This window comes from Pomacea canaliculata, linkage group LG1, assembly GCF_003073045.1.
Source record: "Pomacea canaliculata isolate SZHN2017 linkage group LG1, ASM307304v1, whole genome shotgun sequence".
NCBI classification, from domain to species: Eukaryota; Metazoa; Mollusca; class Gastropoda; order Architaenioglossa; family Ampullariidae; genus Pomacea; species Pomacea canaliculata.
The window spans coordinates 41,803,339-41,947,517 of NC_037590.1; the positions used below are offsets into that span (position 1 = coordinate 41,803,339).

General features: G+C 47.3%; 1 protein-coding gene and 2 non-coding genes across 4 annotated transcripts; all 3 read right to left on the reverse strand.

Moving 5' to 3' along the window:
- Positions 1 to 27,630: 27,630 nt before the first annotated feature.
- LOC112565547 (fibroblast growth factor 18-like) lies at positions 27,631 to 71,587 on the reverse strand. Of its 2 annotated transcripts, none has more exons than XM_025241053.1 (5): positions 70,658 to 71,587; positions 59,570 to 59,621; positions 48,434 to 48,614; positions 42,442 to 42,551; positions 27,631 to 35,033 (listed from the first exon to the last, which is right to left on the reverse strand). In XM_025241053.1, the coding sequence occupies exons 1-5, from the start codon at positions 70,684 to 70,686 to the stop codon at positions 34,764 to 34,766; spliced, it is 642 nt and encodes a 213-aa protein (XP_025096838.1). In that variant the 5' UTR covers positions 70,687 to 71,587; the 3' UTR covers positions 27,631 to 34,763. The 2 variants fall into 2 exon arrangements, with proteins under 2 accessions (XP_025096838.1, XP_025096828.1); XM_025241043.1 differs by having other exon boundaries at positions 69,314 to 71,587.
- Positions 71,588 to 107,238: 35,651 nt separating this feature from the next.
- On the reverse strand, positions 107,239 to 107,310 carry Trnae-cuc. Its single transcript has one exon. It is a non-coding gene; the product is annotated as a tRNA-Glu (tRNA).
- Positions 107,311 to 108,901: 1,591 nt separating this feature from the next.
- Trnae-cuc lies at positions 108,902 to 108,973 on the reverse strand. The gene has a single exon. It is a non-coding gene; the product is annotated as a tRNA-Glu (tRNA).
- Positions 108,974 to 144,179: the final 35,206 nt, after the last annotated feature.

Here is a 144,179-nt window from a genome sequence, read left to right on the forward strand (position 1 = left end):
TTGGAAGCGTATAACTTGTTTGACCCGAGAATCGACACTGTGATGATGGAGACTGTAACTAAGGTGTCTGCCCGACAATTACTTTTATGACCAACAAAGAAAATGTCTGACGAGCTCAGTGTTCCTCTTGCTGATATTAAATTTTTCCTCGCGCGAAACACTCTTCATCAAGACAAATAAACTCGACAACAGAGTGTGCACAAATTTATTTCTAAGAATATGCCACGGCCTCTGAAAAATAATAGCTACATCATAGCTCCATCACCACGAACCTTTCGACACGTCCTATTTACAAAGAATCATTTCAGAATGAATATTTTGCAGTCCGTAATGCCCGACCCACATTCGCATCCAGTCCACCGAGTGTCTGTCTTGTCAACACAAAAATGTTCTCACAGGAGACAAGACCGGTCAGAAAACTAAACAGCGTATAGTTTCCTCACCATGACTCTACTTATTACCCGCGCCATGTGGGTTCCCCCTGGGAGGAAAACACAAAAACCTCACGTGATAGAGCACGGACAGTCTGTTCATTTAATCACTGTGTGTCTGAAGCACGACTCGTGTCACACGTGGCACTAAAGGACTAGTGGCATGTACATTTCTTGTCAGAATTACTTACTAGTGTAAGGTACACTTTCTCCACATCTGGATGAAGACCCTACTTCCGTTCTCGTGATCCGCAAGCTGACGTCACGATTGTACTCGCAGACGTTTCCGTTGTCCAGGACCTCGGCCAATACAAGCGCCGGGGTCATCTCTGTGTACACACGGGGTGGCGATGTTGATCCCTTTCTGTACCTGGTGATGATCGTAGACTTGATTCCTGATAACATGCTGCGTGTATCCATCAACATTTGCGGAATAGCATCTTGCGCAGAGCCTTGGAAACAGAAAGGAATTTGCCACATACCAGCCCTTCACAAGACTAAAAGCAAGTTGTTGCTGCTGTTGCTGCTGTTGTAGATGTCTTTACTACAGCTTTGACAATGAGGACACACTGATATGCTGGTAATGTTCACTGTTCATGTGTGTTGGTGTTTTCCTCACTGTGAAGCCATTCTCTGTCATACAATATCATTATCTCCTCCCCCTTGTGTCTAGTAAAGTTCACTGAGCTCGCTTCCGTGTGGGAAATGTGCTATTATTATTGTTGTTGTTATTGCGATTATTGTGATTATTATTGTCATTATACATTTGCTACATAAATATTATTATTAATTATTTATTATTATTTTTGTTATTATTATTGTCATTATACATTTGCTACATAAATATTATTATTAATTATTATTATTATTATCATCATCATCATCTACACATTTAACAGACACACTCGCAAGTACACGAAACAAAGCATCTCTAAGCACAGTACACTCATACCCAACACACACACACACGTGCACGCACCACACATCAGAAGCAGGCTGACAACAGGGGGGAGCAGGTGGGAGAGAAATGGGGAGACAACACTGAAGAGAAGAGAAAGAACCACAGGTGAGTGGGTGCAAAGCGTATCCATAACAATTCCTAAACCTTTGCAACTGTATTTTTTCTTACCTGTAAACTCGGGCAGGCCGACTGCTGGAGGAGTTTTTAGCAGGTAAGCAGACAAAAAGTGGAAGTAATAACACCGGGGCTGCCACCGCACACCTTTGAACTGACACCGCGATTTATAGAACACTTGTGGCAAGAAGCTCGTTTCTGAACTTTGCTCCTCCAAAGACAACTCTGACACCAAAACTCCTTGTTCTATCGCTACCCCCCTCACCCTTTCTCACACCTGCCCCCGTGCTCCTGTCCACCAACCGCAAGATAAACATACGACCGCAGTCTCCATGGAGACGGGATGGCCAGAAAGTATAAATGTTCTGAATTTTCGCTTCAAAGTAATACTTACAGGCCGAACTTTTGCAGGAAAGAATGGATTCAGTGTAGTAGAGGGGGGTGAGAGTACTCGTCGGGCCAACTAGCAGAAATTAGTGAAGAATAACCACGAGGGTAGAAGAATGACCACTGGGGTAACCGACACAACGTGTGCTCCTCGCCTCTCTCAGGCGGGTCGAACCATTCTTTCCCGACATAAACTAACAGTTAAGGTCAGGATGTTGGACCTATCAGTATTGCTGTACCCGTTGTAAGTTTAACAGGTGAATAGTCATATTGAGCACTCGGTGAACCTGAGTTAACTTGTGACGAGATGCACCTCCAAAATGTGGCAGTGAACACTGGAACTTGGCATCACACGGGTTTTATTGGAATCTAACCGGGGTGCACGGCTGGCCATGGGTGGACTTCTGGCGATGACTCTAGGAACTGTCGTGTTCTTGTGAACTTTTGCTCTGTAGCATCATGTGATCACGTGCCCGGCGTCAGTGTAACACGACTGCTCTTGATGCCCCGCCCCGAGGGTACAACATGTTGGGCAACAGGGGTACGAGGTTTGGAATGAAAGGGAGATAGTAGTTGCTCTCTTGTTAGTTCACCCACTCTCTGTCCCATCACTCCCTCCCTCACTCTCCATGGTTTATATGGAGCGTCAAACCTGACTCCTCCAGTACCTGGTCGTCAGATGGCGTTCAGGGGCCCTGCTGTACAGTCAGCTAAAATCATTAATATTTTTGAAGAACTAAGCATTGTCATCAAAGCAGCGATGCACGAAGTCCCAAGCTCTCAATGTTAGAGGAGAAAAAACAATGAGTGCACTCCTCAAAGAGAATGAGGAAAGGTAATATCAATGGACAGGTATTCCACAACACCCCTTCGTAAATACCAGGTGGGCGATCTTCACATACCAAGACTGCATAGATAACATGAGAGAAATTTACAACCACCTGGATGTTATCTGGATAAAGAGCGCAGACGTAGAGAGCAGCTTTACAGATGACAGATGGCCATTGATTAATGGAGACAGACGATGTCCACAGCCGCAACACACTTTACACACAGCTGCCTACAGAAAGTAGATTAATTGAACATTTCACATTATTTTATATATGTTTATTCTGAATATGTGTGTTGTTTACTTAGCTGTCAAATAATTTGTCTTCAGTAAGTCGTTTTTTGCTCTCTAAACATCTCTAAAAGATAACGGAACGGAAACGTTTCATGGATAACAGGACTGTGATGTCCTTTTATGTCTAACAGGTTAAAAACCTGTCCTTTCACAGATAAGCTGATATATCGTTTCCTTCAAATAGGTAAATAGCAATGTCCTTTTCATGAAAACTGGGAAAAATAAACATGTGTTCATGGATAACACTAAACGTAAATCGTGAAAACAGAAATGTCCATTCGTAGATAACAGTTTGGACATCAATCCGTGGATAAAATGAATAGGAACGCACTTCGACACACAACAGTAAGCTAAAAGTGCTTTTAGACATAAATACAAGAGCCAATACATTGGACAGGTCCTTGTACGAATAAAAGGGAATAGCAGAGTTAGTAAACAACACAACAACATGGCGCCGTGTGTGGTGAGCGAGTGGTGGCGACACAGATACACAGATACACAGATACACAGATACACAAATACACAGATACACAGATACACAGATACACAAATACACAGACACACAGATGCACAAATACACATATACACAGATACACAGATACACAGATACACAGATACACACATACACACATACACACATACACAGATACACAGATACACAGATACTTGCCTCGTGCTGAAAACAGATGGACTAGACTGAGCGAATGAATGAGTAAATGACCAGTAAACGAAGTCGTGTTACGGGTTCAAAAGACGACAGGCACTTTGAAGATGTCACGGGCTTGATGCAAAAGTTCGACCTTTAACCTGTCATTTACGAAAACTTAGAGCGAAAGTGTGTTTGTAGTTTGTGAACAGGAATTGGTTTGCAGTTATTATGGAGGAACCTGGAAGTGTCGATGTTGTCTGACTGAAGTCATAACAAATCAGATTTCTTTTCTGTTTGTGAAGATTGATAATAAAATGTGTTCATATTAACAAACGCCAGTACAAAGCAATATTTAAGACGATGTTATGTCAACTTGCAATCCGTGACTGCTCTGAACATTTTTCTCTCAGACAAAAGTGTTTGATCTTCCCCTTCGTAACCAGACATCTACGGACAAACCTATGTTCTGTGCATAATACTTGATAAAATCTTCATTAGAATTGAGAGTCAGGTCAGCAGCCAGCAAACACAAACTGACTGAGTGGAATGGGACTGGAACCTGGACATCTCACACCCGTCATTGCTGTGCAAGTGGGTCGGGTAGTGACTACAATACTTCCTTTAGTCCTCAAGGAGGAAGCAGCTACCTGAGTGATGTTTCCACGAAAACAAATAAAAGAATATCTCCAGGATACAAACTGATATCTTCACGCCACTGCAATGCCCTCCATAGTCTATCATTTGCTAACTCCACGTATCGCCGCTTTCAAGTCCTTTCATCTCACCTCGGCAGGCCGGGTGTCATGTGACAGGTAAATGAGAACTAATTATAGAACATAAGCCCAGCAACTGTCATCATCATCATCGTCGTCGTCGTCGTCGTCGTCGTCAATCATCAATCATCATCAATCATCATCATCGTCATCACACACATGTTGTAGAGTATTGTGTTCTGGTTGCCAATGGATGCAATCATTGCTGAAGGACAAGCTGATGACCTTGCTTGTTTGTTCTTTTTTGTGTTCAACTTCTAGTCGTCCTTTTCCTTTCATCCTGATGTCATCATCTACGTCCTACAGGCATGCCGGTTAGCCACGTAGCAATGGCAGTATCGTGAATAATCAAACAAGGGTTCAGACCTAGAGAAGGGTGAACTTCCTTTGTTTCGAGCTGTGACGACGACAGCAACAGTCAGTCACCTGCACCGTGTACATCTGACCAGGTGGGCACAGGATGTACATGGCGGGTATGTCAGCTTTGTCCAACCTGGTCAAATACTCGTTCATGTGTCCTGTTAATGGACCTTTAGTTAATGTACTTTGAGTACAGTTTATTTGTGAATGAGACAATGTTTGCTGTGTGTTTGTGTGTGTTTGTGTGTGTGTTCGTGAGTGTTGGTATGTTGGTGGTTGTGTTTTCCTCCTCATCGTCACTATTATTTGCTGTTTATTTATTTTGTTTGTTTTTTTTTGGGGGGGAGGGGGAGGGAATGAGGGTAGTAGTATCAGTAGTGTATTTGTCTGTCTATCTGTTTTATGTTCGATGTATAAAAACAACACGGAAGTCAAAGATTAGCAAATGACAGGGAGACGACTGCAGCCCTAGGGGAAGTCCCGAAATCTTTAAAAATGTAATCCGATCGTGATAAAGGTCTAGCTCGGCAGCTCCACCCGGCCAAGTGCCGCAATAAAGAAAAGGATCTGAAATCAAGTGACTATCACGGAGGTGCGTTGCGCGAGGAGAGAGGGTCTTTATCTTTGTCCGTACATCCTGCTTTTATGGCGCAATATTTTCACCCCACAGGTTCGAGTCCTGAGCCCCCAGCTACTTGCACAGTCATGGCGGCTCCTTCGGAACCCACCGAGGAAGCGTCGTCCGACACATCAGCAAGCAACAGGTGATTTGTCCACAAAAACAAACAAGGAAACAAAGACAGGTGCAGGGTGGGAAAGCTGTACTGGTTGTAAGCTCTGTAACTAAGCAATTGCTGTCAATAACTTCTGTCCTTTGTGTCAACGATGTCCATGTATAGCACAGAGCAAGGGGCGAGAGGGATAGAGAAAGAGAGAGAAACAGAGACACAGAACGACATCAAGCGATGGAGAGAAAGAGAAAGAAAGAGTAACAGGATGAACGGGGTAGTGGGGTGGGGGACTGGGTGTGGCGGTGGTAGCGCGCGCACCACGTGAATGTAGGAGATAACGCGCTGATGACGCAGACGTCCGATGAGATGATTTTTATGGAGATTATTATTTATAACATTCACATCCAGTCTTTTTCTAAGAAAACAAAGGGAGGCTTTCCCTTATGTCCGAAAACATGAACAGGATTTTGCGAGACCTGCAACATCATCTTCCTGGATACTTGGACGATTGTAAGTGCACGATTGTCAGAGGTGAAGAACTGTTGACCTTTTGTATTAAAATAACTCTCGTCAATAAGACGAGCAGATTAACTTTGTCGGTTGATGGAGACTTTAGTCGGTCAGTGTGGAAAGCGGGGTATGTTAGAGTATGTTACAGTCGAGTGGTTAGAGTACTGGCGTCAGAACCGAGAGGGCAGCCGGTTCGAAACCCATATGGTGCAACAAAGCTGACCATAGTCCACCCACAGCTGTCAGAAATGAGTAGTTGACTACATGGAGGATTGGTAAGAGGGCATGGAGAATTGGTAAGAGTACATTGAGGATTGGTAAGAGTACATGGAGGATTGGTAAGAGTACATTGAGGATTGGTAAGAGGACATGGAGAATTTTTAAGAGTACATAGAGGATTGGTAAGAGGACATGGAGGATTAGGAAGAGGGCACCGCTCTCATATAAAGCTGACACCTCACTCCACAACGACCTGAAAAGATCAGGGGACGACCCTTACTTTGTTTTTCTTCCAGTCAGTAGCCAAAGAAGCTGGTTTAGCCAGTAAATATACAAAATATGTGGTTTGACAATCATCGCAATCAAAATTGTTTAGCTATCAGTGATTACTACGTGATGTTGACGGTCAGCAACCAAACTACGTGGCTGAGGCAATCAGTACACATAACATTTGACCCTTTACCCAGTGACCTTTGGCATGGAGGTGTACAGTGAGAGAAGTAGGTTTGATTAACGGTAAAGTGTTAAAATAACTTGTGTTGGTTTAGGTAAGACAGCGGAGCAAAGGAATTGCACTGTATTTTACCTGTATTTATTCTCACTGTATTTTACCTGTATTTTATTCTTACTGTATTTTATAACAATCCACTTGATGAGTGCAGACACTTGTGAACGGTTCTCATACAGCACCCCGCCCTGTTTCTACTACAGACAGACAGGCAGACAGGCAGACAGTGTGGAGGCCGAGAGAAAGATGGAGAGATAGCATAGGATGACAGACAGTCCATGAGACGACCCCACAGCCAGACTGGCAGACGTTGATGGAGGGGACGGAGGATCGATGAATCCCGGTTGATAAAGAGATAAGGAGAATATCATGACAGCGACAGAGCAACATTAAGGTTGTGATCACCAGTAACCACCAGCCTTGCCCTTGGTCTTCCTCCACCCCACCCCACCCCACCCCACCCGAGTGTTTTGACGGATGCCGTTAATCTCCACATCACGACCTGCAGGAGGCCACGCGCTACGACTCACGCGCTCAGCCTGCAGCGGGCTCTTTGATGTGCCGTCACGGTTGGCCGTCAGACTGACGGTGTCCGGCCACTGGGGGCTGGGGGTGGACAATGGGGGAAGGTGATGCTAGCTACTCGCTCGGACTGTGATGATGCTCCAGTTTCGCGACATCGATGCCCGCTGGCAGACAGGCGCCGTTTTGCGGTAATTTCAATTCTCGGCCCCGGTGACACAAAAATAATAAATAAAAAAAAAATAATAATAATGACTTCCCTTCGAGGAGTCCAGGCAGCGTGAAGGGAACCCCGTGAAGATGAAGTTTGTGCACGCACTGAACGCGCGGACCGCTGGTGTGGTTGTGACCCAGTTAATGGGCTGCGTGACCCACTTTAGGTCCCACTGCGTCACCTGCGTGTCGTGCTGCTCGGGGAAAGAAGCAGGTCAACGCTCTTGGTCACGTGACCAGAGAGAGCGCGAGGGCAGGGTCACAATCTTGAGTGTTAGGCCATCGGTCCAGCATCATCCATTGTGTATGAGACAGCGAAGCAAGCACAGATGAAACCATCAGGAGGTGGTTCGTCTCTCGTGGAGAGCGCTCTCTTCTAACTCATGGTGAAGACTATCGACAAGGGGAACTGGGGGAACTGGGGGCCGGTCACTCTGCCCCAAGACCATTCCAGTCATATTGCCCCGGTCAATCGCCTACGTTAATTCGTCCCAGCCATGTCCAGCTGGTCCCAAGACCGAAAGTCAAATCGTCCCAGCGATCAGCATATACTAATAAAGGCTAAAAAAAACCATCAAAATACGGGTTTACAATAAAACGATGACAACATCATAATTTAAAAGATTGTTTACAGAGAAAAATCCCGTTCATTGGCCGTTGTAATAGATGTTCCCTGTATAAGCAACGGACTTGAGTATCTACATTGCTCCAACAACCAATGGCTGTTTTATATATTTAATGTTAATGGCTTCTTGTGTCATTGGTGATCGATTCCTCTTCTGGGCCAGGGATGATGTGATTTTTCGGTCTTGGAGCGAAATGGACTTATCGCTGGAACTACTTGCACTGTGGGCTGATATAACCGGGGTGAACTGACCAGTGACTGGGAAATCTCATGCGTGCGTGCGTGCGTGCGTGCGTGCGTGCGTGCGTGCGTGCGCTGGTTTTTACAGCTGCTACCCGACAAGCCACCCGCTGTAATAAAAGTGTTTAGATGCTGAGATACTGATGAGATGGAAGTCTGTCTGCTATGGTGTGCTTTGGTTTGGGACAAAACAACCCTGTACACACTCCAGCTATCAACAACGATAAGACCTGTGTTTATGAGGCTAGTCAGTGATGCTTTGACCTCTCGTGTTGACAGTTTGGACTAAGCTGATACCCGGCATGGCGCATACCCGACTGTAACCAGTCTGTGGGCGGTCATTGGACAGCCGGACTATAATCATGTGATTGCTACTACCGGGGACAACACCGTTACTTGGCGGCACGTGCATGTTTAACCCATCGCTTTTCTACCCAGGGTGGAATAAAAAGTGAAAAAATCCCATAGTCTGCGACCCACGTAACAGAACCACCTGTACAAAGGTGGAGGTAACTGCTTCCATTTTCACTGCTTGTCTCGAGTTGGTGGCGCTGTCAGACTAGGTCATGGAGTCTGACCCTTGACAGGACTGCAGTCGCCCCATGGCCGTCAGGCTGTAGAAGTGAGGACTTCACTAACAGCTGTAAATGTTTGTAAATGTTTGTAAATGTGGAGGAAAGGGGCAAAACCACCGACACGAGAGAGTTGTCTGCCGTACACTCACTCAGTCCAAGTCTTCTCATCTTCACCGCCACACGCATCAAGACTGCACCCAGCCACCCGCCAGATAAACAGAACAATCGGACATATTCTACGACCATCGCGCATGCGCAGTCGAGTATGGCGCTGACTGACGGCACCACAGCGCCACTTACGTCACACACAGGGGAGGTTACTACCTACCGCACGGCGGTTCGTCGCTGTTTTTGTTTTTCTGTGTTTTTTTTCTAATAGTATGATCTTAAATTATTCGTCTGTGACTTCAGCGCGAGAACTTTTTCCCACCTGTGTGTTGATACAGCGCGCGCACAGTGCAGACAGGTACACAAGGCACTTCACACACTCCCAGGTGTGTAAAGCCCTCGCGCACGCGCATTTCTCGCAGGTGCGCACACATAACCGACATTTACACACACACACGCATGTAGACAGCTGTAACACACACGCACACACACACACACACGCAGGTAGACAACTGTAACACACACAGTACGGTATCACGTGCGCGACGAAGGCAAGGCGGACAAACACAAAGAGCAGAAGTCACAGAAGGCAGATTTCCGTTGTTTCCGGGAAGAGAAGATCGCAAGCAGGAAAAGAAAAGCCAGAGTAGAAAAGGTTTATTCATAGCCGCTACAGCAGCAAGTGAGCTGAAAGGTAGAAGGTGGGGAGGGGGACTTTGTAACAATAGTAACAATAAACAGAACATTTCAATACTTAAGTCTTTACTCCCAAAGTTTTGTCAATCTGCCTCAATCTACTTATTAACAAAATTTACAATAAAATGCTGCCATTTCCATTTACTTCCAACATGACTTCAACTGCCGTACTTTGTGCTGCTACGTCGTCAGGTGTCGCCACCATAAAGTACATGAAGTAGAAGAAGGATGTCCACGCACACGAAGGAATGTCTTTTGACCTCGACCTAAACTGTTATGTTCCCCTCCCCGCAGGACGAAATCGGTCAACTCGGTGAAATTAATGGTCGCTTTGCTCACGTTTGTAGTCCATCCATCACATTTAATGGTTTCGTCGCAATCTTAATGGCGGGTCGCGGTGGGAGGAGGCCGACCGAACTGCCCTCCCATCATTTCTCTAATTGTATCTCTGATCTGATGTGGACTTCAGTCTTCAGGTCCGTCCACTCCTTTGCAATCCGTCTTTTGTCCAGCCTGTCGGCGACGGTCCTTTGCCGAGGGTAACCCCGAAGAGCACGTGGCGCCACCGTGCGTAAGACCTGTCCGAACTTTGCCAGAGGAGCGACAGGTACACTGGAGGAGTTCAGGTGTGACGATCGTGTGTGTCCTCGCCGCCTGAGCGCATTTTGAAGGGAGGCCTGACTCTGTGCTCACAGGTCCCCCACGTCTGTAGGGCCGTCTACTAAATTCCTTTGACATCCGGGTCTTTGTAGTCGCTGAGAGACGTGGCCTTGGCGCGAGTCTTTGTCACCCGAAGACCTTGGTCCACGTGCATCTCTTGGCGATCTTGGACTTTGCCGACTGTCCATGTAAGTATTGTAGGCAGTCACGTGGGGGACCGGTGGTCAGTGTGTCTTGTCCAGTGTCTGCTGTGAGCATTGGTGTGATCGTGGTATGTGTTGGAGGTTTTTGTTATGTCTACTCGACAGTCAGTGTGTTGTCGGCAGCATGGCTCAATAAAGATATATATATATATTTGAAGATGTGTTTTGTTCTCGTAAATATACACCCAACTCCCAGCAAACAAAGAGCAAGACTGAGATCCTGGACCACTTGCTATAATGCTTTTTAGAGAAGTCCTCGACTGGCGAGGCGGTTGTTGCACACTGGATGTTTCCAAATGTAATGAAACACGAATCAAGCTCAATTTGTTATGTAACGATCTCCTTTACAGAAGACAACAGCGCATAAACTTTTATTTTAAGTCGAAGAAAGAAGCTGAACTACACACTTCAAAGCTATTATCGGACTTGACAACGAGACAATTCGGTTATCGGCATGGCTACCCCACGACACTCCATTGCATTTAATGCAGCCTACCCGCCTCAGGCCTCGCGAGGGCCGCTGCAATCTTGCAATCTGGTCTACCCGACTGTCCTGGTGATTTCATTTATTTTATGTAGCGAGAATAACTACCACATAGAAAGCCTTCCTCTATCTCCTTCTCTTTGTACACACATACACACCCAACATAAACACACACACTAACACAAACATAAACAGAGATGGAGGAATGATGCATGATGAAGGGTTGTCGAATTCATCACAGGACAAAAGCTAAAGACAGTTTAAGAAGGAGGTTGCCTAGAAAATAGAAATAATAATGTAAACTCCATGGATATGGACTCTGTCATATTAACACAGAAACACAAATGATTTAAACTAAGCCATTGTCCTGAATCCAGAATAACGAGAAATGTCGAAGCAGACCCGCGAGGTGTGTTTTCAACAACCAGGGCAGCTGAAGAGGTTGGACAGGTCTGCATTCCTGGACAGGACAAGATAAGTTATAGGTTCAGCCTCGACATTCAGGGAGAAGATAATAATACAACAACAAAGATAATACTCACTTAACACTTCTTCTGCTTATGACACCCGGTGTGCAGGGTTGTGAAGGGTGGGCAGAGCGATGCACCATCAAAAATAACCTGATGGTTATAGGGACAGCGAAGTAAGTGGCTCATTGTGTCAAAGCACGTGTGTGGAAGTACAGCCTCGTTCACATGCGAAGGCGACCAAAGTCATTCTATTGCAACGACAATGGTGATGATGTTGACGATGATGATGACAACGACGAAGACCAAGAACAAGACGAATACGAAAAGTGACAGGGAGAAAGAAACAATTACAACAGAAGAGGTCAGCACAAGAACAAGAAGATCGAAGACAAAAAGAAAACGAAGAATCTGATGAAGATGAAGAAGAGGCTACAAATCTGGAAATAAAAAGATACTTTGGGAAGGCGGAAATGTGTTGACGACGTAGTTGTAGTCATCGCCGTGATGCTGGACGTTCTCGCCACGTTAGGGTCACGTAGGTGGCTGTTAGCAGCCGTGCGCCCCCTGGCGGCCTGTGTACTCACACGCGCTCCATAAACGCTTCACGTAGCCGTGACGTACAGTCGTTACGCTCGGCGAACTTTTATCGCCAGCTCGACATGCAGCTGCTACGTGCAATAACGGCGACTCTACGGTGCCCGCGGCAGTTCACTCCCCTACTCTCCCCTCCACCCGACACCCCGAAAAAAAAGGAAACAAGATGAGTTTTGGTCGGAAAAAAGTGAATATTGTGTGTGATTAGCCCGTCGATAAGAAAATATATGCTGACCGAGTATTTAGATTATGCGTGCCGCACGTGAGGACTTCCTGAATATAAAAACAAATGTTTATTGCCGAGGGTCTATTAACTTACTTTGAATCTCATGCCAGCATCAATCATGGCCATCGCGTACGATGACATTTGGCAACGGAAAGTGCAACGAAGGTAAAAGAAAAGTGGAAAGAGAGAAGGAATTTATGAGGAAGACCGAATGGACGTGAAAAGGGAATAAACAAATGAAGAAATATGCGGAACGAAAGAAGGAAAGACAGGAAAGAAAAAAAAACCAACAACACTAGTTCATGTGTTTAAATAGCTAGTAGACGGATAGAGGAAATGTTGTCGATGAGACGAATAAACAGATGATGATGTAGTAAACATGCGATTTTGTTGCCCTTGTTGTGATGTAAAAGTTTATTTCGAGCAAGTTTATCGTGAGAAGGTAGGCTGTTACTCGACATCAACAAGAAAACTAATGATGATATCAAATAGGAACAATGATGATAAAAAGTAATGATGTTGTTACCGTTGTTGCGATACAACAATTATTTCTCCGCTTTCCCTCCGACTGTCAGCTGTTCGTCAGGTCCTGTCCCCACACTGGCGACATTCTCCATCTTCGTGTTTTGTTTACCAAGGCTGCAGCCGCTCTCCTCGTGGTGAGGAAGAGTTACTTTCCCCGAAGGTTGAAATAAATTAGCCGCCAGCATCCGTGATGTATGTGAGGTCGCTGGTGGCGACGGTGCAGTAGCCTTATCACCGGGTACTGTCCTGGTGTCGGGCGAGGAGCAGACGACAGGCGATAGGCAGGGCGGGGCCTGGCTTGGGACGATGGCGGCAACGAACCTGAGGATGAGTCGTGTTCAACAAATCATCCACTCGATCCACCAAAGCCCGGCGCAAGCGACTTCCCGTCCTGCACCTTTGGAGGAGGAGTGCGGCTCAAGTGATGTTAATGATACGTCTCCCTGTGACAAGACAGGGTGCTTATTAAATGATTTAGGTCCCTGCCTCTCACAGTTGAGACGTATCAGTGAGGACCAACACACACTGGGTTACCCTTCCTGGCATTGGAGGCGCTGCCTACCTTTTCCTGTTTGGTACAAAGTCACGTGGCCGTCTGTACGGGGAGAGGTGATTGGTGCAGATCGAGCTTACACAGTCGCCATCCCCAAATAATACAAAATAAACAAGTAAATGACCATGAACTTATTGCAATTTTCTACCGCAAATAAAATTTGACAAAGATGTCAGCGCAGTATTCATTGAAATTCTAGATCACATCAAAGAAATAAACAAATCAATAAATACCGAATAAATTGCAGAACAGAATTGATGTGCTCATTGACATCAGTTTCAGCGGTGAATTTATTGGCGTTTAAATGATTGTCTTTGGTTTTTCCTTAAATGGTTTTTGATTTTTTTTTAAAGAAACGTTTCTCTTCTCTTGTTGGGACACTTGTATCTATGTGACTCAGGAACTCGACAGTGAAACAAAAGATGGGTGGTTCGCGGTCCGCTCTGGAGACGATTGGAAGACACTCCCCTCCGTCCCTACCCACCCAGCATCTGTTCGTGGTTAGCGGAGATGATCTGTCAGGGGAGGTAAAGACAGCGGAAGGATTGAAGTGGGCTCAGCCTTCACATCCCGTGCCTTAGCCACAGTGAGCCACTCACGACTACTGCTTCCTTGGCTACTAGGTTATGAGACTTCTATCTTTAGTATCGTGGATAAGTGCTTTGCCACTTCTGCACTATTGTTGAGGGTAGACTGGGGTAGGGACGTTTGGTTCCAACAAGTTTCAGATTGTTTTTATTTGTAGCTGGCTTGCAGGTCGCTGAACCGTGTCTGGAAGCGACAAGCACGCAAAAGCGCGGATGGCACGGAATCCCGCCGTTTGCTGCCCGTCGAGCTGCTGACCTTTATTTGCAGGGTGGCAGACTCACACGCGCAGCGCCCCCTGCATTGTGCCGACGTTTTACGTGTCGCTGGTTGCGCCTCTTGCAGCCCAGTGGCGACACCTACAGCGAGTATCGGTGACGCAGCCGCCGCGCCAGGGGCAGACAAGCGACCAGGCGCATTGTCAGGGGAGATAACAAATGCGCGGCGGGCGTTGGGTGTCGTCGTCGTTGTTGTTGTGTCCCACACAAACTGAACTCAAACGCCTTCCAAGATGGCGGAGAGCATAACAAAGCCGCGAGACTTTAAATGTTCACTCGACTCGTTAAACATTCATCGTGACCTTTGGCAGTGCAGTTCAAGCGACAGTTGAGTCGGAGCCTCAGAGTTGAGCAGCTCAGCCGTCCATTTCCCGATCTGAACGCTCACTCCACACGCTTTATTGTGTATTCTGTGCGCGCAGTTTGTTCAGTATAATCATTTAAAAGCTTGTCCTACACACGGAAAGTTCACTCCAGGCGTTCGAATTCGGGACGCTGAAAATCCTTTTGAAAATATAATTTATATTTGTAGTGAATGAAAATCGCTTTTTGCGATGTTAGTCGCCTTTAGCTTGGAGTAATGTTTGTGAAGGCAAGACACACGCTCACAATCGCTTTAAAGTAGCAACAAGTTGGCACGTTAAGCCACTCACGCTGTCAGCCTCACAATCCTTCATAAACACAGTCGCGCGCACCAACTGCCTCCATAACAGCATCTCCACATGCAACCTCCAGGTACAGGTGTGCAAACAAGCAGACAACACCTCTCCATGCGAACACAAAGGTCTACAAGCAATGGTTTCAAGGTCGAGTGATCAAGGCTGCGGGAGGAAGGGACGGAGGACTGGGTTACCATCTGTCTTTATCTTGGACCCTCCGACAGGCGACATTCCTCCTCGCCAGGATCACAAGGGATCGACATAATTGCTCAGACTCCCTCTGACGCTCGGCCAGCTCCACACGTGGCGCCATACACTCGGGATTTCTCTCCTTTCAGGACCCGGAGACATTTTATTGGGGGGATCAAGTCCCGATATGGCGCGGATGTTTGGTTATGCACATAATGTTGTGCGAGGTGGGGGATGTCTTAGGTGGACTATCTCCTCTCTCCTTGTCTCTCCTTCTCAATGTGTGTGTGAAGGTGGGTAGGTCCGCGGGTAAGTAGATGAATGCGTGTGTCTGTGCGTACTTGTGAAAATTAAAAAGACACAAAAACAAACTCAGGCCACAACCAGAGAAGCAGGAGAGAGAGAGGACGAAGATTTATATCAACTTCTAAATTCAAATGTATTTACGACGCATGAAAGATAAAACAACAATAAGCAATGGATAAACAGAAAAATCCGAGAAATATGAACAAACAAGTAGTCGTGTGATTTTCTCAAGTAATAGTAAGTGTTTGTAGGGCAATACACAATACTGTAGTCTGTACAGACACTAATATCTGGATATGGATCCAGTCAAAGAAAATGTTGCGATGATTGGCCAGACTCAAGCACCTTTCTTTCTGGAAATAAACGGCTACAAAGAGAATTTCAAAATCCTTTTCATTAGAATCACACACGGAAACGTTTGTGTTACCAGGACGGTAGGTTTGTATCTCGAGAACTAACGAGGGGTGATTTAGATTGTGCAAAAAGCTTCTTGAGCTTAAACATGATTTGAAAACAATGGCACTCTGGAACTTTGACAACAATGGACGGCAGCACTCGTATTTACTGTATTTGCGCTGTTGACTTTGTATTTGCACTGAGGACAATAGAACTCATCGGGAATGAGGTAGTTTTCTAGTCACTCAACGATAAAAACAATTCATTTTTACAGAATTTGCAGAACGATGGAAACAAGTAGAGAGGCTGCATTCTGCTAATTTTGTTTTCAATAATGAAGAAGAAAATCTAAGCAGTGAAGTCTGTCTCTGAATCAGCAGTAGCGGCGATCTGTGTGTGTGTGTCAGACACGTAGCCTTCACACATCGCCATTAGCCACAGAGAGCAGACGCACGAGGCGGGAGGGAGGGACGCTGGCATTTTATTGTGTCGCCAGTCCAACGTCTTCTTAGGGGTAGTTCGCGGCTAATTTGCATAACGAATCCCTTTCGGTCTCCGTCGCAGGCCCTTACAGACGTCGCCTGTCGCACAAATTGTACCTGCAGGTAACCTGACCACTGCAAGGCGTCATCCCAAGGACCATAGGTCAACAGGGTCGTGATAGTTCCAGAGAGAAATGGGATGGGTGGGCTGCAGGACTGATGTACTCACAGGCTAGACGGAAACCTTTTCTGATTATCTCCCTTTCCCCCTCCTCCCGACCCTAAAAGAAAATTATTTAGCAGGTAGAAAAAAAAGGGGAGGGAGAGGCTTAAAGGAGGAACTGACATTAGATTCTTGTGACACCCACGAATGCCAAGGTTACAATGCATGTAGGAGATGCCGGGTAGGTGGGAAGGTGGGTGGAGTTGACTTGGGGAGGAAAGGATGAGGTGGGACGCCGGTACGCAAAATTATTTTTCCCACCTGAAACTGGGATTCAAACACCCTTGCCTATCCGGTTAGTGTCCTACGTAACAAAGCCACGTGACTCCCAGTCTATCGGGTGAGGGGGACCAATATATGTCGGGTAGCGAGGTTCCAGCTACATTCTTTCCTTCTTCTCGCTCTCACTTTTCATTTTATTCTGTAGTTGAGGTACCTTTCCCCGGTGCCACAGATATTTTGGGGCGCGGGTGTCTTGGGGGGTAGTTCACGGTACCGTGGGACCGTCCCCCCGCTCTTTGGTCCAGTTGTCCGACATGACACCTTGACGGTTTGTTTTCTAAGTTTATTTTGTCGAGATAAGTCGTTTGAGACCAGATGAACACTTATCCTCATGTAGACCTCTGGAGACGTGGACGTTCCACGTGACACGCACACAGCGCATGCGCAAACAAAACGTTATCAGTAAATGTCGGTACCGAGCTGTTTGTCTGTACAATATTTAAAATCGTGTTGAAAAGTTTGTATAACAGGCCACAGCCCTTGGGGAGCATGGAGGAGCCATGGGAGGGCGAGATGGCTGGAGGCTAGCAAAAGAAAAAAAGATTTTAAAAAGTTTGGGAGTATTCTTGTGCTCGCTGCAGGACACGGACATAATTTGGTTACGTTGGTGATACATGGTAACATTTATTAGCGTATTTGTGACATACAGAGATTGCGTTGGAGTGTTTGATATTGTTAAGATTCCCTCCCACCATCTGTCTCTCCTGAGCAACGCCGCCGCCAGCCTCGCGTTGTCCTGTTGGCGTGTCTGTGGAGCCGGATAAACCCAGCCACCGACTATAATCCACACTGTTTGGTTGGTTGTCACAGGTGAATCGCCCCTACATACTGCTTACATGTAATCTCTTATTTCACCTGCTGATTGCGCGGATGCTTTACTTCGAAGCCTGACATCATCATCATCTCCCACCTGCCCTCATCTTCCATCTCGTGGCCTTGATCTCATCTCGTCTACTTTTCATCACTACCCGTTACCTGTCCATTGACTGCCACATAGCTACCCGTTACCTGTCCATTGACTGCCACATAGCTACCCGTTACCTGTCCATTGACTGCCACATAGCTGTTACCTGTCCATTGACTGACACATAGCTACCCGTTACCTGTCCATTGACTGCCACATAGCTGTTACCTGGATATGTCCCTCTCCTCTCTCTTGACTTAGCAACCTGTTTCTCAGAACCAATGCTCCGCCTCCATCAGCTGTGTTGCCTTTGCTTGTGTTTCTCCTCCGTGTGTAAACCTCTCAGCTCTACAGCTGTGTGTCTGTCGGCGTCAAGACTTGAAGCCACCTGAAGATAAGGATCTCGAAAACCGAGGAGAGATGAAAGCAAGGAAGAGTTTAGAGTCAAAAAAAAAAAAAAAAAAAAGCTGAAGGAGGGGGTAAAAGCAATACATTTTAAAAAATCGTTGCCAAAGTCAATAAAACGACGATGACAACAATGGAAAGGCGTGTAAAGAGGGCGAAGAAGGAAACACAAGAAAAAATGTGGACAAAGAACTTACTAGAGATTATTTTCTGAAGACTACTTCTGGTGGAGAGAACATAGAGGAAGAGAAGGATCATAATCAAGAAGAGAGGTGACGATTAGCTTCACTGGTGATAACGGAGGCTGATTTTATTTTATCCATACTCTTTGAGCTAAATGAGTGTCAACAATGGAGGAGGAGATGAAGACCATATCTCACCTAAACATTCACTTATCACCAGGCTATCCGTGGTTACCCAGTATTAAAGGCTGAATGAAACTGTTTCATATCTTGTATTAGCCTCCACCCTCAATAAATAAATAAACCTCACAAATCGAGCGAAAAAAAGACACTTCCACTAGTTGACAGAGGTAAAGTTTCTACAACAAGCAGCTGAGGTGATTGAACTTCTAGACTGCAAAAAAACAACCCCCCCCCAAAAAAAAAAAAAAAAAAAAGAACAAAAACAAAAACAAACAAACTAAAAAAAACGACAAACAAAAACCAAACCAAAACAACGCAAAACTGTATTACCTGCTTTGCATGTAAAATTCTACGAGACTAACCACATTTAAAACTTGACAACACGTTCTCTCCCTCTCCTCTCTCTCTCTCACAGAAGGAGCGAGAAAAGAAGACAGATGAAGGGACGGGAGTAAATAACCAAGAAAGGGAACAAACACATTCAGTCCATGAACTAAAAGGGGAATCACTGGTGTTAAGTTATTGCCTTTTTCTTGCACCCTCTTGCATCTAAAATCGGGGTGGGAAAAAGGATTGAAAGCCACCCGAAGGCAGCAGTAACGTTTACGACCTCCTGGTAAAGGAATCATTACGAAAGCTGGGGAATGTTCGCGCACAATGGACCGCTTGGAATGCAATGAATCAAGATTTTACCTGGGATTTTACCTGGGAGGTAAATACATCGGCGGTGTCGGGTTTCATCGTATGGGTGTTACGATCATTGCACGGACATGACGCATGCATGAAAACGATGCACTCTTGCCCCCGGGGTGTCTGGTGCTGGGGTAGGACTCCGCGAGATACCGTCTGACACTTCGTCTGCTTCCTCCACACCCCGGACCCTCCCTCCACTCCCACGGGCAACAAGCCTGAGCAGAAATTTAAAACAACGAAGGTACAGTCGGCTTGTGGAAACTACTGCAAAAATCGTCCAACCTGGTCGGTCTGTGGGAAGATCGTCGTCGTGAACACCGATGTTGTCGATTTAATTACATCTGAGAAATGTGAAAAGCATCCGCGTTATCAACTCATCGACAGAGGCCTGGGAGAGGGATGGCCTGTGTCGAGCCGGCTTTAGTGGGGTGGCTCTCTGCATTTCTGGTTATCTGCGTCGATGTGAGAAGATTTGTTTGTTTGTGTTTGTTTGATCTTCCGTCTTGCCGGAATTACCTGCTCATGGCGGACTGTTTCCTGGTCTGTGTCTGTGTCTGGTCTGTGTGTGTCCTTTTGTTCCTCGTCTCCGACTTTTAGCTTTAAGATACCGCTAACGGTCAAAATTGTTGACTAGCAAATATCTCCATCATCATGACCTGGATATTTTCCACATCAGTGCACCATGTCATCATACAGAAGTGTAAAGTGTCATCATACAGTGTAAAGTCTCAAAGTGTCATCATACATCGACAGACGTTTACGGTGACCCTGACTAGGAATGTTCGTAGTTGAGGCAGACATTAATGATTGGTTCCTGAAGTAGCACGTGCATGGTGGCAGAGCTATGTGAATGAACATGTCAGACAAGATAGAGAAATATATTTATATGTCTGTAGATACTATCTGTCTGTCTGTGTGTCCAAGTCTGCATTGACATCATGATTCTTGCTTTTTGTTGGCTGCTTCACGAGGCCTTTTGTCTTTTTATGATTATTGATGATTATTGATGAATGATTGATGGAGATTGATAATCGTAGCTGAGGATTCAATGTCAATAATGTAGGGATCCATACGTTTCCCACCAGTTTCGCATGAATAAGTGACAACTGACTCCCCCCTTCACTGGTATCAACGCCTGGATCTCGTTTGACCTCATCGCCGTTGTTAACACGGCGAAGTGTCGAAGCATCAAACCTCGGAAATGCTCCACTCACATTATATTGGCAAATGTTTAGACAATGTTTTGTGGATTGGAAAACAATTTTGGACCCAGCATGATGATAAGATAGAGGGATGTGGCTGGAGGGGAGAGATTTGCTGTATTTGTGTTTTATCTGACATCCTGGTGTCGGACTTGTGACTGTGTCATGGTGGACATGCCATTGTGTGGAATGTGGAGTCTTCCGAGTAGGTGGCTGTGTTCCTTCTCGACCTGCAGACTTGACGATCGGCGCAGTTCAATGAGCTTCATGTCCACTTGACCTTTGTCGATCAGTGAACTTGTGCGTTGTTCCAGTTCCACTGATGTCGTCTGTTGAGTGTGTTGCTGGGACTGTATTGGCTGTGGAGTGTATCCTGCTTGTATGACATGTTGATATTGTGATTGCCTTGAGCCTGTCTATAGTGCAGGACATGGCGCTATACAAGCCAACTTTTATTATTAATTATTATCATGATGGCCAAAGTTACAATGTCTCAAACGTTTACCCCAAAGTTACTGATTTTTTGTAACCTTTGCCAAACTTGGTCAACGGCGGCATTTGTCAGCTTTAGACAAGGCCTTCAGACACTTTATCTGGTGAACCCTCCGGTCACCTCTACAACAAGTCTCATTCACACGCTTTGAACTATTTTTCCCCCTCCATCTCGACATTTATTTTTTATTTAACCGAGCATAATGCTATTTGCCTTTCGAGTATACCTGTCTGTCTCACGGATGTCAAGCAATCAGCGAAACATGGCCGCCACTTGCTTATACAGGTGCTGTAGAGGAATGCAAAGAGTAGTTTTATTCCGCTCCAGGAATTTATGGAAATCAGCTGTATTTAGACGGCGGATGACTCACGCAATGTCTTAGTAATTAAACCCTCGACGCCCGAGGAAATTTAAGACCTCCACTTAGTCTCCTCCCTGAAATCAGACCATATAAGGATTCCAACAGCTTCCCGTCGCGTTATCTCACCACGATGTTGGCTCATCATGTTATAACGAATGAGCTTTTAATCATAAGAATAAAGTTCGCTGACATCGCACCATATCTCGGCAAACTCAACAAAAAAGAAAAAAAAAACTACCCCAATCACCCCCACCACACACACAGACGCACGCGAACAACATGCAAACATGTTGTCTACAGAATGTTGTGTAGGAGGACAGATATGTCGCCAGAAGCTGCTCCTAATGTTCACAATTCATTTGAAAAATCCAGGCTACAAAAGCCACTTTGCACACCACAGGCCCAGTCATAGAACGGATTAATAGATAAAAAGAAGTTTGTTCTTTGGTGCTACTCATAGAGTTGTCTGAAGAACACATTTGAAAAAACTAAAATAAGTTCACAAGCCGTCGGAAGGAAGCAGTGCAAACTCACGGACAGAATAGTTTGAAGACGTTGGACGTGTGAAGTACCCAACTGTGAGTATGTTGCTGTGAGTATGTTGCTGTGAGTATGTTGCTGTGAGTATGTTGCTGTAAACATGTCAGATGGCCAGTGACCTGGGGACTGCCACGTGTTGTCCAGTGTGACTAGTGTTCATCTTTATATTTTGCTTCATGGCACTGTACACGTTCCTTCATCCGACCTTCTGTGTGTTGTCACTCGGTACTTATTGCGTAGTAGCAGTAAAATCCATTAAATATTTTTGTCTAGTTTATGGTTTCTCAATTTTTAACTACATTGTACTTAACTAAACTAAACACTAAATTAGTCACATAAATAAGCCTTTTCATAAAACCCTGTCCCGACTTTTAAATTGGGAAGTGGAAAAGGGCTTCTGCGATTGTCATTATATATTAGCATCTATTAAATATGTCATGCTTATTAAATATTTAAAGTAATAATGAATATTAAAGAACTATCTAAACGAACTCAGCTTTGCTATAGCCATCTGCTCATCCAATGAAACTCTGGACAGAGAACTTTAACACCTGAATGAAGTGCTGAATATTTCAGGCTACTTAAATGGACACGACACTTACCTGGACCTTAAGATCGTTTCTCACCTCTCATTCATCAAAGAGATCTTCAGCTTGGATTTGTCGTCAAGGTGTCACAGAAACCATCGTCTGTAAGGTCCGGAAGAACGGGGTCACTGTGCATGTCAAGAACTGCAACACGGTCCACAGGGACTAGTGGCGCCCAAAGACAAGACTGACAAACTCCCGAGTCAGGACAAACAAAATGGAGTGCCATGACTGTGACCAAGCTAAGATGGGAAAACGGAGAGAAGAATAAAACTAAGGCTAAAAGAGCATGAGAGGGCATGTCTTCTCCATGGACAATGTCACAATCTTGGGCCGCGAGGCTCCATGGTTCCAGGAAAGGATGACAGAAGCATGGCGGCTGCAGAACTTTCCCTTAAAAAGACCGAAAAGACCGAGGACAACACCAACTGTCGGTGTAGGAAGGTTACATACAGTACAGCTACTTACCTTGAAGATAAACATATTAGATACACACCTTGTACAATACTATTAGATACACATATTAGATACACACCTTGTACAATACTATTAGATACACATATTAGATACATTGCACAATACTATTAGATACATAACTTGCACAATAATGTCCACACACTAGAGTCACACTGTGTACTTACATGAGATAATCGACATACTAATGTCGACATTTTCCCAGCCATTGTAGCTCCACTAACCCTGATGCTAACAGGTGCAGATGTTAAAAGAACTTTAATCTTGCCCGCTGGGCATCTAAAGAATGCTCGGCTATTCGACTTTTTTCTGGATTGATTGTCTCCTGGGGAATGTCGAAAAACAATTGGCAACTGGGCTGCTGTCACCGCGGGAGGCAGATGTAGAGAAGACATTACCCTCCAGAAATCTCTGAAGATGCGTTGTTTAGCGGCAAGATTGATCTCTTTGATCATTGTTTGTCGACGAAGTTTGACCTTTTCTGGCCGAGCATTGTCGTGTGTGGACACAGCGACTATGACATGCGTGGGCGTCGGCTGGCACGTGACGGGGACACGTGCTGTGCGTAGGTGTCGCGTGGGCGGGTGGATCGTGCAGCTGTTCTTACCTTCGTGAGAAAACCGTCAGTGGGTCCTTTCATCCCTTGTCTCACTCACACTCGTTGTCCCCTGTAACGAGGTGTCGGCGAGGGCTTCACGTAGCGAACGCCTCCAGCTGGCGACACCAAGACAGAGGTGGACAAATGTTCTCCAGTGAAATGCAGCTGATGCTGAAGAGACGGATGTCACAACGACTACAATAGATTTTAAAAGAAGTTAGGTATAATATAAAACAAAATTAGGATTGAAAGTACCAGAAGGATTTTTCCTGTTTATAGTTAAATCGAGTCCGAGGACGTACAGTTGGGGGAAATAATCTGGTGGCCCACTCACAAAGGCTTAACCGTCTCTAACCGTCTTTATACTATTTTCTAAATATTGCTGGGAAGGGAAGCACAAAGTGGGGTGGATGTGGGTTGGGTAAATACAGAGAGAAGGAGGAAGAAGGAAATGTCTGGTTGACCGGTTAACTGCTTGTAGGTTAGTGTGTCGGTTGTGTCTGTTCATCTCACGTCAAGTCTGGTGCAGGTGGAGTCAGGGGCTAACGACTTGCCGAAAGGCTACAAGAAACAAAAAGCCGATGATATATAGATATATATGTGTGTTAAAGATGTGGGTCGTGGTTAATCAGGTCAGTGGCGGGGACACTTGCCAGCTAGCACTTAAATCAGTCACCTGCTGAACGATATACATGTTGTGATGCACTTTATAGGACTCTCTCTCTGTCACACACACATTCCTGACGTCACGTGACCAGACAATACATAATAAGTAATATATGTGATGTATATATGTATCCAGTGTATAAATGTATTATATATACGTGCTTAATAATTACTTAAACACGCCATTTAGTAACCCTTAGTCTTATTTCACCTTGTCTCTCGCTCCCTCGGAAACACTCGTCGCCACCACAGCTGGACACGTGGCGGGCCTTGTGATGTCCACGTGGTAAGCGACCAAAGTCCTAGAGTCCGAGACTTGTTGTAAAAGTCGGTTTTCATATCGGAATTTCTGTTTCAGGTCAGCCATTCATAACTCCGTGAAAGAGCGAATTTTGAGTTTGTCATAAGGTGATTGTCAAAGTCCTTACCTGGCCGGTGGACGACAGCGGCTTCTCAGAGGGATCCGGGACGCTTTATGGCAAGTCGTAAATTGTGGAGTCAGGTGAAAAGCACAGCGAGCAAACATCACCTGGGACCGACTGTTTTGACGACCTCGGTGTTCGAGTCCTGTCTGGCGGGGGAACAGCGCGCACCACGATGTCCTCCCCTGTCCCCCGCGCTTGTCCACCACAGCTTGTGTAGCATTCTTACAATACTAAACCTATACTTATCAAAGTGTAAATCTTGCCCCACCTCTATCGCTGATAGGGCTTCACTTCCCAAACGAGGCAGATGCGTATTTCTGTCATGAAGACCGGCTCCAGGCTCGCTGGGTGACTTCCCAGAGGGCGCCACTGTGTGTCTGCTGACCCCAGGGTTGTCGTACTTAGCCAGCGAACACTATTGTGGGAGAAACTTCCTTTCTTTGTCCTTATATTGTTACTGCATTATCATTTTTGTTGTAACAAATTCTAACATTTCATGAGTGTTATTTTTGCCGCAGGTGTTTTGTGAAGGATGCGGGCTATTTCGGGCAAAGCTGGGTGGAGGAGCAGTGGAGCAGCTGGGGAGCAAATTAGTCCCCTTTGGCTAGAAAGTGTGGATTAGATGTTACGACCGACGATCGGGATGTTATGACAGATGATGTCCCGAGGGGCTGCGGGTGTCAACATTACGCCAGGTGAACCCCTTCTCCCCATCAGCCCATCTCCCAGCGAGGGAGGAACAGAAGCAGTTCGACTTGATATGAAGAATTTGCTGAAGCAAATCTTGAGTTGAGCTCACGCTTCACTAACCAAGGCAGGAATGCCTGTGTTCACAATTGTCTCTCACACACGAAATGGACCCATCAATTCGACAGGTCAGTAAAGCTTAAGTGGCACTTTAATGGGCCAACAGGAGACACGAGGCTTCGAGCCAAACATTTTTTACATTAAGCCTGCACCACACTTCGACATTTTAGTGGGAATCACACCACCAGTGCCAGACAAGTCTTGTTAGTGTCCTACATGGCACTAACATATCAAACTAATATGCATCTTTGAAACAATGGAAACGATAATGAAATTTATCTCTCGTGTCCTCACTGTCAACGAAGCTTTTATTTCTAGGAATCTCATTTCAAAAATATGTTCCTGCATTTACACCGTCTGAAGACTGACCAGACTCTGTGTTGTTCTACCTTCTGGCTGCCTTATGCTTGCTTGTACGTGTGCATGCATGGTCGATATGTGTGTTCGTGTGTGTGTTTGTGTTCGTGTTCATGTGTGCACGCATTTCTGTGCATGTGTACAAGCACTGGCAGCAGCAAGTCGGGCAAGTCCTGCACACCGGGTCTTACACCGACTAACCTCTCTCCCTCCACATTATGACAGATTCTTCACCCCCCACCCTGTCACTTCACCCCCTCCCTCACTTCACCCCCCTCCCTCACAAACTAAATACCGGATCTGTTTTGTGGGCTGTTTATGTGTAATGAACACTTTGTGGCTTGTCACACACCAGGCGCACACACCGTCTGTCTGCCTGGTCCTGCCACCCGGTCTTTGAATGGTGTGTATGAGGCGCACCGAGCGTGGAGATGTTTGTTCAGGGTATAGAAGGCAAACTCGTGCCACCACCGCCGCCTGAGTGCGACTCACTCCGTAGCACGAGCTGGTGCAGGGACAGGAGGGACCCTCCACCATTCACTTGTCAGTGTGTACGATCCTCCGGCTACAGTGTTGGCCATTCTGATGGTTGATGTAGCGACAGTGCAGTCTGACCACACTTGACACAAGCCAGGCGCCAGAACAAATAAATAAATTAATAAATCTCAATAGATAAAATATTAAATAAAGGAAAGATAACCCAAATTAAAATCTGTTATCTTGTTTAAAAACAAAAACAAACTAAAAATAGACAAATAACGAGAAATAGTACGTCTGGTTGTTTTTATTCATCCTCGACGACCTCGAACTGTCTATGTTGATAGATAAAACTGAATGTGTGTGTGCTCAGATAATATTTTGATGTACCCGAAAAAGGAGAAGTTAGAACATGTGGGATAAAGTTGAGTAAATGTGTACAGCCTGGCCGTTAGTGGGTCACTTGTGTATTTGTAAGTTGTTGGCATCCAATCAGTAGAGTCCCGTCCACCCGGCCAAATGTTTTCAATCTGGAACATGTTGATGTGTGGAAGAAATACGAATTGTTATACAGCCGGGTTACTTTTGTATCTTTGGTTGTTGGCTGGTTGGTTTAGCACAGTGGTTCTTAACCAGGGTTCTATCGAACCCTAGGGGTTTGGTGAGTCGGTCTCAGGGGTTCGGCGGAGCCTCCGCCACGGAGGTCAAGACACACCCGACTGATTATCTAAATTCGTGATGACACTAACGAAGGGTTCGGTGAATGTGCACATGAAACTGCTGGGTTCGGAACCTTAAACAAAGGTAAGAACCACTGGTTTAGCAGGAAAGTGATTTCACACTGAGTGGGGAGTACCCGGAGAACGACCAGGCTGAGAACAGATGTCCTCCTGCATCTGTAACCAGAAACAAACCTAACGGTCTGGTCGGCCATTGACTCTCACGGTATCGTCTGCAATCTTACTCCAAGAAGCTGATTAATTTTGTCTGATGGCCTCTAGTTTCAGTCTTTTTGGTATGAAACATGCTCTTTGGTTGCACGTGACACCTGGCGAGATACTTGCTAGATGCCTTTGTATGTGACCGTACTCTTGCCGTGAAGTAGAAAGGGGAAGGAAGAAGATCAGACAGAGAGAAGGATAAGGAAATGATCGTGTGTTTCTTGGAATAATGCGTATTAGTCTCCTTATTTTTGTTTTGTTTAAGTTGTTTCGGTTTTCTGTAAGACCATTCCCTTTGCTTCCTGTCCCTCGCTGACCATGTCAACTGCCGCCAGCGTGGGTGTTCATTGTGGTCCTTCTATGGTTTCCTTGGTTACGGTGTGTATGTCATCTGCTCACAACTCACACGTCACAGAAAACAAACAATGCATGCAAACACTCACCTGCGCACGCACACACATACACACGAAGTCACGTGCCTGTTTTCGTATTTTATTATTACGTTTGTTGATTTGGCTACTGCACTCAGTGCATAAATAACTTGCAGGACACGAGTAGCATCAAATATGTACATCATCTCATTAAATAAATATATCTTTGGCTTATACAGCAACCTCATTCAGTCCTTATGTACGTACAGACTCATGTTTTGCATACGAGATCTGAATGAAGGTGACGTCATGATTAATGGGAGATAAACGGAAAATGCAGGAGGGCGACATGCCTGGCTGGCTACCCGACCAAGCAAGTTACTTTCCTCCCCTGTAGGGGCGAATAACAGTAGGAAGGTAGGTGGGGGCATCTGAGTTCATGTATCTTATCAGAGACCGAATTATGTCTAGGGGTGGTGATGGGGTATTATGCTTCGCGAGGTTCCCGTCAAGCTTGCTCGTGCACACCTGCACACACCTGCATGAACATGAGCTCGACTGCTTACTTAGGGAAGGAATTTTTAGTTCTAACTCCAAATCAACACAAACTACTTTTGGCTAATAATCACATGACCTGCCATATGACATGACACGCTTGCTGACTTTACTGGTCTGACCAAGTGGAGTTGTGAAGTTAGAGGGTTCGAAACTTTAGGAAAAGTTACCTGAGTACAGGAAGGGGATTTATTTGTCACGGTACCCTAAGGGAAACAGTTCTACGTCATGATGAACCCTGGTGAAGGGGAAAGGTTCAAGCCTACATACATCTATTGTAAAGGCCCTCGTTTTGTTACATCGTACAGCAGCAGAGAGATAGGTCTGCACGCACGCAGACAGTGGGAAGGAGGGTAAAGTCTTACCCCAGGAGTTATCTTGACACACCGGTGTTAAGACCCTGGCTGGCAAGGGACATCACGCTAGGGCGAGGTCCTCGTGTCCAGCTTGCGGGTCCTCCCACCTAAGCTCCTGGCACCGTTTGGTACTCGAACTTCACAACACCATGCTACGTGGTGCATGGGTCCACTCCCCCCTCTGTCTGCATGTACCTCCATGATGCAAACTCTCTCCCTCCTACTTTCTCTGAGCCCTGTCAGCCTCACTAGTCTCACTAACCACTCGCCAAGCCCACTAAACTACACCAACTTTTCATTTCACGTATCTGACCACTTAATCCTCGCTTATAACAAAAATTACATTCGTTCGTTCGAAACCCAAGCTTCAACAGAAAGGCAAAGAATTTATTAAAAGATTAAGGATAAAGGGAAGTAAGCAGTGGAATCGATGGTAACAACTGTATTCTGCAATCAGTGGAAACTAATTTTGACCAAGGCAGCATCTACCTTGGAAATCCCCTCATTCGCTATGTGACAATACCTATGAGACATCGCAAAAGCTAGGAAAGAAGATGACTTTGCAAATGATAATGTGAATGTTAAGTAATGATCACGCCAATAACATCGACAACCAGCGAGGAAAATAATGCCAAGGATTGTTACGATAACTGTACAAGGCCAGCGATAATATTGCTGGTCGGACCGACGATTATAAAACACGGGGGGAACAATCAGCGGCCAAAACTAAAACCGTGTCTAACCATAAGTATTCTGCCATTTGATCTCGACTCTTCCGTGGACAGCAACCAGTGGCCGCCATGATGGCGGTGACCGGTGGCCCACAACTTGCAACAAGCACGATTAGGACAAAGAAACATTTGGGAACATCACGGTCAGAGAGACTCGAGACAGTGAGGCGCACTGACACATTAATGTCACTCAAATAACACGATACAGTGTGACACAGTTTACACAAACAGGATGTAGTGACACAGTTTACACAGTGACACAGTTCACACAAACAGGATGTAGTGACACAGTTTACACAGTGACACAGTTCACACAAAGGACGACATCAGCTGTCGGTCGACACTTAGGAACTGGAGTCCGTAGCGAGTGAAGGTGGGTGGTGCGTGAGGAAGGCGGGTGCATGCACACCCCACTTTGTGACCCCTGTGAGGTTATCTGCTACAAAAGGTCACGGACAGGCGAGTCTGGAGGCCTGTTGGATTCTAGCCACTTCGCCCCTTTGGACATTGTGCCAGGATGCGGACGCCGCCATCACCAAACTTCGTGTACCGAAATCTCGTTGCTAGGCTACGCGAGGCAAAGGTCGTCGTCAAAGCAACCTGCAGTCTAGCTCGAACGTAAAACTCCAGAGAAACTCGAGGTGACCCACGTTTAGTGACCTCACGATCGTCAATAAAAATGAAAGAAATATTTAGAGATCTCTTCCAGAGGTCGACTTGCCTAAGCGAACAACCCGGATGAGACCTGAAGCTGCAAAAGAAGTTGATGTCTGGTACATCTGGGTTCTGAAAGGTACCCAACTATAAAGTGAGCGAGGAAACATGGTCCTGGGATCCAAAGTTTCTTCGCTTTCCTCAAACAAGTCGGAAAGAGAAACTGTTAGCAGCGATAAGTTCTCGCGCTAGTCTGACGCCTACTACCCGCACCAGACGCAAGGAATTGTGGGGTGGCGGTCTTGGAACTTTCCGAGTGTCTTGTCCACTCCACAGCCAGCAACTTGTGTTCACACGTCGTCCATGCCGAGGTGATGCTGGTTTTCACAGCGGTTCTTTCGTATTTCCCATCATCCAGTGCGGTTTTCGCCGAATCGTCGGTGATACCAGTTGTCAGGAACCCGGCGAGCCAGACCCCGGAGGGTCACGTCAGCACTAAACAGGCTGCCCCCGAGGTCTCGGCTCCTTTGTAGCAGCCAGACCTCACAAGAGGACGGGAAGAAAAACTGTTTACGGACCAAAGGATATGTGTCCCTACTTTCTGGAGTTATGATCGAAATCGGAGAACGGAGAGGTAGCCATAGTCTGCCTTGAACACTGAAGTGCGCGCGGGACACGCACTGAATGGACATTTGGAGAAAGGCGGCAAGGACCTGGCAGAGCCTTTTCATGGCACACAAATCATAGAAACCTTCCAGACGGTGGCAGGAAAGGGTGGGCGATCTGCGAGGGTCGGGGAGAAGGCTCAGCAAGCTATTCTGCACAGAGCAGTTGCAGCTCGGGAGTTCTTCATGTCATGTGATATTATCCATATCACGTGATCTAGTCCACACAAGCAATGCCTTATTGTGTTCTTCCTGGCGATCTCTGTTACTGATTAAAATACAACTACAGCTACAAATAAACTAAAAAACATATATCGCCAAAACTGTTCTTGAATTCCATCAGAAGCATCAAGCCAGACCCAGAACAGTTCCACTAACGACCTATGAGGACCACACATCTAGTGATCTGTGGACCAGCTGGCTGTGTCCTCTTGGCCACTCACCGTGCACACAGACACACAGCCAGACCAGGACGTCCACCAGCTGTTCATACAAGAAATAAAAGACCAGACAACCAGACAAAACAGATGGAAATGACTCCGGCTTTAGGCAAAGCAATAATAAAGACACTCATGGCATCTATCTCATCGAAGCGGATTTCTTCCAAAAGAAGAACTTTTGGGCACTAACAACCAAAGGCCGAAGAAAAACCGACAGGAAAGTACATGGCTACTAGTGAAAAAAGGAAAGCGTCTGCCATGGGCAAGAGTAGAGGGAAGATCACCTGTAGTGATCACCGAGCAGTGTCAAAGGTCACCAATCTTTGTGCTGTGAGATTGCTTGTAATCTTTCTAACACAAGGAAGCCCGGGTGGATGGAATCCACTCGTTCTCCACCAAAACTTCGCACTTCTTTGCCCTCCAGTTGTTTGTCGTGAGACTTTACGGGCCCTACCCTCTTTAACTTTGTCGGTGATGGAAGATAAACATTCACCACGCGAAATAATTTTCCAGAAACGATCAGATATGCTGAAGAAAGCACATCAACCTCTTTACCTCGTACTACAAAAGCCCTTCTGGCAAAAAAACATATTTATCGTCTCTCCTGCGCAGAAAGTAGTTCCTAGCCAAGGTGACTGCCATTACTGTATGACAGCAACCTTCACTGTCTACGCTAACCTTTTAACCTTTCAGTTTCCGAAACTTAATTATCGACATATGAACGAAGTGGACAGAAGATTTCCTAAGACTATACACGCATTTTTCTGTTTTGTTTAAATTTCTTAACACAGGAAAAACAAATAGATTGCACTTTTCAAGATATTGTGGAAGAAAAAAAAAACAAACCCGGGTGTGAAGGACGAGCTAAGCTGATGATCGGGTGGAAGTGAGTCAGGAACAAGCAGACACGACGGGTTCACAATTAAAGAAGGACAAGAGACGCGCATGATGAGATAAATGATTAAGAAAACTGCAATAATGATACAAGCTTATTGTAGACACACTTCACCTACAGTCGCCGAGTAGCAAGAACTTTCCTTGAACCAACAGGCTTAGGAAAGGACGAACCCGACGATGGGGGCTGTCCATACTGGCCATCATTATGGTTCCTCGTGTAACCCTCACTCGAGCAAGACTCAACTTGTTTTGGTGTTTTCGTAATCACAAGAAGGAAAACAACAGGATGTTTGACAAATTGTCAAAGTAAACATCCCCACTGCAAATGCCTTGTTCACTGATTTAAAAAAGAAAGTTTGGGCGCTAGCGGAGTTGGCGACTATTCTGATCCTGTACAACATTTCACAAATTTTAAAATTATGGGTGAGAAGTCATCACAATTATTTTTGCCACCAAAAATTAACAACAAATCAAAGTCGTTCTACTGGGGGTGGTGTGGGGGTCGTCTCAAGAATAGTCTTTAATTTTATTTTTCATTTTTTCCTTAGGGGACATAACTCACGAGAAAAGTGACGTGGCAGTTACGCGGGAAGCGAACCAACCGACAAACCGCCGTTACACTGTGATACAGTGGAGTAGCGCACAGTGCTGATATACATCAAGATACATGTACAACAACAACAACAAAATCTATGTGAATGGAATGACTTGAAAATTCAGAAAGGAGGAAAAAAAAACTACAAGAAGTACACAACGGTTTTTATTTCTGTCCAACTTACACCAGTTAAATGTGTGAATAATCTCTCAACAGTCAGTAGTCCTGCGGACAGAGTCCTTCACAGTGTCCCCACGGCCGCACGCTACGTGAGACGGACGTACCAGCCACGTGAGGCAGACTGCTCGCGCGCCGTAGTGCCCCAGTCCTTCTCATACTCTGTACAAGATTAATACTAGTAGGACACTATGGTAAGTAATGTTTGTTACAAGTCGCTGGACCATTGCGGCTCCTCTGTGTGTGTGAATGACATTTGTGCGTCGACAGATAATCCTACCAGTGTTTCTCCTTCTCTCCCTCCTACCCTCAATGTTAGACTCGTACTAACGACAGGATTGTGCACGTGCCAAAAACAAAACAAAGGGAAAGGAGATAAAACTCGGGTGCCAAATAATCGGGTATTTGGTCAGTGGATCACCAGCGTTCTCGGCTTTTCTCGGAGTTCTCGTGACTCGTTGACCGAAATGTCACGTGACCACGGTGTGTGGTGTGATTGTGTGTGTGTGCGCGCGTGCGTGTGGTGTAGCAAGTCATGTTGGCGATAGTAACTGACCAATGACACGGTCATCAAGAGGTAGATTTTCTTTTTTTACAGTGAAAACTAATGTCATCGATAGACAGCAAATTATCCAATTATTTATCAACGTCCTAACGTTCCTTCTGGTTCCATTTACTTCCGGGTACCGTCAGCACGAGCTTTGCTTGCATTGTCTTTTGAGCTTAGCATCCCTCCCCTCTGTCAACCGACTCAGACCAAAGGTAGTCAGAAGTGAACAAATGTGATCCCATATACAGATATATCCGCCTGGTATACAGCTACGTGTTACATACAGAGAAATGTGAAAAGAACGGGCAGTGTTTGAAGTGCACATCACCAGCTGAACCCAGCCCACACCTAGAGTCACAGTCATCACAACACATCGCTGCTGACGACGGCCAAACTGTCTCCATGGACGATGCGAAGGATGACAAAGATAATTCTGGTCCGAATCGCACAAACCTCAGCAGTCTGTCTTCAGCAGGGTTATCTTCCCTTGACTGCGTTGATGTCATCGGAAATGCACAGCCCTTGGTTCAGTACACAACGGTCCACACACACGTTGCCTGGCAACACAGGCTTGCCAAGCTTGTAGGCGAGGACGATGCTGCCGACGGATGCTGACGACGCGAAGCTCTAGCCAGCATGGACACTGACGACCACAGAAGACGCGGCAGACGAGGCTGGGGACGACGACATGAAGACGAAAGCCGACCACACACACAAACTCACTCATACACACGCATGCGCGTGGTGCAACATCCTCCGACAGGTTAGCACCAAGCCGACACAGTCAGTCTCGCACCGTCACGCGCCAGTTTGTCATCCACGCATGTCTGTGCACCAGCAAAGTCGTGAGCTCAACTCAGCCATTTCTTCTTTTTTTCCAGTTTTAGGAGTGGGGAAGGGGTGAAAGTCCTCCCCTGAGACTCGAACCTCCGGCTCCACTTCTGCACCCCAGATGCGCGGAACAGGCGAGGGGACGGCTCAGTGGCCGAGACAGTGATGTAGAGAAAGATGTGTACATACGGGCTCTGTTGTCTGTCGAGTGTTTACTCTCTCTCTCCGCCATGCGCCGTCGCCCGCCCGGGGCCACTTGTCGGTCGCCTAGTCGGATCGGCGTCGCCCTGGCGACGGGAGCCGGCGATCTCTACACTTGAGGCGGCACTCGTCTTTGTGACCCCTTACCTGGCCCACAAGTCTACTAGACTCCGGCAAGAGTGGTGGTGGTGGTGTTGGGTGTTGGGGTGGATTGGGGTGGGAGAGAAAGTGGAGGAGGCAGGCGACGGCGGCGGCGGCTGTTGGTGGTGGTGGAGGTGGTAGTACAACTGGAGTCCTCGTACCACTGAGTGTCAGCCCTGCGCATTCGTCCTTGACCCCCGAACGGGCACCAGCTCGACTGTGGGACACTTGCAAAAGGGTCATGTGACCTCGGTGGCGAGGCCTAACCCACCCACCCCATGTCTGCTAGTACCCTTGCTCCTCACCCTAACCAGGGTGGTGGGAAAAGGCAGATCCAAAACAGAAAGTTCTCTTCACCCTTCCAACTATTCACCCCTTTGCAGATGCTCGGACTCACTTTCAAGTTGGCTGTCCACCCCCGAGGGACCACCCTGGGGCTGCTGGTCATCGGTATTTGGGTACCGGGATTTTCGGGAAGTCCTCCCGCGCTAGGGGGCCATACTTGGGGCGTGCGCGAGGGGTGGCTTGCGAGACGACCCGACTGGTGAAGTGGAAACATTTTTGTCGCTTCCTCCTGCGAATGCCGAAGCCTTTGAGTTTTTTTCCTTTTGGGCTGAAGCCGACGTACCAGTTGGAGTTTGCTTGCGACTGCAGCATGGTGTAGTTGTCGTCGACCTTCTCCCGGAACACACAGGTGTCTTCCTCCGCCTCGCTCTGTAATACAGACACACCGACACGCGTGCACACACACACACAGACACACAGACACAGATTGCTGGTGTTAAAAGACATTACAAAATGGCGATTTCGAACTCTCATCACGCAAGCACCCTCTTAAGACACTAACAAAAACACAATGCAAGAAACCAGTCAACAAGTCTTCAATGTTTACACGTGTGAGAGAGCATGGTCAGTGGTGGATAGATGGTTGATGGCAGGAAGGGATTTTGCATCTGAAGGAGGAGGCAGGAGGATGAGAAGGGGACCTGGGTACCTTAATCCTACTTTTATCAACAAAAGATAAAATGTTCTGGGAAGGAGGGATATTGCTCCAGGACTTGTCCTACATTGTGTGTCGTACTTTAGGGTAATCTCCCCTTGATCTTCCTGGTCTCACGTCACTACCCTCGCCATGACCTACAGAGAGTTGTCCCCGCTTTGCCGGCCGTGACGTCACGGTTTCACTCGTTATGCTTAGCGACCGTGACGTCACGACATGTCAGCTTGGCGTCCCAGGTGTCCATGGAACCAGCATCAGCTCTGCTTCACGACGCCATGTTTGTCACACGAGGTGGGGCGTGACGAGTGTAGGGGGCGCTCTCGTCTTCTGTCTCGCCCTCGCTCCCAGACACATGTCGTGACCATTGTGTCAGACGACAGCAGCCAGCGGCTCACTTCATCAAACAGATGTCACATGTTTATCGAAGTTTTGCTTTGTCAGCCGCAGGCTCTTGCCCCAACGCTTTCTCTTTCCCTCGCTCTACCTGCGAGGATTCCTGACCCTTGGCTTCCCACCCCCACCCCTAGTTTTGCCAGCAACATCCACCTGACCTCCTGACCTCAGGCCGAGTGTACGAAGCTGGTGGTGCTGTGACTGTCGGTGGAAACTGTCCCATAGACATGCATATGACACAGCCATGGCGACACGCTCCCCCTGGCTGTTAATAAGTTGAGCCTGCATAAAGGGACAGGAGGGGGCCAGCACAGGGAGGGTGTGTACATTCCGCCCCATAAATCGAGTGTAAAGGCGACAAAACCTCAGGTAGCTTCCAGCAAGGCAACCTTACTTCTGTTTGGGTGAGGGTGGATGAAAGTGCATCCCTCCCTCTGTGAGCTTTTCGTGATGGTGATGCACGATGTCTTTATTTTCTACATGCAAAGCTCTCTCTCAATAAAGTTTGTATTATTTCACGAGTGTTATGTCACTGGTTTCAACGATTTTGTTGTGAAGAATGTGACGCTTCAACTTTACTAGGATTTTAAATTCTGTGAATTTTTATTATTTACATCCCGTGAATAAAGTCCTTCACTCATGCTCACAACAGTTTTGTTCTTTCTTGCTTCTGACTGGTTGACTCTTACTCTCCCTGGTGTTCACTCTTTTTTTTTCTTGACCTGTAATTATTATTCTTGATTTGTGATAATTATTCCTGTTACACACCCAGGATTTCATACGCGTCAGTGAGTTTGATTAGTTTGACCTCAGCAATAATTAAACATCAGGTGACATAAAAAAAGCTGTCACAGAATTTAGACTTTTAAAGACAACATACAAATAGTGAGAGTAAATTATTTACATTCTATTTTATATCTTAGTTTACTTCCGAATAAACATATATAACTCATTGCAATTTTTTTAAAAAGCTTCCGTTGATGCAAAGTTAAACATTCCTTTAGTTGTAGCCAAACATGGTTTCGGGTATTTATTTCGCTTTGTAACAGTTTTACATTTCGTGATAGTGTTTCCCTGCTCACAGGTCTGGGAGGTAAGTTGATGAGGGTCACGTGCCCACCCCCCACACACTTTCCCCGTTTGAAGTAAGGAGGCAGGTTGAGGACAGGGACACACCCGACACCCAAGCTGGTGTAGTGCTGACTGAATTGAAAACGTTATACAAGCCGACTGACTATGTGAAGCTTAACATTCCTGTCAGGGTATGTGTGGCCACCTTTCATTGCCCGGCGCTTCATCACTCACTGTCACACCCGACACAGCCACAAGTGAGACTTCAGCGGTGTGTGCGTCCTCCTGCTCCTTTATTCACGTGTGAGGGACGAGAACATTGTGTGATGTCACTACTCGCTACGTTACAGGCGTGTTTGGCCAGAGCATAACTGTCATAGCTAGCTGCTTAACGAGCAAATAAACATGGACACGTCTTCTCTTACCCTGTGTACCCTTGTCCTGTCACACTGTAGTGGCAGAGGAACGCCACACACTGCCACTGCACTGACACTGACACTGACAGTGACAACCCTCACATCACAAACACATAGGCGATGAACGTCAGTCACCAACGTGCGTTCCTCACCTGTACAGAGCTCTCCACCTGTCTACCTGCTCTACCGACAGCTGCGTGTAGACAAAACTTCGGAATAAACAAGATTTTTGATAGACCCCACTGACATGACTTTTTTTTTTTTTTTGGATGGAACAGAAAACAACATGTGTCAGGATACTAAACCAATCTTCATCAATTATCTCCACATTGACACAAATAATTAGTCAGGAGTTGCTGTTCGTTGTATGATATCGTGTCCTTAAACGCTCTTACCATCCAGACTACTCTTTTGTTTTCGATTACTTCAATCTTTCTTTAAGAGAAACAAGCGGACAAGGGAAGAAGACAGCTGTGTGTTATCTTCTGTTGCTGTCCTTCAATATGGCATCTCGTCTACACTCGTTAATGAAGTTACATCGAGTGAGGACACCACGGGGCGGAGACGCAGGCAGCCCCTAACAAAAAGGTGGCTTGCGTGCTGCTGACATGGCCGACCTGAAATACGAGGTGAAATTCCAAGAATGCAGATAAAATCCGCGCTTCACAGGTCGGCACTGTACAAAATGGCGCCTGCACCGCGGACTATTAATCACGTGACAAACGATGCTGGGATCAGGTGCCTCGGCCTCTCAACCCCTTTTGCTACCTGTCGGTGATACGCATGCTGATTGCTACGTCAGTAGTCACGTGGACAGCTGCCATTGTCACCGCGCATGCGCACATATTAGTCGCACTCAGATCGATCGCGAGGTTTCTGCGACCCAAAAGTTAGCAGAGTTGTCTGCCCTCTTGTCAGATGTACCAACCGAAGACGCTGGTGTTTCGGGGGATGAGAGATAGCTTGATATCGTGTACAGCGCACATTCTGCCCACCCCGGGGAGTTCTGTTACTAAACTCGAGAACTTTCTCCTCGTGGTGTCTACCTGAGGCTTGCACGCACACATACTCCGGGCCTTACATGCACACCTTGTCCACGCACCCCTATCGTCTGTTTCGAATTTCACCGTCAGCGCCACCTGCCGTGCCACCCGACATGGACAACTAAATTTTTCTTCCGCACCCGTCCACCTCCAACTCCTACCTTGATAACTGCTTTGATCTTCGCTTTTCCTGTCTATAAAAATTCCACGTTTGAGGGATTCTCTCACCAGAAGCACCACAAACGGCCGTTAGGTCTGACAAGTCCCTCCGCAAGCGAAGGCTGAAGGCTACGTGTTGGTGACTCGTGACGTGAGTTGTTACGTGCCTTCCTGCATGAGTAGTGGCGTGACGCCTCGTGTAGCTGGTCTTCACCTTCTAGCATCCAGGGGCGCCATGCCTTTGCCTCGTGACGTCAGCAAACATTCCTCGCCTTGTCGAGGGCAACAATAAAACTCAGTAAACCTTGCAAGCACGGCCCAGCAGTGGCACATCAGTGTACGGTACCCCGTCACACACCCGGCAGTTTCAGGCAAAAGAATTTAATTGCACTGTATTACTTTTATCGCCATTGTTCCAAACAAATGTGACGTCCAGTGCTGTCTGAAGGACGTCACCCAAGACCTTGAATAAATGTTATTCTTGGATGAAAGTTGACTGTGCGGCAAAGATAAATCCGGTGGATAACAAGAACACAATAAAAACACATGGCTAGTGCTAAAGTCGCCAAAGGAGTTCGCTGGTGTCTTGTAACACCAAAACAAACAAAAAACTCGACAAAAGTCGAAACCACCCGACACACCTTTCTCTTTCGAGGCACCGGCCATTGTGTAGCCCCTGAAACAAGAAGGAAATAAGACGGCCCCCGCCCCCATACATCACGGTGTGAACAGGTAGGGCTTTTCGCCTTCAGTGCATTCATCAAAAAGGAGGACAGGTGACGCACAGGTAAGTCACCAGGCAAAACATGAAAAATCGCGCATCGAATGTCGCACGAAGGAGCCCGGCGTTGACACCACGATACCCGAATAAATCCCAGGACAAATTAGGAAATGGATCGCCGACAGACCGGAAGAGAAGGATGGAGGTCGGGTGTCGTGGGCTGTAGAGCGTCCATCTTGCTGGCTCAGCGTGTCTGGAGGTGAACCTGTCATGTATACATACTTACAGCAGTGAGCGAAGGAAACATTTGCACCCGACCTCTGGCTTTACAGTTTGTATCGTTGTTCAATCTAACAGTTTATTTTCGCAGCGTCCACGGAGCGGTGCTCCTCCTCGTATTATCTAGGAACGATGTTTATTCCAGAAGCATTGTCCAGGAGGTCAACAGACGGCAGCCATCTTCTGGAATGTACAAGATGTACGAAAGCGAGGTCAGAAAACTTCAGCCTCGACAGACACTTTCAGTTTCCATGCTTCTGCACTTTTTCTTCTCTCTTGTCTCTCCAGAAGTCAAGCCTGCTTATAGCCAGAACAAATGAGTTTTGTGTGTTGGGAAAATAGCATTCGCTGTCGTAGATCATGATACCCTTAAAAACTGTCTTCAAACAACAATAGTTTAAAAAAAAACTCAAGGTTGAGATTATCGGGGCAAAGCACGATAAAACCAACTTTAAGACGGATATCATTGGCTGGGGTGAAGGACGTCCATGTCATGGTCCCCCATGGAACTTGGCAGACTCTGTCAGGGGTCAAAGGACAGCAGCAGGTTGGATGAGATTGCCGTGTCCCGTGACCACCTAGCGAGTAGGTAATGTCGGGAATGGCTGAACTCCTACAACACCTCGCTGCTCCAGTGTCCATTGTCTATTAATAGATTGAAATTATATGTTCCTTTTGAAGGACCCGCGGCGCCGGCTTGTAAAGAACGGCTTTCTGTGCTCCGGATTAATAGGAAAGAGAGAGAGAAAGAAAAAACTATTTTCTATTGAATATCTGACGCGGCGGTTTCAGTTCTGAGCATGCCCGACGCCCGCCCTTATGCAGCGTGTTCTTCCGTCAAAGGAGCAGACGACATTAGTATTGAATACCATGCTACCCCGGGTCGACGTACTCCCAGGTGCGCATATGCATGGAGCTGAACGCGCAGGCCCCGCCCTGCCCTCGGCAGACCGCAGAGCTGAGCGTCAACAGAAGCTCGTCAAAGATTTGTCAACATCCAGCAGAGCAAGAGGGGGGAGGGCAGGGGAGGGCAAGGGAGGAAGTGGTGTGACACACATGGTAGCCGACATTTTGGATTTTTACGCCTGAACAACGTGTACTGGCGCGTGAAATTTTTTTCTTTTTGGCGGTTTGTCCCCCCACCTTCTCGCCTCCCCCCTACACACATGTGAAGCCGTCTGCATGACACTTCCATTGTATGCAAACCGCGGTCCTAAATGCGGACGAGAGCTGTCAGGCATCCAATAATGGGCGCTTCCTTCTGAAACCGCAACCTGGTGAATAGCAAGAGTTTCTTTCTTTTTTAAGTTGAATTCTTGGCTACGCAGTGTCTTCCGCCTACATTCCCTCTCTATACATATATTTATCTCTTCTCTCCCTCTCGACGATTCTGTTCACTCAACCGCACTCGGTGACAGGATGATACAACCATGGAAAGTGAGGCTGTAACCCCTACCCTGTCACCTCAAACCCTTCGGTCACCGAGCGACAAGCGACCTTTCAACTTTGCAAGCGTTGATTATGCAAGGTGGCAAGTTTTGCTGTCGAGCCTGCTCCTTGTTACCTGCTTCTTGCCCGCGACAAAGGGACGCTGACAGTGTGTTACCTGTAGCTACCTGGCCAGGTCATCCAACTGAAGACTCGGGTTCCCTTTGCCTACAGGTCACCAGCGCCCTAGAGAACGGCGACATTGACAAAGCGTGCCCGGGTACCTGGGAGGGTAGTTTTACCCGACACTGGGCTACGTCGTCGTGGTGGCTCAGACGGAAAGTAATGATCCTTGTAACCACCCAGGTGCCAGGTCGTGGCAGAAGTGACGCACATATCCTCGGCTTTTTCATGAGCTCTCTGATATAATCGCTGTTCTCGTTGAACGATCTGGGGTCAGAGGACACTGGAGCTAACGCCTTAGTAGTGAGCTAAAACTCTTGTAAAACATGATTACCACAGGACTGCTAGGTGTTCGAATCGAGCCTTCCCACTCCTGAACCATCAACCTGCAGATGTCATCAAAACTTAAAAAAAGGCCAGCAATGTGCAGAGTTTCAAAATCTGTGAATGCTGTTTGCACAAACACTCACACACACCAAAAATGGAGACCGCAAGATCGGCACAAAAAATCTTCATTCTGTTTACCTGCAGTTCGACTGACTGCCACCCTGGACTGGAGGGTCCAGACCCCTTTGCTCTCTTGAACAAAGCAACTCTCGCGCCCGCCAAAAAAAAAAAAAAGGCATCTTTCATCGCCGAGTTACCTTCCCGTCCTCACAGCCGCCGATGGTATCGTCGACGTCGACTTCAAAGTGCGGGGCCGCTGTTGCTGCGCAAAAAATATTTCACGCCCTCGCGTGAAAGGCTGCGATAAGGGGTACGGTAGCTGCCACACAGCCCCTCCGCAAACAATAGCCAGGGGGGTAGAGGTGGGTAGGGGGAGCTGAACTCCCTGTCCCCTCGATCCCGGCCCTTTACACTGTCGTCTGCATCTCCCCCACCTTGGGCGGATAAGCTGACCCCAAGTCTTGTTTTTGTGGAAGCGATCTCGTCACACGCGCCCCAGTTTGAAAAGCGACTTTGCTCAGGCTAACACTCTCTTCTCCTCCTCCTGGCCGTGGTATTAATTACACTTACTCCAAATGCTTTGTATACTTCACTGACAACAGTGCAAAAACGTTTACCAAGTTCTGAGCATTCCCTTGGCTGTAGTTATCTCCCGTGACTGTCGTTGTGAAGCAGAGTTATCCTTAGGTCAAGGTTAAATTTCCCGGTCTTGGGTGAAGTGACTCTGTCTACCTTGTCCTGCTAAGGTTGTATGTAGTAAAAAGAAGGTAAAGCAAGTCCTGGAGCTTGGGATTTCCCTCAGATTCAAAAAATATATCACATGGGACGATATAAAGATGGAGGGAAGATGGAGAGGAAATAGGTCGAATGGAAGAAAAGACGAAGATAGACGAGTGTAAAAGGGAAAGACCCAGTCGGTGAGGAGAAGAAAGACAACAAAATGAAGACAGGTGCAGGATGTATTGTGTACAATGGTACTTACCCTCACAATCAGGCGACCTTTCCTACTGAAGCACAGATATTTCTGAGCGTACTCGCCGTATATCCGAAACATCCCCTGTCCGCCCGGATGGGATTCAAATTTAAGAAGCGCTGAAACATTCGAGAGAAACACGAAAATAAGAGAAACTGAAACATTCGTCAGAGCCTACAAACAAGTCATATGTTTGAATATTGTGGCAACCATGTTTAGACTATCATCTTTCAGGTTTTCATAACAAGAATTGTGTTTGTGAAGCAGGTGAAGCAGGAGGAAGTTGTTTCACTCATGCGCAGAACCACATCCACCAGTACGAGATCACCGAGGTCCTCGGAGTCTGCCAAGTCATTCAGTAAATGCGGGAACAAATGTACCCAGTAAGCATGAGACCCACACGGATATTCATTCATTCACTCATCCGTTAGGAGAGGACAGAAAAGTCGGGGCTGTCTTAAGCTTTACAGAGAAGAAGACGATGGGGATAATAAAGAAGAAGAAAAAAGACGATGATCTCTTTCCTTTATCGTCACCTCCGTCAGCAATCATCTCAGGATGGAATAAAAGTTTCCTCCCGCCAGTCTCTGCACCACTGTCCGCTGTGGACAGGACCGATAACTCGCAGTCTTCTTTGGCCGGAAGGGACCGTCACCCACGTCGCTGGCCCCCGGATGACGTCATTCATCATCATGTCTGACGTCGACTACTACAGGACAGTAGTGGGGGCGGTGATGAGGGTGCGTTCACCTGCGTGTCACATGACCGGAAACAAAGCAAAGGTGCGTGCGGACAGTCAGGACAGTCACCCATCACCCGGCACCTGGACAGGTGTCATCGCTCGTGACATCGGTGTCCTGCTCCCCGGCCCTTGTAAACAGCACAAGCAAAAGGTCCACCTCATCCCTAAGGACTGTCCTAGCAACTTGCTATCATCCCTCTCTGTTAATGTGACACACGGGTGGGATCTCCGGTTTGTCCTCCAGAGTTGTGTTTTGTTGTTGTTTGTTCACTTCCTTGCTTTCGTACACAGATGATTCGCTGAATTTCTCACAAAGTTTCCTTGCAGCTGATAAAAGACGTTTATTTCAGTAAATCTCCAAAGATTAACTTAGAGAAAGGACAGGAAGTACTAATGACAAAGGAGAAAGATTAGCACTGTAACAGGACCGGCCAGTGTCACCTCAGCACTGACAGTGGATACGACAGCTGACATCAGATGTTAAACATCTGAATGCAGCAACACCAGGGGAGGCGACGATTTTTTAATCCTCCATTCGTAAAATGTTTGGTTTATCCCTCAAAGGTGAAAAAGAAAGCTGCCTAAGAATGTTTTCAATCAACACTAACAATGAGAGGAGGCAGATTTTTGTCGCCATGGGGACAAAGAAAATCAAGTTAAGACTATCCTAGCCGAGCTAACCCGTCAAACCACTCTCAACGTCCATCTGGACATCGAGGCCTTACCACTGGGCCAGTTCGGGGTAACAAGAAATCCTGCAGTAATGGGTACATCAGTAAGAGAGATCCAGGTCTTAACAGACATGAAGCAGTCACTATCCCTTTAGTGTGAATGGAGACACGAGGTTTGTCCTCAAGGCGAACACCGACCTCATGGCGTCCCTACAGATGCCGAAGACGCTAAGCGCCGACTTCCCCAAACCTCGAGCCGTCCCTCCTCCCATGTGTGGTTACCGGGTTGCTACCGACGGAGAGCGAGCCAAAGCCATTAATTTTATTACCTGGCTTGAGTCTCACAACCCTTTATCAGAAGGTCATTACAGGTGCAGCTAAGTTCGAAAAGTGTTAGGGAACGTGCTGCCGATGGGGGTACTAGAAATTTGTCAAACGGTCTTCTATTGACATACTTGACTGGCCTGTGGCAGTGGTGACATCAGTGTCACACTTTGCGACACGAGTTCTCACCCTGGCTATTTGCTCCTACTTGCCTGGCGTGTGGCGGCGCTGCTAGTCCTGGTATAGCCTGAGCAACACTAGTCTCGGCTTCCAGTCTAAACAAAGAACGGACGGACGGTAGGAAAAAACAAAAGAAGAGTTTTAACTGGACTTTGCTATATTCCTTTATCCACAACAAAAGCCCTGTACCCTTATTACAAAGGCTCCTGACTATTTTCAGCATGCACTCTTGCAGATTTTTTTTTGTAAATTCGTTGACTAAGCAGCTGCAGGTGCTCTCGCATAATCTCGTGCCGCGGTATATTCTCAGACACTGTCTAGGAAGAAGTCTCATATCTACTAGCTCTTCCTCTTCCTGACAAATGATATCTCCCAGACAGTGGGGTTCTAGTGATAGTGACTTCTTACTTCCAAGGGAAGAAGTCTGTAGCGTCAGGAGTTAGTGGGATGGCGTGAGCTCTAGCGACTCGAGGATACTCACACACTGCAGAGTCTAAGGTAACTGTCGTCAGGAGGACGGTCCAGCGAACATACACAAAACACATTAAATCAAACAGTCGTTGCTCGTCCCTGTGGGAGGGGCAAGAAGTATGGGGCGAATGGGAAGAAAAGGTCGAGAAAAAAGGATGCAGACCGCGAAAAAAGCTCTGTTGTCACTGCCGCAAAGTTGTGAACGGTTAACTAATCTTCCTCAGCTTGCAGGAGAGGTCGCAAACATCATCACTGCGGCCTTCCCAGCGTCTGATGTTCAGTATAAACGATCCTCAGACTGTCTACATGGGGGACACCTTCCTTATTTCTATGCGACCAATGTCCTTGAGGGGCTCAGGTAAGAAGCTATTAAAAATCAGGGGCGCGCTGACACTGACAGGGTTGGAGAAACCGATGCCACGAGCGACCAAAGGCGCGCTGACAGAGAGACACTGCGCCTGATGGCGAGCAACCTTGGGCCTGCCCACGACCCTGCAATGAGGGTGTGAAATCTCCCCAGCGCCTCCCTAACATCAGCGCCAATAAATAAAGACCCGGACTTTTTTATGCAAACCATGAAAAAAATAAACCCAAAATACAGAAGCTGCTCGAGGAGTAAGGAAACTCTGATTGTACTTAGGTACTGTACTGGGTGTCGTTTCATCCACCAGGACACAACTAAATCGTCGGGATGAGCTTGATGGCATCATCAACAGCATCGTTGTCAATGTCGCTCGCTTGTTGGACGGATCCTTTAGACAGATTTTGAAAGGAAGTAATAAAGGACACGGGTGAGGTAGAAGATGAGGAAAGCACGAGGAAACACTGGCGAGAGCAAAGTGGAAGGCAGAGGGAAGGGAGAGCGAGGGTTAGGGACGAAGACATGACCCTAACGCGAGCTCACATGAGTTCGTTGTCATAGAAACGGTCCACAAAGAAGAGGTTTATAGACACGTGGGTGGATGAGTTTGTATGTTTGCACCTCCGTGCGCACGTCTGTGTGTGTGTGGGTGTGATGTCAGAGATATAAAGAGAAACAGTATATTATCTCGAGTACATAATTTTAAAATGTACATAAATTTTCTAGGACCTCGATCACAAACTTTCTGTCGCACAGCTTTGTGTCCTCGTCCCCCCTTGTCCCTCCTTGTCCCCGAGCAGCACTGAGCTCGTCACTCGAAATATGGCGACACCCACACCTGAGTGTATGCACCTATCCTCCAACATACCTCCCCCTCTCTCCCCTGCACCATACCAAGTGACAAAAAGGGGGAGAGCATTCAAATGAAATCCCTATTTTATACGCTTCCTCCCTCTTTGTTTATAGGCAGCAGTTGTGGGTGAAAAAACACAGCAGTCGCCAGATAAGCCAGGTTGTGGAGGGGCAGGTGTTTATCTAGGTCTCTGCGAGTAAGCTCTTCCCTTCGCGCGACAAAATAAAATTTCGGTCAACACACAGACAGCTGGCAGTCCACAGAGTGAGTGGTCAGTCAGCCAACGCCCTGAAACTGAGACTGCCACCCAGGGCTGGCAACTGGGGTACACTTGCTGTTCATCGGGTTTGAAGACACCCGGCCTGATGTGGCAGCCAGCCTCAAACACAATAAATAAGCGGTCATCGTCAGTCGTCAGATCTGATGTCTTCACCTCCTCGTGGTCGCTGTTCATTGGTTGGTTGATTTGATGTAAACTCAAGGCCCCTCTCTTCCCCAGCTAGTAATAATAATAATGTAAGTGTGTATGTACTAAGTCGTAAAGAAAAAAAAACGAGGCTATCAGTGTCCAGAAGCATCGGACCGTCACGAGCAGCCGAGAGAGAGGTTGCCACAGACACGTGCATGATCTCAACTTCCAGAACCCTCGACATGCACATAAATAGTGAAGATGGGTTTGTTCACACTCGCAGGTTGCAACACACACACATCTGAGTTTGTTGTTGTAGGCAGCTGTATGTGTATCTGTGTGTGTGTGTCGTGGCAGGTGAGAGACAGGATGACAACTAAATATACAGACGTGACAAACCGAGCGGCCGCCGACGCTAACAGCCTTGACAACTGTTTTCAACGTGCCAGTGGCTGGACTACGTGGTGGTTAACGTGAGTTGGACACACTTCATCAGCTCAATGTGTCGTGACCCCGCGGTGTGTGACCCCCGGTGAACTGTCGTCCCAGTCCGTCACAACAGCCAGCACTCACACCACCGACAGGTGGGAACCTCGTCTCCGCTACTGTCGCCGACGGTTTGTAAACTCGGTGAGGTGCTGCAGTGCAATCATAAACAAACCAGCAATGGCGACCAGGGGTGACGTATGCAGGCTGGCAGGTGAGGGGCACGTCACATCCCACAGACTTGTTTGACCAACGTTGGTCGGGTCAGCGTCACGGTTGACCTTTGACTGGGACTTTGCACATCACCTGAACCAAGAACCTATCAGCATGGTGAACTTCGTGTTTCCAGAACACAATGTTGACTGTGCAAGTTCTCTCAGTGCCGCCTGTCTCAGAATACCAGTCTCAGCCTCTAAGGACCAGTGTGTGACAGTCCTAAACAGACAGACGACGGAGGTTGTCGCAATTTTGAGGCGAGGGGACAGTGAGGGAGATAAATAATATGTTTTGACGTTTGAAATAAAGAAAACAAGGGAAAATGTGATTTACCCTCGTACTTTCGACAACTCGTAGTCTCGATAGCGTAGCCTCGCAACCCACGTGCACCCCGCGCCCACCCGCTAGTGTAGGAGATAGGCGGAGGGGATTAGGGGCAGCTGTAGGGGACAAGGTGGCAAACGACATTTACTTGTGGCACTAATGCCAACCGTCACTGCAGTATTTTGCCACGCGACCTCACCTTATCGAGGGCCTTCCACCCAACCCTTCACATTCCCCTTCCCTTTCACAATGCTCGTGTTCACTGCGCTCTAAATTATCACCTTTCACCCTCGCCTCTCATTCACCAAGACTTCCATCCATTCCGTAGCCTGGATGGTGGGCACCACCAGGAGGACAGACCAATGTCACACCCACCCCGACCTGCGTGTACACCTAGTGCGGACTCTAAGACCAGCACCAGCAGGTTACATGCCAGTAGCGAGGTATGTGGTGTACATCTGTACTGGGGTGTCTACCCGTGTACTGTGGCGCTAACAGGCTGCGATCATCAAAGGTCACGTGCCGACTATTGTCGATCAGCCTACGTAGCGTCGTAACGCATGGCTGAGTTCCGTGTGCATGCCGGGGGGTGTGTGTGGAGGTGAGGGAGGGGAGGACTTGCTCCACGAGTTCCAAGCCGGTTGTTGGCAAAGTTCTCTCGACAAGCTTCGTTCTGTGTACCTCAGTCTTGTTGTGACGTTTCGGCAACGGACCGGCGAAAGCTACCCAGGCCTGGTGGACCACCCGATGTTTTGCCGGGTGTCCCAGTGGTCAAGCGTCAGAGAGACAACTCTTGTTTGCAGTCGTGACGAAAGCGCATCACTAGCCCAGGTTACATCCGGTGCGACGTCAGCAGCCAACCTCAGTGTTCTGAGAGTTGACGTAAGAGAGGGCCGTAACCACTAGTCTGAGGTGAGAGAAAAGTGTGACGTAACAAAGAGAAAGATGTGACGTAGCAGCTTACCATAGTCACTGTTCTTCAAGCCTTTGGCATCCACGGCCCTTTTCTTGTCGCCCAGCTTCATCTGCACGTACTTATCGCTACATCGCGACAACAGGCGGTAGGTGCGCACAAACGGAGTCCCTCCCGTCAAGGATCTGAATTGCTCGGACAGATTCCCCAGGTTGGCTGGTGAACCATTGACCTGTGAGATAAAACAAAGCACACTCCGTCATAAACCACAAGACTCTCACACCTATCAGGTGAATTCAAACAATCACAAGCTGATGTCGCCTGTAGAAGCAAGTCAGTCAAACAGTTTAGTGTCTTCTTCTTGTTCCTCTAGTCAACAACAGACAAAGCTTCGTGTACACAACTTTATTTTTAATGCGGAAAGCAACTTGTGTCCCCAGTGGTGTGTCGAAATCGCGTGTAGTAAACGAGGTGCACCTCTATAAACCCACTTTACCCTTATGAACCCTGACAACTCCACTCGTCCAGGGGCAGAAGTTGGTGCCTGCCGAAGCTAAACCACGAGACGAAAACAAAACAAAAACAAACACCCCGCCAGCCACCCAAACCATCAAGTTTTAAACATGCCATAACCATAAAGCAATGAAAGCGAAACAAGGCGACTGTTATTAAGGGACAGCCAAGGTAGACCCTCATGGTCAGTGTCCTTCAGGGGCCAGCGGAAACGAGGCCAAGTGTAACCAGGTGTCGCGCCTCCATTTCGCTCCATTAACTTCTTCACGCACCACAAACGGCTGGATTTTACACCTCAGTGGCGCTCCACTTTATTGCACGCAAGTAAAACATGATTTATTGGAAAATATACACATTTTCACTTGGTAGGCACTAAAGAGGTCTTAAGACTAATATCTCCTTCCTTTGCCCCGCCATTGCTCGGGACTTAAAACAAATCTGAGGCTTCGCTCGGTCCCCAGATGTAGGTTTTATCAAAAGACGGGATTATCGTTTCATTGCACCCTGCGTGTTAAGGTATGCTTTTATCAGGTGGGAAAAAAAACCGCAAAAGGAATTCTTATGCAATTTTCTGCAATGTATAGGAATTGTAAAATGTGCTTAACCCTCCGGCGATCACGAGCTCCTCCCTGTCCCACCTGTCCCCTACAACCCTCCTTTACAGTCACAGGACATCGTTAGTCGTGTCCCGCGCACTCACAACTCCCTTTGGGGAAAGTCCCTCATTGTCAACAACATTTTCTGTCAAGGCTTGGCGACACACCCTTGGTGTTCAAGCCTCCAGAGCAGTGAAATGTGGACAATAACCGCCACAGTCTCGGTTTGCAGTGTGGCTGGCTGTACCCAAACCTAATGACGTGCATTAAACTGTTCACAAGGCCTCCTTTGGCCCCAACATTTCAAAGCAGCTGTCTTCATTGCGTTGGTGGAAATCTCTTGTGGCCCCCTCCCAACCTTTCGCTTCTCTGTCGACGATAAGCCACCGACCCCTTCCATACCTAAGCCAGACGTGCGCTTTGGAGCTTGATTTATTGTACCCCGGGTGGAAGAGGGGAGTCTAGCTGTCGTGCGGAGCAAAGAATGGGCCAGGGACTGTGTTTGAAAAGACGGAAATTACTTCCTGTGCGCCACAGGCTTCTTAGCAGCCAGAGTGTGCATAGAAAAGAAGTCACGTGACAACTCCGTAATGGCTGATAGTAGAGAGAGAGCACGACAAGCAAAACAGTTGTTAAATAAATCACTAAGCTCGTGAAAAGAGGCTGAAGGGACAAATAACTACAGACTGTGTGTTTGTGTAAGTGTGTGAGTGTGTGTCCGTGTGTGTGGAGGGAGGGAGGAGATAAAGTAATCAAAGGGGGGGGGGTGGCTTCTGTTAGCAGGACGTCAGTTCATGTGGTTGTCCACCTGTCCGCTTCAATCATCAAGTGTGTGTGTGTGGGCGGAGGATTGTGTTTTGCGCCGAGCCAGCAACATGAGGGCAAAGCAGAAGCTCAGGCAGGTCAGAAGGCAGGCAACGATAAGCAGGCAGGTGAAAACGCAGGTGAGAATGCAGGTAAAGTACGCAGGTGGGAGGCTCGACGCGTTGCTCCGCTAAACTTTACAGTCATTGCAACTGAAACGTGACTCGTACAACCGAGCGGCCAAGCGTGGAGATGACAGAGAGACTCAGGTAGACCAATCTCACGGTTTAAGTCGATGATGTTATCAATGTTATCATTTGGGCTGTACCCCTCTCTTCTCCCTCCACGTGTGTGTGTTAGTGAGAGGAGGAGGAACAGATGGTATGTGTGCAACTCCCCCGCATCTACCGTCTACCATCTCTTCGTTTGATGTTTGCCGTTTAACCCTCGTTATTAATACATGTTCCCTATTGTAGAGCTCAGCGAAGAATTATTAAAGGTGTGTCAACAATAGAAGTGTAACTTGCCTCACGTTCCTGTGTTAATTAACTATCAGACCTTTCTTCATTGAATTTTCTTTCTTTGTATATTCATTAAAAAAGCGCGCACACACTCTGCTGACTTCAAGCGCTGCCCCAAGGGTAGCCTAGTCGGGTGTCCAGACCTCGGTGTCATCAGTGCAGTGTCTAGTGGTGTTTCGGGTCTCCGGGCAAAGACGTGCAGGGGGCTGTACTCTGCTGACAGGGGAGGATAACCCACAAGGTACTTCCGGTGTGACTGTGTCTCGAGGGACACAACACAGCCACGGCTCTCACGACCACAAAGGGATCTAACCCTTCACAGTGATGGATGATCCCCCCGCCGTACACTGACGAGTGTTTGTTGTGTGTGGAGGGGGAGATGGAGGGGAAGAGGGAGCGGCCATGCGAAAAGGTAAAAAGTGCGCCAGCAGCTGAGAATACCTGGAGCAACCTTCAACCTGACCAGCAAAAATGAAAAAAAAAAATAAATAAAAAGAGAGAGAGAACAATTATCTTTCCGGAAGTGGGGTGATTATCGAATCTCGTTGTCAAGACCCAAATAGAGTTAATGAACCTGACACTGATGATGAGAAGAGACATGCGTTACACATCTCGCACCACACTAGCCCTCGCTATAAAACCCAAACCCTCCCAATCCACTTTCTGACACACCACCACCACCACGACCACAATCACCCTCACCACCACCACCCTCACCACCACCACCACCAAAAGTTGTAGATTGTGGGCGAAAGTAACGTTGTGCGAGCGTTTGTTTTTGGTGTGTGTAAAGTACGTGTGGCTGGAAGCCCTCGCCTTGTTCGCCGAGGCCATGTTTGGCACGCAAAGCGCGAGCTTGTCCCCGTGGTGCGAGGATGCCAGCGACTGGGAGGCGGAGATCAAACAGTGACCTAGGCCAGTGGACGAGGTAGCCAGACCCCGGATGTTACATCGCACCGAGCTGGTCACGCACTCACCTGGCCCGACCGGCGGTTACGTCACTGAGCAGGTAGCGGGCGCGTGCGCACACACGTACCACGGATTTAATGGCAGTTGATGAAAACACTCGACAGTCGTTGGTGGCATCTTCAAACACAGGCATCAAAGGAAGGGAGACAAGATAAAAATCATCTGCTAAAAAAAATTCGGATAAAAGGTCGTAACAGATGAAATTTCTTCTTAAAAAAAAAAAAAAACAACCCTAAAGGTTTGTGCTTGCGATTCCAACCTGGGCATGAGGACGGGGGACCCGTACGTGCTATTTATGGAAGTCATACGGAGTGAGTCTACGCACTGATGTTTGCAGTCAAAGGGCTCAACTCCTAAAATCTGCTTTACCTGGCAGGTGACAGCTCCTCGTCTCAAGCACATATAATTTGGACTTCAACACGGGTGGGGGTGGTTTAAAAGGCTCCCCCTGCTCCCTCCCCGCACATAACATCGCCATGAGCTGTCGGGCAGCTTTGCAAAAGGCGACATCACCTTTAGACGAGGACTTAATGATGATCCTTTAAAGGTAAGTATAGAAGTGGGTACAAAGCAAACCATATGCGAGGGCTCTACCAGGCAATTAGCTTAACCCTTTCTCCACTCCTCGTCTGTTTCCAGTCACCTGCCAGCCCTGCTCAGTCCCCTGTAAGCAAGAGGGTCCCCGCCCAGAGGCGGTGACAGAAGTTTACAATAACTATTGAGATGTGCAAATGTAGGCTGGAAAATACAGAACTCTTGAACAAGTTGGGTGAAGGAGCACATCGCAGAATGTTGATGAGCGTCTCTCCTGACATGCGAGGGCGGAGTGTTAATATGGCTACCCAGGGGACAGCACTCAACATGTGAGTTGCTGAGCCACTCACTGGCCACTTCACAGACAAGTTTCATCTGCCGAGTTCAACAACCACAGATTGCGATATCGCCCTGTGGGCTGTAACAGAAAAGTGCTTCCGCACAGCGGTGATTTCGCGACACCTTCACGAGACCGCGGACAGCAAGTCGCTACCCGGCTACCTGCTCCCTTGGAGTCAGCCAGTCGAGTGTCGGAGATACCCCGTGCAAACATCAAAGTGCGACCCGCTAAGGTGTTTACTTCCCATTAAGGGTGTGCACCCCTGGGCGGTCAAACAAGTCCTAGGTTGGGGGGAAAGGCTGAGGAAAATGTTACCGGTGCTAAGCGAGCTACCCAGGGTAGCCGCCAGACAAGAGGTCGTCAGTCACCGCTCGAGGTTAACAAGCGACTGAGGTCAGAGACCCTGTGTGGAGGTGTAGCCGTGTGTCGCCATCGCCAGGCTGTTAACCACAGGCTCTTGTGCCACAAACCACAGGTCAACGGTTCGGTCAGTACTTGACCCGACAGGCCGCTGCGACTACAGCTTTTACGACATTCAAACATCGGGTATGCTTTACGACAGTGCACGTGGCGACAAACCACTGCACACCACACTTCATGACAAACTTGCAGTAAGACCTCGGTGGAGGTGGTGACAGATGACTGCGGCTGTTAGCGGGTCCTGTAGGTGCCCCCCGTCAGCAGCCCCACACACGGTCCTCAAGGCCGACGACAGTCGAGACAAACAAAGGTGCAGCTGCTGGCAGCTGTGATGTACCTCAGTCCTCGTGTTGCTGCAGCTGTCCGGTAAGAGGAGCGGACATTCTCATTGTCTCGTTGTTTGAGCGTCTCCCTTGACCGGACATCTTGAATGACCGTTAGTAAGGCATGTACCTGCTTCTTTCACTCATTTTAATTTGTACATCCAGAGAAACTGAAAGAGTTTACTGCTCCTGTCAGCTGCAAAACAGTCACGGAATCCGGGTGGCTTACGTGAAGTCCGTGAATTTAATTAGACGGATGGATGTGAATGCAGACAGACACTGGCCAGAAACTAAAGCAAGAATACAGGAACATCAACTCCTGGTCTCAAAGAACGTATAAAATAATAAATTAAGAGCAGGACACAAGAACCGAGAGGCCAACCACCCACACGATACCCTGAGGGCAAGATCTGTAACCACTTCGTGACAGCCCCGTACCCAGCCTGCTGGCTCAGCTTTCTCGCTTGACAGGCGGAGGGTTGATTAATTGATGGCCGAGTGCAAAGACACTCGATTAATTACCCGACTTCGATTTCTACAAGCAAAAGCACGGAGTACCCAGGAATGCACGTCCCACTTCTCGGCTCTGTTTGGTGCTTATTATACATTTAAGCGTGTAACGGATCCACCCGGCTGAGTGGGTCAACCGAGAATTCTTGCTATCCAGCAGTAAGACGTGTGCTCCAGTCGAGCAGGTCTTGTGGAAGGACCTGTACAAGACTTTGGTAGAGATGCGACAGGTCGTCGGGTCGGACACCCTCTGTGGCTTTCAGGTGAGAGATAACTTGCCGTCACAGGTAGACAGCGAGGTCAGTGATAGCATCTCTCAAGCCCTCTTTATTGAGATCATTAAAACTGTGGGGGTGCACACAGGTCAACGGCAGGCCCCAGAAAGAAGCACTTGAGAATATGGAAATAGGCTTTACATTTCTCAAACGGGTTGTTTAGCCCCGTCCTAGGTCACCGCTGCGACCCCCTAAACCTTTTCCAACGGCACAGAAAGAAGAGGGACAAGCGGATTCCTTAGTCTCATGCGCCGAGATTTCCCTTTACTGCCAAGCGAAATTAGCATGAGAATAAAAGAGTTCCACCGGGTAGATGACAGGCCACAGAGCGGGCGGACTTTAAAAACACGCCGGCCTGAGAGAGAGAGAAAGAGAGAGAAGACAGAGAGTTGAAGAGGAAGACTAACGCCTGTCGCTGACACTACATCGACATTAGAGGCGAGGGTCTTGCGCACACCCATCATAACAGAGAATAAGATGTGGAAACGAAGACAAAAGGGCGGATAATTTTGGCGCGAATTTGATATGGGGAGATAACTATTACTGTGCGATAACGAGACACCCGTCTACTAGTACCCGGCGTCACTCGAGTCTTTTTTTTGGTTTGAGCCTCGAGCGGAGCCGACCACCAGATTGCAATTAAACGCCGGGCGTCAGTAAACGGTCCACCTCCTTGCCACACCCCTTCCCACCCACACTCCACCCCAGTCACTGCAGGGAATGACATGATGTGACGATGTCGGGTGGCTGCCTTCAGTTGTGTCCACGTTTATAGCTGGGCGTGACAAGCATCGCTGATCACATGGTAAGTCTCATCTGACCACCATCACCATCACCATCATCACCAACCACCTCCACGTGCCATAATGTGTCTGGCATCTGCATCAAAAGTTATAGCCACCTTATCCGTCATGATGTCAGCTCGATACTGTCGAGGCATTTGAAGCGGAAGTGACGTACTATAGACACAAGAAGGACCTGCAGTGTGTAGCGCAGCAAACGCCCCCCAATCAACAAGCTGTCTGGAATGGGTACTGGACTCCTTAGAGGGTTGGGGAAGATAAGGCACGGAGGGAGAGATGGGCACCGCCCTCTCGTACAGCTGACCCCCGAGAACAATGAGGTCATTAACACCTCAACGACCACGACTTGAAAATGGAACGACCTTTACCTTAGAGAGTGGCGCCCTAATGGGACAGGCATCAGTTAAAAAAACAACAACAAACAAGACAAAGCTGTATACAAAAGTAGTTTAGCGCCTGTTTCCATGACAGCTTTATGTCACTGTGCAATGCAATATTAATATTCATGTTCCCACAAACATGTTGGACTTGTCACCTGGCAGTAGCTCGGTTCACACTACCTGATGTCTGGGTACACACCTACTGTACACTGACACAAACAATCTCCACGTCACTGTCAACCACTCACAGTCGAGACAAATTAAGGAGGGCCAGTGGTTGCTCCCTGTCATACCATCAAGACATGGATGCTTTGATACCTGGCGGATGATTTGTAGACCCCGTGACTGGGTCCTGTGGTCTCTGTGTGCCTTCAGTCTGAGGAGCAGCAACTTTCCTTTGTGCCCGCCTATGGGAGGGTCGTTGGTCTGCTGATAAAAGAGATGGCGCGGGGTGGCAGAGCGACTGTGAAGGTATGCGAAACACTCCAGCAACGACAAGTACACCCCCATGACCACTTCAAGCCTCGCTGGTCAAAATGGAGCGACTGAAGAAGCTATTGTTGTCTGCTTCGGCAGCCATCAAGCCCCGAGCTTTCACATGAAAAGGACCCACCCTGGGGCCCGCTCACTCGCGCTCTTACACTTGCACCATAAACGAGACGGGACTATCGCCAGCTACCCGTCTACGACTATCGCCAGCTACCCGTCTAGGACTATCGGGTACGCGTCAACACGCAGATCGCCTTGCGCCTCCGGGAGGGAATTGTGTCACGGTGTTTCGGACCTCTGTGTCATCAGCGACACCCGCTTGTGGCGGCCACCTCTCGGCGAGTGCGAGTAGGCGGAGAAATTCTACCCCGAGACTGCACGAGACCCTACGGAACTGTACGAGATTCGACAATCTGAACATAACCTCTGGGATCCGACCGTCGTAAAGATTACTAAATTCTGTCAGTGTTTTTTTTCTTTTGTGTCCATAATCTTTGTTTCAAACCAGTTAAAAAGTTTCACTGATGCTCGGGTATGAAAACTAGTCATTCATCAACTGGGGTGGAAGAAATAGGTTATCTCCCCGCTGTACGTAACTCATTCATCTGTTCGCCAGGTCTACACGATTCCTGAAGTACTTTCACGGTGCTAAGCCAATACTCAGGACTTTGAAAATCAAATTTGGACAAGGAGGAGAACGTGCTACCACACCTACCCACCATCTTAGCCGAGTTTTCTCGAAATCTCCTTGTCTCCATGTTACTTCCGAGGTAACGGAAGGTGTGTCTCTGTGGTCTGTGGTCTGTGTGGTGCCAGGCGTGTCTTGAACAACGGCCACACCGTTTGATCATACCGCGAGGTTGACTCCGCGACCCGGCGCATGTCCAGATGAACAGAAGTACGTGTGGTCACTGGCTAAGTCTGACCCTTGAACTATTGTCCCCTCCTGTTCAAACACCTTGGGAGGCTCCTCGGCAAAGAGGGACGTCGCCTTCAGGCTCTGGCGTTTGCTCGCCCCCCAGGGCAGGTCCGAAGAACTAACAGGAGGATAATTAATCAAACGATGGTCAAACAAACAAAGGCAGGCTGGGTTATTTGCCGGGTCTCGTGACCAGACCGCATTCTCCAGGTCCGGGTGGTCCGGCACTTGTGATCTCCACTCCTCCACTGGTGAAGGTGGAGGTTCGTGTCAGCCACCTACACAACTGTCACCAGCTGCGTCTTCTCTTGCTTCATTTGTAATTCTTATTTGTCCAAAAATAACATAAATTACTTTTACACCTAGAAAAGACTTGTGTGCCTGGATGTTTATATTTTCCTTGACAGCAACTATAAAAGTTCTAGTTTATAAAAATAATGGGGTGACCTACGGGTTAAGTTGTGGAGACTTTAAAAATCTGGACTACGCCATTAACGAGCAAGTGTCCTTGCCAATGTTCACTGCACAATCGGATTTTATCTCTGTTCCACCTGGGGTGGATGTTGGAGATCACCACCCTAAAGTTTTGTCTCACACAAAAGGTGTCACCTGGTCCACCTGTCTCCTAGTCAGCTTTCTGACATACCTGCAGCCTACCCACGTGACTCCTTTCGACTCAATAGGCAGCAAAGGATTTTTATTAGAAATAAAAGCGGCAGCAGTCGTGTCCGGGGGGCTCGCTCCTCCACAACTAGTTTCCTGCTGTACCGTGTAACAGTTACATTATGCCGACAAAACGGAAAGGTGGCGCTGCGTGTCTCGTTACCTGAGTGTACAGGTGAGGAGAGACCTGCTCTGAGACTGGTGTGACCCAGTTCTGTCTCCTGTGCTTGTAGATAACATCTACAGTGTCGCCTTGCTTTATGAAGCTCGCATAATGAATGGCCTCCCTGGGGACAAGAGACGCGCACAGCGATGACGACGGGCGACAGGTTGGATGTTAGTCACAAGGCGAGGGCCGGCCACAAACACGGGGGTAGCTTGTTCTCACCCACTGATGAAGGTCAGGTAGGTGTGGTCACACCTGTCCCGAAACAACATTTTCTCTGGAATCTACCGTACAGCCACCCTTGTATTAACTATACACGTAGTTTGAATATTTGCTGCCAATTCAATAACATTCCTTTTCCGAAGAAAAAAAAAATTACAAAAGATGGAGAGACAATTATGGACAACAGCACCTACTCCACACAGGCACACCTTCCCAGGTGTCTTGCCTCCAGTGTACACGTGTCTTGCCTCCAGTGTACACGTGTCTTGCCTTAGTTACAATTTGGCATGAGAGGGCATGACCAACTAACTACCTGACTGTCACATTGCTTATGCAATCTGTTGTATACTCGCACTGCCCAAACATGTAAACAAGTTCGTGGTAAAGATTTAAGAAGGTGTAAAGTACGTTGGTGTTCGTCACGCATGGGCGCACAATGGTAATAAACAAACCACACACACGGCGAGAGTAAACATTTATCAAACCTCTTGTTACCAGAAACGTGAAGTGTAATCCAGCAACCCACCCACTTCTAATTAATGTACTCGTCCATTCCTTTAATTATAAAATGTTTATTACTCTTGTTTAGGTAAAGTTGCGACTATTAAAATTTTTGTCTTTTTTTTTTTGTCCCCGTCGTCCGCTGCTGAACACTTGGCGCCGCATTCCACACTCCAGTGAACCTGTGATAGAAGGGGCGGCGGGCTGTAACAGCAACATTAACTTCACTCAGTCGCCAAGCATGCCGAGGTCAAGCATGCCGGGGTCAAGCTATGAAACTGATGAGCCGTGCCGAGTGTGTGACGATGGTCACGCCATGCAGTTCGAGTTTCGCCAGTCTCGCTGTCAGTGGAGAAACAAGATGTCTGCCTGCATGGCCTCCTCCGTCTTGTTTGACAGTTCGCCACAGCACAGCGATGTCGTGGTTATGTTGTGTGTTTGACAGTCCGATCACACAACCCAACGACTTTAGTTCGTTCACCAGGGAGGAGACATGCGCCAGTGTCACGGGGTTGCTGCTTCCTCAAGCTGTTGGCGAGATTGTCACGTGACGATACCCGATGATCTCAGTGTGATCGCTAGTCCAGTCTTGCTGGATTCCGACTGTGATACGGACCTGACCTTTTCCGGAGGACTAGATTAGCATCACTCTATTACACAAGCACTCAACTATTGAAGAGACAAGTTGTAATGAAGCTGAAACATTGGTGCTACGCAGTCCGAACATCAAGCGACGGTCGCGGTCCACTTGATTTTGCGTCGTGACCCATCGGTGGAAACGAACTCCTGGCCTTTGACAAGTCAGCGCTGACAGGGAATGACTGAAAGTTTAATCTCTTCACGGCCACCATGCAAAACGCAAGGAACCTCAGTGTTTGAACTTGTCGTGACCACAACTGGATGATCACGTGACACAGAGTGACGTAGAGTGGCCAACACTTTACCTGTTGACGTCATCGATTGTCCGCTAACTATTGGTCAGTCAGCAGGTGTGATAAGGTAAACAACAGTGTCAGTGGCTGTCAGCAACATTCACCAAAAGAAAATAAAATTCCTGCCCGAAGTCTAAGGTTGACAAAATATGCAAAACAAGGATTTTAACGATTGAAAGATTGTAAAAGTGATTCTAGCATTGAAAGGGAGAGAAAATTAAACTACGAGACAAAACCATCGATATATGTAATGATAACACAGAAGAGAAGACAAACGAGTTGATACAGATTGCTGAGTACTACTCACCGTATGAATGCTAAGATACCCAAGCAGCAATGTAAGCAGCAGAGTCAACAACCTGCAACGACACAAAAAACACAGTGTCAACGACCCGCGGATATAAAGTAGATGAGACTGAAACAAAAATTATTTATTCCCAATCAGTAAATCAATAATCAGTAAAGACAAAGTGCATTGCCGTATCCCTCCCCGATACTTTAAAATTGTTTCCAGTCTGTCATCAGCCGAAACTGACAGACAAGGGGTTAATTGTCAGTTAACATCGCAATAACTAAATACACCGTACAGCAGTCTTGGAACACAGAGCATCGTCTCTCGCTGGCAAGTATCTCACAGCACGGCGCGTGCGCGAGGCTTGGCACGTGACCAATGCACGTGCATCAAGGTAAGCAGACGGAAGGTGTGAATGGCGCTCACCCACAAACACACCCACGCACGTACGTACGCGTACACCAACACTTGTCCATTAAAATTATAGGGCAATACAAAGGAGGGAGAGCTCTGGGCCCCAGAGTACATACTGATCTCACATCGTCTGCTCGGCCGCTACATTGGGAGGAGTGATGGAGGGGTGGGGGTGAATATGAGAGAGAGAGAGTAAGACGAGAGAGAGACAGAGACAGGAGTGAGAGAGACAGAGACAAGAGTGAGCGAGACCCACAATTTAAATCAAACAAAGATCACTCCGGAATTAAGTGTTTAGTAGACACGTCGGCCTCTCCAGTTCCCGATGGGGGATACACTGGGGGTGAGTACACTGGGGGTGAGTACACTGGGGGTGGCGCTGCTCCAGGGTCTGTGAGTACGGCGGTGATGAGCGGTGCTCAGCGGTCTGCAGGACAACGAATCTCTATTCGCATTTCTTCGTTCCGTTTCATAAACCCAACAACTTGAGCTCCCCTCCCCCATCGTATGCCTCCTATCTTCCACCTTTCCACCCCTCCCCCAATGTCTCCTCTAGCCCGCCCTTTGTGTCAGAGGAAAAGTATGCGGCGCATGGGGAGTACAGGTAGACAGAGGTCAGTACAGGTATGCTGCATTGCATGATCAGCCATGTGGCTGGGGGCAATCGACCGTGTGGCTGTGCCTCCACCCCAGACAAAGCTCCCCCGACATCCCCACCTCCTCCCCTCTACTTCTGTTGTCTTGACCCCCTCACACACTCAGTGTTGCCCCAAAGATAAGAACCACCGAGAATCGACCCCCACACATCGGTCATTAGACAAAGGCAGAGGGATGCTGGGGATCCAAGACTTTCTGTCCCCGTTGTTCTCAAAAACCTTTCAACTCTTTGACCGTTAGGACAGACTGTTCCCGTGTCCAGAGGAAGGAAGCGAGCCTCGTACACACTTACAAACATGTAAGATGTGCCTCTAGACACACACATGAACCAACACACGTGTGTCGGACATTACACCGCCACAGACACTCAACATCACAGGTAAATATATGAGGTTGTCTTTTCACGAAAAATCGTAGTTTACAGCCAAAGTGATTGAATATTATTATTTAGAAAGAAGTTATAATATCACGACAGTGGAATGCACAGCCAGCTTTTGTTACACAAGAAAAGACAAACAAGACTGACAGCAAAAACAAAAACAACAACAAGGTGGAAGGTATGCGCATTGCGTGCACTTTGCGAGTGAAGACCCGACCTGGGTGTGAGCACAAAATACAACACCAATAAAAGCTGAGCCCGTTAGAAACCTGCAGGTCAAAGGTTGTCCCACCACGCGTCCCGCTCCTTAAATAACAGGCAGGCTATTTTTAGATCGGACTTTTTTACAACTGAAATTCTATGCAAGCTTGGAAAACATGTTTCTTGGGAAAGGGTCTTTGTTAGAAATGTGAAATGATTGGAAGGTTGTGTGAGATGTTTATGTGTGTGTGTGGAGATGTGAGGAGAGATGTTGTGTGTGAGACGTTTTATGTGAGATGTTGTGCGTGTGAGATGTTTTATGAGATTATCTCAAAGCGTTGTGTATGTCAGTGTGAATGTTAGTGTGTACACCTGTGTGATGACGTAGCAAGGTGGACATATTTACAATGCTACAGCTACACTCATGTTGACTTGTACAGCTACAACTGTAACCCAGTGTAATGCTCCGATATATATATCACGTGACAGGAAGCCGAATACTTTGATCTTCCCCGCTGCCCTCCCCTATCTACACACGTGTGTGATGCACGGACGAACACGCATCGACGGATCAAGACAGCAGACAAGAGGATGAAGAGAGACCACGTGACTGTGACAGGGGGACAGTGCATGAAAACATTGTTGACATCAATGTATCCCTAATGTAAACTGGATATCAACCGTCCAGGACGTAAACAACTGGACTTGATGACGACTTCTACAAACTTTGACTTCCTGTGTCATGTCGAGCAATCCTGCTGACCCCGCACGTGATGAATGAATCAAATAAAACCGGAAGTGTTCATCGTAGAACTTAACATCGCGCGGCATGTAGCTGTCGGAATCCCGTTCGACTCCCGGCTCAGCGTCCGGTGGTTTTTCTAATTTGATCCCCCTCCCCTCGTGCTAACGGCACCCGTCACGTGGCAGGCGCCCCCGTAATAAACACAATCTTCATCCCACGTGTTTATTGCCGCCGTCACAGGTGCACAGGGAGCAACAATTGGTTCCGGGTTCGTCAGCACCTGGCACATGCGCAGTCGTCAGCAATGGCGCTGCCGTCAGTTGTGACCTACAGGTGACGTAACAACTGATGCTGGCGCCATCGTGACGTTACCGTCAAGCGGCGCATGCGCGGACCGTCTGGCGCCGAGGCGAGGCGACTGACGCGCGCTGTTTATCGGTCGATTGCTTTGTCTGACGGCGATCATGGCGGCGATAGAGCACGAGTGTCGAGATTGTGATTAGCTCGACTGTCGTCCGTGATCAACTTATTAATGAACTCGTCGCGAGGCGATAAGACAACCATCGCATGTCACACAGAAGGGGAGACAACTCGCGATGCTTCGAGCCAAGGCGCGGCCATGTCACGTGGACGTTTTGAACGCCGCTGGCCGTTGTTAGGTCAACGGGCAACAACACCGGCCACAGACGACAGACAACACCAAGGCTCACACAGCGGAACCACCACCACAACCTCACAACCTCACCTGACGCCGAGGCGGAAGGGTGGCCTGGCTGTGGAGGGGAAGATGGAGGGAGGGAGTGAAGAGTTAAGTTGTTTACCTCGCAACCCAAGACACGGGGAAGATGGAGTTAGCAAACATGCATAGGGCACATCAAACAAACCCCGATTTCACGAAATCGAGGCTGTATTCGCGACCAAGCTAGCCTTATTAGCATGCGAGTATGTGCGTGCAGACACAATCTGTCCTTCTGACAATCAGACAAAATTCCTTTGTATGTAACCCACTGCTTTTACTTTGTCCAGCTAGTTATAAACATTTGTTTTCTTTCTCTAAAAGTCATTTCTGAAAACGAATTTGTTGAGCATATAATTATTTTTCTCAAATTCGTACTTTGCAGGGACGTACTGAATGTATCTTATTTAATTAATTTAGTCTTGATGAGGAGTATTTAGTTAGCTGCGCATGCCCACAGGACTAATTAGTTCCAAATGAGAGAGTTCACAGAGCGGGCGAGTACAAGTATCCTGTGAAAACAACGACGATGAGACGAACGGCGGGAATTCTGAGATCACGTGTGGCTCGTGAGCATGCGCATACGTGATTCAGCCGCACATGCAAGCACTTCCGGTACCGTTGCTGTGAGGTCTGTGAGACAAGAGATGGCAATCAAGCTGCTCTCCAGTATCGGATGCCTTGTGGCCACAGGTGATGAAGATGCCAGCTGACAGTTGACCAGGTGGGTTTGTCATGTCACTGATGGCTGACTGTCATGTCACTGATGGCTGACTGTCATGTCACTGATGGCTGACTGTCATTCAACTAAACTGACAAACAGCAAAATCTCCCGCCACAGAGACGCAGGACCAGAGACCAAATGTTGATGGCGCCGGTCCATGAGGTTGAGTACAACGGACTACTACATGGTCAGCACTAATGGCGGCTCCTCTACATCGTCGTTGCTCTCATCCACACGGGGAGAGAGAGAGAGAGCGGGACTCTCTACTGAAAAGAACGGGTAGGGGAGGGTGTCAGTGAATGTACTCAGGTAGAAGACAGGTAAGCCCCAAACGTCAGCGATTCTTCTCTCCTTTAGGACTGACACCAGCGACTTTAACACAAGCTCGCGACTCCGGGTGCGAGGTTGGAGAGGTTGAGGGAGGGTTGGTGGGCGTGTGGTGTGCGTGTACGCCTGTGTTGTGCGTGTGTACGTGCGTGCGTGCACTTGTTGCGCAGACGTAAGCTGGTGTCATACCAGCAAGGTCTTTATTGTGTCACCTGAGCGCACCTGCATTTTTGAAATACCTGAGGCCGTCTCGGGGCCTAATCCTCCGCCGTGTCGCTTACACCGTCTGTGGTCGCGTCCCCACCAGCGACTGAACAACCACCAGAGTCAACGCTGACAATTCTATCCATTATTGTTGTTTGTCGCTGGCTTCTCCTGCTGACGGCCACGACTTCCCCAGTCAAACGCACCGGGAGGCCGGGGGAGGCGGGGTGGTGTGCGTGGGAACTTGGTTCAACTATGGGAAGATATTTTGAATGTTTTGTGAGAAGTGCAGCAGTGAGTGGTGCATTCCTGCTCTTCTAAAATATCCTATGAGGGAAAATAAGCGAAAATTAACTCAACAACATCAAACAAAACAATGAAGAAATATTGCTGTTGGGTTGAACAGACCCCCCACCATACACACCCTCCTTCAACTTCTGCAAAACAACGCAAAGTCATTCGCTCAGGTCCGTATGTCACCCTTCACAGGGGTACGAGCACATCTCTCTTCCTTCTCTGTTTAATTTTCTTATAAAACGAACTTTAGGCAAAACCTGACCACCACGACTACGACGACGACTTGAAGACGCTCTGCTGCACTGTGACCTTGACCCTTACTGTGGAGACACCTGTGATCTTGAGGTCACACGACTTCAGGCCCACGAGGCACGAAAGCTACTGGGATCGGAGGTTTGGGGTCCAAAAACACACTAGGGTTCCGATTCTGGGGTCGGAATAAAACGACCACCATCCCAGTAACAGCTAGCGAAACACAAATAGTGATAGAAAGTAGGAGGGGAAAGACGAAATTTTTTTTAAGAAAAATGGCTACCAGTGGAAGAGGGGAGACTGTGTCTGTGATGGCGAATAATCAAAGATGGGCGACACTAACATCGCACACGTCTCTGTCGATCTCTGGTTGTCACCACCTCGGACTCTTGTACCTCACTGGACTCCGTTAGTCCACCAACAGGATCAAGGATCCCTGTCCGGAACCTCCAGCTTCCAACCTTAGCCACCAGACTGGTCACAAGGGTCCCCGGATGCACACGTAACCGTCCCACCTCGCATCAACTGTTGCTGTGACGTCACAGGGGAAAGTTTGTCTTGGAAATGTCGTTCGGCTATTTGTAGAAGAACAGGAATGTCAACATTTGGTTCCCCCGAGAACAGCAACATTGAACACTGCGAAGGTTTTTTCTGTCCAAAATTGTGTGTGGAGAGGATTGAGGGCTTTTATCGCCGTCTACTGTCTACCTGTCTACTGCGGGTCGTGAACAGACGGTGACGTCCTTGCAAAGGGGCCCACCCACTCCGCCCCGAACAACAACAGGTAGAAAAATATTCGCAGCGGGCTGTTTGCAGGAGACCTGTTTGGTAGAGGGGAGGGTACAAGGGTAAGACGAGAGGGAGGGGAGGGTAGCGGGGGGAGTAATCCTGGAGACGACCGTCGTAAAATTACGTTTTCATTCATTGTCCCCTGCCGTTTCTTTCGAGTGACAGTCATTTCCTTCTCTTAACACGGGACCAAGACACCATTGTTGGGCTGCTGGGTAAAAATGCGCCAAAGGCCTCATAAACACACGGGGGAACGCAGATCTCAACAGCAATCTGTCCTCCTGTCCTCCCGCTAAACCTGCCGCCAATCTTGTGTCTCAATGCCTTCAAACACAGCCAATCCCCGAGTTGTCTGCCCTTTGCCTGCAGAGTTCCTCCCCCTACCTACCCTTCAACTGATGTAATGCATCGACTTTCACCCAAACCAAGATTTTCTTACGCTGTAAACTGTGTGTCCTTTCAGGGCTGGAGACAGTCCTGCCCACCCTTCTGAGGCTGACGATTCTGAATGTATCTGCCAGGATTTCAAAGGGATTAGTGCAAACAGAAGAAAGAAGAGAACGAGCACAGCCCCGTGTTTAACAGTCGCCCGGTTACTTCAAGTCACTGAAGTAATGTTTCTTGCCATGAGGTTACAGCAACCAAGATTTTGCCAAGCTTTCGCCAGGTTTTTTTTTTTTTTTTTTGTTTTGTTTTCGTTGACGTGTGTTGTTGGTGTTGTGTGTCTGTCTGCAGTCCAAGTCGTAACGGTCAAGCCTGCATGGTGGCCTTCATCACCAATGGTGCACAGACAGGTGCTGTCTGTCTGTCAGCTGCACTGACACAGATGCATGACAACAACCGTCAACTGACCGAACTCACTCTACTCCACACGTGGAGTGCACCAGCAGGTCACCGTCCCTCCTCACCACAGCCTCACCTGTTCTCCCTCCACCCCTGCAAGACATGACCTGGGATGTGCGGGACCAGCGGATGTAGCCACGTGCTACCCCGGGTACACCATGGCACAGTGGCAGTGAAACCACACAGAACTGTCTACAATCCCTCACCTCTCCTTCTATCACACAGACACACACAGAATGTCCCATGACAGGTGTGCTTCAGGTGGTGAGCTGTGTGCAGCAAGGTGTTCTTACCTGACTACCCCACGACTTCACAGACGCCTAGTCAGCACTTGCACGCACCGATCTCTACAACCACCCGTTGCCTTGCGGCTGCCAGATCGAAACAAAGGCCGGAGATTATGGGGCCACACGCAGGTATGAATGGAACCACAAGGTGACAAGAGCTGGAGCAAGGGGGGGACAGGGGGGATCTGTTGCCACAGTGGGCTGGGCCCGCTAGGCTTTCATATCTTTACCCGGCCAGCCTTGACTGCACCCCGGTCACTGCATACCGGGTGCGGGGTAGACGGAAGGCGGGTACAAAAGCGTTTCAAAACATTGCAAAGCCAACACAAACATGCACAACAATGTTTTTGAGGAGCTCGCTTGCACAGCGCCTTTCACAACCTCCTCCCACTGCAGGCACACCTGCATCCACGTGCTCGTCCCTCCTCTTCCTCTCTACACCCCCTCCTCTCTACCGACCCCCTCATCCCCCCACCTGACTGCTTCCCTCAATCTCACTCGGCACACACATAAATTATATGTCAAAAAAAAAATTAAAAATCAGTCTGCTATTCCGTGTTTTACCCTCGGCACACACCTGATCTCTGCGGTTGGGACGGGGAGGGAGCTAACAAGGTCATTATGACTTGGTGTGTGCTTACACTTTCTCTGAGATGTTTTATCAAGAATTCTCTTTATTAGTTTACTTTCTGTGTGTTTAGAGCGTGTTGCTGTTGGTGGTGGTGGTGGTGGTGGTGGTGGTGGTGGTGGTGGTTGTGGAGGTGGGAGGGCACACAGCACACGGCCAGCACTGCGGCCAAGTGTGACAGCCCAAGGTTGGGTGTTCCCGTGTTCCCCCGGCGAGGAATCCTGCGGCGACCTCAACACTATACCCACCCGTGTACTTGATGGCGGGTGGCGGACTCTGAACATCTGAATCCTTACAGTTCAGTGACACGCACGCACACACACTGTTGCTTCCTCTCTCTTTCTGTGTTTATGAGTCTAGAGAACTATTTGCTCTACACTACCCGTCACATTACCCCGGGTGTGTGGCGATGCCTGTAACTCGAGTACGACGCCTACCACAGAGCGCACGCCCACAATCTGATACCCGTCCTTCACTCATTCCGAAAGACGAGAAACATGGTATGCTCCTGAAAATGATGCTTGAATAGTTTTCTCTCTCACACACACACACATACACATGTACAGGCTGATCATTATTCCGATAACCAAGACACCCAGCTGATCGATTACACATGGCGGTCACGGTTGCTGACTGTAAGGCCCCCCAGTTACCCTCCCTTAGAAGCGCACCACACTTCGCCGCAGCGCCGAGCATCTCGCTGGCATCGCACCCCGGGTGCAGACTCCGTTGTCTCTCCCACCCTCCACCCTGAACACCTTTACATGAAACAACGCAGGCTCGGCCATGCTGTGCACTGTCACTTCTGCTCTCAAGGGGTGCATGGAGACCCGGGACCATACTTCACCCGAAACACGACACTGCGAATGAGAAGAATTCGTAAAAGTTTTATGATGAAGTGCCGTTGTGACCTTTGGCAGGAAGCAGCGTGTAAACAAACCTCATTTGGGGCTTAGCAAAATGTCACGAGGGCCACGGACAGCCTCCAAATCTTCACACCTTCCTTCCTTCTACTCGCAACGACTGCCCCCCCACCCCACTATCCCACCCCAGCCCTTGTAGTAACTTTTAACTGGGGAATGGGGCACATCTTGAGTGTGTGGGTGGTTGTCCTCATCAATGTTGATACTCAACATGTAGAGCCCCGCACCCCTCCCTACCCCTGAGTTATCGCGAGACCCTGTGTTTGGCTTACACTCAAGGTCGTGTACATTGACTGTTATTTAAACAGGGGATGGGGGGAAGGCAGGAGGGAAGGAAAGGAAGTTACAGAACACCCTCGGAAGTTTTCCCATTCGCAGAGAAAGTGAGAAAGGGATGACAGTGAAGCATCAGGAAATTGAGGAAGAGGCAAAGAACAGGAGCAGGGTGGGTAGGGTGTGGATGGAGGAGGACAGGTAATTTATTCATCACCTCCTACAGACGGAAAGCCTCAGGAATGTCAGGAGAGCAGGCATCTGTGTCAGTCTCAACTGTCACGTGTCCTCACCTTAACGGCTCGCTGCTCGCGGACGATAACCGCGTGTTTATCCCTGACACACCTGTGTTTACCCACGATAAACATGCTTTACTGGCTATAAAGGGCCGTGTGTTGCAGATGCTCTGCTTTCTGGCTTTAAGGGACGCAACACTGTCCAGCAACCCCCTGCCTCCGCCCCCTGCCCACCCCAGTCATGCGCCGCGCACGTGCGTTGGTCACCTGTCGCGCGCCGTCAACACCAGTGTGTTCGCCAGTCTGTCAACACGTTGTACACATCATCGCCGCGTGGGTCCCCACAAGTTTCTTCACAATGAAAGCGGAGATAACGAGGGGACGAGGTCTCAACAATAAGACTCAAGTGAGAGAAGAAAAAAGAAAATAAACAAAAAGCTGCGGTAAGTAATTTGTGATGAAGTGTGAACAACGATAATCTCGATTACACTCCGGGGAATGTAGTGCGCATGCCTGAGGCTTATCGTGCTGATATCGGATGGCGTGTCTCCAAGTATTATGAGGTCAGAGGGCAGCGACAAGGCAATCGAACGCAGCGTAATAACGGTTTCCTGAAAACAGCGCGTTTGCCAAACACTTATGTAGCGAGGAGGTAGACAAAAACAACGAGGTAGACAATAACAACAAGGTGTCACTGAGGCTGACAATAACAGCAAGGTGTCAAGGTATGGAAGGTTGTAATTAGCTGCATGCTTCACGTGAATACCTGTAAGCACACGGAAGTTTACAGGTGTAATACTACGTCACATCTCTCACACATAACACACACACACCTGATACTTACCTGCGTCGGCCAGTATCACAAACGGAAGCTCTTTGCCTCATAATGTCCCTCCCTCCCTGGTGTTTTTCCTTCGTTCCATTCTAAGTGAACACACGTCTTGGCTTCACAGTAAACTCCAGGCACCACGAGGACAAGATGGAGTGTACACACCGACTGGCAGTTGCACAAGGCGGTGGGGGTGCGAGCCCCACACACGGGGGAGCGGGGGCCAAACAGCTGGTAACTCTCCTCCCGTCGCCCCCAGCACTGCCCCCAACCTTCAACGTCTTCAACTGTTACACCTCCCTGTGGTGGGCATCCATCGCTCTGCTCTCCTCTTCGTGCTTAATGAAAGTACATGAAAGTGAAGGAAGGAGAAAAAAAATGAAGTCCTGATTTAAAAAAAGTAAAAGCTCTTTTCTCTGTTTTGCTGTCACGGAAGCAAACACAATTTCAATCTCTTTGCTACCTTTTCTGTTTTCGTCTCTCTTCCTTTTCCCTTTTCTTGTCTGCTTGAAGTGTCGAACTTTATTCACGACTTGTCGAGGGCTTGCGCGCGTCCGTCAGGAGGTGAAGGGTCACCGCAATTCCTTCTTCTCTAGGAACTGAGGGAGAGACGGGCTTGCCAGACCCGGGTGAGCACAGTCTTGTCTTACCTGCCGGCCGAGCACGTGGATCGCCGGGTGAACTGGTGGACGGCGCCAAACTTTGTGTGGCTTCTGAGAGAGTTTCACGTGGCCTTTATATCCCTCGGCCTGGAAACGGTCACTGCATCCTCCTCAACGTTCTCCTCCCCCACCCACACCTCGTGCACCTGCAAGACGCTGCATCCGTCAGGCGGCGCGCGGGAAGGGGGTGGCGGCCGCTGTCTACCTCCCTCCACCCACCCCGTGAGTTTAGCCCCGCAAACTGGTCGCACACATTGCGACAACTACCCACGGGCTCACCACCACCAGCGGCGGCGCCAACATCCAGGAAGGGAGCAGCAGTGGTGGAGGAGGTGGTTGCAAGCGGCGTGGCAGCGTGGCGGAGGCGACAGACGCGAGGAGAGAACAGCCAGAGATTGAGGGTGAGCCTGTGCGGAGGTACGCGACCCCTTCAAGCGGCAACAGCCTCGGTGGTGGGTGAGCGCCGCGGTTCATAGGTCAACCTATGGCTGGCCCTGCCTCGCAAACCCTCGGCCTTCAAACAATGCACGACGCTGAAACTATTTCCATGCATACAAACTCTACCCCAGGCACCCACCAACTGCACCAAAGTTGAAGATTGAGACAACCCAGCTATGCCCGGACTCATTTCACCTGCGTTTAAATGCTTAAAAGTAAAACTCCCTCCCCTGTGACCCTAAAAGGTAGGCTTTTTCACCTGCTGATAAGATTTCTGGTGTTCGGCATACGCAGGGTTATCCCTTCTCCAAACAGAGCTCTGGCACATACGATGTCTGGGCCTCCGTGCGATGACGCCGATAATTACATGGATGAGCGGGTCCGGGAGACAGGGCTCGAGCAGGACGACAGTGTCGACAGGGGGGTGGTGGTCTCGTGACGGCGGCAGCCTCCTCTCTGTACCTCCACATCAGGAGTCTCTGCTGCGCTGGAGATGACAACACCACCGCGACTCTCAACGACCGCCAGAGGGCCCGATGTCGTCCCCCTCCACTCCTCTTTTACAACCACCACGTGTTTTGAGTTCGAGTCCTGGCCAGGGAAAGAAGAAGCATTGCCGGGACTTTTTTTGCTTTTGGTGTTTGGCCGGCCGCTGGGTTTTGAACCACGAGATGGACAAAGGATGAGACACACGGATGTAGTGATCACACAACGCGCCTGATGCTCTGATTTGTCGCACAAACACCGATTAAAAAAAGTGAACTGCTTGTACAGAGGGGAAGTCGATCACAGACACAAAGCTAATCCTTCACAAACAACAGCCAGGTGTGTAGACAGCAGGTAGACAGTAGTAGACAGTAGTATCCACGCCGACTCCTCACGCTGGTGTACAGCCCCGTCACCAAGCGCAAGTTTTTTAAATCCCACACTTTCCTGTTCCCCCCTCACAGGCGGACACCACCACAACGGGCGACAGCGACGTGTGGGTGTAGGGAGTAGTAGTGGTCTACCTGGCTATCTCAGGCCAACGCACAGGTAGCGGACAGGTAGACACTGCGCCTCATTGACTGTAGGGTCCTGACGAGTGGCCACGAGAGGTGCAGGCCCCAGGTACGCTCCACAGATCGAATGCTAACCTGCGATTAGCGGCACTCAGGGTGTAGTGGCGGCGCGAGGTGCAACCCACAAACCCCAACTGGCAGGTGAGGCAAACCCCGCGGGGGCGGGTCCTGGCCCTTCCGGGGCCGCCCCTTGGCCCACAGGCGCGCGCTGATTGGCTGACGCTGCGCGGCGACAGCGCGTGTGGACTGGGGCTCGGCGCGGGAAGGGATTGAGAGAGAGAGACAGACGACGGGAGGGGGAAGAGAGTGAGAGGAAGGAAGGACGGTCACAGAGGTCCCAACCTGCCATTCACCAGCTTCAGTGGCAACGCATGGCAGTGTGTAGGGGGTGGGTAGAGGGGTGGGGTGTGGGGGGTAGGGGGTGGAGAAATACCTTAGGGGCCGGGGTGCTTGGGGTGCCCAGTGCCGACTCAGCATATTCTCAACCCTGCTCTGTCGTCTGTTGCCTACCCACCGACACCCCCTCCCACCCTGTCGTCCATTGAGGCGCGCGGAGTACTCACCCGTATGTTTGTTACCCGCCTCTACCTGGGTGCCAGGGCCTCTCGTTGTGTCAGGAGTACGGGAGTATTTACTAGTAGTTACAGTTCATTGTGTGCAAACACTTCACACTGCGGCCTTCACACACTTTCTCACTAGCAGGGGGTGGTGGTGGGGGGAGGGGAGGGCACCGCACGTTCGTGTGATGTGAAGAGCACGCGCCAGTGTTTCAGCCTCGTGCGTTACGGCCACCCTCCCCGCCACCCCTTCCCCCTCCCTCCGTGTCCTCCTGCTACATGTGAAATATCTTGGTGTCTGTCCTGAGACAGGTGAAAGTGGTGCTGACGGCTGGGGGGGGGGAGATGTGCGGGAGGGAGGAATGAGGCGAGTCTGGACTTTGACCATTCCAGTGAATGTGGTATCCTACTTGTGAACACGGTGTTGGTGTGAACAGTGTGAACAGTATGAAGTCACACTACTCTCGGTGTGGGGGGACTACAGTGGACACCTGTAGAGTGTAGAATGTAGCAGTTTGTAGCCCCAAGCTTTGTTTTGTTTGTGGCACAGTGACATGTCAGTGACTGTGAACCCGAGCATGGAGGTGCTCAAGTTGCTGGTGAGTAACACGAAGAGGAGCGGATGACGAGTGCAGCGCTTGCATCCATCAGGCGCGTGCACTTTCCAGCCTCCTCCTCCTCCAAAGCTGCTCCGGCGCGCGGATACACTCCCCACAATGGCGGTGGGTGGAGATTAACTATTCATTTCTCCAGTCCACGGACAACACGCAGCCCATACACATGCGGGTTTGTGGCAAGAGTGGAGGGAGCACATAGGTCCCCATACCCTCCACACATGGACTGTCGGCTTCACCTTCTGTCACGTCACCGCTAACGCCACCAGCAGACGACAACAAATAAATGAGTTTTCGTGACAGCCACCTCTCTCATTCACTTCTCCATTCTTGCTACATCCTTCCTTTCCCCTCGTGGGTTACGATCTTTGGAGCTGCACGCGCCGACTTCTTTCCAAACTTAGTTGTGACAACACAAATCATCAGCTGGTTAGTGCAAATAGTGCTTGGTTAGTGCTTGGTTAGTGCTGGGTTAGTGCTGGTTAGTGCTGGGTCTCCAAGTCACGCTGATCAGTGTGTAAGTTGTAGTCAGGTAAGATGGCTACCCTCCACATTTATCGTGAAGGAGGCAGACAGAAGGTGAGGTAGGGACGGAGATTTTTCCCCGTGTAACATCACATACCATAACAACAACAACGACATTTCTTAGGAAACAAAGTCAGCAAGGAGAAGCCGCCATGAACATCTACAGCCTCACGACTGAGTACAAGAGCGCTCTCCATCACGTGATGTCCTTGTGACCCTGGGTGTCCACTGCAGTCACCAAAGTCAGAACACAGGTTCGAACCCACAGACAGCCCCCCCCCCTACTCCCTACCCCCCCCCCTCCAGGAAATGTTCGGGGAGTGCGAGGTTGAGTAGGGAGGGTACCAACTACACTCCGATTTCCGTCAAGCTAACGACCACAGCAGCTTAGTTGCAAGGGAGCCTACCCCGAGTGGTTGCTTCCCCCTGCATACCAGGGTGAGCCGGTGGGAGGGGTGGGTATGTCGTCAATGAATGGCGCCGTGTGGCGGACGGTTCCGACCCACCAGGGCCCGCCACAGATCGGGGGGAGAGGCTTGGCGGCCGCGGCGCCTCCATGAAAGTCGTGGTCGCTTTTCTTGCCACCTAACGAGGCGGTGCGGTGCACTGGGGTAGATAATGGCGGGACCCTGCTTCATCCGGGGACCGGGCTTTATCGCTCTCACTCACTGGCACAAGGGAAAACTCGCGCCAACCCTGAGCCACGCACCTTTTGTCGAGCCCCTAGGCCACCCACACCCCTTGGCCACACTCCCTGTCCAACGTGTGTCCTGTGAGGGAGCGATGTGTGGAGGTAGCAGGGTCCACACCTCTTCCTTCCTGTCATAACGGACACAAGGCGAGGCCTGTGAGTTTGCTTGTTCGTCCCTTGAGCGACACAGTGACATGTTTGGTCGCTGTCCACGGTCGGCCTGGTGTCCGGTCACACATCAGTGGCCACCACAACTGTTACCGAGCTTTGTAACGGCAAACTAGCGATCGCATTTGTAAATCACGATTTCTATTAATTATATTAATTATTCTATTATTTATATATTAATTATTTCTTTTAATTAGAAAACACATTCATAACGCTTGTCAACTGAACCACAGTCATGTAATCGAACTCCTTCAGAACTTCGATGTTGTAATAAATATTGTAATAAAAATGTAATAACAGTATTAACAAATGTTGGACTAAAATGTGAACTTTGTGTGACCTGTCATCACTTTTGTTCTTTAGAAGTTCACACATGCCCGCACTCCCACACGTGTCTACAAACTTTGGTTTCTCCGTGCCAGTGCCAGACATTTGCCCAAGTTAGTCACACATTCGACACAAGATGTGAGGCTGAGAGAGTCGGTAACAGTAGGTAGATGAGAGTCGGCGAGAGCAGGTAGATGAGAGTCGGCGAGAGCAGGTAGATGAGAGTCGGTGAGAGCAGGTAGATGAGAGTCGGCGAGAGCAGGTAGATGAGAGTTGGTGAGAGCAGGTAGATGAGAGTTGGTGAGAGCAGGTAGATGAGAGTCGGCGAGAGTAGGTAGATGAGAGTCGGCGAGAGCAGGTAGATGAGAGTCGGCGAGAGCAGGTAGATGAGAGTCGGCGAGAGCAGGTAGATGAGAGTCGGTGAGAGCAGGTAGATGAGAGCCAGCGAGAGCAGGTAGATGAGAGTACAAAAAAATCAACACATCAGGAGTTTTTTGTCCTTCAAAGATTCAGAGTTATCCCCGTACGCGGGGAAAAACCGACAGCCAGCTGTCTTCTTCTGGCAACATTTGTCTACCATACACGTACTCACACTGGATTTTGTCGACTCTTGTCATCCATACTGTAGCTTCCCCCTCGTTGTGTCGCGTCCGTGAGTCTTGGTTCGTTTCCCGAGAGCCGCGTTGACCTGCCTTTGATGGACTCCCTCCTCCAACCCCTTCTCTCCCCCCCACTCTTCTCTCCGTCCTGCAGACATCCGCCACAGTTCCTGGTGACGGCCATTCCCACAGTCACACTGTACCTCAACTACCCACAACCTCCTCCACAAACCAATCGAAGAAGAGAGTGTGAGAGGAGAAGGATGGGTGGTGAGTGGGCGGAGAGGTTGACAGTCAAGAGCGAGGACAAGGCGGTGAGAGGAGAAAAACGAGGCGAGGAATGTGAAGACATTCTCTCAAACTTACAGAGAGAGAGATGGAAGAAAAAATATTGCCTAGTAGAGGAAAGTTTAATGTAGTCTTGTCGGGCTGTCGGAGGTCTCACCAAGGCTCACTTCTAATGTTTTGTAAATCACATGCAAATGACTAACAGACTTGCGCAGGAGCTGCACAGGAAGTGACGTCACTGATTTTCTGATTCGCACCTGGCCACTAACTCCTATTTCTGTCTGTTCTTTGTCTACAGACTGCAACGGTCATTCTGTCATCTTGTTGACACCACAGCTGTCCTTCTGTCTATTCTTTACCTTGTCTACATCTCGCGACAGTCCTTGTCTACCTCAGCTTTGTCTCACTCTCCCTTTACCTGAACTTTCTCTTCGTTTACCTTTTTATTCTACACCTTCACTACCTGAAATATTCGTCGTTTATGTTTCGTTTCCACTGTGACTTCATTAAATGTCTTACTTGTCCACGTCATATATTCTTGTTTTCGTCCTGTCCTGTAAAATCTTGTTTGTTTTTACCATTGTGTCTACAGTCATGTTTATTGTTAGTATTTATACACTGTGGTCACAACCCTTCCATAGACAAACACTGTGTTTGTCACAAACACCTACAGGGACCGTGCTCTGGCAAAGCTTTGGTGGCACACATCGTCACAGTTGTCCACACATAAACCTCGGGATGGTGGACTGATATAACTGACCCTGGCATGGTGTCCGAACACAGGACATAGCGAGAAAATCTGATTCCAAAAAATGTGTGTGTGTGTTATGTGTGTGAGTGTCTGTCTGTGTGTTTGTGTGTGTGTGTTTGTGTGTCTGTCTGTGTGTGTGTGTGTGTTTGTCTTTCTCTGTGTGTGATGTCAAGATGTCAGACTGCAGTCAGTGTGACCGACTAGCCATGATGTAAGCTCTATTCTAACTGATGACAGCTGACGAGGGTTTATCATCAGATTGTACCTCAAGTCACGTGACGTGTCCACCTCATGACCCCAGTCACAGGTCATTTTGCCGGTCACGTGCTACACGAAAGTAACCATTATTTTAAGAACAACCTCATAGTGTATTGCACTCTCTGGACTTGTCCAGCCCGTACATTACATTAGGTTAGGTTTACATTACATTAGGTTAGGTTTACATATAAACAAGAAGTTTGTACAGTGAGTTCACACTGTCGTGAACACAACAACACCCGCTGTATGTAAACTAATAAACCTTTACTGTCCACACTTGTGTCTGACAGTCAGATAATAATGACACCTGACTCGTGTCTTCACATCAATGATCTCGTGTATTTTATCAACATCTTACATATATATATATAAACTCTGGTATTCCGCTGCAACAATCTTCAACTTGTTTACAATCAGGTGTAAATAATGAAGCCCCTGCGTGTTTTGTCAGACTGTGTGCCCCTAGAGGGTCAGGCAGTTCAACACTAACTGGGTCCCTACACGACAGTTCGTGATCTTTACTTCTGTTTCTTTATCATTCATAATCATACAGCGGTCACGTGATCTGTGTACAACCAAGTCTTCAGCGAGCAACACTGTGTTGTGGTGTTGGTGACTGGTGTTGGTGTTTGTTTGTTGCTCACATTGTGTTTCAGACAGTGAGGCCACTTTGCAGCCTGCCCCCTACTTCACCAATGTAGTGTTATATATCTTTACATATAATAGTTTGGTAAGTAGACAGAGTGGGGAGGTAGAGAGATAAAGACAGAGTGACGGAAAACAAAGGAATAGAAAGAGATTTTGCGAACATGAACTTCAGGTAGAAACCCACAATCTCTGATTTCCGTTTGAGAGTTCCTTAGAAAACGACCGGAAAACAAAAAAATTTTTTAATTAATAATTGGAAGAAATATCTTCACTGGGAGCAGAGGTGGTGGCTGTGAGGGTTGCTCGAGTAACAACACTTGTAAGTCAGCCACCCGTCACAGACAAACTGATCCTAGACAGCTACAGGTGGGAAGACAGACAAGTAGACTGAAAGAGAGACACTTGATAGACAAGTGGACTAAAGGAGAGACAAGTGATAGACAAGTAGACGAGAGAAAGGCGAGGAATGCCCTCGTCACGTGTTATCAAAACCATTTGCACTGCTGTTATCTTTGGTTGCATCAGAACACATTCGGGTAAAAAGTACAACAAACTTTGTCGGGTGCCGAGCAGGCGCCTCAGTGGGGTACACAACATGCGATGTGTGTGTGTGTGAGTGTGAGAGAGATAGATAAAGAGAGCAACACACACAGGAACTGATGGTAGGAGATAAATATAGAAATAAATGAATGAACATGACGAGGAGATGAAGAAGCAAACCACGATAGTCTCGGGTGCGTTGGGCCCTCGCCAGGCTCCCCAGACAAAGAGCTTCATTTCCACACCGTGGGTCGGGTGGTCTGGATGAACTCGCCCAGGCGTATTTTAGGTCTCAAGGGACGAATACGATCGGTGTTTTCCCCAACTCGTTATTTATAGGCCCGCCATCTGTTTGCTGCGGCAATGATTCGAAAGAAAATACCTGCATGGAGCTGCTCGGTGCCAAGTCCAGACCTCGTGAAAGAAATACCTGCTCAGCCCCGGGTGTACAGGACCTCGTGTTTGTCAAACATTGCAAGGCATCGTCTTCAGCAACTCTCCTCATGAACCCCTTCATCATGCACCATCCCCCTCCTCTGCTCCTCAGGCGTGTGTCTACCTCAGCAACCGCTTGAGTTAGATGTCACCGACAGCGATAACAAACATCCTCCAGCCGTGGATGAGGCCAGACAGTTACAAGCTGATGTCAAAGAGTCGTCATCCGTCATCGATAAAACATTATGCTCACCGTGGTTGACAACAAGCTATCAAAATTTGTGTCACGGATGTGACCAGGATGGTCAAGGGAGGAATCAGACCAAAGTGTCGGGCACTCTCCGAGACTGGTGGGTGAACAGGGTGAGGAGGATGAACAGGGTGAGGAGGATGATGAGTGTAAGATGAGAGTGAGATGCGAGGAGTGTTGTGGTGAGAGGTTTACATGGCTGAGGTGTGTGAGGAAAGTGGGAGGGTGAGGTGGGGAAGTAGGTGAGGATGGTGAAGAATGTGAGGTGGGTGAGGAGGGTGAGGAGGGTGAGGAGGGTGAGGAGGGCGATTTGAAATATCTATGACCACAAACTTATTTCCCGGCGTTCACGCCTCACAGACTTCTATTCTCTAGGAAGCCACAGCCAGTGCTGCACGTGTGGCGGCCACAGGAGGAACGTGGAGCCAGACCAAGGGAGGAAAACGCTCCGCCTCTTCATCGATTAGCAACAGGAACGACAACAGTCCGATACTAGTGGCCACTGTCGGCCTATTCTCTTCACAAAAAAACATTTTTGACAGTTATTTTTGTGTAACAAGAATGATGAAATAAACAAATCGTCCAAGATTTAGCTGGCGACCACAAATGTTGCAGGCCGCTTGTGTACACCGAGCGATTCGCCATCAAGTGGTGAAGGGAGATAACGAGGTATCATGGAAAACAATATTTTTGGGAAAGTTAGCGAGGGACCTACCGAGGGCCGTAGAGGATGATGGGATGAGCTCTGTCGGTTCAGAGAGAGATGATGGTGACAGTTGACAATCGAGACAGTTGCTCTCACAAAAAGGGAGGGTGCAAGTCCTACACATTAAGCAGATGTGGGGAACCCAGCCCAGACTATAGCAGCATCTTGTGATGGTTGCTGCAACTGCTTAGTTTTTGCTGTCTTGTAGTGCGTGTGACAGATGGCCAGCAGGAGACGCCATGTTTAGTGTTTATTTGTGGCCAAGCTTCTCGTTCATGGGAGTGATTTCCTCTTCTCACCGATACATTCATACAGACAGAGTTGTTATCTTAAAGTCAGAACTGTTTATACCACTTGTCAACCTCATGCACTCGCCCGCAATACATGTCTATGAGCAACTGAAACTCTCTCCACCAACACGGTACAAGAAAGAAAGAAAAATAAAGAAAAGAACAGAATGTGATTGAAACATTTCTGGTCTTGAGTTTGCAGTCTATCGAGTTTATCTAGTTGGTCTGGGATGGTCATATTCATCAACCAGGGTTTCTACAATCTACCCTGTAGTCATGCAATGTCTTGCATGTGATTTGATGGGCTTTATGTTGACAGCTCGTCTGCCCCGCTGTTTCCACAGATGCTGCAGTGTTGTCGCCATGATGGCCAAGAAAACAGTACAGTGGAGAAATAATTTATGTATTCTTTTAAAGAGTTCTGCTTTGGATTATCTAGTGGAAACAAAATGTAAAAGAAATGATGATGATGATGATGATGATGATGATGATGATGATGATGATGATGATGAAGTGTGAGTGTTGGAGAAACAAAGAACCTTTTAAAAGTTTTGAATACTGTGAGGACAAGGATGTGTGAAAGTGTGACATCACACAGGGCGGGGCCCATAGTAAGGACCAGCTGTCCTGTCCACGAGTATGACGGAGCACGTTTGACGGCCTCCAGTTGCATGCTGGGTTAAAATAAAAAGAGGGGGAGAGGGAGGAGGGGGAGGGCAGGGCCCCACGAACGTGGGTGAAGTCAGAGATGGTACAGCGGAGTTTTCCCCTCTGTGGCGGGGCGAGTGAAATTCACGGAAACATTGCTGGAATACCTGCCAGCCATCTCGCGACCCTCCTGTCTTCCTCACTCACAGGTAAACTACAGCCACGCAGGCGCATTATGCAGCGCGTGCCATGAATATTAATTAACCTGCCTGCCGCCACAGCCACCACTCTCCACGCCGTTACACACTGGCTTACGGCAAATAAACTATGATACTCCATTAAAGTGTTGCAGGCAACACAGCCAGACCTCCGAGATAAGTTTTAATCAGCAGGGGACGGCAGCAGGGAGGGTGGGTCGGGTGTGACGAAGGTGGAGGAGGGTTCGTTCCAGGGGCTTTCGTCAACAAGGTTTTGGTCACGCTGAATTTTCACCTTTGATAGAGAGACAGAAAGAAAGATGAGCAGAAATCAAGATAGGCAGGCATGAAGACAAGAAACCAGACTGGCTCAGAGGGAAAAGTTAGAAAGAGTGCAGTGGTTACGCCATCTTGTGGACAACGGGATGACATGCAGTCAAGACAAGACTAACTCTTGGGGAAGACAAAGGAGGAGTTGTCCTCTCCTGTCTGCCCTCCCTTTCTCTCCCCTGAGTGGTCAGGCACCATTGAACAACTGGGTCAACTGGGGAAATATGCTGTGCCTCACTGGTATCGAACCGTGAGATTTAGCGCCACTCGCTTCGGAAAATCACTCAGCCCTCCACTTCCTCACACAACGCCATGATTTTCGCTGTAATAATACCACCACCACCACCACCACCGCTGCTGATGGTGATGGTGATGCTGCTGCTGATGATGATGATGCACAACACCAGAACAACGAGTCGCAGCAAACGTCTTTACCTGTCAGTTTGTCAGCGGGAGCGGTTTATCGCCCCTGGCATGTCGACGCCACACAGAGGGCGCTGATACGTCGGCCCCCTGGCGTGCACAAGGGGCGATAATCAAGATGACAAGCGGTATTCAGCGACAACACAGTCGATTGCGTGTATGGCCTGATAACCTCAGAGTTCAAAGAGCAGTCGGGGTTTGCACGGGCCCGTCAGACATGCAGTCGGCTGTCAGACCTCGGCAAACAACAACAACAGCGAAAACAAATAACAAAGAACGACAACTGTCAACGGGACACAGGACAAGTGGATGCACTTTCCCTCAATGACGACATCAACAATCCACATTTTCCTTGTAATTTTTAACATATTTATGTGTGTTTGTGCACACCGTGCAGCCTGCCCTGAGAACCACAAAGCACAACGAGAGCCTGGGTCATATCGCGACAGTTGAAAACTTTTGGTTCCGGGTCAAGCAGCACTGACCCCAAGCCGGCATCAAAGAGCTGACGGTGGTCGGTAGACATGTTTGTGAGAGGCATCGTGAGACAGGTGTGAGAGGAGGAGCAGAAGGCGGTTGTGTAGACTTGTTGCTATGGCTGCGGCGTGAGATCAACGATTGTACATCGGTGACGTGGACTGTCAGGTAACACCTTGGCCCCTGACAGTTGTATGGCCCCTACAGCATGCAGGCTTCTCTTACTCCTCCCACCTTCACTAGCAGCCCTTGAAGCTTTTGGGGTGGAGTCTAGTTTCTTCACTTGGGGGATTTAGTTTTTAACCAAATGGACTCGCGAAGAAAACAGCAGGGAGACAGAAATCCTCCTTCCTAACCCCAACCCCGGCATACAAAGGGTTCCGTGCATTCTTGACATCGTTCTCATTGCAAATTTGGTTTTTCCACTCCCCCTTTGGGCCTTATAGGAATGCCGACAAATCCTCTGACTTCTGCTGTCCATTATATTGTTATATATATTTATTGCTGAGGCTAACAACGATTATCTGTCAATTTTTCATGGTCGTGCTGTCGAGAAAACTGTTGACAAACGAATCCCACGAATTCATTTTTGTGGGGCCACGTGCAGAACTTTCAATAGGTATCCCATAATGCTGTATTTGTTTTGCTTCTGTTGGCAGTTTACTGTAGTCTTCCTCGCGTGCAGCCAAGACATCCCGCAACTGTGGAAGCCACCCTGACGTGTAGCTACCCGTTAGCGCCTTACAAACATGGGAGCTGACGGCACTAACGGGTGTTTGCTGTACCCGGGCCCACCTTGCTGGTGTCGGGGCCCACTCACACCTGTGGGTCGGACCCCAGTGTGGGGCAAATACCGGGCGTGAAGTGCTTCGTGGGTCTGGGCTGCGTGGACCAACGGCCGCCGCGTGCATGGCGCTGACTGAGCAGCGGGAGACAATGCCAACGCACAGCACTGACCTTCAGAGTTATCTCCCGCCAAAAACCCGTTGCTGGGGGACAAAATGGAACAGAGTCCGCACGTCAACTTCCGGTTCAACACGCAAATAAGTAAAATACGTTATTTCGAATAAATAAGTTATTACACAATATCGTTCCTGTTTACTTTTCTTGTCCATCACTCAGGCGAGTCTTGACTGCTGCGCCACCTACATTGTGTCTGCTACAACTTTCTACATCCACTTTCCTTCACAGATGACCACTAGTCTGACCCACAGCCTGTCATACATTTCCCTCTCGTCTCTCTTTGATGGACCATAAGTGTTTGTCGGCGTCATCTTCCTTCATCTTTTGTCTTGTTGAGTTGTCTTCCCCTGCTGGCCACAGCTCCACGTGTTTGTGATTGTTGACATCCGGGAACTACAGGACTGTGTCCACGTGACTTAGCGAGCCTTTCACTTGTTACAGCTATGTAGGCGTTCGTTAGAATAATCTGAGTAGAATTCAGCTTCATCCAGCTTTTTCATACTCTAAATTTTCCTTGTAATTAATTTTTTTAAATAAAGCTCATTTAATGTTCTGTGCAGATGACCTGTTACCACCTTGAAAACAGTTGACCTTATGACTTCGAAATAAAGCAGTTATCTAACCTTTACAGTTTGACACCTGCTATCGCTTCAATCTTCCCACCATCTGGTCCCACGATTTCTCAGAAAAAGTGACTAAAAAGATGCAGAACATGAGAGCTACAGTCACCGATGCCAGGTGACGAGAAGCATGGCCACGGTCACAGACAGGAAGTACAGAAACACAGGGGAGGGAGCTGGCTGGGAGGACATCGCAAGGCTTCTGTCTTGTAACAGCTGGCAAACTGTTGTGGTACAGTGGAAACATTTCCGGAAGATGGTATAAAAGATGAGATTCTATCATGTGAACCTCAAAAGTAAAAATCACCTCCAGAGATTGAGCACTTCCTACAGACACTCCCTGCCCTACACAAATAAACGACTTGAGCAAACGTCTGGCTCGGCCCCCCATCTCCCTCTCTCCCCTCCGCTACCATCACTCACACAAGTGAGATCAGTGTGTTGCTCACCTCAAGTCATGAGTAAGCATGGACATTCAGATTCACCTTTGACCATTGGTCTCATAAATATCTTTATTCGACAGACATACGGACGGACGGACGGGAGGGAGGGACGGACTTAAATTCACTTATAATAAATACATTTGGTGTGCATGTCCATGTGGGCATGTCGGCATGTGTGTGTGTAAAAGTGTCTGTATGTGTGTCTGTGCGTGTTTGCGTGTGTGGTTCACGTGTGTGCGCATGCGTGGGAGGGTGGGCTGCATGTACCCACACACGCACATACCAACATGCGTGCCTGATGCGATGTGTTGGCGAAGACTGACAAACGATCCCTCCTCCTCAAACTCGCGGACCCCAACATCAAATCATCTACAGCGTATCGCAGAGTTCCCTGTCTGGCATCCCCCACAATGCATCGCGACATTCCTGGCTGTCAAGTCGTCTTTGACTGTCTCATAACTGACAGCTGCAGCCACAGGACCCAACACCTGCCCTCTGATAGCAGTTTGCTTTCCAGGGAAAAAACTTACAGCCTGCAGTGAGGTGGTTCGGCTATTTTCTCTCAGGTCCTTCGATTGGATGTCAAGTACTTCCTGGTCGTGACAAAAACACTTGCTATCGACAGCAGCCACCTACTTCTCCTTCCTTCCATCTCCTGCTGTACCTCAAGGAGATAATAAGTGTGCGATTGTACAAAGTATTGTTTGGCTGATAGGTTAATACTTAATGATATCGTAAATATCCTATTAACAGCCAAACAAATATCGTGGGGGGAGGGGAACATGTTTAGTGGGCGGATGAACAAGACTTTGTAAAGTGTAAGGAAGGAAGGAGTGAAGGATGAGTTCAGGTTATTTGAGTATGTGTTAGGTTCCTGTCGTGTAGCAGGGAGGAGGTGACAAAAAGTCCAGAAAGATCCTCCGTATCAATCTGACACAGCATGTAAAGTATGTCAAAGTTTTAAATGATATGAATTCCACGTGTCACGTGACAGCCTCGATGACACCATGTCGCTAACAAAACATCAAAGGAATCAAATGTGTGGAGGATACAAAGGAAGTTTTAACACTGAGGTGAGTAGAATGCTATCACCATGGTTAGGGGCGGGTATGTATGTAGACCAGACACGTGTGCCCCTCCATTAGGGAGAAAGACAGACAGCCAGACAGACAGCCAGACAGCCAGACAAAAGGTGAAAGATATAGATACTTTTCAAATAATTATAATAATGTGTAGACCACTCCATATGCAACAGAGATATAGTCTTCAACTATAATAACATCTACATCACTCCATATATAACAAAGAGATACTCTGGAAATGCAATGATAGTTACACCACTCAGTGTCAGGAATCACAAAATCTTGCTCCCTTCTCTTTTCACAGAGACAGAGAGAAGGGGAAAGATTTAAAATAAATAAAAATAAAAACGGTATTCCATATGAACGATATAAACTGCTACAACTTTGATGATAATCACTGGGCGAAACCTTTGACATCTGGAGGTGCTAAAAACTGGTTTGGAAAATTTCCGTAAGACGACCCAACACCCCACCTTCCCCCCAACCCCTTGAGACAGGAGGAAGAGGGGAAAGTGCAGGACGGGGGAGAAGGTAGAACAGGATTGGACACAGTTCAACTATTTGTTTTCACTCATTTATTTCCCACACCAAGCCGCCAGCGCCAGAAAGTTCTCTCAACAACCTCAGCGACCGTCTGTGGACTGAAGCGCTTGGCGCAGAACCGACGGCAGCCACAGGACTGACAGGGGTCACACACGCTGACCCCGCCTGGCGACCCCCACCCCCACCCCACAAGATGGCCCAACACACACTTGTACAGCAGCACACCACAAAAATGTTGGTCTCGCCAGGAATGTGCCCAGGAATGTGTCAATACTTGCCGTACACCACAGACACTCCCCGTGCAGGGGGCAAGTATATCAGGCTAGCATAGACAGACAGCATAGACGATAGCATAGACAGACAGCATAGACATCATAGACAGACATCATAGACAGACATCATAGACAGACATCATAGACATCATAGACAGACATCATAGACAGACATCATCAAGTATCAGCCCATCATAGACAGACATCATAGACAGACATCATCAAGTATCAGGCCATCATAGACAGACAGCATAGACAAACATCATCAGCAACAAACTACGGCACATCGCGTGAGACACACTTGCACCACTCAAAGTGGATGGAGTGAAAGGTGGAGGCATGAACGACTGCGGTGCAACAAGTGACTGCACACAGGCGGTAAAAGATGGTTGTCATGACATAATGTGTACAACTACTGGCACACCACAGTCCAACATGGACAACTCTACTCACTGTACTCTACAAATATTTTAAATGAGTTCAAATTAATGACAGTGTGTTGAAAGTAGGTCACAATCACACTGATTCACTCGATACACACAAACAGTTTCGTATCCACAACGGATGTAGGAGTGTGTGAAGTATAGACAGAACATGTAGACAAGGGCTCTAGCGCCCGACACATCAGCACTGATGATAATTAGGTTAATGATAATTAGGTTAATGATAATTAGGTTCACTGCTCGCCAATCAGCGCAGCCACTGAACCGCGGGGAGAGAGAGAAGTTTTACAGAGTGTCAAAGGGTAGCAAGTCAGAAGACTTTAGAAAGTCTAGCCTGTCGACTATACACAGACTAGCCAGTCGGCTATACAAAGACTAGTCTGTCAGCTACAGAGAGACTAGCCTGTCAGCTATACACATTGACTATAGAGGCTATAGAGAGACTAGCCTGTCGGCCATCACCTATACAAAGACTAGCCTGTCAGCTACAGAAAGACTAGTCTGTCGAGTATACACAGACTAACCAGTCGGCTATTCACAGACTAGCCTGTCAAATATAGAGAGACTAGCCTGTCGGCTATAGACCGACTACCCAGGGTACTTGAGGTCAGTCCGCGATGGAGTGTGGAATGCGAGGTTATCTCGGTAGCGATAATGATCACACTGATGCTATCATGTGATACAGTGAAGACGGTTGGAATGTTGATATTATGAGAGGAGAGCATTCTAGATGCTGCATGTAGCACTGTCAACATTAGTCTACTACATGTGTGTGTGTGTGTGTGTTTGTGTGTTTGTGTGTTTGTGCGTGTGGCCGCAGCAAGCACAAACAGTTGTTGGCACATCAGGTGGATGTGACCTGACAGTTTATATCTCAGTCTCATCAAATAACAGTCGTTTCATACTGATAGGCAGGCGAAACAAAAAAAAAAAAAAAAAAAAAAAAAAAGAAAAACGAAAATGGGGGACAGAAAAGGGAATTAATTAAAACTTATTAGGGCACAGCACAGTTGTCCACAGTTCAAAATACTTAGCAGGCACAAATTATTTTACATACCCGCTTCTTCTTACTCGAGTTGTAAATGATGTTGTAGTGGATGTTGATGCTACCAACCGCCTGGCGTACAGTGACGTACAGTGTGCGTGTGCGTGCGTGTGTGTGTGTGACACAGAGAGAGAGCCATGGAGGAGGGGGGAGAGTGTACCCGAAATGTCTCCAGTGTCTACATAGCCACACAGGCATCACTGTGTATGTACAGTAGTATATACACACAACAGTACTGTGTGTTTACTGTGTGTTTACTGTGTAAACGGTGGCCTCACAAGATGGCGGACCATGAACAATATCCTGTGCCAACTGCGTCCATCAAAAGTCTGTCCAACATTGTGTGAAACACTGGAGTCACGAGCAGACAGAAGTACACAGCAATCACGGCTGGACATGACAGCTGCGAGTCGCAAATAGTCTCTCCACTCATCACCTTTCGCAGATTCATCAGTTCTTGCAATTAAAAAATAATAATCGTGGGAGGAGGATCTGTCAACAACCCACTAATAGTTGCCATTAATTAGCAAGACATATTAATTTAATCGCTGTTCCTGATTCCACACAAAAGTTGATGCAACGACCCTCCCACACAAACGATGGCTGCCAGTGGGATTCCAAAAACTGTCAGTTAGTCTTGTTTTGAACTGAATACTTTGTAATTAATCTGAATTTTTAAAACCGGCGACAGCAGCAGTAAACAATTTGGTTAATACACGATTCTCGATTGACAGCACTCACCAGAAAATTTTTTCGTTTAGAGGTAATTAAACCCGGGTGTGCTTGTGGAGGGTGTGCAGCAGCAGGTTTCCAGAATCGTGTTAGTTGTGGAGGGACTGAAGAAACAGTTTACAGGTCTGAGAGTGAGAAACTTGCTAGAAAGTTCTCCTCTGTGCTTCTGTGTGCTGCCGAGGGTTCAAACAAGTGTGTGTGTTGTGGAGGGTGAGCTGCTCTCAGTCGGCAAAACTGTGTTTGAAACTCGTCTCTCCGAGCTCTCATACATTCTGATGGATTAATGAATGGCGGAGATAGCGCACTCCAGTCTGAGAGATAACCACCTCGTCAAGGTTAGATAGGCATGCAGCAATCACTAGACACCGACAGATAATATCATACTGCTATATGTGTATCTCTCCCTCTCTTTCTCCCTCCCTCTCTCTCCCTCCCTCTCTCTCACCCTCTAACACAGATGAACGATAAACATGATAAAAAAAAGTTTAGGTTGTTTCTATCTTTCAAAATAGAAAACTTGCAAGATTCCAAGTTCACATGGATATTTATTTTTAAAAAAGATTGTTCTGTCTAAAACTCTCGAAACTGCCATGACTCTGTACTCTGCCCTGACTGAATACAAATTATTTTGACCATCGAGTGGTCCTTGTGTCCACATTTCTCTAACAGTTACAATGTGTTTATTGACTTACGTGGTCTACCATCGTTTAGCCAAGCACTACAGCTGTAGGTACTTGTACTGTGTAGAGAATATATTTACATATATATATATACCACCTCTATCCCCAGTTTGTCTGTAAAGTATCCTGTGTATGGCGGCCGGCGATGTGATCATCTCTAATAATGTCTGTGACGAGAGGTTCGAACGTCGGCTCCGTGGGTCCAAGGCGCAAGGACCAGCGGTGAGAGGCCGACCCCACCGCCGACCCCACCTGTCAACTCTGTGAACCTGTGTGGGCTGAGAGCCCTTCCCCTCCCTCCTGCTCTCCAACCAATCATTCCACCTTCAGTGATACGCTGGACAGTTTGTCTTCGACCCGCGGTTTGACAGACAGTTTGTGTTACAAACCTCTCGAGACTGTTTTGACATCCCGGGGGCCGGAAGCCCTGTTTGCTCGCCAGATATCGGCCCCGTGTTTGGACCCGCCAGGCGCCCAGCCAACTGGTCGCTACAGGAAGTCTTTGATGGGGTGCAGCCCACAGGGTGTGAGAAAAGCGGGTAGAAAAAGATGGAGGAAAGGGCGGGGTGGAGGGGTGGATGTGCAGACATCGAACCTGAGAAGGGTTGGGTTGGGTTGGGTTGGGTTTGACGATAAGGACACGGACGTGACTGACGAAATCGTCAATTCATTCAGACTGAGTTTTAATGGACAAGTCCTTTTGACAAGCCCATTCGTGAAAAAATAAGAGACAAAAATTCATTCACAAATATCAATCCATATTTGGTAAAGCAACTAATAATTATCCCATCTAACAGTAATGTGTCTAATAATTATCCTGTCTAAACAGCAATCCCACTAATAATTTTCTCGTAGTTCACAATTACACGTTTGTAATTAAGATAATGAGATGCACCCCACACCCGACCTTGACATGACATGACATGTGTCGCGTGCTGTTCGTGACTTTGCAGTCAGTTCATGTGACAGACACGTGACAGGTGGGTTGAGGAAAGGAATGTAACATTGTGAACCAAAAGACTGAGAGATGCTGAGACCGAGTGGCGGCCCGGACTGTAATTATTCACAATCGTTTGTCAGCATGTGGTCACCATGGTAACTTCCTGTACAGTGTTCTTGCCTTTGTCTACTTTGAGTTTTCTTCTCTCTTGTCTTCTGCGTGAAGCAAGACTTGATCTTTGTGATGCTTCATTGATACCAGCGAAAGAAATTATGTAGATAGCGTGTGAATGAATGGTTCATCAGAGACAGACGGATAACAATTTTGTTTCTGTCAGTCTTAGTAGTAATTATTTGTTCTTTGTAAAAGAGAGAAGACTACGCTGGGTAGTCCCGCATAAATGAAGCTAATCAGCAGCACGGGTACCCGAGTTCAAGAATCACCGAGCCTGTGAACAGTTTGTTTGGACACGTAGCCAGCAAATGAACGCCCTCCTCACAAAGCCCTGAGGAAGGTGTGGACGGACTGAGCGAGAGAAAAGCGAGGGTAGCCTCCGGCGGGTGGCCCACTACCCGTGAAGTCAGCGGCGGACCTCTCCACGACACCGGGTGCAGGATTAGCTGACGGACCGGGGGCGGTCCCCAAAGGTCACAAGTTGCGAAGTGTGTTCTCTCCAGACGCTCCGATGGGTGGCTGCAGGTCTGGGGTGTAATCCCTGCTAGGCGTCTTGGAGGATCAAGCCACTGTACCCACCGTGCTCTTTCCTCCTCCTTTGAAATCCTCCGTACTGCCCTGCTAAACGACCGAGGGCCTGTCTGAGGCTTAGGATCAAAACCCTCCAGGTAACAGTATAGCCCCGGGGTATACCCATTAATTAGACTTGTGTCCGCTACATTGCGGGTACTGTCGTAGCGAGGTCGGGCCACGGGTGGAGCTTAGATCCTAATGTGAAGGGTTCCCTCCCCTGACCAGAAGACGAGGGCGCTTTGTCGTCTGCAGATCGGGCCGCGGTCGCCTGCTCCTTTCGTTGTCGTGTGAGAATCGACACCATCGATGGCGAAACCAAGGAGAAAATGACACACTGGCACGCACCTGCGGTCGTCAATTTTCACCTGAGTAACGACGCAAAGGTGTTCGAGTCAATGACGATCGCTCGGTTGAACTGGTCCGAGCTGACGGGCGGGTGGCGGAGTTCGTGTACTACCTGCCGCCTCACCTTTGATCACTCAACAAAGTGCAATTGTGCGGGTAGGGGGACAGTTGATGATGGGACACACACCCGCCAGCAGGCAGGGTTAGCGATGGGACATCAACTGAAAGACTTACAGACCTACTGTGGGTTGTTTATCTGTTCACAGGGCAGACGTGTGAACACTCGCTTCAAGTAACAGAAACACTTGTACAGCAAATCCTGAGAACAACTGCTGTTGGGTGGGCGGGTAGATACGTCAGGTGTCCTTTCACTTCACGCCTCCTGCTACCTTTATTTACACAGCAAATGGACGTAGCCCTATAAGTCAGCCGAGACACAAAGTCTGTCTACTTCGTTTGTCGAAGAAAAATGCCTTCTTAAACAGTTTAGTTTTTCTCTCAATAGTATTTGAGACGGGAGGTTTTTGCCTAGAGGTAAATATCTTGCTTAGTAATTAAGGTTAAAGGTCACAATAATATTATGGCATTATGATGGGACAAGATTAGTGGCAAAAACATTGTATCGGGGAATATGTCAAGCTAAGTTTTGGAACCTATAATTAGCTATTATTATTCTATTACTAATTATGCTTGTCTTTACTGAGAAAAGACAGAGAATAAAAAAGAGTTGTGAATTATGAAGAAAAAGGCCAACAAACCTTCGTCAACGACTTCTACTCAGCACTCAGGAGAGAGACAAATGCTGTTAAGAAGACAAGACATTAGTTTGCCAAACACGTCTGGCAATGAAAGGAACCGAACATTTTCATTCCTGATAAGGCTAAAGAGGAGACAGCATCATGAGGCAATAACGACGACGATGACGATGATGATAGACTTCATAAAACTTATTTGGCCGAGCGGAGATGAGTGCACTGGCTGTGCTCACAGGACGAAAGGGAGGTAACTAGACAATGGTGCTCTGAGCACGCATTCATCAAATAATTATAATTATGAACACCTGCATTTTTAGAAGAATGGTAGATTATCCAATTCAGAAAGATAGATAAATGACCTCACTGTTTTTACAAACTAGTTAAAAAAACACACCCCAAAACAATTAAAAATAATTTCATGGACGTGTTTAGTCAATGATGATCTTTGATGATCACACCTCATTACTTGATGTTAGATATACAGCACAATGGGTGGTGGATAGGGTACATTTAATGGCACATGAGATGAAACATATTGGCTTTGATGGAATGCACCGACAGGTAAGTTTAGTGGAATGCGGCGAGAAAGACTTCGGGTCGAGTTGAACGCCAACCTGGCTTTGCGGGTGTAATTCGCTTTGGATTAAAATTTCAATTTGTCTAGAGACTTAAGCCCTTGAGATCAAATCCACTGCGCTACCGTAAGCTCATTTCCTTTGTGGAAAAGTTCTCAACGAAGCAATATCGAAGATAAGAAATGAGAAATGGTCCTAAAAACTGTAGCAAGGACTTCTATAGTCTTCTTTGTTATGGCGATGAGTAGGACTCACTTCTAACTCACAGCTTTATCGACTGGTCTAGAGGCTGGTCCAACTACTTGTTATTAGTTGCATAACCGACATTTTAAATTGAATTTTAATTTAAGTAAATATTTATTTCAATCCTTATTTTTGTTATTTGTTTTTATGTTTATAGTCATAAGGGTAAGAGTGCGTGTGGCGAATTCAAGCGCGTTTGTATGTGCGAGTGTGTGTTTGTGTGTGTAATAGTTTCGTGAAGACAGATATATCACAGATTAATTAGGTGGCGAAAGAAAATTTTCTAAAAAATATATTGAAACTCTTTAAATGAAACAGGAAGCAAACAGAATTTAACCATTTTACCACTTGCTCTCTAAAGGCAGACATCGCTCAGAAGAAGCACAACTGTTATACACAAACAACAATAAACATTTCTGTCCTCTGCATGCTGCGCCCTGATTACAAGTAAATACAGTTAATGTCAAGCCTAGCCGACAAACTGAGATTAAGATTCAAAACAGAAGAATGGATAGACTGAGAGAAAGTATTATTTGGAATACTAAATGAATACACAGTATTGAATAGCTCACACGTTTCCAAGCCCTTGATGGCCCGACGGTGCACTCTGGCACATGCGCAGACGTGGCTTCCGTGTATCCGGCATGATGGACGGAGAGAAAGCTGTGAATCCTCTGTGCCATGATTGTGTAATAAGGGCGCCGCGTGACCGCTCGCACCGATGGATGCACGCACGCACCAACGCACTCATGGCGCTCACCTGCAGCTGCCAGCGCCTACCATCGACGACGCAGACGACTAACGTCGCGAGGGGCCGCCATGTTTCCTCCACTGCAACCAAAAGGTCCCATAAGCTGCACAGTGTCCCTCCAGCCAAGTTCATCACATTTTGTGTGCGTGCTTACGGCAAATCCGTTTATATAGAACTATTTACTGTCACTAATAAATGCAAAGTGTGGCCAGGTAGGTGGGGTGGGGTGGTTGCGTGGGGTGGGGTGGGTCTGCACCTCGCTCGTCACTCGCTTTGCTTTCTTTGCAGGAACAAAGCCAAAAGCCGTTGCAGGCACGCAATATTTCCGCTCTTCTACTTTTCTTTTTCAAGCAACGCGGAACAAAAGCCGAGGGTGTGATGTGGCCCGACTTGTTGCACCTAGTCGTGTAGAGTGTGGTCGTGGTGATGTGAGAGATAACAGCACTAGGGGGGTCTGTCCCGGTGAGCCAGGAGGCAGCCCACTACACCGCGAACCGCCACCACACAGCCGGAGTTAAAGGATGAGTGAGGGGCTACAGGGTTGACCGCAGACCGCTGGGGGTCCCGGCCGCTGGTAGTCGCGTGGATTAAGGGGCGAGTTATCATGATGTTCACAACCACAGCCCCACGTCTCGTCCTGGGACCCTAGGAGTGGTGGGGCAGTCAGGGGGGGGGGATGGCCACGGCTCGGGTGGAGAGGGTGGGAGGTGGGAACCAGGATCCCACTACAAGTGATTGGAACCGGAACATGAAGGAGCATTCATCGTGATTGGATCGAGAGGACAGGCACAGCGCGTCACGTGATCTTTGTCGGTTCTGCGTGGTGCGGTAATGGTAATGACCGTACGTGTGTCGGTTCCACGTGATGCGGTAATGGTAATGACCTTAGCAGTGTCGGTTCCACGTGATGCGGTAATGGTAATGACTCTACGTGTGTCGGTTCTACGTCAGGCCGTGATTGTGTTCTCGTGATGTGTCGGCTCTGTCTCGCATAATTATTGCGATCTTACGTGATGTTATGTGGTTTCTATGTCAACCCAGAATCATGACCAGTAAGAAGACTGCTTTCACTCAGTCAAACTTAGACACTGTCTGTCCACCTGCTTCAGTCTATTTCGAAATAATTGGGTTTTCTAAAATCTTTTTTTCGTGTATGTTTCTCTGTAGTATCCGTTTTCTATCCATTCCAACCATTCTGTATGTTTTTGTTTTTATGTCTGACCCTCTCTAGTGTATATACTTTATTTCCTTCCCGCAATCACGGAGAGGTAAAGCAATATAGACTCACGACCCTCCTCTCTCTCTCACTCTCACACACGTGCACGTACGTGTCACGTATATCCAGTCCTCAACGTGAACAGACACTGACGTTAACGTCCTCATTCTGATGCAGGTCCATCCTTTTTATTTTGTTTTGTTGTTGTCACTTAGCATATATCTCCTACACGGCTGGCGGATGCACAATCAATCACTTCTCGCCGCTGTTTTGAATATTTGGACTGATTGTGGTGTCGAGGGCGACTTTCTTAGTAGGCAATGTGAGCACGGAGGTCGCTGTCGCTTGTGTCGCAGACCGTGTGAGGCGGCCTTTAGACAACAGGACCGTGAGGCATCGCGAGCGAAACTGACTGAAGAGCTGACCGACCTTGTATATTTCACAGCAACTGACATGAAACTGACGACGACATTGACTTTGTTTCAGAGAGAGGCTGGTGTCTCCTACATTTTCCGTTGGCTTTGGAGGAAGACTGAGAGACAGAACGAACAACACTTTAGGTCTCAACGCCTGATATTGTGGGACAGCAGTGCCAGTGGTTGTCACCTTTGTATTTGCCACCGGTGTCAGCAGCACGTGCTGCCATGCTCTCGACACAGACACTAGCACCTGGAAACGCTGAGACACGTGATTAGTGCCTACTAGTCTATTGTACTGCAGGGGGCACCACATGCAAAGCTCCCCAAATCCCAGACCTCCACTACACAGCTCTCAAAGTCGCCTTTCACCCGAGTGAAACATAAGGAATTAGGACACGACATAGATAAAAAGAGAGACGGTCGAATTACCGACGAGGATTATACATGTAAACACAATTACACACGTAAACAAACACTTACTCCAACATGATTGTAAACAGTAAAAACACTTCATCGTCATCTACATCGTGTCATCGACACAGCTAATAAGGCTACCATATCGTTAAAAAAAGGAAAAGATAGAAAGCAAAGAAAAACAAAGTACAACAAACGAAAGAAAAGCCAAAGTACAACACAAAACACAAAGCAAGTGGACGTGGGATACGAAGACTGAGCCTGCAGGTTGCTGTGGAAAGCGAAAGTGCGCGACACTTGTCCGGCGGTTTTAGGCAAGTGCTGCCACTCACCAGTATCCCGACAACCCACTGTCGGCGCTTGACTTGTTTTTATCTCATCTCTTTCCTTCCGTCCCCGGCCCTTCCCCACCCCCCGACATCCACTACACACACTCGTCTACCCCAGCGGCCGATCGTGCACCCGCAGGTTATCGGGTAGCTGTGGGGCCAGGTGAGCGCAGGAAGGGGACGCTTGGTCGAGTGGTCTGTATCTGGTGCCAACGGCCCACTGGAAGACCTCACGTGACAGGAAGTGTAAGTGGCTAACCTCCTGCCCCTCCCCCCAGCTCTCCACCCCCATCCCCACCTGCCCGTTCACACCTGTAAAGTCTTTCCGTTTGTACTCGAGTTTGTTGGGACACGTCTCAATCTGTCACACTCCGAGGCAGTGTCGTCTACTCGCAGCTCGGCGACATCGGGGGTCGGGATGGGGTCTAGTCCTGAAGTGAGGGCAAGTCATTGCCCCGGAGGTAGCATGAGAAACATTAAAAGTGTCTTGTCTCTCAATATTTCTTGACAATACCTTGTCGCCTCGTTATAAGTGTGACCCCAGTGGCCAAGCAGCATCCATGGGGTCACGAAAAACTGTTACAGCTATGGCAAGAAGACGCTTGCAGGTTATGTTTACATCGCCTTTATCTACCGATAACTGACGAAAACGCAAACCTGTGAGTGTTGCAGGACACAGGCGCATGCGCACAGACAGCAGATCGCCAAATTAAAGGAACAGCGTGGTTCAGACCCCAAACCAATCAACCCAAAATATCATTGCCGCCTGTATCCAGCCCCTCCTTTTAAATTCTATGGCAGGAGAGTGAGAGTGGAATTCCCAAACAACGCAGACCAGACTTGACATTGTCTGTCAGTGGCACCAACAATGGGAGGTGGATGTACTCGAGATCAGGGTTGACGTGCCGGAGGAATAAAATGCTTTGTCTTTCACAGTCGAAGGTTTGCGATGACACTTGTTGAACAAAGAAGATCACGCATTCCTGTTCGGGAAATAACTGTATTGTCATTTGTCCCTTCCCCATCCTCAAAATACAAGCGGGCTTTCCTGTAAATATTTATCAAATGACGAGGCACGACGACCCGACCTTGTTTGCTCCTTGCGTCACTATGGTTACTCTGGACTCGCGAAAATGTCATGCAAACATACAATTCAGTGTTTGATTGTTTATATATTGTTTGTTACATCTCATATATTTCGCCTATTTTTCCCTACTTTTTATCCATTGTCAGCATCCCTGTAGGTTTCCTCTCTGTACGATCTGTACACCTGGATACAGTTGACATCAGCTGACACCTGTGTCCAGTGTCCAAGCCTGTACAGTGTACAGTGTACAGTGTACACCCTTGAGACACAGATTCCAGACCTGTCTCTGTGTGGGGTCCTAGTCGTTACATCAACAGTCGCGAGCCCAACAACCAGCGATGACCACGACAACTACCAGTAGCCACCACCGCCTTGTGTCGTCTGTGGAAGCAATGAAGCGTAGCCAGCCTCGTTTTGATCATCACTTCGAGAGGAGGCTGAACTGTCAATCTTTATGACATCTTTCTTTATTTTAAATTTAGGTATTTTGATTATAGATTACTTATTTTCTGTTTCTCCCCAGTCCATCACTCCATCCACTCCATATTGTCGACTGCCTGGGGGTCCGATTACAAGTGTGTTCACATTTTGTATCGCAGTCCCTGAGGCCCATCCCTATAAATATTTCCCAGGGTATTTTGCACCACCTCATGGAGAGTTTTTTGTGTGCTTTGACATTTATTGTTAGCTGTGTGAAGCTATGTCAACACTGACATCAGCATTACAGAGGCAATGTGTTTTTAATATGAAGAAACAGTCCGTGGAATGCAGGAGCTTTGTAAGATGAATGCCAGAGATTTTTTTTTTCCTTTCACGAGGGAGACTTGACATGACTTTGGAATTCCATTTGGAATATTGTGTGTTGACATACAGTGATACTCTTGTTGAGGATGTAGCTTGTTATTGCTGCATACACTCTGTGGCAGTCTTGCTACTGAGTATTATTAACGAGTTAGGAATTGAGAGTTGGGGATGGGAGACAATACTCTGTCAACAACATTTAACAGTAAACAAGCTTCAGTTTATTCCGTGGGTTCATGAATTTTGTCAAAAGATTACATCTCTGGTCAAGGAAGGTGGTAACAACTTAATAATGGCAATAAGATAATCACATCTCAAGTTAGACAAGAACATCCTTGGCTTTTAATTAGTGGATCTGTTCGCAGTTATTGCCCTTGATGAAGATGTAGTAACTTGCCATTACGGGTATCGCAAAGGAATACAAGTTGTCAAACATAGATTCTTCAAAGGAGAGTTACAAATTCTACTCAAATAAGAGTAAATAATAAACAAGGCCCGACATCTGTACTGGTGTTACATGCCGGGGGATTCTTTTTTTTTTTTTTTTTTGTATTCTCATGTTAGGTTCGTTACACAGACATATCCTTACATTTAAATAAGTCTCTGCGAAGGCCGACAGAAAAATGAAACTTAGAAGATTGTCTAAAACTTATTTCCGCTGAATGCATTTATACTTTATACAGAACTTTAAACGCCTCCATCCTATGTCTGTGGATAAAAAAGATGATGGCAAATCATTGAGCTTAGAAAACTCAATATTTACATATTACATAAATTTTTAAAAGTAAAAAAGTTCTAAAAGTATAAACAAGGAATGAAAGAAAAATACACGATGGAGTTGAGGTTTTTTTCTTTAACGGATGATTTTGTTCACATTGAAATAGTGCGCCGATCCAATAAGAGGAAGAAACATTTGCCAGTCCTTGTGTCAAGAAGGTGTTGCCGATAGAAACAACGAGTTTCCGTTGTGACGAGAGTAGCTGACGAGAGGATGAGCTTGTGACTGACAGGATTCACAAGTGTGTCACTTTGACCCCTTCTACTCTCAACTTCTACCCCAAAACCCATCCCCGGGACAAGTGAGTGTACTGGAGGCAAGGTAGACCACTGTGTCCCACAATGGCGACTACCTTGGTGAGGGTCTCAACACTTGTTGTCGTTGTTTGTGCGGTTATTTGGGAGGCTCGAGACACGATGTAGTCAAAGTAGTCTCGAAGAGGGGCAAGAAACGAGAAGTGAAGAAGGACAAATACTGTCCACATAGCCCTTTGTGCGCTGACAAATGTCGGCCGCCATGTTGTATCGTAATTACGGGTGGATCGCTTTTACGCTCCGGCAAACACTGAAGCTTGGCTACCTTGGTGGGGTAGCGTGACAGTGAACTACAATGCTCCCTCCACACGCTGGGGATCCGATGTGGCTTTGAAGACATCCACAGAGCCATCAGAAGGTCTGACACCAGTCCTGGTGTCACATGGCGGGGGCTGCTACACCAGCGCTTCATTCATTGCAAGAAGCAGTCGTGACCTGTGTAACAGATCGTCCAAGGTTTTAGAAAGTTCTCAATTATTCAGACACTTTGCTGGAGCACTCCGTAGACCTTACACTAGCCTGATGGGACTGAAGACAGGACAGAGGCCTTGAACCTTCGCAACGCCCACAAAATGCTCGCAACGATTTTTAATGTTGAGACTGATTCAGACAATAGGGTATTCACGACACCGGAAACAACTGTGAGTTCAGACAGTACGTCTTGCCCACGTAAAGCTGACCGTTAAAGTACGTGGTGCACTCACAAACCTTGCCCCACCCCATCCCCACCCACCCACAGACGTGTACACATTCGTCACCTGCCACAGGTATCGCATAATTTTGTTCCGGCCTCTGTTTTCAAGCAAAGCCTACGACTTTTTGTTCTCAGGGTTCTTTAATCTTCCTTTTGTCTTTCAACGGATTGTTCCACTCCAACGTCCAGCGATAACCTTCTCCTCCTCTGTGCTCTCCCTCAGGACGAAACCCTGACGAGTCTGTGACCATGACGACCTATGACCTAACACCTCTCGAAGGTCACCAATCAGGTTAGCTGCAGCTGAAAGGACTCAGGACTTTTAAAAGAGTTTTTAACTCAAAGAGCTTCACAGAATCTGTCATCGGAAGACAAACACCGGAAATACGCATCCTGCGCAGCGCCGCCTACGCCCTGTGGGCGAAATATGCGTGTCACGGGTCACTGGGTGCAGGTGGAACAGGAACTTCAAAGTTTTCATGATGATTTATGCGCACTGCATGCCTGCGTGACTGTGACTAAGAGAAACATTAAGAAAGGAAATGTCTTAACTGGCATTTACTGCGAGCTGACACACATTGAGACCTAACTACATATCTATGTGACCTAACTATATATATATATGTGTGTGTGTGACCTAGCCTGTAGATGAGCTGTGACCTATTAGCAGATGCAGAGGCGGCGTTAGGGGGTGGCAAATGGGGCGGCCGCCCCAGGCCCCGCTCTCGAAGGGGCCCCGCGCTTCAGCCCCGAGGTCATCTTTATGACTTATTGCAACATGTAGCTGTGTTAAACAAGTTGTGACCAAAAAAAATTGACGTTCAGAAAACACTTCTAAGTTCTAATTAAGCAAATTATTGAAGCCATGTCTTAACTTTAAACCCGATAATAATAACAAGCAGTTTATTAAGTTACCGTCACCATATTATTTCGCTTTAAGAAAAAACCGCTTCTGTCACAAACGGTGGGAAAGGTTACAAACAATTAAAACACTAAATTCATTTGTTATTTCGCGAAATGGATCCAGCCTATCTAACTGTATATAAATCAGTGCTTCCGGCATCACATCAATAGGGATGTTGATACACGTACTCCATTACCCAGGCCCCGCGCGGATGGTCGGCCCCAGGCCCCGCGTGTTCTTAACGGTTCCTAACGCCGCCTCTGAGCAGATGTGTATGTCAAGCTGTGTATGTCAGACTTATGGTCAGTTGTACACATTTCACCATAAGCCCCAGTTACACTCACTGATCGTCTGCAACTCGATGAGTTCTGACATTTCTCTGCATGTTACTGAGAGTTGGTCGCCTGCTCACCAGCGAGTCTCACATGCCAGATGCTTGGTTTGTCGAAAGCTCACAACTGCTCCTTCATTCTGCTTATCTTTTGACAGGCACGTGATGGATTTTATGCAACCCGAAAAAATGTTATCTTCACGATTTTATTCAGTTGAGGATGATTTATGTCTGTCTGGCTGTTTTTAAACGATTATCGTTTTACATCACTCTGCAGAAAAGAAACACTTGCACTGTATTAATTTCTGTTATCCAGACCTGTCAGACCCTGGAGGTAGTGTAGGACCCTGGAGGTAGGGAAATGAAGTAGAGCATCTATAGTCTTTAGTGTGACACCGAGAGCTGTTTAAAAATCACTTCTGATGGCCGATATTTGTGCGCCAGTCATCATCAGAGGAGGGGGCCAATGCATGTTGTGTGACATCGCTGACCTCAGGTAGATGAACATAAAAATGGATGTGCAAACATTGTCCCCAACATGTTGCCAACATTCACGGGAAACTCATCACGGTCCAATGTGAACACTCCTCGCGGTCTAATGTGAACACTCCTCGCGGTCTAATGTGAACACTCCTCGCGATCTAATGTGAACACTCCTCGCGGTCCAATGTGAACGCTCCTCGCGGTCTAATGTGAACGCTCCCCACGGTCCAATGTGAACACTCCTCGCGGTCCAATGTGAACACTCCTCATGTTGAGGTGAGGCCAGCTACAGCTCATCATTCTGTTGAAGCACCTTCATTTCCTGATATGGGGGTAGGGGGGACTCTTTTCAGGGTACGGCGACCCCTTGAGCTTTGATAGCAAAATTGCGGGGATTACTGGGGATCACAGGACGACACAATTGCTCGAGTCTAGACACAGCCTTCCGCCGTTTATACAGGCCTAGGTGGCGATCTGATGGTTTCCTTAACGACTGCGGCGATAAGATCAGGCGGGGTAACCCAGGCCGATACATCAGGCTCCATCAAGCGGCCCAGGTCTTCACTGCACACACCTTTTGTCCCATTTTTTTTCACCCTTGCGATCCTTGATCCTTCTTCCTCTCCCTTTCTCGCTTTCCACGAAGGCTCGCTCGTAATCCGCAGGACGATGTAGGTTGGACTGCTACGAGCCTCCAGGCTCAACTGAAATACAAACCGTGTCGAGCAGACAATGGCCGAAACACCGACTTTACGCCAAAAGGAAATAGGTTTATCTTGTGTAAATGCCGAATTTCCGCATTAACCATCGATAGACGAGTGCACTGTGAGTTGTGCAGATGACTTGTTATCAGTCCACAACGACACACACTGTAACAGGCTCATCGTCTACACAGGTTCTTGGACAGCCACCCCGTTGAAAAAGTCAAGGATTGCATGGTTACCGATGAACGCCGATAAAAAGTCTGCAAACAAAAATAAATTTACTCCCAAGCTGTTATCAAGGGGAGATGATGACAAGGAATAACGTTTCCAAAGGGAGAGAAGAAGCTGTAGGGTCCAACCCTTTACGAACATCCGTTGGCCATGTTTCTGAAACTCGCCTCCCGACCTCGTCTCAAGTTGAGTGAAGACTAGTTTGTTATACTGAGGTTTATTGTTAGTTGGAACACTAGTGTCTCAGGGCGAAGACCTCTGTCCACCATCTTGCGGGCGAATGTAAAATATAAAAAGTGTGTATCACAGTATATATACAGCTCCTGGGACGGCCTTTGAATTTCTCCCTAACTCCTAAATATCTCGTCATGGCTTTGGAATGAGATGGGCAGGCAGACGAGGGAGGGAAGATAATGTTAAAAACTTGCCCCTTCTCCAGGGTCTTGTAGGGGATCATCACCTTACTGAGGGTCTTGTGGGACTCCAGTACATCATCGACATTCTGAGGTGTTGTGGGTGTGTAGGAGATCATCGGTGTGTTGTAGGATATCAACTACCTATAGCCTCCCTGGCTGAGCCTACAAGACAATGAGATGGAGCCTCCCTGTTGAGCCTACAAGACACTGGGATGGAGCCTCCCTGTTGAGCCTACAAGACACTGGGATGGAGCCTCCCTGTTGAGCCTACAAGACAGTGATGCAGGCACAAAGACATTTAAGACTGAGTGGGCGGCCTGCCTGATGGCAAAGATAATATGTTACTGACTGTCCTGCTAAACCCACCTTCAAGACAAAGTCTACCTGGCTGATCCTACAAAGACATTTACGACTGGACCTCCGATACCGAGGATGCAAGAGTTTTAAAAGGGATTTCCCGTTGTGATCATACAAAGCATTTAAAAGGGAACCTCCCTGGTTGAGCCGACAATATTTCAAATGGCGCCCTGGGGATCTGCACATCTGCTGGCAATGAAACTGACTAAGGTTTTGTTGTGTCATTCTTTTATTGTCAGGAGGACGGGTCTGCACAGACATATTTCTAAGCTGGTCCAATGAGCAGTTGAGGGTTTATCTAATACGAGACTTAGACAATGTATAAAGTTAACAACAGTTTATCCCAAACTTATTTACCTTAGAGTTGTGAATTCGGCTAAAGTGTGAGCAAAAACGATGGTAAGCGGTTTCCGTGTGACTGAGTGACTTCTCTTTGCACTTTGCTGTGTCCAGCTGTACAAATTGTCTCCCATTGATTCCTTCTCTTCGTTTGTCGCCCTTAATTGCTCTTTCCATCCAGCTTTTCTGTTCTCTTTTACAAAAATGCTGTTTAGCCATGCACTCATAAGCGCGCACACAAACCTGATGAGGAAAGTTGTCCTGGCTACCAGTGGGTCCCTAGGGGCCATCACCCCGGGTGTCTAGGGGTGTCTACAGTCAGACGGGACTCGTGGACGGCCGGCAGTGACACAGTCGCGTGTGCCGCGCGTGATATACGAGCCTCATTTTTCCTCTTCGAACTTCATTCAGCGCCGGCAGCCTGTCCATGGGGCTTATTTGCCGATGGGAGGGACGGGGAGGGTGCGAGCTTCGTGGATAAAAGTCAGCCCTTGAGAGTGTCTAGGCTTCCAGTCGTCTCCCCGCGCCCCCTGGTGTCCGTAAAGGCCCCTAATTTAAACAGGTGTTTGACACATTCGTGCACCACCAGACAGCCTCGGAGAGAGAGAAAGAGGAAATGTGTGTTGGGGCTGTGTGGGGGTGATGAGACCTGCTCGCTGCACATGGTACCCCTCTCCCTTCTCCTCCGCCTTGTACCACTTCTTCCACCTTGTTGCCCCTTTGAAAGGTAGGTCCCTTGCAGGGCCCAGCAAGTGTGTGGAGAGCTGCCCAGTACAAAGTGGACCACTTCTGATGCCATCCGCTGTTACAGTCGTGATCAGGTCGCTTTGTCAGTGGGAGGGGGACCATCTAAGTCCCAAAACAAGTATGAATACTGGGATTTGAAGGGTTTCACTGACACCATCGGGGTTCGTGAGACTACACTCATACTAGTAGGCAGGTTTACATAGTATCTTGTGATATTTAGTAGGATGAAGGGTTCTGTAGGATTTTCTTTCTATTTCACAGAATTTGGATGAAGATCATGTAAACGATTTAGGGGTTTGCAGGGGATTCCGTACATTTTGTAGATTATTCAAGGATCCATAAAACCCTCGACTACATATGTTTGACATCATGAATGGAATTTGAAAATCAACTTTAAGTGGGATGCGTTCAACTTAGAAAAAAATCCTATAGGGTCCCCCATCTGAGGTGAAATAAGATTGTTGATGGATATGTCGCATTCTATAAAGAACTCGACACAAACAGATCACGTGACTGTGTCTGCGTTGCTTTAAACGGACTTTAGACAGGGTTTAACAGACCAGAAGCCTTTTCTCCATGTAAGTGGCCAACATGATCAGATGGTATGTGTTCCAAAGTTAATTACGTGCGATATGTGCAGTAGTGTCTGACAAGATTTTATAGAAGTGCTTGCAGATGTTTACAGGAAAGGGCAGAGAACATTTCAATGGGAGGGGGACAATCTTTATACACAAGCACATGGTGGAAACTCGGATCGTCCACAGCAAAGACCTGTTGGACCTTCCCTCACACTCATTCATGCAGTGACAGCCTTTTCGTGTCAAACAAAATAAATAAACCCAGACATTTATTTTAAAGACCTTTGTTGCGATCGTTAATAGCAATCTGCTTTATGATTACAGATTTAATTACTATGACGACTGACTTCACCACTAAGAGATGTGATAAGGCAACAACAGCACCCGGCAGGCCACCACCAAACTGAAATGTAAAACCCTATTGCAAAACACCGCGCATGTCAGGAAGGAGAGAGAAAAAAAGAAAGAGAAAAAAAAAGCAGTGTGACACGACAGGTAAGGAAGGAGAACTCTTGCTAACCTTACCCCCTGCTGCTATTCTCCTATCGTTGGTATGAATAAAGATCCCTGGCATAAAAGAGATTATTGTTTTATTCGCATTTTTTGCCTTCAGCTACAAGTGTTTGCATTAATAATTGCCTGTACAGGAGGGCTGGCGGAGCGGAGAGGTTCCCCCCTACTTAACCTTTGCTGACGTGTCACGAGACTCCAGACGTGTGTCACGTGCAGGCCGGTCGTGAATGGCAATCAGTGGACAGGTGGACATTGCCGCCGCCTTGTACAGGACTGGTAGTAGCTATTGACTGAGTGAGTGAGTTGGTTGGTGAGTCAGTTAGCTATCTGAGTTCATTACACAATGACCGCGAGTTATTCAAGAATTTAGTCACACACTTGGTCTCGTGCTCAAGGTCTCATGTAGCTCTCTCGTTTTAATGATTTCTATAATTTCAGAAAATGTAAAATCCAATTAGTGTTATTTCGGAAAATACGGAATCCTATTTTGTGTTGAAAGCAAGGAAGCTGAGAGTTGTTATGAAGTGACAATGAAATGTGTAAAATGTTGGAGCTCGTAACATTCAGTCCTCAGAATACATCGTCACTGTTTAACAGTTCACACTCAGTGTTCAGTAGAGAACATTCAGTGTTCAGTAGTTCACATTCAGTGTTCAGCAGAGAACATTTAGTATTCTTTACTGAACATTCAATTTTTATTGTGGAAATATTACTTGTTATAACATTCAGTGCGTGGCACGCGGCATTCAGTGCGAAGTAGTCATGTTTACTGTGTCAATATTTACTGTTCAATGTTTGGAAAAGAAAACTGAGTGCTTTGTGTAGCAGCAACAATGTCTGACTGGAGTCTGAATGATTAGTTGTTCTAATCTCACCTGATGTCAACAATGATAGCCATCTTAGGATACATTGGTACAGAACACTGCCCACACTACTAGAATTACATTCTGTACACCCGGGGTGGGCAAAGTTTTGTGTTTGCGACCCGCCCTCAATATTCCATGTGGCCGGTAAAATATCAAAGTACCAGGTCACGTGACTACACAACAAACTTTGTGATGCTGGAATGGATAAGGAATGAGTACAGACAGACCTTCACTTACTGAGTTTATTGAGTAAAGTGAGTGAGTGAGCTCACAACAACACTTCACAACCAATGTTTGCTTTGAAGGCCGCAGGTCTCTACTCCATCAGACATGTCAGCCTGTTGTTTGTTATCTTTGTACTTTTAGTATATGACAGACTGACCACTTCTAGCGCTACTGCACTCGATAAATTAATTTCAATTAAATTAGCCTAGGCTCAATATAAAAAGTAAAAATAAATGTACACGACATTTTAGCAGACGGGTAGGTCCCTCCTGCCGTACTCTGCGCCTTGTTCTAGACTCTAGAGTAACTTCTTTCTGTCTTTCTCTCTCTCTCTTGGTCACGTGCTCTACCAGCGACAATGGAGGATTATGGTAAGGAAAAACTAATTTCATCTGCAAGCAACGGTAATCTGTTTGCTTCGGATTCCTGACACAAATGCATTCAACAATATTTTAAACTTTGTTTTAAGCCTATCAATGATCGCCAGTATATGTATCTCCTCCCCTAGGGTCGGGAGAGAGGCAGCGTCTTCAACTGTTGGCGGGTTTTGTGGTGACATAATCCTGACATCTCATCTCATCTACAAACAGCCTTCACAGATGAGGAAAGGCTCTCATAAATCAGAGGCAAAGCTTGTGCAAACAGCGCACGGAGGTGGTAGATATGGATATTGGGTGGCAGGGTGGGCAGGACAAGCACCCAGCGATTTGCCTGTTGAACCACAAGCTGGCGGCCAGTCATTAGACGAGGGCTCAGCAGGGGGTCCGTGTGATAGATGGACCCTCCAGGCGCTACCTGACGCGAAAAGTCTTGTCCACAGACTGCAGGCCTCGGGTACAGGCAGTGCCGGGTACGGCAGACGACATAATAAGTTGCTGGTCCAGCCATCCAAGTAGCAGTTCCACCTACCCCAGCTAGGTGGTCACGTGACACGGCTGTCGCGCGCTTGTTCTTTCTCAGAATCAAATCTCTTGGGGTCAGAACCCGCCTCGACTTGGTTGTTATTCAGCAAAACTCTGCGTGATTCCAACGGTCAGAGAACGACAGAACGGGAATGTACAGACAAAGACAGATGGTTACAGTGATAAGTGAACAACTCTCTACTACCTTGATGTTCCCCTGCCCCACCCGTTCACTGTACAAATCGTAGTCCTGTCAACACATGTCGACAAGGCATGGGCCACCCGGGGTCTTGATTCGTCGCCTGGAGCTGTAACCTGCAGTACCCGAGGGGTCAGGCACCCGGCAGCAGGCGGCGCTTTGTTTCCTGTGTCCACATGTTCCGGCGGCCGTATTTTTGTAGCCCACCCCGTGGTGTTTGCTCGCCGCAACATCTCAGTCGATGGAACGCGCAACAACATTTGCAACAAGCAACAAGATTGGCGTTCTTGCGTCGTCATGCAACAACCACAACTCGGCAAGATGTCCGCAGGGTCTCGGCCAGAGCTCTTACCAAGTCCCACGAGCTGTTGACATCAGTGGAGATGTGAAGGTGGCAAGCTTTGCCGAGTGGATGTTGCCGGCAAGTGGCTGTTGAACTCAAAGTACCCGATGTACCCGACAAGGGCAGGAAGAAGTCCAAGTCTCTCTAGCAAACAGCTGTCCACGTCAAGTTAGGAAACTATTGTCCAAGTTCATTAGGGTGGTGACCAGGGAGGTGAGGGCGAGGACCTTCATTAAGCCGCCATATAAATCATGTTCGCCACCCACAGCTGCAGCTGCTGCGACATTCCCGGCATGCAGCTCGCTGTCGCTGTAGCCACTGGGCCGGCGACAAGAGAGAGTGCACACTGAGATCAGGTTTCCCTCGGGGTGGATGGGGACAACCCCTGGCACAAACTGTGACAAACATCGAGAGGACTGGTGCGGGGCCTGCAACTGTTTTCGCCGTAAATCTCAGATTTTTCTCATTAGCCTCTCCAACAGCGGTTTATGAGAGCACAATAAACAGAGCTACTCTCTCAGTTTGCTGTGAAGTAAAAGTACCAGAAATAAAGATGAGAATATTGCGACAGCGAAAAGAAATATATTATTTAAGAAATTTTGGGGGAAATCACACTAAGGATTTAAAACTCGAAAGTTCCGGTGAGTTTCCTGATCCTAATCACTGAGATTAAAGAAAAATTATAACATTCCCAAGCGGGGAATCGAACCCCGGCCGTCGCGGTGAGAGCGCGAAATCCTAACCACTAGACCACTTGGGAATCCTGACAGCACCCACGCGCGGTGCCTCTATGTTCTGCGAGCTCTCTGCCTGCAGTTCTCCAGCCTTGTACAGCAGTGCATCTGTCCGTCTGTCTGTCTGTCTGGCATCGTGGCTTGCGATGTTCCTGCAGCTGGCCTCACACGACCTGCATCCGAGCAGCTGCTCCTTGCTTGTGTGTGCGTGTCTGCGTGTGTCTGTGTGTTTGTGTGAGTGTCTGCGTGTGTGCGTGTGCGCGCGCGCATGCACGAGCTTCCATCTGCAAATGCTAACAGAGCTGTACAGCAAACTCTGGAGTGCGATGTATAAGACAAAAATTCCAAACTGGGAGTCGAATCCCGGCTGTTAGGATGAGAGCGCGAGATCGTAGCTTGTCGGGATGTTGGAACCAGGGTAGAGTGGCGGCCTTACCCTATACACTGAGGGGCTTCTGTACCCGACATGAATACCCGAAACCTCACACCACGAACTTATGTTACTAGACTGCTAGCAGAAGATTTTTTTCCAGTTAACTACTTAAACGAGACAGGTGTATACAAAACTTCCGGTTTAGTCATATTCCTTGTCAAGGCTCGCCGAGACTACAGCGGAGAACTTTGTTGGTCTCGGCAGACAGACAGGAGTCCACCCTGCCTCCCATTATTATACCTTTCATCGAGACACAACAACGATAGAAGCAACACAGAAACCAACAGACAAAAGTTGTAAACAAGCTTGTAACTAAAGAATATTTATTAGTGAAAGAAGAGTAAACAACAACAGACATGAACAATTAATCTTAGCTGAGTAGAAGGGCGACATCCTTGTCCCATCGAGACAAATGCGGATGTACAACAGCAAGTACCCCTTCAACAACCCACTAAACGTCCTGGAGGAAATCGAGGCTTGACAATCACTAGATTAGGAACAACTGAAGAGTGAAGTGTTGTGTTACATGGTTCTTGAAATGATTACCATGGTAAAATAAATAATAATAATAATTATTATATTATTACATTCGTTTTATGTTCTTGTTTGGGAAATTCAAGATAAACAAAGGCATGAACGAATATATATGCACCCACACACACACACACGTCCCCTCACTCACACACTCACACCTCAATGTCTCTCCCTCTCTCTTGCAGACAACAAGAAACGATGTACATGAACAATAAATATATGATTGTGTTACCATGTAAAGATCAGAGGTACACAAGAGAAAGACAGGATTTCAAAGATGTTTTAAAAGAAGAATTGCGAGAAGGGGGCGCCGTATTCCAGGTGAGTGAACGAGAGAAAGAAAAGCGGTGTTGACCAAATGTTGTTGGAGGAATGCAAGTCGTGTGGGATCGGAAAGGGAGCAAAGAGAACGACCACAGGTGGAATACAGATTTGACGGAAGTAGACAGGCAAACGGGAGCAGAGCCCTTCATTCACTTGTGAGATATTAAAAAAACATTGTAAATACGCAAACTAGTTCATTCTACAGAAACAAACAAACAAACAAATGAACAAAAAAACCCCAAAAACACACACACACACACACAAAGACCAAACAAAAACAAAACGGAAATTTATGTTTAAGGACAGCTAAAACTGCGTAAAAATCATTCCCAAGCGGGGAATCGAACCCCGGCCGTCGCGGTGAGAGCGCGAAATCCTAACCACTAGACCACTTGGGAGTGTTACGGGTGGCGGTTAATGCTCGACTAACTGTGCGATTCTTGTTGTTCACATGAGTAGTAAGTGCTACACAACATTTAAATATTCTTCCTCGGTGATCCATGCTCGCCAGTCCACCAGCATGCGTGCCTGCTTCGCTCTGTGTGTGTGTGTGCGCGTGCGTGTGCCTGAGGAGATCGCACCGCGCTCGTGCTGACCTTGCTGACCTCGCTGACTGCCATCACCTTATCCGCAGTTGTCGTGTAAACTGTGGAAGATTCCATGTGCGATACCCTGACAGCAGCACACGAGTGTTGCCAGTGCCACCTGCCTCCTTGTATCCACATTTGGCGGAGTCTGACTTCCCATCATACCCTGTCCCTCCACCTACTTCCTGTGCACCTCGCGATGTGTAGATGCTTGTGGTACGATACTGACAATAATTGTGATGAAGAGAAATATTGCAGCAACAATAATAAATCTTCTCTATGTGCCTGTAGATTCATCTGCACCCACACGCTTTTTAAACATCTGTTGTTATTACTTTTGCTTAACCTCGACCTTTACTAATACGCCGCAGCATCACACAAGCAGGTGTGAACAGGTGTGAACATAACAAACATAAGCGATTCGCGTCTAGAAACTTCCAAGCAGAAGCGAAGAGTTCAGACCAACGCGATTCCATCATGAAATTGAAGTGACTGGCAAGTTAATAGAAAATATGGTAGTCGCTGGTTTCATGCCCAAAATGTTCTGTTATTTTTAATTTTTAAAATACATTACTTACCTGCCTCTCATTGTGGGGATTAAACATGTAATAATAATACGAAAATCATTCTTTTTCTGAATAAGTTTTGTCCTGATAATATTCGCAAATCTTATACATAGAAGTCACTAAATACTTCTTCAAATGTCGAGTTAAGCAAACATGATCTCTGATGTGAGCAATTAAAACTTAATTTCTATGACATCCGCCTTTCTCATCAAGTTTTGCTCAGTCTGTCTGTCTACCCGTGCACCATGGTTTCACACCTTATGCTCATTATATTATTCAGCTTACAACCTAAACTTATTCACTAAGCCCCTCATAGGTTGTTAACAAATTCAAGTTTTCGATAATTCTCTGTCACCTCAGTTTTATTTGTGGCTTTGTATCACAAACAACACCTGTCCACCCTGGGTGCACTGCCTGCATATCTGCACAGCCTAGTATGCTAAGCTGCTTGCCTCTGCGTGGGTCTGCTTGTATTGATACATCATCTGTTATCTTCACGGCTGTCTGTCATCATCCACATCTTATCGTCGTTATCGTCATCCTGTGAGCCACACTCCTGCCTGCAACGACTTTGCTGGTGGCGCTGTGTGCGCGAGACCCACGAGTGTTGCCACCTCGCCGCCGTATTTTCCGCAATAATATTTGTTGCACTCGCTTATCTCTCTTTCTCTCTTTTACTCCCTTCCTCCATCCTTCCCTCCATCTCTCGTTCTCTCTTTCCCTCATTCTTTCTGTTTCCTTTGTCCCGCTCTCAGCCTTCTGTCTCAAGTCTCTCTCTCCTAACTCCCACACCCACTCACTTAAACAGAAGCAGAAACACCAGCAAAACAAAAATACACTGACTGAGAGATATATAATTCATGGGTAAACATACACACACCCTCACTCACTCACAAGTTAGGGACAGGTGGAAAAGACAGGGATAGGGGAGTGAGGAAAGAAAGAGTGAGATGACAAGGTGACAAGTGTGACGTACATACAATGTAAATCAACAGCACGCCATGATGTTCCAATATATTTGAAAGTAGAAGTCTGCAATAAGAAGAAAACAAACAAACCCAGAGATTGTGTGAAGAAGACAAAGCAAATACTGACTCAAGCCATGCTGCCAGCAGCAAACCATATACAATTGTTGCAAAACATGTCGGCAACCGCATGAAGAAAACTTGGGCGAGTGCTTGCACGTGTTTGCAGATGTGGAGGAGCGGCACGAGCGCCCCCAGGCCGCAGGTTCGTGGACACGTGCAGGACACATGGGCGAGGGGACCACACGTGCAGGACACGGCGAGATCGCATGCAGGTGCCGCCGACAGCAAAACAACTTTGTCCGCCTGTGTAATGGTGTCTAACGGTGACCAGAAGTTCACAAGGGCGACAACACAGGGCAATGAGAGAAGAAAGAATCAATAACAAGCACGCCCCGCTTCCTGCAGTTGTTACCTCCCTTTGCTGCCGCCTCAACAATAGACGTGGCGGCCTGTGAACACCCGGCTCCACCCGCCTTCTCACGCCCATGTTTGCTTCGCCCAGGAGTTTCCTGCCCCTTTGACTACCCTCTTTAGGAAAGAAAGAAGGAAAATGTCAGACAAACGACAACATACTTGAGGTGATTTTCCTCGAATTTACTTCAGATCCTTTTCTCTCCCTTACAGGGTTTTGATTAAAGAGCGGCTAGGGAGGCAGAAACAACACCAAAGACTAGAAATTCGCGACACCAAGTCAGAGAGTTGAAAAGTCTTACATCCTATATACAGGAACAGCTGTTGAAATGCTTGATCATCATCATCATCGTCGTCATCCTCCTCCTCATCAATCCAATGGATCTATGCATTCCAGTTTTTGTAAATGACTGTCGGGGTCCCCTATTTTTGTAAAAGAAAAATTAAGTTGCTCTGATGTGAAGGAGTTCGAGCTTCATGGGACACCTGATGACCTACAGGGTGGGTTGTATGAGGTCTTCAGTCAAAGCCAGGAATCTCCATGAGCGGGTGGACTTGTGAGATCATGAGAGTGTGTCTCAAGTAGCGAGTCAAGTATTCAGACCAAACTTCGCAAACTCCACTCGCACTTTGAGACCCGCGAGGTGAGACCTATTTTCAAGACCTGACAGTAACCGAGCCCAGGACCTGCCAGGTGTGTCGTAGTCACGTGACCGCTCGTTCTCGTGGTGAGGATTCTCTGTTGGCTCCTCGAGATGTGTGTCAGCCTGCACCAACCATCGAGTGAAGAACGCGACACTGGAATAGCGGGGCAGGCAAGGTGTTGCCAAGCACGCGGACACGGGGAGACAAGCACGCCAGCAGGGGAGACAAGTACGCAGACAGGGGAGACAAGCACGCCAGCAGGGGAGACAAGCACGCAGAGTGAGGAGACAAGAAAGAAGTTACCCAGGCATGCGCAGCACGGCAGTTATCTGGGTCAAACCTTATTTTCATGTAGAAATCGCGACCGGCATGCGACTGGCAACAAGTATTTGGGTCACATCAGCTATTTTTATCAAAATAGGTCAGTTCCTTCCAGTTAGTTCAGCTGTCCTTTCTGCATACAGCTGTAGTTCGTTTCATACTACTAACAAAACTGCTTTAAAATGTAATGGAACTGATACAAATGAAAGTGTAACGGTACAAGATGATGAACATTATCAATCATAAACACACATACAACACGCACGCACGATGGCAAGAACTCCATTCCTGTCATACCTTGCCACTACAATAAACTTAGACTTCTACAGTTTTTAAAGTTAATTATTGTGATTGCTTGTGAAGGCATTACAGTTTAGAGTTATGCCAGCTGTCTGTTTATGCCACTTGTAACATTTCGCGAAGTACACGTGGCTGTAGGTCTCTGTAATCACACGGCAGGTGAAGGAGGATTACAGTTTTCCAAACACTGGAGGATAAATTGTTTAACGGAAGTTGATTGTTGTGTGGAATTCATGTGACACCATTGAATGCATTGTATTCTTGATGAATTTGTCCAAAGAAATTCAGACTTTTAATGTTATTTCACGCGGAATGGGCAAACTGTGAGACAAATGTTTTCTTCCACCCTGGACATGACAACTAAATTGACAATGTTTTCTATCAGAGAGAGAACGAGAAAGAAGGAAAAACAGATCAGAATGAGAGAGAAGAAGGGTTTAAAGAGAACCAAGAAATATTAAAAGGGAGAGAAGAAAGGAATGAAAGGGAGAGCAGAAAGAAATGAGTGACTGAGAAAGAGAGAGATGGGCGGAGAGAAAAAAAAGTATAAAAGACAGGAAGCAGAAGGGTGGTGGACAGGCTGAGTCAGGGATGGTGAGAAAACACACAAAGCAGTTTTCGTCTTGGGCTGGAGGACGTAGGGCGGATCCCACTAGACTCCGGAAATGACGAAGTTGGGGCAAACTTTCTGTACAGGGGCTTGATAGGACTACATCCGGGTCCGCCATACTGGAAGCTCTGCATCTACATACCTGGAGCAATCACTTAAGTGTGAATGATCAGGTCGATATACAGGCATCATGAGTTCATTTTAAAAAAGTATATTAGTGCACCTGCAGAGAATTCAGCTCAGACTTGAGTTTTGGAGAATTATTCAACATGGAGGTCTGTTACCCTCAGTCGCCAACTACTCACTAAGACTGTACAGGTATGATATCTATTCATGATGAATTATTACAAACGCCGTGTGCTACATCGTCAGAGCTGATTCACCTGTTGATTGTTGTTGGCTATACACTCTAGTCTACGTGGTGAGTGTTTACCTGTTGATTGCTGTTGACTATACAATCTAGTCTACGTGGTGAGTGTTTACTTGTTGATTGTTGTTGACTATACACTCTAGTCTACGTGGTGAGTGTTTACCTGTTGATTGCTGTTGACTATACAATCTAGTCTACGTGGTGAGTGTTTACTTGTTGATTGTTGTTGACTATACACTCTAGTCTACGTGGTGAGTGTTTACCTGTTGATTGCTGTTGCTGGCTACACTCACTACACAGAACAAGTGTAGTCGCCTGTTGTTGACTTCGGCCACTACATAGTGTCACCTGGTCACCTGTTGACTGTAAGATTTCTATACACTGAGTAGTGTGAGTTTAGTGACAGTTGAGTAGTTGTTATATACTCTATGTGGTGCGAGCTTAGTGACCGGTTGAAAGGTAGGTAAGTAACCTGTTGAATACTCAAGTATCTCTGCGCGCTGATGGTTCTTGATGCAAAGTGCTGGAATATTTATGCCTCCAGTCACCACAAGGAGGGCGGCAAGTAAGGACTACAGGTGGGGCTGGGGGTGGGGTACAGGAGACAGTGAGAGCCAAACAGGTGCAAACAATTACACAGGTCTACCTGTTCGAGGCCGGGCCAGGCGCAGGAGTAGAATGGATACCACCCTCTTTGTCGCCCGGGATTGCAGTCTGTGGCTTACGGAAAAGATCGAGTTTTTGGAAGCATGGTTGTCGAGTGGACGTTTAATTAAAAATGAAAGTGATAGCTTTGAAGCCAGTTTCACTCATTTTCATTACATTACTGAGTAAACTTCGACATCGGTCCCGTGACACTGTTCCAAGAGGAAGCTGCAGTGGGATCGCCAACCGCTTACCTGTCCTCGTGTGACGTAAACACCCGGCCCCTCTCCAGAGTCGCTCTCAGGGACAGGAGAGAGAGAGAATGAGAGAGAAAAATAAAAAGAAGATGGATGCAACGCTCACCTGCAGGTCAGTGTGACAGCGCTGAGTGGGGAGGGGGAAGGGGTGGAGTTGGAGGGGGACATGGGGGCAGGGTGATGGCTGATTAATCACTTGCATTGTCGATCCAGCTGCAGGAGGTGGGGAATGACAAGGGAATGCAAACAAGGGGTGCAGAAAAAACCCGTTTCATCGGAATTTCCTTTCTATACAACGGTCGTCGTGAAGACAAGTCGCTTCGTCACTTGTCGTGGGAGCCGCACTAGCTCAGGTGTTACACACATGCTGCGACAGTGAATGGAGGACGAGGGTGGTTTCCCTACAAAAGTCAGAAAATGGCTCTTTTTCTCTCTGAGGAATGAGTTATCTCCCTGTTTACCTGTATGACAGTGGTAATGACTCTTTCCCGCAACTCAGTGTGAGTTATCTGTTTGTTTACATGTGGGATAGTGGAGATAACTATGTCTTAATGACTGAGTTATCTCTTATTTTCCCACTAAACCATGGCGGGGTTGACTGCTTCCTGTGTCTGGGTATGAAATTCCTTTCTACAACAAAGAGAATAATTGATTCTTTAGCATGACTTTTCCTTTGTTTTCTTCTTGAAAAGCTCATTAGCCGTTTTCTCAGTTTTTCCCTGTTTCTAACAGCCGCGAATTTGAGAATTGACTATTTTCATAATTAAGGTCTTTGTATGAGTTGTCTCCTGTATATAGCACTGAGAATTATTAGTTTTAAACTATCCATAAATTGCAGCACAGTTTTGCAGCACACGTTCTCAGTGTTTCTCTCCTCCCCAACCCTTCCTCCTCGCCTGCAGTTGTCCCGCATTACAATGTAACAATGTATAAAATGTAATCACAATGTACTTTTGTAAGATATTGTGATGTTCGCTTATAAGACATGACAATGTATTTTTTTAAGCTATTACAATGGATTCTTATAAGATGTTACAATGTACTCTAAGATATGACTTTTTTTATTTATTTAACTCTTCATTCAAGTTCATAATTCTTCATCATCTACAGTCTCTATCCACCGCTTAGCTTACGTTTTCTGTGTCACGTCCTTGACACAATACTCATGCCCTTTGGTCCTTTTTATGTGATTTTGCACATCATGCCTGGTGTCATGCCATTCCAGTGGCCCCTGATAACATTTAGTACCATCGGAATGTAAACACTGTTAAATAATTACACGAAAACAAGCTACCTAACAATCTGTAAACGACTGATGCACCTCACTCTGTAAATGTAACATCTACGTTTTGAAGATTTGGCCATTGACAGGAAAGTGGCTCCTGTGCAGCCGCTGATGGGTACCGGAAGTAGAGGACAGAAGGAAAACCAAGTTACAGTCCGCTTCACTTTGACACGATGAACCACTCGAACATGAGCTTAGCGCTCACTTCGCTCATCTGTACACTCGTACGGACATCCATATAATTATCGAAATGGATAGTGTTGTTGGTTATTGTTGTTTCGTTTCCATCCCTAGACGGAGGGGAGGCGAGCTTGATGGGAGATAAATATTCTCGAGTTGTCTACCTTGCGCACCCGTGACGGACCATTAAGCATGCGCAGTTTCATAGGGGTGTCCCTACAGGGCCTGTGCGCCGCTAGTGCGAAACGGGTTTTTCCGTAAAACCTTCTGACGACATCTGATTCCCCTCCCACCCCAGCCCCTGTGATAAAGCCCTGCCTGCCACAGCATCCCCTCATCCCCTCACCTCTCCCTCCCCACCCGGCGTATCAAGCCCATCTGGAGTTCGTCGCCGCCACACAAATTAAAAAATAATCGCGCAGAAGCGTGCATTGATTCACATGAAGATGGCGAGAGGAGGTCAACATCACACGACGGGCCAGTGCGCGTGGGTGCGATGGGGGACCAGAGTGCAAGGAATGCCGGGAGAGTTGACTGATCTCAAGAGGGTGGGAGGAAAGGGGTACTGATTCTCATCAACGACGTGGGAGAGAAGACAACCCGGCCTTTCACTGCCCTACCCCTACAAAACACGACACACGTGTGACGGCCAACAACAAGTCTGTTATCACTCGTACATACCAGCGCTCCAGTGCCACGTAAAGCCACGTCAAACTACGTCCCAGGCACGAGAACGTCAAACCACGTTCGTCAGCGAGAACGTCAAACCTCGTTCGTCCAGCATTAATGGCGTCAAATGCACTTTTGTTCTGCTCAGAGCAACTTCAAGCAACATTTGTTTAGCGTTAATATCGTCAAATGAATGAGAAACATTTGTCATGCAAATAGTTGACAAGCCTGGTTCGCCAAGTCATACGTTTGTCATCACCAAAACAATTCACAATTTTTCAGTATCCCACTAATCACGTTTAGCCACTCACTTTCGCGAGTATACACAGTCAGACTCAGGCGACCACACACACATACACACATAGACGCACCCACAAATAAAAGGACAAAAGTTCCAGGACCTACAGACAAGAGCAGCTACGAGACGGACGTGCGGACGGATGTGAAGACAGCAGACTGTTCACTGTGCGCTGCTGGCTGTGAACATTTCTGTCTCCCAGTCCTAGGCAGAGGCGTGTCCAGGGAGGCAACTCTAGACTGGTGCACATTCCGGGGCGACAATAGGCGGCAGTCACTGAAAGCCCCGCAATTAGCCATTATACAGGAATGTTAATGAAAGCCGCGGCTATTGAACGCCTTCTGACCCTGAAGCATTGCAGTTACTTGCCCTTGTGTTGGCTCACGTGACCGCAAGATTTCCGTAAACCAGGGGTCACGTGATTTTGTGACGCCGCCAAAACAGTATCCGCACATAGTTGTGCTACAAAGTGAGGAAAGGACGATGGTAAGTACGGGTTTATATACGTATATATGTCAACAGCTTTTATACAATAAGTGACATCATAACATTTGTTATAGTCAACTGTCCTTTCTTTATATATTCTTTACGTGTAATATATTTGTTCGTTCACACCTGCACAAACATGATAGCTTGGCTTTAAGGCGACAGTACAGTGTAACCGTCGGTGGGACTCGAACTCGGCATGTGGAAATTAACTTAACCATCCATGTTGGGCCTCCATTACCTCCCCTGATAAATCACGTGCCCACTTCTGCTGGGTGGGAAGGGGAGTTGACTCCTCACAGGCTCGAGCACGTTTGGAAAAGGAAACAAAGAAACACCAGGATACTTAGTTCACGTGTGTTCAAACCTCCAAGATCAAAGGTCTGACCTGAGCTGAAACGGTTCTTAGTCCCACACTAACCGTCCCTCCTGCTGTCCCACTCTAGTCGTAAGCCTGATGGCTCCTCCGTCCCTCACTAACCGTCTCTCCTCCTCCTGTCCCACTCTAATCGTCAGTCTGATGGCTCCTCCGTCCCACAGTAACCGCGGGGGTGGGATGTTGGGTATCCCTCCGTGCCACGGGAGTCTGTGTGTGAGCGACACGTAAGCAATGTCATTCTAGAATTACTGGGCCGTTTACGACATCCCGACTTAGCCACCTTATCTCACCTATCGCCTCCCTCAGGTCTGCGGTGCGTCAGGCCGCTGCACCCGGCACTAAACCTCGCGCCTCCTCCCTGCGAGCACCTGGGCGGCGCGGCTTCTACCTGCTCGTCCCTTTTAAACGCGAGCATTACACGGGCTCCTGATGTTCTCGTCGGCAAAACAGATAAGATGTAGCGATGTGAAAGATGCCGAGGGTGAGGGAAAGTAAGACATGTACCTCGGGGATTGCACTGCTAGTCGTCGTATTTTCATTCATTCGTTTTCTCTCTTTCGTTCATCTATTCATGTATCATTTTCTTCCACGCCTACCATAGCTAATTGTTAGGTTTGTCAATATTCTCTAATACAAGAAAGAAAGAAAAAATGACGGTAATCTTCAATTTCTGATTACAGTTTTATAGAAGTGGTTCAACGTGTCTACAATACTTTATTATTTATATTTCCTCTTCAACATCTACCTTCCTACCTTTTATCTCTCTCTGCCTATGTATGTGTGTGTAGGTGTGTGTGTGAGACAGAAAAAAAGAGAGATGCATGATGTATCTATTTTTGTTCTGGCATCTGCCACTTATTTCTGTAACAAGGCTACTGATATCTGAATGCACCGCTCATTGGCCACTAACTGCAGATTTTCTGGTTACTTCGCCCGAGTGTCAGGTGAATGACCGCTCACCGCCTCACACACCTTCTGTGTTGTGACCACCGTTAGATATTGAGATAACTCTTACAGATATTGAGATAACTCTCATAGGCATTGAAATAACTGTTACAGACATTGAAATAATTCTCATAAATATTCAGATAACTCTTACAGATATTGAGATAACTGATAGATATTGCAATACATATTGAAATAACTCATAGATATTACAATAGATATTGAGAAAACTCTTAAACGTTGGTAAGATAACTCGTACATATATTCAGATAACTCTTATATATGTTAGATAACTCTCATGGATGTTGTCAGTTATGTCAGTCGTGTGTACACTTTGTCCAGCTCTCTCACCTTCCCCCTTCTCTCAAGGAGGAGATGCGAGGTATGACAACAATGTCGCCCACCCCGGGCAAGGTGTTCAGGTGGTACCCGGCTGGCTCCCAGAGAGCGGTGGCCGCCCACCCCGCACACAAAGGCCCCGGTGCCAGCGCCGCTTACATTTGCCCGATACCTGAGCCGCGCGAGGCGTGGCGTGTGTCCCTACCTGTCAGTCCTCACACTCCCAAGTTTCCAGATGCGGGTGTTTAAGCTCTCAGATGTACCCGGGTCTGATAAACAATGCGTTTATGCCACGCAGGTAAGTGCTAGTCAGTGCATTCTGACCGCAGTTATCTCCCCATAGTTCTAAGTATGCAGCGTAGTTTGTGCAGCTCTTTCTCTCCCTTTCTCTCTCTCTCGCCCTATTTTCTTGAAGACGTGATGGTTTTAGGGTCGTTAGATAACGACGAGGACAGCGAGGGAAAAAACTATAAACGTCCGTCCACGTGGCCTTAAGTCGTGCGTAGAGCTAAAGGGTCACACAGTGGACACCGGCCTTCAGCGTCAGTGTTTCTATGACGTCATGCCGACGTAATAGGCACGTGAGGCCTTGCTGTTTGGTTAGCTGACGTCATAGGCGCGTTAGGTCCTACTGGTAGGTGTCTGTTAGGACACGTGTCGGCAAGAAGATCGATGCAGATTCATGTTTTAAAAGGGAGAAAAGCTATATAAGTCATCATCATCATCATCATCATCGTCATCATCATCGTCGTCGTCGTCGTCGTCCATTTCTTCTCCCATCATTGTTTGTGAATCCATCAACAGCAAATTGCGAGCATTGTCCGCCCAAGAGGCAGACGCTAATCTCCAGGATGCCAGCAAGCGCCGCCATCTTGACGTGGGTTGCCATCTGCTGGTAGCTACTGCAGCTGTTTTGTTATTGTCAACTTTCTGTCTATCACTTCAAGGGTATTCCTGCCCCCTAACCTCACGGGCTGAAAGATCAAGTTCGGAAACAGTTGCGACATTTTGCACAGAGAGATCAAACGGGATGCTGCCAGACACTCGCAGCCCCCAACTTCCTCTGGCTCCCTCGCCTTCTTCCTTCTCCTCCTGCGTCCCCCATCTCCCCCTCGCTCTCACGGCACGCTTTCTCAAATTATGACATCACAATGGTTTATAGTTAAATATGTATGTGGTAACTCATTCTGCGTACTATTGTTTTCTGTGAAGCCAGCGGTAACATCTGAACATGCAGACACTAAACAGGTAAAAACATGTTAGCGTGTAGTGAACACCTGGCTAACACAGCGCTAACACTTCTGTAGTGCAAGCGAATATCTCTGGAGAATTAGGTGGGCACCGGACAAACAATACACACAGACAATACACACCAACAATACACACAAACAATACACACCAACAATACACACAGACAATACACACAAACAATACACACAAACAATACACACAAACAATACACACAAACAATACACACAAACAATACACACAGACAATACACACAGACAATACACACAAACAATACACACCAACAATACACACCAACAATACACACAAACAATACACACAACAATACACACAGACAATACACACAAACAATACACACAAACAATACACACAAAATACACACCAACAATACACACAACAATACACACAAACAATACACACAACAATACACACAACAATACACACAAACAATACACACCAAACAATACACACAAACAATACACACAAACAATACACACAGACAATACACACAGACAATACACACAAACAATACACACAAACAATACACACAAACAATACACACCAACAATACACACAGACAATACACACAAACAATACACACAAACAATACACACAAACAATACACACAAACAATACACACAAACAATACACACAGACAATACACACAGACAATACACACAAACAATACACACAAACAATACACACAAACAATACACACAAACAATACACACAGACAATACACACAGACAATACACACAAACAATACACACCAACAATACACACAAACAATACACACAAACAATACACACCAACAATACACACAAACAATACACACCAACAATACACACAAACAATACACACAAACAATACACACAAACAATACACACAGACAATACACACAAACAATACACACAAACAATACACACAAACAATACACACAAACAATACACACAGACAATACATACACACAAACAATACACACAAACAATACACACAAACAATACACACAAACAATACACACAACATACACACAAACAATACACACAAACAATACACACAAACAATACACACAAACATACACACAGACAATACACACAGACAATACACACAAACAATACACACAAACAATACACACAAACAATACACACAAACAATACACACAGACAATACACACAACAATACACACAATACACACAAACAATACATACACACAAACAATACACACAAACAATACACACAACAATACACACAGACAATACACACAAACAATACACACAAACAATACACACACAATACACACAAACAATACACACCAATACACACAGAACAATACACACAGACAATACACACAAACAATACACACAACAATACACACAAACAATACACACAAACAATACACACACAACAATACACACAGACAATACACACAAACATACACACAAACAATACACACAAACAATACACACAGACAATACACACAGACAATACACACAAACAATACACACAAACAATACACACAACAATACACACAGACAATACACACAACAATACACACATACACACAGACACACACAGACAATACACACAAACAATACACACAAACAATACACACAGACAATACACACCAACAATACACACAAACAATACACACCAACAATACACACAAACAATACACACACACACAATACACACAAACAATACACACATGCCCCACTCAGCTGTACTAACAAATACACTACAGAGTCAGAGCCACTAACTACTCGAGGTAATTCAATAATTAGTAATGGTGTGAAACAACTATTTGTGATGTCCAGAAATTTACAAACGAGAACACCTTGATTTCGCGTGCAGTACGATGCGTGAGAGGAAAACAAAAGCACGTGCGATCTTGAACACCTGCCACGTTTTACAACGTCTGGAGGAGAGAGCAACGTCAACACAACGTCGTGCCGCCGAGGGCGTCAACAAGACGGTGCACAACTCGGGTGCACACGGACTGACAACGCAGTCCAAAGTCATTTTCTCGCGAGAAGAAAGGCCATTGACATGCGAGTACACAACACTGGAGGATATTTGATGCCCGGTCTCTCAAACGCAGCAGAAACATGTTTTTCAAAACAAAGACAAGTGTCTGACCCAGTCGCCCACACCGTCCACCCGAGCATTGGCAGGAAGGGGTCGGGGGGCGTTGGTGTCTGAGCGCATGCGCTGTATTTTGCACCTTTTGCGAAGATCCTACAAACAAACAGGAAGACTAGAAAGAAATACATGTAGATATCGGGCAGGTGACTGGCCGGCGGTCGTGTTTCATCTTCACGTGCAGCGTGGGTGTCAACGTCATGTCTGCTGATGGCGCTCGGCGTCGTGTTGCGTCATCAACAACTTTTAATATTTTCTGACTTGGGTGGCGCGCCGTCAACAGGTCGTGTTACGTGTACTGGCCAAACTACAGCAATCTTCTCTCTATATTACTCGTCTAGAAGTGCCTGCAGACATATTTCAAATTACCATCTACAGGTGTTTCTATTATTAACAACCTGCTTTTTGCAGAAGGACTTACTTAAGAAATGATAGATGACAGCCACAGGCAGGATAATTCCGCTGTTTGCGCAATGTTTTATTATTCTCCGTCCAGGTGTTTGCCCTTGTTTACCCTCTTCCCCCTCTGTTCTAAATAGATACTGTCACAATTTAAAAAATGAGTATTGCTATGCCTTTCTTTATTTATATATCTTTAATTAGGCATTTTGAACCTCAAAACAAACAAACAAGCAAACAAAAAGCAAAAACAAAAAAGGAAGCTCGACTGCCTCATTAAAAAAAGGAAAATCATGATAAATTAATTTTACTGTGAAGGATATTACAGTTCTCCATGTCATCTTGCGGTAAGACTCATTGCTCTCATCACTAATGATTCTGACCAGTTTCACCCATCTATCCCCAGACGGCGGAAGTGATCTGGGTGACAAAGTGCAAAACATACTCATAATGTTAATAATAGAATAATCTTCACGGGCATTTGCTCTCCAAAAACTCCAATTCTTTTGTTTATTGGATGTAAAAAAACAAAAACAAAACTACATTGTGCACTAGAGTGGGATTAATAAGAGAGGGAGGAGGGTATGTGGTGGATACTCCCCCAGTGGTGCAAACATGTGAAGACAATGCTTTGATTTGTTGTTGTTTTTGTTTCCCTTAAAGCCCCGATAACAACTGCTTGTGCACTCTTGCCTCTCAGGGCGAGGGAGGGAGAAACTGGAGCATAAGTCACTGCTCCGAACCCTCCAAAGCCCACAAGCGTTTCCTCTCTGCGTTCCATGCGCATTTTCGCTCACTCTCTTTTCCGGACAGAGGGCGCTCCCACGCACCATGGGGGCGCTGCTTCACTTCCTGGCCCTTCATAAAAAACTGTGTGTGCACTGATGTGGGTAGTGCTGTTGAACACGGCTCCGCTACTCCTCCCGCTAGCTTCCGCGTCAAAAGCCTTTTCTATGTCCACTTGTCTATCAGCAGGTCTTCACGTCTGCCGCCCACCAGCTCCGTGTCCTGGGCTCGCAGACTATTCGACCACGAGTGCAGAAAGAAGTATGGCTTTTATGGAGTCAGTTCTAAATTAGTTTCTTCAGGAAAGGTGATGAAAAGATTGGGCGAGAGAAGTTAAAAAAAAAATTAACTGTAAAAAGTACAGTTTCATTAAAAAAAAAAAAAGAACCTCTCCAGAAGGTTGTTAAGATGTACATAGAGCTATATCAGAACACAAGAAGGAAACTGAGACGACCTGTCCATCATGCTGAGTTGAGGGATTCTCCACACAAGAAGTTCACAGCACCAAGAATTGCTTTTAGCTTATTTGCTAGTGTAGGCATGATTTTTTTTGGATGGAGGATATTCAAATTTTATGCCATTAAAGGGCTTAAACGTGATTGGAATTCATGAGCCTAAAGATAATAGCCGTTCTGGTTAACCATTTGTCACAGTCGAACAATTCTGACTGCACAGTCATGTAGGACAACATCTTGCCAAGAAAGCCACCCGAGTGTTGGTGTTTTGGTGTAAAGAATATCCATTCATACACTCTTACGACAGCGATGCTCACCCTAAATAGTCCAGGCTCACCTTCTCACAAACTGATAAATATTTGAGTTTTGAGAAGAGAAAACAGTCACTGCACTTAGGTTTCCCAAAGTATTTGTTCCTCCTCAAGAGCAATGACAAGCGCAAATGGCGAGAGATGTTTGCAGCAACCGAGGTTCTTAACGATAAACAGCTCAACGCTCTGGTCCTTGTCCTCACAGCAATCAGCTTCAAAGAAACAGGTGGACGAACATAATATTAGGTTTTGAGTACAATACGAGAGAGGGAAGAGCCCTACACAATGGGAGCAGCAAGGCCTAATATTTCTTGAGAACACCTATGGCTCTCTTCGCGATATTGCTGTCAAAAGGTCGAGCACGAAGAATGCGCTGTAGGTGAAGAATTTTTGGAATTTCTGTACCCCGTGACCCCGCTATATCTCTTTCCCATCCCGCGCTCATAAGACTGGCGTCTGTGTGAATTATCCCTGTATTTTTTCATGTAGACAAGACTACATTCTTTCGATTGCCGCCAGCTTAGCGGGGCAATAAAGTGTCTAATCGCCAGCTGATCATAACCACGAATACAGTGATGGACATTGAAACATCTGCCCCGGTGTATTGTCCACGAACAATAAAACTCGCTTGAGGCTGCGGGTTGTCAATGCACTGGCATTACACTGCAATCACTTTTGTTCCTGCGACACAAAATTAAATCTTTATGAGGGTAAATGAAAGGTTAAACAAATAAATGTGGATGCTTGTGTTTTATGCTCCACGCCCACGACATTTCCGTAAGCAGCAGCTCCTGGCCACAAATAACTTGAAAGACTCTAGAGCAGTGGTTCTTAACCGAACCCACAAGTTTCATCTGCACATTCACCGAACCCTTCTTTGGTGTCATCACGAATTGCGGGTGTGTCTTGACCTCCGTGGCGGGGGCTCCGCCGAACCCCTGAGACCGACTCACCGAACCCCTAGGGTTGGATCGAACCCAGGTTAAGAACCACTGGTCTACTGGTTAGTATAGTTGGAACTACTGGTTAGTATTCTCTAACTAGTAAAGTAGAGGACGGCGAGGAAAGAGAAAAAATAACAGAAACGTAAACAGAGCATTTTACTTGTAAATAATATCACCAAGATGTACGTGTTAAAAATAGGTCCGGCCCTAAACTCCTTCCTGAGAGTTGTTTGCTTGCTTGACTTATTTACTGGTCACTTGGCTTGTTGCTAGGTTACTTGCTTCTTTGTGTCTTTGTTTGTTTTGTGGTTTGTTGGTTGATCACAGGAGCGGGGAAGGATTGGAATATTTCCGTTGGTAATTTTGCATGGCCTGTGAAGGATTTTATATTATCCGTGGCCCTTCGGGAAGAACAAGGTCCCCATCCCTGCTTTAGAAGATAAAGAATTACTTTTGCATTATCAATCGACCAATAATGTGAAGGCCACTCGTTGCATCAAACTGGATGTAATCCCTCATCCACATCACACCGATCATCTACGACTCCATTCTGACTACATTCCTCATAAAATAGAGCGTATTCTTAGGAAACGGACTCGATCCTTTCCAACAGTTGTTTACACACAATCAAATCACGCTGAAACAGTCTGCGTTTAGTACTCGAATCGGGCTCCCACATCGCGGTTAGTAGTCGCCGAACAACAAAATAAGTCAGGTGTGGCTACAGATGTGAGTGAAGGTGATTGCAACACAGCAGAGCTTCGCGTAGCACGACGTAGAGCTGCAACACACAGCTTCAACACACAGCTGCAGCATACAGCTGCAACGTACAGCTGCAGCACACAGCTCCAACACACAGCTGCAATACACAGCTGTGAAACCCGCTGCACACACGCTCGGTGCACCCAGTGAACGCGTACAGACGTATGCATGAGGACATCACACACTCCTCTGCTGCTGATTCGGCGGAAAAGGTGTTAGTCTCGGTGCAGGGAGCTCTCCCCTGACTAACGACCTGCTGTGATGTTCTCACAGGTTATTCCACAAGAACTGAGACAGACGTAAGCGTAATGCGGCATCAGTAACCAATAACCGTCAGTAATCAACGGCTAAAATAATTATTGTGATTATTTGTTGATAGTGATGTTGTTCTGACAGCTTATCATCTCTTACACACAAACATGTATACACAGACACTCACACACACACACACGCACACACACACACACAGACACTCTAGACTACCATCTTTGAAGGCGAGCATACAGACTACAAGCAACCCTCTTAGGTTCATCCTCCCACCTCCCCACCCCTTGCTTGCCCCCCTTGTCGATGAGATACGAGACAGTTGGCATTTGCTCGACACAAGGGTTGCCAGTCTGCTGCCCCCAGCCACCTCCGCCCTCTCGCCCTAAGGTCTCTTTGGAAACACTTCTCTCTCACTCCTTGGGAGGTTTCTCAAGAGTGCTTCTTGGCCTGTCACTGCAAAGTAGTCCCTCCTCTGGTCTTTGCACTCTTGTTATCGTTCATCATCATCATCATCATCATCATCATCATCATCATCATCATCATCATCATCATCATCATCATCATCATCATCATCATCATCATCCGCTAGCACAATGGTTTTCCTTATGTTTCGTGTTCGTCTGCCCCCAAATACCCAGTTGTTGTCATGCCGGACTGATAATGTGATAACAACATGGCGGCCCTGGCTCTAGTGGAGGATGCCATGTCCTCACACTTCCTTCAGTGTTCCACTGCAGTCATAGTCTGGTCACGTGACACGGCAGACCTCACTGACGATACAAACAGACCAGTTTGGTGTGGCTGTCCTCACAACTTCTAGTGAGGTCTCAACCTCAGGTCCTGTGTCAGGCGAGTGCTGTTAACACCAGACCCGAAGAAGGGAAGAGAGTAGGAGAAGATATGTGAAGATGCCCCAGAGTTGAGTTTAGTGGGGTTAGTGTCAATGTGCTAACAGTACCTCTGTGGTAGACCGACACATTGGGACGCCCCCTATCTCCGCCTCTCTCTCTCTCTGAGAAATAAAGAGAAAAGCTGCAGCAGTGTGTAACATCTCTTTACACATGTATGTGTGTAAGTATAATATAGTCCTTACTATTGTTTATGTTAGTGAATATAGATAATACCTTCATGATTCTTATATATGTTATTATCCGTGTGTAGTGTAGGTGTAGCCGCTACAGCACCGCACTGATATTACAATTTATTTGGCAGCACTGAACCACACCTTGTGGTGCTGAACCACTTTCCTGTGACATGCGCAGCAGGCCCCTCAATACAGGAATTGTTCACTCTCTTCCTCCTTCCTTCTCTCTTCTTGTCTGCCGCTGGTGATGTGCCAGTTCAGTCTCCGCTGCAGTCTTTCTTTTTCCGCTCGGAAGACAGGAACTTGTTTGAAGGACCAAGGGTAGTTAACTCTGGCGGCATTTGTTGCCGTCAATCGTTCGTGAGTCGCAAATCTCGCGCGGCCGCCATAAACACTTCGAACATGTCTGGCGGCTCTTAGAGATTACACAGCGCCAAATGGTCCGATAGCCATCTTCGCTCAGGCGAGGCCGGCAATGAAGAGAGAATAGACAGCGATGACAGCTCAGACCGAGGCTCTGGTCATATGTCATCGGCGGACAAGGAATAATAGCCAGGAACAAAGACAGACAAACAAGTCCAAGTGAGAAAGGACAGCAGTTTAAGCGCCCATGAAGCGCAGGTAACGATGAAAACATAAGGCTACTGTTCACATGATGGCGGAAACATTCAAGTGTGGAAAAAACGTGAAACTTATGTTTGTGATACGACAAAAATAGTCTTTGCATAAATTAAAAAAATATGACAAGGACTTAGTAAAAAACGTTTGTCCGTGAGTTACAATGAGTTGCTCATTTATACAGCAGAACTCACAACGGGCATGTTTTCTTACAGGTTCTCCACAGTTGTGTATTTGTAAAGGCAAACTGGTGCACACACACACAGACAGACAGACATACACAGTCAGACATTATGAAGCTACAAGCGCAGGCACGCATGTTGAATCCACATCCACACGTTCATATAAGCAGGTCGTCGACACACATCCACACACACACAGACACCAACATGGATACGTGTGTTATGGACACATACACATAACCACATACAAACACGTACAAACAAGCAAACGCACACACACATATATATATATAGACCTATACACACATATACAGGCATAGTCACACACACACGCAGTCTCATACACGTACGAAGACTATAAATATGTAGCAATACACCTGTATTTAGACACCTGTATCACGGCTGTTACAATCACAGGCACGCACTGGGGTAAACACCTCGGGTGTGAAGGCATCCGGTCCTTTTATAACTTGACAACTTTACAGCTTTAAATAAACTGCTGCTGCGCCTGCTGGGTACATTCTCTGACTTGTAGTCCTGCCTCCTGCCTCCTCCAGCATCGCCGGTGATCCTCCACTGACCAACCCCAGCATGGTCTACCCCAGACCTGGGCAAAGGCCGGCCCGCGGGCCGGATCCGGCCCGTCTCCTGTCTCTGACCGGCCCGCCCGCTGGCCCGCCCGCCAGCATATATACTTTATATACAGTATTGGGTAAAACGGAGTTAACTATATTAGTCCGGCCCTCTAAAACCATCCCAATTTATCATGCGGCTTGGGAAAATTAATTGCCCACCCCTGGTTTACCCCTTCTTCACCCATCTTCACCCTTCTTTACCTCGCTGAATACACTGAACATGGTGTAATACTCTGAACATGGTCTGACTGCTGTGAACATTGACTGGTCTGAACAAGCGCATAGGGTTGAACAGGGAACAAAGAAACAAAGAGAATACTTTCTTGTGAACACGCATCGAATGAACACGAGTGTCTGCGTAGTGTCCGTGAGGGTTGAGACCTGTGTACGGACAGCGTGAACTACGGGACAGAGTTCATTTAAGTAACAGGACCCACACGTCCGTCTCACCCAGATGCACCCGTGTATCGTACAGACATGCATAGTCTATTATGTATAGTGTCACACTCAATGTTGTCGCGCCAGGACCACGTGCGTGGTCCAAGATGAACGTATGAATGAATGCTACCCGTACTTTAACACGTGTCCATAGGGTGGAGTACCCGACACCGAAACCTCATGTTTCCTTCTTTATCTTTGGGGCTCAGGAGGCACCACTGGAATGTCGGACCCACAAGTCACGAAGACATGTAGAGACAGAGAGGCGGAGAGAGAGAGAGAGCGAGAGACAGGAAGAGAGAAGTTGAGGGACAATACAAGGGAAAGCTCGTGTTCAGGCAAGCATGTCTATCAACACACTGACGGTAACGACGTAGTGACGTAATCACGTACCTTACTGCAAGGAAGCGTGACAGTCTGTCTTCTCTTCTGCACGTGGACGTAACCAGACGATGAGGTAGAGGTGAGTGACTATCCACTATCACACCAGGGTTGACAATATCTCTGGCCGCATCTTGCCGTTCCACTTCATTGGTTTCCCAGGCTTCCATTCGTTGCTGCCGAAGGTGCGCGAGTCTCGGGTCAGTTCATCGCTGCACGTGCGACGGTTCTAACGAGGCGCCTGCGCATGCTCACCTTTCCTCTTCATGTCACAGGTGTCTTGGGCGAGAGCGATGTTGGTTGTTTTTATACTAACTGTCGACGTGTTCCTCTTATGTTTGATCACACGTTCAAAACCGCACGTGCCCGCCCACCTCACTACTCAGCGTTACCTGCTTCGGGCCACTCACAACCGACGGGGAGGAGCTGAAGGCGGCAATTACTAATTCGACTCCTTGACCTTTGATCCCCATCGTGTCGCTAGTAAACGTCTATAGAGTTGCTTCCTCGTGTTTCTCAGATGACGAAAATCAACTTCTGAAGTCAAGAGCTACTCGCATTCTTCCGTTCGATGCCCCTCGCCTCTGGATTCACTCGTGTGAGGAATTAAAAAAAAGTTTGTGACAAGTTCTCGTTCACATTTTGACTTGGAACAGTACACAGAATCCTTATTTGTTGGCTTGTAATTCTGATTTTTGTAGTCGTACACAGCACATTCAGCAAAGAGGCAGGTGACTGCGTCCACCCAGGAACAGCTCCGTGAGCCAAGTTTCCGTGAGGCCGACAGCAGCCAATGTTTACGTCACTCTGGCAACGAGCGCAGGTGAGAGCCAATGGCGCAACAGCCGACAGTTGGATGCACAAGACATCTTGAAAGGGAAAAACAATTTTTAAATACTCCTCAAGTTGAATGCCGTTAACATTTTTATGGCTACCCGCTACACCCGGCGTTATCTCGCCGACAAGCTGAAGGCCTCCAAGACGGCGAGATCACGTGTTCGACACAAAGCCTCCGACAGGTGCAAGTCCGCAGTGTGTGATGAACCAGCTCAAGATACAATTTAAAAAGAGGGACTGAACATGTAGGTGAGGGACGACACCCACTACACAGATCTCACAGTGAACCAACCCTCCAACCTTCCCCAGCTCCCTGCAGGCCTGTTGCAGGCCCTGTGGGGTTTCTCTTTTGTGGGACGTAGTCGGAGAAGCTGGTCATGTGACCATCTCTCAATGTGTTCACAGTTGTACAACATCAGGTATACCATCAGCAACAACCATATTTTCAAAGCAAGAACTGTCGTAGAATACTTCGTGGCGCTGACTCGGACATGTCCACAGCCAGAGACGACGACGAGGACGACTGTCATGGAGGACGAACACCGACTGCAATGGTGGTGAGCAGGGTTTACGACGGCTCTGTCATAGGACCCGATACATTTGTGACACCAGTCTTTTGAGCTTCAGTTTACTTTTGGATCAGAAATGTGAACTGGTGGAATAGGGACACGGGCGCTGTGTTTGAAGAAATTAATTTGCCGCCTCGTGATGGTTAGTTCAGCTGCATGGTGTGAACATGGAACAGAGTGGGCCACCAATGGCCCATTTCTAAGGTCAAGCATCCAGCGCGATGTGTGTGCAAGATATGGGTGGTCTATTCATACCCGTGTGTGCGATTCAAATCTTAAGTGTCAAACATTTTTATTTTGTGGAGAAACCTATTGGCGAATCACAATTGATGTTTGGGTGGTCTGCGCACAATTTCTTTCAACTGAACTACACATCAAACATTTGCACGTGCACTTCACGCTTGCAGCCACTTCGCACGTGGCAAGGCATATTTAACGAACGAATGGATCGTGTGTGTGTATGTGTTTTGATAGTATGTATGATGTATGTATTACCCATGTATAGAATGTATGACATCTGTGAACTTATCACATTTGTATATAGGTAGGTGTCTGTATATGCATGTCTGTGTATTTGTATGCATGCACGTTCGTGTGCATCTGTTGGTATGCACGTGTGTATGTGCACGAGGTCATGATATGTATATAAGTATATAAAAAGGTGTGTTGGGGCGGATGCATGAGTACATGTGTACTTGGTAGTACACGTGGGTGACGTTCTCATCGAGTGCTTGTGACATCACGCACGCAACCGCCTGTGACATTGTGACAACAGCTGCCCAGAAAACAGTGTTTAGTATAAGTAACTGAGTGAGGACACACACACAGACAGAGGAAAGTAAAAACACAAACACACGCTGGCGCACACACACGCGCGCGAACACGCACACAGGCACGCACACGCACGCGCACGCACGCGCGAGGACAACGGTGTGTATGAACACCACTCTGAGTGTCACAAAGATCCGGCCAAGCACAACTCTACCACACCACTTATTTCAAGTGTTTGTCTCTACTTGCAGACACGGCTACAACAAAGAAACTACTCAGAACTCCAGAGTACGTGTGGTGCTAACAATGATTGCGCCTGCACAGTAAACAAATTGTTTTATGCTTTGTGCAGTGTTTGTTTGCATTCATCGTCTTCTTTTCTTTTCTGAGCGCTAACAAAACCCGTTACACATACTCACCACCTCAGCATCCATTCACTCCATAATGTCTACAGTGGTAAGTTCACGATGAACTCTGTACTCTGAACTCTGAATTCTTTCCTCCATCCTTCCCTCCCTCCCACCCGTTTTTTACCGCCTCGTCTCTCTCTCTTTCGACCCTCCCTCCTCTCGCAACTTTCTTCTCTTTTCTTTTTTCTGCCTCTAACCGACACCAGGCACCCGACTGTTGACAACTTTATTTGCACCCGATACTTGCGGGCTGGCACTTATCATCGCCATCAGCTGCGGGTGCCGCACTTTGTTGGAGCCGGAGACAAGAGTATCGGGTGGCCGGCCTCACATCGCGGTCAGACACCTCGCGCGCCATCTTGCTGCAAATCATTTTCCTGCCATTAACACCGACTTCTGCTTTAGTTGTCTTTCCTTTTATTTTGGCGGCTCCACACCCCAGTGTTTGTCTGCTCGTCTGCTTGAGCCAGTGATCACAGCTCACGGCGAGTGTTGGTGTGGCTTGAACAGCTCAACAAAAACTTAGTTTGAGCTCAGCATTGTGGTGTTACAGAAGTAGAGGTTTGATATCAGGCTACTACTAAACATGTCAAAACATGAGTGCTAAATAATTGCTCAAAACTGAGTACAATCATCAAACCGTCAAACACAAATCTCATTAAGTTTGTCGTGTGCCTACACAAACAAACAAACAAACAAACAAACAAACAAACAAACAAACAAACAAACAAACAAACAGTATTTTGCAAGCTATAGCTTTTATTATTTTTTTTTTACGATAGATGGCTGTAGGGTCTTTTCTGTATTCTGGCTATGTCTACAAAACAACTGTTCCCTAATCACCTTTCCTTCTATCTTCTCTCTCTCAGCCGCTGAGGCGCGTGCACGAGCACGCAGTTCCACTATTTCCGCTACAACTCATTGAGGAGGATCGGCTGGTCTGAAACTTATCTGCCACTTACCCCAGGCCCCGCTTGCAGAAAATAGTGACACAGGCGCTGAATGGACCGGCCCCGACAGCAGGGATGAATGAAAATACACACAGAAGCTGCAGATTTTAGGAAGGCGATGGGGAAACAAGAAACATGGCCGCTGAGGCAAGAGAAACATACAGAGATAAACAGAAAGACAGAAAGATACAAACATACAGAGAGAGAAAGATACAAACATACAGAGAGAGACAGAGAGACAGAAAGAAAGAAACACACAGAGAGATAAACGAAGACCTACAGAGGGAGGGAGAGCTACAGTTGCGAGAAATGCAGCTTTAAGAAGGAGGGAGGGGTAGAGAGGAGATTCCTGTAGCACATCGATGACATCACTCAGGTAAACAGGAAAACCACAGGTAGGTGGGGCGGGGCAGGGCGGAGGGGGAGGGTGATGGTGGAGGCGGGTGAGTGCAATGATAGACTGGATGTGGGAGAGGAGACCACCTGGCGGACAACTCCAAGGTATTTCCAGTGATGAATAATAAATTCACAAGCCCTCGTTACACACAGTTGCTCGTCAATGGCCGGTGTTGTTACTGCTGCACCTTCTCACAGGTATGTCTTCCAATCACATCGCTCCTTCCTTCCACACATCCAGCCCCTTGTTCACATTGCCGACACTTGGGGTACTACGTGACTGCCCACGTGATTCACTACGTGGTCTGCAGCATCAGATGAAGCCAATCTCTGATCGCACTTTGATGACATCTCTGATGAGTGTTGGGCCTGGGTGCACATCCTGACCCTGTAACCTTTGTCCAACGATACGAGCACTGATGTATAATATTTCTTTGAAATATGCAGAGCAATACAACAACAGGAGGCAAGCTCGTAAGATTTTAGTGATTTTATACACACACGCGCGAACGGATAAACTATAAACTCATTCTAAAAGCATGTTCGGTTAACAAATACAAGTGGGAAATGAAGAGAAGGAGCGAGCAGAGTGCTGAAGATGTTTCCAGGTATGGACGCTGCTATCAAAAAGCAGAAAAATTGAAATCTGTTGCTTTTTCAGTTTAATCACCACCCTGGGGGTACAAATTTAGCTCCGTGCTACAACCTTTCACGCTTTTCTCGGACCCACAAGAAGAGAAACACCTGCATTTTTGTGCTAAAATATCTCGAACTTTCTCCAAGAAACATATTCAGAATATATAGCTATTTCCATCGAAAGATAAACAATTTATTGTATCACATTTCTCTAACAGCTGCGTAGGAGGATAGCTTCCCAGGGATTGTGAAACGATTTTTGTTTTCATCTTGCGAGTGTTGCAGCTGTCTACACGAGCAGAAGTGCGAACACTGTTGTGTTGCAGGCAGACGAGCACACGACACACTTGCTGCCGCCAGTCAACAGCCGTTAGCTCGCTCACTCACTCACTCACTCCACTCACTCAACTCACTCACTCACTCACTCACTCCACTCACTCACTCCACTCACTCACTCCACTCACTCACTCCACTCACTCACTCACTCACTCACTTGATTTGTCACTGTCAGATTTGAACACACCACCTTTCAGTCTTCAGACCTCGTCGGTAGCCACCAGGCCACACAGCCGTTACCAACTAACGTGTCTAAAGTTCGTGAAGAAGTCAAGTTCGCCGTTTATAACAATGTACGCACACGCCCCAGAACCGCTGACGTCATCGAAAACGAGGTTGCTCGTAACAAAGCAGTTAACGAAGATGACAAGTACATGACGGACCCCGACTACCCTGCTACTGTCCCCCTAGGTCCCTCCAACTGCCAGGAACACAGACGTCATACTGAATGGAATGGACAAGATCGGAGTGACAGACGGCGACAACCTACCCGATCTTCTCCCCTGCAGGCATCCTTCGCTGGCGACACTACACCAACTGTGAAACACACAGAGTTGTCTGCCCAGTGAATGGAGGACCTCGAAAACGACATCGAAAATGGACTACAGTACCCTGAACAGAACACCAACATGACAAAAGTGACAAGACGGCCGGGCCCGCCACCGTTGATGACAATTCCTGTCCTATGATGTCCACGGACTTTGTGTGGACAGCAAGACACAAGCAGCACAAGGGAGAGCACAAGTTGCACTGACCCAGTGACTACGTGACACGAGGTGTCCGTGCTAACGGTCACTCCCTCCCTCTCTCTCTCTCTGTCATGCTTCGTGGATGCTTTGGGCCAACGGTTTAGGCACCCGACGGACAGCGACCATCACCTGTTGGTGTTTTAGTCCAAACTAAAAGGAGACATTAAAATAATTAACCGCCATTACTGTGCATTACACATTACTGACAAAGATGTCTGTACTGAAGACATGCAAATAATCAAACCTTATAAAGTATGAATGCGTTCTAACAGGCAGTAACAACAAGTCTGTGCTGTCCCTCACCGCTCCTCCTGGACAGGAACATCAGAGAGAGATTCCATCTCTGGACATGTCGGTCTGCAATGTCGTGCGCCATTCTCTTCCAACTGTCTACTTCCGGAGCCATGGACCCATCTCTTTAAGCGATATCTGACATAATCTTTATTCTGCCCACTTCTCAGTTTGTCTTCATCCATGACTTGGTTAATGTTTGCCATCATTCCTTTATTGACGCTTGTTTCTTGTTTGTCTGTTTGTGGGTTCGTACGACGCATCAAGCTCACCTCCACCCTCCATTGAATTATCATCCACAATATAAACATAAACTTGGGATGGTCAGTTTTAAAGACTGAACACCTGAAAGTTTGGTCATGCTTACGGACAGGATCAAGTGAAGTGAGACGAGGAGTGGTGAGTACACGAGTAAGACCACGTGACTTGGAGAACTGACTCACAAATGTTATCGACTCACAAAAGTAACTCACTGACCCACGGACCTCAGTCACACTCAGGAAAGTAGAGTTGTCTTTCGTCGTATGTACCGACACACCGATAACCTCGATAACAGGCTCGTCAGCATCGCGCGCGGGTTTTCCCCCCGAAATCCCTCGGCCACCTGCACACTCCTTGTGAGTTTCCCCCACCTGTCTGGAATTTCACCTGAACATCCGCGTGCAGTGAGCAAAAATCCCATCTGATGACATCAAATGTTTGCTGTCGATCACCTGGTTGCTGCAGGACTACACAGGCTTGGCGAGCCCCTCCCCATCACCACCCCTACATCTCGAGCACCTTAATGATGACCTCACATTAATCACACAATCACCTGCTGGGAACTGCGCCGGTGTGTCTGCATGCACTCGGTGTACTTCCACGAGAAGTTAGGGTGGACGACAGCGCGGCTGTAGACAACAAGTGTAGCAACAGGCTTGTTTACACTTCTTTTAAAGTATTGTTCTCGCTGGGAAAAAGACAGTTTTATTTTTCTTTGAATATCTAAAAAATTCCTTCATTTTTTCTTGATTTGTCGCTATTCGTTTAATTATTTTTCTTTTTTTATTTGGTTCGTGAGTGGACTTTTTTGTTGTTGTTATGTTGGCGTTTCCCGTTAGTTTTATTCTTTTCCGTTTTTGTTGTTTTTTTAATTTTTGATCTGGTTTCCTTTTCCTTTTCTTTATTTTTTATTTTCCTCACTCCTTTCGAGTTCTCCTTATCTTCTTTCTGTCTTTAAGTACTTACATTCTAAAAGTTACCTGTCCCCGGGGTGTGCGTAGTCGCTCAACCCATTTTTTTCTCCATCATCTGTAGTGAAGTACTAGAACTTTTGTCTGTCTGCCTCTCTATCTGCGACTAAAAATATTTGCAACATCACTCATCCCAAAATGGCTAACCCACACTTTTGCACTTACTCACCCGTGTTATCAGTGGGATCCTCGCCGCCTGATACATGAATCAAAGCGCCACCTCTTGGCAGCTCCACACACTCGCAGAAGCCGGTCTGTGAGGCAGGGGTGAGTACTCTGAGCCTTCTGGTGAGTCAGCATCCCTTGACCTGGGCTCCATCACTCACTCCCACCCACATTCATACGAGGGTAGCCCAAGCCACCAACACCCGTCTGCAGACAAACAAATAAAAAAAATTGAAAAGAAATAATAAAGTTCTTCTCAAATAGCATCTGGTGGAGAAACGACAGACGATAAGCCAGTTGAGAAAGATACCAATGGCAGGTCTTCTCTCCTCGTCCCGAGTAATGTTTCTCTCTCTTTCTCTCTCAGTGCCAGGGTGGAAATAAACCGTTGTCAAATGGCCGTTTCAAAATCTTTAATGCCGTAGATTGGGAAAGACATGGGTGTTCCTCTCCCTGTGACACCCTTACACCCGAGTGTACTTCATATTTACACCAACAGAGGGCACACTCCATGAACTAGAAACAAGTTTTGTTTGTATTATTTAGCGGTTGACCGTCAACCCGTGAAACGATCCTGACCTTTGACTGGACTGGCTGTGGCTGAGATACAACACTAAATGAGTTCTAATTACGATTATTTCTCATCAAACTGCCTGTGAAAGCACCGAGCATCTGGAGTGTAAATGTGTAAGACGATCATCAGTTTGTCGTTGTCTTTAAGAAGTTATTTGTTTGTTCCTCTATTAATAATACAATGGAATATGAAGAGCTGCGTGAGGGAAAGTGTGTTCGTGACCCAGACACCAGAAGCAGGTTGTTGGTTGTTTACCTGAGTTTTCTTGTGACCAGTCATCTGAGTGATGCGACCTGTCTAGGATAACAGTCACGATTGTGTCTGGGGATAAAAAGATTTATGTCTCTAACTTCCATAAGTTGTATCATTAAGTTCATATATTTGTCTTCATCATCATCCCTGCAAAACAATGTTCCTATCACGTGTCTCTCTCTCTCCCCTGAAATGTCGCCGTCTGCCTCATCCTTCCAGAAGTTTCAATTCTCTTTTCTCGACCTCGAGACACGCAAAGGTTTACACTGTACGAGTACTGACGTGTCATTATGTAGCTATTTACAGACACACATACATAGGTAGGGGACAGACGGGGTCGTTGGAGGGTGGGCGTTGGAAGCCATGGTGGACCTGCGTAGTGGAGCGAGGGCCACGTCACTTCCGCCCGCCTCACCTTCAATTGCCGTAATCTCATTGTGTGGCACGCGAGCCCGTGTTTCCTGTCCACAACTAAACTGTCGCAATGGCAATCAAAACCTCTGTTCGTTTTCTCTCCAAAAATGAAAGAGGGCAAACTGCGTGGGTTTATTTGTGAGATTAAAAATGGGTCGAGGTTGAAGTTAGCCTCATTTCCTCCGCTTTGGCCAAATCATTTCGTTGTTTGGCGTAGGCGTTCATCGGCGAATCTTTTCTTGGCAACATTCGCTGCGTGAGCTCATGCACTAGGTGGACACGTGTGTGTGTGTGCGTGCGCTGTAGATGTGAGTGAGTGAGAGAGAGAAAGAAAACAGGAAATGGGCGGTGAAAGCAGCAGAATGTTTCCCTCTCAATGACAATCACGTGTCAAAAATGTGACGGTCACACAAACATTTCCTTTTAAAAATATGAAAATGATTGGGTCTCACCACACCTTACCTACAGTCGTCAGCATTGTTACAGCGACACATCTCAAATAAAAATTAGTCTCATTAGTTATCATCCGACTACGGGTGTGTTCATTTTGCTATGATACTTTAGCTAAAGACAAAGGAGCCTGACAGGACACTCAGTGTTACTGCATTTTACTTACAATGAGCGACAATCATTCCATCCCCAGCTTTCAAGTGAAAATAAAAAGAAGCTAAAAGTTCCAACAGTTGGTCATCAATATTTGTTACAGAAGTGGAAACAGGACCGAAAATAATTTCCGTCAAATTTTGTTCTTAGTCACAGGTGTTTAAAGAAAAACAAACATTGAAGGTAATGTTTAAATGCTCGTCGATGGAGCGGAGCTTGAACACCCGTGTGGTGGTCCTCACTGAGCAGACTTGGAGCTGGCAAACACACTGACAAACGAACTTTATAATTATTTTTCCTATCTTTATAGTTTCCCGCTCAAGCCAAATAACTTAAAATGTTTTGAATTAAATGGGAATATACTTTAACTTAAAGTTCATACTTTGGTATATAACATTTGGGTGTGTGTTTGTTATGAACAGATTTATAAATTTGTGAATAAAGCTCACTTTTTACATTCTCATGAGGAATTTATCAACTTTAGAGGCAAAGTCTTATATTAGGAATAACTGATACTTTTTTGAAAAATGTTCGCCAGTAGTGTAGCAGAACAAACAAAATAATTACAAAATATCGTCCAAACAAATAGCTTCAAACTGACATGCGTACAACAAACAGGTTTTGTTCACTTCTCACTCTATACAAATGTTTAAACATTAAATTATATTCAAAGTCTAGAACTTCTGTTTCTGCTTTGACATCAGGTATCAAAGTTTCTGGATTTTTGAGATCAGTGTAACTATACGAGACACTTCAGCCAACTCATGAAACAAAACTTAAGTTTGGAGGACTGATTGGCATATTTTATTTCTTTCTTTCTGTCTCTCGGGGACACGTGGAAGATGCTCATCCTGCTTGACTGGGAGAGCAGACCTTGTCGTCATGTCTGACCTCTCACGTCTGTAGGACGGACCAGGCCAGTCTGTCATGTCTGACCTCCTGCTCTGCCTGTCGACCTCTGACATCTGCTCTCGACTCTGACATCGTATGAACCTGCAGCGCTACCTCAAAGTCCTTCTTTCCTTTTGTACCTTTTGCACCACTTTGCTTGCTGTCAATTCCTCCATCTTACTCTCCACACACGCATATTTATAATGGTATACACTCATGAACATTGCCTGTTTTCTTGTTAGGTTAGTTTGACGACATCATCATCCTCATCGTCGTTGTCGTCGTCGTCTTTGAAGTTGTTTCTGGTATTGCCGCTGCTGACGATATTGTGACTCAGTCGTTTCAAACTGTGCCCTCGTTGTTAGCGAGTGCTTTACATGCGCCACATAAATCCAGGTAAAAACACACGCACACACACACTGCCAGCCCTACACACGCACACGCACACACACACTGCCAACCCTACACACACACACACACACACACACGCACACACACACTGCCAGCCCTACGCACACACGCACACTGCTAGCCCTATTTTACACTGGAGTCCATCCTGATACATAAAGGTGATTCGTTAAAACTCAGGTATGTGATGAAAGTCTCACCAGAAAGGATTTAGAAGAAAGCAGATGATATGTCCGTGCCAGCGATGTGTCTTCATGTTGTGCCCCTTGCAGCCCCTCGTCTCCTCGTCTAAAAAGGAATCACACCGAGCCAACAATCTCTTACACGAAGCCACTAGCCCTGTGAGTACTGTGTACTACTGACCCACCAGTACATGGTGTATGTACTACTCTACACCACTGAGACCTGGACCATCGACACTAGATACTACAAGATGCTCAGTCAGTTCCACGTGACCTGCCCTCCCATCTGCTTCACAGCCTGGTAGTACAGGACCTCCGACAGCTTAGTCTTGAGGTGTGCCTGCATCCCCAGCATCCACACTCTTCTTGTGAGATGGAAGGCTACATGGGCTGGACATGTTGTCCGTATGCCTCCCAGTCACCTGCTACATATATTCTATAGCTGTTCTAGGGAGGGCAATGGCCTCGCGACTGAAGGACAAAACAGTGCTACAAAAACCTCAGACCCACCCTCCAAGACCCTGGCATCGAGAGTGCCAACGTGGAGACCCTCGTCATCGACCGCGCAGCCAGGCAGCTGAGGCCACGAGCATCATGGCTGTCAGACACGTGCAGCTCGCCAGGCCACGATGTCCTCCCTGAACTCCACCTTCTTACCTGTGCTCTACAGGTAGGAGGCTCTTGCCGGTCCGGACTAGTCTCATCTCAACCCATCACCCATAACACTAAATCTTTTTTGTTTGAAGAACTCATGGTTGTCATCGACGTGTGAAGGACGAACGAACAAACAAGAATAACTAGAAACGAATATTTTAATGTTTTGATGTATTTTTGAGAATGTGTGCGGTTTATGCGAGTACAACAGATTAATCTGTCATAATCCGTGTTTATGTCCAACAAACACGTGTTTACTGGACATCAAGGCGTGAAGGTAAACTTCCTATGTGTAGGGGCTGGGTAGGTCTGGTAAAGGCCGGGTAGAGGCCGGTAGGTGCCACATCAGGTCGTGTATGGAAGCAGATTTCACAACATACGTTAAGCTGGTCCCTGCGCACTGAACTTCATGACAGGTTTTGAATAACAAACACGGTAAGCAAACAAACAAACGAACAATAACAGAAACAAAAACAGAGCCGATAAAGCGATGAAGACTGCAGATGTTTGCCCTAGAGTTGTACCATACGAGCGTCGTCCAGTCGGCCGATGACTGACAAATAATAATAAAGAAAACTGTGAAGAGGCGAGAAGTCTGACAATGTACTTATTAACCTCGGCCATGCCGCCGGAATGTGTCAAAGTCCACTCCACGTGAGTGTGGAGGTCCAGAGTGCTTTGTGGGGGAGACCTCTTTGGTGTCATGTTGCTCCACCCGAGTCTCTGGAAGCCGGGTACATACCCCTTCACAAGTTGCCTTCAAGTCCTCGACCCAGTTTGTCAGTTAGTCATGTCAGCCACCTCAGACGGTTTTCTTAATTTCGCAACCCACTTACACCAACATCTTTCTGTTTTCACAAACAACACTTTAGCGGGGTGTACAGGTGAGCTTGTGAAGTCTTCAGTACTGAACATGACTGACACCTTCACACAGTCTCAAGATGGATTCACGTTGGTCGAGAGTGATACAAGCTACAGGCTACACATCGCCAGTTGTATCACAAATGAGGACAAAGGTTAGAATAAAAAGGATGTACCGACGACAAAGAACATGTTGTAGGACTTAACACCATGAAATAAATTAAAGCAACTCGACAAAAACGAGGAAGCACATGAAAGAGCCGCGGAGGTGCGACAAGTATTACGTGCGACTCCACAGAATGAAAAACTGCGCACGTGAGTCGCTCCCCCGGCACACACACACGCAACCAGACTGAAATGAATTTCTCTCTTCCTGACCAGGGGACGCAGACACTACGGAATGACTTGCAACCCCTTGTTCAGGGGGATGGCCACTTGTCTCTTGTCACAACCACGGTGAGCTACACCAACAACTTCATCTGTCACTCTCTCCGCCGGCGGCACATGCGGGACATCTAGGGGCAGTGGTGTACACGGCAAGGTAAGTATGTATCACACCTGTAACCTGCAATACTCAAAGTGTGGTAACAAACCTGTAACCTGCAATACTCAAAGTGTGGTAACAATGGCAGGAGATAAGAAACTAGATAATAATTCTTCTGGCAAATGACAATATTGATATTATTCGTATTATTATTATTAACGATTAGTTGACATGCTTTTAATCTAGTGTATGTTGGTCTGCACGTGATGTTAATACAGTTTCTAAATTTTGCGCGCTCAGAGACCTACAGGTACCCACGTGACCTCTAAAAATAGATTATGTCGTCTGCTTACAGTACTTCCGGTAGCGTTCGGATCTTTGATGTCAGTGCAATACTATGGTTCTTGAGGATTTGAAAGTGATTACCATTATAAATAAAAAATAGTACATGAAACACGTTTCTAAATATTTGCTATCCACCCGCCCACGCCAGGGTGCGAGGTGAGTTACCGCCCACTGCCCGGCACCACCCATGACGGAGGCTGGAGGAGACCAGAGCATCCTATTCTCTTGTCAGACGCAGCGCCACTGAGGAAACTCAGCATCTTCTATCTGAAGCTGCAAGTTCTTTTCAAGGGCTAACATGTCAGTCATCTGCTAAAATAGGCAGAGAGAGAGAGAGAGCAGCTTTACCGAAATATTCATCCGGCAAGTTATCTGATGCCGATGACGAAATCCAGCTCTCAGACAACTTCCAGAACTACTTCAGTGAAGCCCCAGAACGCCTGATGCTACCGCTGTCTGATTGTCTGCCTGTCTGTCTGTCTGTCTGCCTGCCTGCCTGCCTGCCTGTCTGTCTGCCTGCCTGCCTGCCTGCCTGCCTGCCTGCCTGCCTGTCTGTCTGTCTGCCTGCCTGTCTGTCTGTCTGTCTGCTTATGTTCCCCTGCCTTACGTTTGGTGTACACGTGGCGTTGGGGCAGACGGAGTTGCTGCTGTGGTTTTTGATGATGTCTATGGTGGTGGTGGTGTCGGCAGCGTGTACATGAATTGCTTTGTTGTCCCGCCTGCCACAGCAAAATAAGAAAAACAGAACTTTGAGCAGATCATCGTATTTCTCTTCATCAGACTCGCTTTGCCCCTCGCTCTGTGTAAGTCTCGTGCAGACTGTGACGTGTCGGAGCGCGTGATGTAAGCCTCCAGTCTTTGTGAGCACAATGTCGCTCGAAGTGAGAAAACTCATTAAATACAGTTTCACAAAGAAAGAAACCACAAATGTAGTCCGGTTTGAAAATAACTGTATAAACAGACATTTCCTGTACACAGGGAGAACTCTACAGATGCAGATAACATGAAAGACTTTGGATGGAGGGACAAGAGCAGGACACCCAACACGAACGTGAGGGGATGAGGAGGGTGGGCAACATGTGATGTATAGTGTCGCTGGCAGCTCTAACGGGGAGGACCAACACCCACCACACTGATGCTCTATTCACCGAGTCTCTCCGTGGGAATCGAAAGCAATGAAGCCCATCAACCATTCGAGCTTAGTGCGTGAGTCTGAATGGTTGTAGTCTGTGGCTGCACCTGGGCCTGGGCAGGGCTGCACGTCTGTCAGTCTGTTGTCATGGTAACAGTGAGACAAGACAGCTCAGGTAGCTCCACCTACACGTGCGTATGAATGACCAGGTAACGTTGGTTGTAATGAGTAGACAATAAGACAGAGTGACATGAGTAGACAATAAGACAGAGTGACATGAGTAGACAGGTCAGGCAGCACAGAGTTACAGTCACTGAATGTTGTGGGCCGAGACTTTCTCAAGCTCTGTGTCAGCCTCACGGACAGCAGGTCATCGCATGTCACCTGCGTGTTGTTCTTGCCCACGAAAAGCTCCTCCATTGAGGTTATTATACCAAAAATGGCGAAATCTTTGTTATTCCAAACTAAGATGGCGATTACAATAGCTATTTG

What these genes read in the sequence shown, in the direction of transcription:
- LOC112565547 (XM_025241043.1), bottom strand. Translation starts at nt 69,354, where the DNA reads ATGAGGCAAAGAGCTTCCGTTTGTGATACTGGCCGACGCAG. An exon ending in TGTGATACTGGCCGACGCAG is followed by an intron (nt 59,622 to 69,313) that starts GTAAGTATCAGG and finishes GTGTCGTTGCAG; the next exon opens with GTTGTTGACTCTGCTGCTTA. An exon ending in GGTATCTTAGCATTCATACG is followed by an intron (nt 48,615 to 59,569) that starts GTGAGTAGTACT and finishes TTTATCTCACAG; the next exon opens with GTCAATGGTTCACCAGCCAA.